General features: G+C 38.1%; 3 protein-coding genes across 9 annotated transcripts; all 3 read right to left on the reverse strand.

Annotated features, from left to right (window-relative positions):
* Window positions 1–19662: 19662 nt before the first annotated feature.
* LOC127979475 (glycogen synthase kinase-3 beta-like) lies at window positions 19663–33605 on the reverse strand. 3 transcript variants are annotated; one of them, XM_052584974.1, is made up of 11 exons: window positions 33505–33605; window positions 33191–33427; window positions 31947–32134; window positions 30593–30676; window positions 30010–30120; window positions 29068–29198; window positions 28032–28236; window positions 26537–26632; window positions 24194–24380; window positions 22828–22905; window positions 19663–21665 (listed from the first exon to the last, which is right to left on the reverse strand). In XM_052584974.1, exons 2-11 carry the CDS (start codon window positions 33363–33365, stop codon window positions 21613–21615), a joined length of 1308 nt encoding a protein of 435 aa, XP_052440934.1. In that variant the 5' UTR covers window positions 33366–33427; window positions 33505–33605; the 3' UTR covers window positions 19663–21612. The 3 variants fall into 3 exon arrangements, with proteins under 3 accessions (XP_052440934.1, XP_052440932.1, XP_052440933.1); XM_052584972.1 differs by having other exon boundaries at window positions 33191–33538; XM_052584973.1 differs by lacking the exon at window positions 22828–22905 and having other exon boundaries at window positions 33191–33538.
* A 3367-nt stretch (window positions 33606–36972) lies between these two features.
* LOC127978817 (protein capicua homolog) lies at window positions 36973–60455 on the reverse strand. Of its 4 annotated transcripts, none has more exons than XM_052583736.1 (20): window positions 60286–60455; window positions 53238–56954; window positions 52251–52382; window positions 51980–52130; window positions 51700–51793; window positions 51269–51451; window positions 49748–49880; window positions 49350–49634; window positions 47298–47392; window positions 44647–45493; window positions 43614–43753; window positions 43356–43516; window positions 42292–42479; window positions 41807–42208; window positions 40971–41143; window positions 40762–40886; window positions 40152–40303; window positions 39732–39863; window positions 39516–39641; window positions 36973–38351 (listed from the first exon to the last, which is right to left on the reverse strand). In XM_052583736.1, exons 2-20 carry the CDS (start codon window positions 56785–56787, stop codon window positions 38080–38082), a joined length of 7341 nt encoding a protein of 2446 aa, XP_052439696.1. In that variant the 5' UTR covers window positions 56788–56954; window positions 60286–60455; the 3' UTR covers window positions 36973–38079. The 4 variants fall into 4 exon arrangements, with proteins under 4 accessions (XP_052439696.1, XP_052439697.1, XP_052439695.1 ...); XM_052583737.1 differs by having other exon boundaries at window positions 42322–42479; window positions 47298–47395; XM_052583735.1 differs by having other exon boundaries at window positions 39516–39638; window positions 47298–47395.
* Window positions 60456–65458: 5003 nt separating this feature from the next.
* Window positions 65459–93244, reverse strand: LOC127979040 (ETS domain-containing transcription factor ERF). Of its 2 annotated transcripts, none has more exons than XM_052584150.1 (5): window positions 92625–93244; window positions 75648–75882; window positions 69784–69899; window positions 68745–69682; window positions 65459–68657 (listed from the first exon to the last, which is right to left on the reverse strand). In XM_052584150.1, exons 1-5 carry the CDS (start codon window positions 92644–92646, stop codon window positions 68100–68102), a joined length of 1869 nt encoding a protein of 622 aa, XP_052440110.1. In that variant the 5' UTR covers window positions 92647–93244; the 3' UTR covers window positions 65459–68099. The 2 variants fall into 2 exon arrangements, with proteins under 2 accessions (XP_052440110.1, XP_052440111.1); XM_052584151.1 differs by having other exon boundaries at window positions 75648–75867; window positions 92625–93150.
* Between the last annotated feature and the right edge of the window lie 13117 nt (window positions 93245–106361).

Genomic DNA, 106361 nt, shown 5'->3' on the forward strand with positions numbered 1-106361 from the left:
TAAAACTGTATTTTTGATCAAATAAATGCAGCCTTGATGAGCACAAGAGAAAAAAAAACGGAATTAAAATAATTAAAATAAAAACAGAAATATAATAAAGTGTGTTCAGAATGTTCATTAAAAAAATATAATAGAATCTTATTGGAAAAAGGACAATTTTCTCCAGCTGATGAATGATAAATAAAAATATTGACAGCCAATCAGAAAACACTGAACTTTAAGGACCCTTAAACAAAATGTTACTGTCCATCGGTGTGGATGCTAATATAGTTATAGTTATCATTCTTGATGTAAACAAGCCTCAAGTCTAATGACTTAAGCTATCATTCATATTCATAGCACGAACGCTTCAGGATAAGATGTTGATAAAAATGGCTTACTAAGAATCACTCATAATTAATAAGCACCTTTGAATACCTTGAAAAGTATTCTTTGAATAAAATGTATTATGAGTATCATTATTAAAATGACAGCGTTTCCTCCAAATTGCGTGCCAGCCATGATAACTACCCCAGACTAACTTTCAGAATAATTTCTCACAATACTCTGAAACATTCCTGACACCCAAGAGCGCTGCACCCCGCACAAACTCTCTTAATAACAATAACCAAGCAGGACAGAGATGATGTACAGCAGCAGCTAACAGGACGAGCTGGAGAGGCAGTGGAGCTGTTTTGCAGAGCCATCATGAGCTTTGGCAGTGGGTAGTGTGACGAGTTCTGCTGCGGGCCACAGGACGACTCGATGTGTTACGCTCCACTACATCTCTTCTTCATCTCTCCCTCTGCCGCTGCTGCTGTGTGTTCAGCGTTTTCTGGATGAGCAGGAGGAAAAGATCGCCGTTTATTAACACGATTCTGCCAAAAGCAGCCGAGGTAGAAATGTGGAGAAAAGCAGCTCAGTGGGAATGTAAATCGATGTGATTTATTCACAAAGACAGGTAGAGAAAGACAGAAAGAAACTTTACAAACATGTGCATGAGGGTGGAAAGGAGGCACTCAGAATAAAACACACATGTGATGCAACAGTAAAATGTATTCAGTTTGGCTTAGCAGCACACGCACGAAAACCAGATAGATACTTCCACCGTGTGCCGTATCCCACATGAATAAAAACAAACAAGCCAAAATACATTCACAGGATGTGAATCATCCCCTCGGCCTCCAGGTGAAGCTTTTTAAATCCACAGTTAAAGGAATATTTCACACGAAAAGGAAAATTGTGTCATTTATTCACCATATGCTTGTCTTTCTTCCACAGGTGCTGGGGTCACATAATTAGAATATAATCAAAAAGTTGATTTCACTAATTCCATTCAAAAAGTTAAACTTGTATATTATATTTATTCATTACGCACAGACTGATATATTACAAATGTTTATTTCCTTTAATTTTGATTATTATAACTGACAGCTAAGAAAAATCCCAAATTCAGTATTTCAGGAAATTAGAATATTGTGAAAAGGTTCAATATTGAAGACACCTGGTGCCACACTCTAATCAGATAATTAACTCAAAACGCCTGCAAATGCCTTTAAATGGTCTCTCAGTCTAGCTCTGTAGGCTACACAATCATGGAGCAAGACACCAAAGGTCATTGCAAAAGAGGCTGGTTGTTCACAGAGCTCTGTGTCCAAGCACATTAATAGAGAGGCAAAGGGAAGGGAAAGATGTGGTAGAAAAAAAGTGTAAAAGCAATATGGATAACCACACCCTAGAGAGGATTGTGGAACAAAACCCATTCAAAAATGTGGGGGAGAGTCACAAAGAGTGGACTGCAGCTGGAGTCAGTGCTTCAAGAACCACTACACACAGACGTATGAAAGGCATGGGTTTCAGCTGCCTTCTCATCTGCTGGTGTTGGTCCACAGTGTTTTCTTCTTAATTGGCCAGCAAACTCGCCTGACCTTAAGTATTGTAAAGAGGAAGATGTGATACGCCAGACCCAACAATGCAGAAGAGCTTAAGGACACTATCAGAGCAATCTGTGCTCTTATAACACCAGAGCAGTGCCACAGACTGATCGACTCCATGCCACGCCGCATTGCTGCAGTAATTCAGGCAAAAGGAGCCCCAACTAAATATTGAGTGATGTACATGCTCATAACTTTTCAGTTGGCCAAGATTTCATAAAATCCTTTCTTTGTATTGGTCTTAAGTTATATTCCAATTTTCTTAGATACTGAATTTGGGATTTTACTTACTTGTCAGTTATAATCATTAAAATTAAAAGAAATAAACATTTGTAATATATCAGTCTGTGTCTAATGAATGAATATAATATACAATTTGTAATATATCAGTCTGTGTCTAATGAATGAATATAATATACAAGTTTCACTTTTTGAATGGAATTAGTTAAATAAACTTTTTGATGATATTCTAATTATATGATCAGCCCCTGTATGTTGCATGCATTTACACTTTACTTTGCAACCGTTTTCACTTAATAAATCTTTAAAAAATAGTTACAAAGGAATGTCAAGGTAGGGATGCATGATGATTAAGATATTGATTTATTAAGCATAGCTGTCTGCAATATTTTCCCACTGGTTCTTTACCCTCAAAACATTTAATTTTAATTTTGCAATTGCATTTTTTTATTTTGTATTTTTGTTTCAAGCCGCCAAGCTTTAATCGATACATTTCCTTCCCTGTGGTTTGCAACCTGGCAACCACGAGCATGCGCTATTTCTGCTTTACAGAAAAAGTGCTGATGAACCGCAATCCCTGCCAAACAATTTAGTTAGAGTTAAGTGATCTAGATTGAGATTTTCTGCCCAAATAAAAGTGTAATACATTACAGCCAGTAAGTTGTCTTTCACGCAGTTTGCTACGACTAATGCGTGTTGACATTCTCTTGTTTCTGCTACTGTGAAAGTGCAATAATTCTGATGAAATGTCTCCAAAAATTTTAATGACAATTTTGATTATGTTTTTAACCAAAATTATTAATCATTTAGTCATTTAAGCAACACTGAATTAAACATTAAATTCTGAAGTAGAGACTAAAATAGCATTTATTGTCCTATAATCTACAATGAATGAGCACGAATGCTTTAAAATGATCTTGAAAGTGGACTCTTGTGGTCATATGCAAGCTTTACATTTAAGTCATTACTCTCTAAAAAAAATGTCCATTCCTCTTCATTTTAATAGCATAAATACAAGCACTGAACTGGTCTTTAAAAATGTCTCCTTTTGTTTCCCCACTGAAGAAATAACACTATATGCCATTTCATTTGTGCCTTTAAGGTATATGACTCATTACTAAGACATCAGGCCAAACTATTTTTTAATTCGCCCTCTTTCAATCTTACCCTCAGACTAACATGCTCCTGCTGACCTTGACGGAAGAGCGAATGCGGCAGTAGATGCTCATAGCGAGGGAAGGATTTATCACAGACCGTTCTGGAATGAACAATGGTGTGTAACTCACCAAACCAATGCATCTTTAGTAGATATGGTAAAATTGCATTAGAAACTCTTTAAATCCCTTAAGGCCGACTGATCGAGAGCACAGAAACATACCAACAGTGAGGACATTGCTTAAATTTGCACCGTGCACCAGCGTGTCAGCAGTCATTTTCAGAGGGCTATATGCAATGCTTGAAGCAAAAGTAAATAATTAAACAAATCTTTTTTGCAAACTCTTGCATCAGCACAACAAAGATGTGGTTTGTACCATACCAATTATTCTGGGGAAGTCATCTTAGGAAGGATTTTTTCACTTCACTTTTTCAATTCAGCGGCTTTGGCTCAGATGATAATGCACTGGACTTGTTAAATGGCTAATCACAAGTTCATTACGGCTCCCTCATTTAAGAAATTGACTATAAACCAGTTAGTGTTATTTCTCATTGAGCAGTCCGACCGATCCTCCGGCTTGCCATTATTTCATAGACACAGGCTCTATTACAGCACTCATCTTTTTTAGTTCTCTTATTGCCTTTCAAAGCACGTCCGCCAGAGGACACTGTGTCAGTGACACACACACCCAGTGGCGGGCCGGGGTACTGCACTGGTGCAATCAGAAACCCCCTGCTATCAAAGTCAATGAGTCGTTTTGCTTGCGCTATTACTTCCGCTTGCACACCCTAATTTATGGGTGTTTGCCTGGCCTGTTTGCATGGCCAGACTGGTTCAGCCAGCCCTGCCAATGTTTATCTGCAGCGGCCAACTGAGTGTGTATGAGCAGAAGTTTGTGTGGGTGGTTGAAGGAGATGCATTGTGGGGCGAGCAGCGAGTTTAAACTCGATTAGACCTCAAATCTGTCGCAGGTTATTGGTGCCGTGTAACTAGGCCAAAGGAGGTTTGAGTCATGCTGGTCGAGTGATAAACTGCATTGGTGTACTGTGTTGGTAAACCATAGGTTGCAAACCCTGCACGCTATGAGCTATTAAGATTGTGGTCTTGAGGAAATATCTTAAAAGGACATATCTTCCAAAAAATGAACAGTTTACTCACCCTTGTGTTGTTCCAAAAAGAGATTCATCCTTGGAGAGGTTTCGAAGAATGTGCAGAAACTGTAAAACTCCAAAAAAGGATAAAAAAAAAAAAAGTTCCATTAACTACATTTCAAATCATAATAATTTCATTTTAATCACATTAACATTATATTTGACATGCCTGAATGTGAGGCTTTACAATGTCTACTTTTGATTAATACTTTTGATTTGCACAAAACTGTTCAAAAGTTTAAGGTTGGTAAGATTTTATGTAAAAGAAAATACTTTTATTCAGCAATACTTTCATAATGTTACAAAAGCTTTCGATTAAAAAAAAAAAGAAAAGAAAAAAAAACTTTCTATTCATCAAATAATCCTGAAAAAAAAAATCACATTCTCATCCACTGCAATGAAAAAAAAAACATTTTGCTTAACATGTGTAATAATAATAATAATAAACGTAATGATGTTTCTTGGGCAGCAAATCAGTATATTAGAATGATTTCTGAAGGACCATGTGTCACTAAAAACTGGAGTAATGATGCTGAAAATTCAGCTTTGATCATAGACATAAATTAAATGTTAAAATATATTAAAATTAAAAAATTAAAAATTTTTATCTAATAAATACAGCCTTGGTGAGCATAGGAGACTTATTAAAAACCCTAACTTTTGAACGATAGTGTTCAGTAAATGGATATCTCATTGCTTTTGTGCTAAAACAATTAAAATACTGTAAGTTGAAGTTCTGTCACACTTTGTCGTCAGGATGTGTGTACATTTTCCACCACAGCACTGCAAGCAGACTACTGCACACTGCTTGTGTCACACCAACTGAAATCATTAGGAATGGCATTATCAGTAGTGTAATTAATCATTTGACCGACACGGGACAATATTTGACATTACTGACTGACCCTATACATGGGCGATGACACTCGATGTTATCATTATCTGCCAACAATGAAATCACTGTGGCCTGTGAATAAGGCTGCTGTCATATTGTTTGAAGTGACCTTAATCATAATCATAACCTCTTACTTCAATCCTATTCATTAGTTTAATTACTGTTGTCATGAAAAGTAAATGTTGAGTGAATACATACTGGGCCAGCATCTTTCCTTCTGTCCACTCCTGTGTTTCGTTCACAGTCCAGCACGCTACAGTTGGGTGAAGTCTGTCTGTTGAGCATGTCAGTGTCGGTCCAGATCTCAAATGATAGGAATTGACCTATGGTACACTTTGTAGAAGTGAGGATTCCTTAAAAACCTTGCTTGCATGTTGGCCATGAAACATGATGAGATGAAGAGATGGCTGGAGGCGGGAACAGATACTGTAAGGGGGCTTGAGGCAACACCGTGATGGAGGTCTTGACCTTTCCTGTGGTCTTACGATGGGATCCATGGCTTCTGTTTGGTCTTCTGACAGACAGGGAGCCTCTCTTGCAAGGAGGTCTAATATACCTGGAAGATATCCATTAAGCATTTCCCATCCATCACAACAGCAATTGCTCGGTTGGCCCTGAAGTGCACAGCCTGGACGCCAGGTCCAGAAATAATTTTTTTGCCCTTTTTTGCAAAGCCATAAATGTCATGTGACTGATCACTCTGTACATGGCTTCTCGCCACAGACAGGGAAAAATACAAGTCTACTTCACACTATTAAAATCCCTCCAAAGATATCTGGCACTGATGAAAATATCGCCTATTATTATAACGTTGTTCCTGATTTACACTACCATCAAAAATTAAGTCAGCAATGTGGATTACAAAAAAATATATAAACAAAATAATGCTTTTATTCAGCAAGGATCCAATTGATAAACAACAACAACAATTATAATGTTACAAAATTTTATGTTTACTGAAAATCACAAACATATTAACCAGCACAGTTTTGAGTGATTTGATCAAATGTAAACATTAAATATTTATATTAAATATTTGTATGGTATTATTATTATTAATAATTCACAAGCACTAAATCAACATAGAATGATTCTGAAGGATCATGTGACACTGAAGACTGGAGATATGATGCTGAAAATTCAGCTTTGCATCACAGGAATACATTTATGTTATGTTAAAATATGTTCAAATACAAATTACTTGTAATAATATTTCACAATATTAGTTTTTACTGTATTTTCGAACAAATAAATGTAGCCTTGGTGAGCAGAAGAATCTTCTTAAAGATTTGGAAATCTTGCCAAACTAAACTTTTGAACAGTAGACTATAAATGTAGTTTGTCAATAAAAACCTGCCTTAAAATAAGATGTCTATTCAAAAGCAGGTGTGAACTGATCAAATACATAATGAAACATGCCTTTTTACCTGCACAACAGCGCAATCACGTCATCTAGCAGCAGGAACTAACTGCTGTCATTCGTGTCTGTTATTCTGACATGACGTGAAAGCAGCTTAAATATTAATTATGTTTAGATTAGCAGTAATTGTGCGGAAGCATTTTCTCAGATCGCTACTGGAGTTGGTGGTAACCTCAGAAAAAAAGGTACAAAAGATGTATTTATTGACCTCTAATATGGTGCATATTACTACCTCAAGTGTACATTATTAGTATGTAAACTGAGCAAATTAGTACCCAAAAGGTGCATATTAAAACCTTCTGAAAGGCTACCGCCCCAGTGACAGCTTTTGTTACAATCACAGGCGCAGATAAAGCAGTGGTGAAGAACAGCAGCGTTCTTGCTCTGACAGGCTTGGACAGAAACAAACAAACAAACAAAAACAAGTCCTGCACTCCTGACACCAGTAACGGATGAGAGGATGTGCTGAAGATAAGCCGTGTGCCCCGTTTACACCTGGGATTAAAATCCGTCTCGGGTGATCCGATCACAAGTGCTCAGGCGAGACAGATTTCTGTTTACACCTGATAGCAACACACATCTCCCGTGGCCGCTTGCGTTCAGATTTCATATGCATTACTAACTACCTCCAAATGCAGTTTCATTAATTATTTTGGACACGGTTCATACCTGCATGTAGTGCATCTCTGACTGGATCAAATGCTCATACCAGTGGTTAATAACAGGTTTTCAGCTGGTGGATCAGGAATATATCTGCAATAAACAGATTAAACCAATTATACAAGAATCTCATTTCAATTAACGCTGGGAAGTCAAAAGCGTCACTTGAGTTTTGATAAAGGTGACACACTATTATAACACCACATCTGAACAGAAGCATGGTTTTAATTAAATATCTGGTAAAAGCAGCTTTAATTGTCATTAACCATCTTAATTCAGTTGCTTTAAAAAAATGGGAAAAATTTGTGCTGTGTTCACGCCACGTCATTCATGGAGCACTCTTTTCACAAATAACTAAATAAATAAATGCTAATAAACACTGGAAATGGCCCTTTATGCTAAATTATGAGCATGCAGTCTAGCCCTTAATTAGAGGAAAAATCAGAAGGTAATTGTGACAGGACCTTGTGACAGCCAGACGCTCCGACACTGGGTAAAGAGACGTGCAATCAGCCACTTTAAGAGAGGAAAAATGCCCTTAATGCTCAGATCATGGCATAAGAGAAAACAAACCTCACCAGCAATGTCACAGAACAAAGGAAACCACTTGGTAATTTAACACACAAGAAAATACAGTAAGTCTGCTATATGATGCCTGACATACAGGTTTTTTTCATATACTGTAACTGCATAATTTACTAGACTTACTGGTAAATAAGCTTGATATTCAGTACCTGAAGTTATCATTAACAGTGTGCACCAGCTTAAACAACAGTTGCATGAATGTTTCATGTAACATTTACAGTATAGGACCATTTTTAAACCCAGACAGTGTTCATTTTTTTTAAGGCTTTAGGTATAATGTATGTCCTAGTCAATAATTGATCATGTCCCATTCATTATTTTAACTAAAATTACATTTTTTTTTCTCTCTCTCTCAATGAAAATAAATTTGAGGTGACATCCAAATAATAATAATAATAATAATAATAATAATAAAAGTCCAACTGTAACAACAATTTACAAATTCACAAACATTGCATAAAAATATCAATCAATTTATAATAAATATTATTGTGATTAAAATTATTGTACACAATTAGTTATCTTAATAACATTTTATTAATAACAGGTTAAAAATACAACTTCCAAAAGATATTATATCTGCAAACACCTGCAAACCGAGCTGTCTCTCCTAAGTGTTTTTGTCACATTTTCCAGTTAAAAATGTCCAAAGATTCTTTAATCAATATGCATTTACTTAAGTATAAAAATGACATAAGCTATGAATTGTTGTTTTCTGAGAACCAGAAAGACATGGCAGTGGGATCAGAAAAACCTGATTCAAAGGGAGTGTTCTTTGCCCACTGACAGATACGTGTTCTTGCTTCAAGTAAAAACTCACTTCATATTGATCAATTTCTCAGAAAATAAGACTTTTCATCTTCATTTTCCATCTCGAAGAAATGTAAACCAAGGATGTCTAGATATTTGAACTTGAAAACAAGATAAAAATACTGAGGAAATTATTATTATTATTATTATTATTATTATTATTATTATTATTATTATTGAAATGCATTCAAAATTTAATGTCATGACTATGATTTTAAGATTTGTCAATTAAGATTTGAAACCCTGACTAAATTCATTATTCTCAGAGATGTTTCAGTGGCTGAGCAGATGTTACAGAGCCCCATTTGATGCTGTATAAAAGGAGTTACAGGTGAACTTCCTCCAGGGATCCAAACAGCTGCCGAAAGGTTGAGGAACATGAATGGGGAGGAATTACAGTCCATCCCAGCAGACCTTAAAAAAAAAAAAACACACACTCACAAACAATTACCCAAGTAACAGAGAGCATGAAAGTAATGCATGAGAGAGGCAGCCATAATGAGAACGAATCAGAACAACACACACATCCATATAATAGGATTGGTTTTACGAGTGCTAAATACCTGCTATCATGCCGTGCACACGTTCAGAGAGGATGAACGGTGGCTTAGTGACACTATCCAAACCTCAGGCATGTCTGCGCTCCCTTTGGACTCTAGAGGTGTGAAAGGACTCCTGTGAATTACATTGCCTGTCTTATTGGATTGTGCTTATTGACAGACATTGCAGACAGATGGCCGTTTTGCAACGCTCTGGCGACGAACGCCACTAGCCACCCCCGCTAGCATATGTACAACGCAGACAATGACACGCAAAATGAAAATAAAAACAAAGAAATATGAGTGTTCTTCTGTCAGTCTCACTTTGTGAAGCCCGTCGTATTGAATGAACAGATCGGGTTAGGTTGAAAATGAAAGCCTTGACTGTTGCTGATACAGGTGTAATTTCCGCAGTCAATAGGAATTAATTTAATGAACGACATACAAAAGACAAACATCCCGAAGGGTCTATGAGAGATCTTAGATATGGGTGCTTTTGTTGACGTTTTTTCACTGTGATCCGCACCTCCACACTCAAATCTCATCTCAGCAAAATATATCCGAGGTGCTGCTTTGTTGATTTAACAACAATGGATTTTTAACTACCGGAGCATGTTCGTACAAATCGACTGATAACCTGCAATAACCCACCTTCTTCTCTTTCTGCCCTCAGTCTCTGTCATCACTAGAGAAAGTGTAACAAGAAAGCACATTTCATCTTGTTTTTTTGTTTGTTTGTTTTTTTACAATTTTTTTTCCAAAATATCTTCTCGGGTTGCCATAACAATATGCATACATTTTATACATGTGACCACTTTAAGGGGTTACAAAAATTAGCTTTGTAACCATAGCATGCACCTAAACACCATACTGACTAGCTGTTGTTATTACTACAGTAAAATAGTGTTAACTTGTGATAGACAGCACTGCCATTTTTAAAAATCAGTTCGAAAAAAAGGTTCTGAAGAAAGCCGAAATCTTCCTTTGACTGAGATCCCATAATATGGTAAGATTTCTTGGCATACTTTATTATTACTATGACAAACATTAGTACTAATATTGCTCATGTTAGTGATTTGAATTTTTTGGTAACACTTTATAATAACTGCACACTATTAATCATTAATTAAGCATTAGTAAACAGATAATTCATAATTTATAAAGCATTAATAGACAGTAATAAGCAGTTTATAAATACAGATATAAATGCTTTATTCTTGATTTAAAAGCATATCTATAATGTGTTTAATAATTGTATTTTCATACATTATTCATGATCAATTTATCATTTCTCAATTGAGTATAGCATTATTTACCAACCAGTTATTTAGGAGTTGCCAGTGATTCATAAGATTACAAGAAATGTAGTAAATTCAGGTAGTTATAAAGCATTTAGTAGTGGTCAGTTAACTATTTACGTGAGCTCATCTAAAGTGAGGACTAGTTATGCCTTGTAAAGCATTTATAAAGGATATTTAAAGGCTCAGTTATCTTCTAAACAAAAAAAACGGAAACAAACACAACACAGTGATACAGAACATAGAAATATTAACAGCCTTTAAATCTCATTTGTAAAAGCTTTACAAGGCATAAATAGTCCTCACTTTAGATGAGCTCACAAAAATAGTTAACTAACAACTACATATGTTTTATAACTACCTGAATTAACCCTGAATTACAGTAGAACTACATGTTAATAAACCATTTATTAACACTATAAGTAACTATTACTATATGTCTGAATAAAAAGATGTATGAATGCACATTTAAATAGTTTATTAATCATTTACTTACAATTTCTAAGTGATCTTATGAACCACTGACAACTCCTTAATAACTGATGTGTAAATAATGCTATACTTAATTTAGAAATGATAAATTGATCATTAATAAAGTATGAAAAAACAATTATTAAATACATTATAGATATGTTCTTAAATCAGGTATAAAGCATTTATATCTGTATTTATAAACTGCTTATAAATGTCTATTAATGCTTTATAAATGATGAATTAACTGTTTCCTAATGCTTAGCTAATGATTAATAGCATGCAGTTATTATAAAGTGTTACCGAATTTTCCCCTACCCTATTAAAAATAAAGGTTCCAAAAAGTTTGTGTTTCCCACAGTGATGTCATAGAAGAACTATTCTGGGTTCCCCAAACAACCTTTCAGTGAACAGTTCTTAAAAGAACAACTTTTTCTTAATGTGAAGAACATTGTAATAATTTTGAGTATCTATTTCCACGATAAAGAAGCTTTTGTGCAATGGAAAGGTTATAGGGGATCTGAAATCATTTACTCACCTGCAAGACGTTCCAAACAGCTGACGGTAGCCATCGACTTCCATAGGATTTTTTCCCCCCATACTATGGAAGTCAATGGCTACCATCAAATGTCTGGTTACCAGCATTCTACAAAATATATTATTTTCTGCGAAGAGAAAAAACAAACTCATACAGGTTTGGAACATCCTCAGGGTGATAAACTAAGTCGTATCTGGGTGAACAACCTCTTTAAAGATTTTTTTAATGTAATATTAGGCCCGGTTTACACCTGGAATTAAGATGTATATTCGGTGATATGATCAAGTGGTCAGACGAGGTCTTTCATGCATTTTAATGAGTCTTGTGTGACCACTTGTGTTCGTTTTTCATTTAGACACTTCCCTAGTATTATGTCACACTCTACATAACTTTCATAAGAAAGCCAAATACTATTAAACACAAAGCAAACCAATATGATTGAACAAATGGCATTTGCCATAACAATGCTTACAAGCACGCAAGAAAGGAAGGATGGAATGGTATCATATTTTTAAGCACAACAGTGAAGTTGGAAAGGGTTTTTATGGTGCAACTTCTCAAAAGTCAGGTTGGTGAGTAGACAGTCTTTTGTGGCCATTAGAGCGAATTCATCCAAATACAAACAATTTGTTTGAAAGCATTTGTTAACTACTTCTGGACAAGCTTAAAATGTTTTGTCATACCGTTTACACCTGTATTTAACATTGTCCACATTTTAATTTTACTGCATTGCCAAAAATGCATCAAGAGAGCCAGGGACGCCAATAAACAATCTTTATTTTAAGAGTATAGTGAACACCCTTTAGTCCAAATCAAACTGAAGTATACTTAATGTTTGCAGACAAAATGTGTCCAAATGCATTTTATTACATAATGCAAGTGCATGATGCATTCTCAGTGTCACTCTACTGTTGCATAACAGGCCGTCTTACGGTAATGTTTAAGCAACTCATTAAAGCAATATATAAGAGAAAGTTTCCAGCCTTATATTTATACTGAAGGAGGGAATCCAGCCATATCTACAGACATGAATAACAGACGTTAGGGAGGGATCTTCTTACTTTTGGCCAGTAAACAAACAGAACAGCTGATAAACGACACGTCACAGCTGTCAGATGACGCTTCTGAGGAAGACTGCAGGTTGCAGTCGAAACATGTCAAGGTAAAGAAAAAGCTTTTTTTTCTCCACCTGAACATTTTTGTCTTTCTAGAAGAAAACTGTCTGGATTTTAAACAGAACATCTTATAACTAACTTCCCCATAAGCATCCACAAGAACTTAAACTAAATGTAATAATTTAGCTATGGTGTTGGAGTGCTAAAAATAAATGCAGTTACTAAAGTATTTGGGCATAAAATATGGTTACCATGGTACATTTTTGTGAGTCGTAATGCTTGATAAACCCCAAAGGTTTGTTGCTGCGACACAGTTAAAACACTTATAAGATAAACATTCATCACAGCAAGCATCATTTGACTCAACAGGATACAGTGTGTTTGTGAGGAGATATATATATATATAGAGAGAGACACACATACAGTGCCCTCCATAACTGTTGGAACAGTAAAGACAAAGACAGCTTTCTCAGCTGTGGAATCAATACATTTGCAAATATGATTAAAAGATGAATATGCAACAAAACTACAGAATGTCACATTTTATTATTAGGTCTTTCGTCGCATATGTTTTACCAAATAAAAAGGACAGCACTTTTAGAGTTCTTCGCACTATTTGATGTGAGCATGAGTTTTTAAACAGTTGAATTTAAGACAGATGTTAAAAGCTGATATTTAGTTGCAGATCCCTTGCAATCAGAGCAGTGAGTCTGCAACCCATAGACATCACCAGACTCTTGGTCTTATGCTTTGAAATGCTTTTCTCCAGCCTTTAATGCAGCCGATTCTGCCGAACTGTTGCTTGTTATGGGGAGTTTCTGTCATTGGTCTCCTCTTCAGCTGGTGAAATTAATGTTCAATCAGATTTAAAGATTGATTTGGGCAATCTAAGACTTTACACTTCTTTGCCCTGATTAAGTCCTTGACTGAACTGGCAGGGTGTTTTGGGTCATTGTCCTGATCCAATATGAAGTGCTTACTAATGAGTTTGGTGGCATTTTCTTGAATATTGGTAGCCAAGATGATTTTGTTCACTTCCAAATTCATCATGCTACTGCCACCATATATGAAGTCATCATTAAAATGAAGAGGTCCTGTTCTAGAGACAGCCATGCATGCACATGCCATGACACCAGCTCCATCAAGCTTTACAGATGAGGATGTATATGCTCAGGATCATTTGCAGTTCCCTTTTTTCTCCACACTTTTGCTTTCCAATCACTTACATAAAGATTAATCTTTGTCTAATCGGTCCATCAACTCAGTGCCAAAACTCTACTGGCTCACATTTGAAGAATCTTGCCTTTCTATTTTTGGTGCTGATCAGAGGTTTGCATCTTGCTGTGTAGCTTCTGTAATTCTGAGTCAAATTCTCCTGCGGACTGTAGATTGACAGAGCATCACCCCAGCTTTCTGGAGGTTGTTGGTGATTTTACAGACATGTATTTTAGGGTTCATTTTTAATTTTTTTGTCGTTACTGTTCCAATACGCATGGAGGGCACTGTATATATCCTCTGCAATGTTTTGTATATCTTATGATTTGCTTTCAAATTCTGTACTTTGCTTTCAAATTTAAATGTACTGTTAAACAACAACATTATTATCAGGATATATATTAATGTTATTATTTTCAAATAACAGTTTGAAAGATATTCTCTGATGCGTACTATTATGACAAATGCATTTCCAATTCTCCGTCTGGAGTTCAGTGGTTTGAGAATGAAATCTTGAGGGGCGAGTCCCACATCAGAAACAATAAAATAATTCATCAAGAACAGATTGTGGAGGTGCAGTCTGGGGTCACGATCAGAACGGCACTCTGAATAAAAATGTGCAGGCTTAAAAAAAATTAAAAAAAAAAACACACAAGCATGCATTGCATTTTTATTAGAAAGAGACAAGGGTCCACAGTTATCAGCACTAATAAAGCCGAGGTTATGATGGTTAACACATTCAAAAGCTAAAATAAATTTTAAAGAATCAAGGACTAGTATTGTGGTTTAAACAGCAGACTTCTCAAACACCAACACAAGGACTGCTAATGTTAGATTAAAAGCAAATTCGCATACATCTACAAAGAGGGAAAGGGAGCGCCGATTTTGTACGTTTGAACAATTCAAGCTTAAAAGGATGTACAGAATCATTTGAACATGGTATGCTATGCAAGCACATTTACATTTTTAAATCAACTACAATTTGGGAGAGACTACTTATAATCCTGTACATCACACCACTATGCAACATATTTGCCCGATGAAGTCTAATACTAGTGTTTTACTCATTTTGCGGCGCTGATTCCAAAAGTAGTGCCTGTTTTGTTAAAACATGTCACACTTTCTCACAAACCATGTGCATTTTATAGCATTTGCAAGGTAAAGAGGTTTTGTATTTTCCACTAATCAGCAGACAAACTGCCACAAGAGACATGTTTCCTATCCTCTGGGCCAGATTACTTGAACTTCTCGAATATGAATGATTCTAAACACATTATTTTATGATAGTGACAGAAGTGAAGACAATGCAAACATGCCCCAGATGTTTGCTGTGAGTTTTATTCACATACAAACAGCAACAGAGAATTGCAGACCTTGTGTACCTCAACTTTTGCAGATTGGAAGTGATGCATTATAAAAGCTCACTTTTGTAATTAAAACCAAAACATTTGACATTTGACCATTTGTTATTTTGGTAAGCGCGTTAACTATAATACATATACATAATTTGGGAACGCTTTACAATAAGGTCTCAATAGGTAACACTATTTAATGCATTAACTAACATGAGCAATGTGTTTGTTACAGTATTTAATCTTTAGTAATTTAACTTAATAAAAATTAGTTTGTGTTAGCTATTTAAGTTTTTGATTTTAAGAATGCAGTAGTAAATGTTCAAATTGAAAGTTGAAATATAATGTAAAAATGTAACCCATATTTTATTCTTATTCTGTGAAAAAGCTGTAGACCATATTTTTATTTTAATGTATTAAGATTATACCATTCTACCATCAAATTAGGTAACATTAGAAAAAAAATCTTCATTTAATCTTAAAAAAGGGGGTAGAAACGTATAACTGAACCGCAAATCGATGAGCTCATCTGAATATCTGCTTTGGTTTCAAGGTATAATGAGCAGATTTAAAAAAATATTACAAACTATCTTGTTTTTTTCTGTCCTGTCATTTCCATAATATAATTAAAAGAGTGAAAAGTGTGGTAATAAAGCTGAAATGACTGTCGCTGCTGACGAGGAAACACTTTAAAGATGTCATTTCAGTCCATTACTCTGCTTTATAGCCTTTCCTACATTTCACCAATCCATTCAAGCCTTCTGTGTTTGCGTTACTTTAAGTGTCACTTCTCCTTGTGTCTATTAATAGCTTTATAACCATAGAAGTATTTATAAAAGAGCCATAGTGATAATGATAAATGTGACCTTTTAACATGAATAAAACATCAACAGAGCTGTGCATTTATAAACCTCACAAGCGATCGTTTTCGCTCACGTTTTACAATACGGAGACGGCCGATGATAACAGCACTGGTGACTGAAGTTGGTTTATTTACACTGTTGTTAATCTCATTAGTGCGTTTCTTTCTTTCGAGGGCTTTCATTAGGCTTCTGAAAGTTAATTAATGACTCACTCCCACGTGGCTTGCAAAAGACATTTTCTTGTTTCTCGGAACAACAAATACAAAGGATCCGCTTCATTATGAACGAATGCTCTCGCAAAACACTTTCCACCTCCACTTTCACAAAAGGACTCCTCGTGCACCTCGAGCAGGTTTAACCAAGCCGAAATTTACTGCTTAACTGCCGGCGCACAAATTCAGAATTTCTTCATGCAAGCCGAACAAAGGATGAGGTATTCAAAAACTTTTTGCAAACATTTAATTCCATCAGAGCAATTTTTTTCTAGATACCTGACTAGTTTTCTTTTGCACAGCTCAGAATATTTGAAGTGGGAGGAAAAGTCATGCATTCATGCCTTGAACTGCGATTCAGTGCCAAAAGGAAACACGTTTCTAAGCTTTATAAATAGTCTCATTTAAATATAAGATGCACCACAGCTAAAGGCTCCCCTTAAAGCTAAATATGATATACTTTTTTTTTTTTCGGCCACAAACACAAAGAACATTGTTTATATAAGAAGAAGTGGTTTTAAGTAAAAAATCATGCTGATGTAGAAAGCAAGAGAGGTCTTGTGTTGAAACAGTCAATGTGAGCTCACTTTTCAAATCCTATATGATCAATTTTAATTATTTGCTCTACAGGTATGCAATTATTACATACCATTTATTTGAATTACCAAAAAATTATTCAATTCCCCTGAACAAAAGCAAAAGCATAAAAAGTTTTTAGTCTCAAAATATGTGCACTCATTTTATGAACTCCCATGATATTTGAAACTTTTAAAAATGTTATTATATTCGAAAGAGTGCTCTTAAACTAAATATATAACAATATATTCTAAAACATGTCAAACCAAAACAGTGTAAATACTAAATAAACTATTCTATTTCAAATGATAGAATAATTGAATAATAAGAGAAAGCAGAATCCCAGTAAAAGACATTCATCTGAAAGATATGATGTGTTGGCCAATTTTCATTGATTTGCCCATTTTTTAACTAAATTTATGCAAAATATGCATAATAGCAACATGAATGCAAATTAGATTTTCACTTAAATAGCCTATAGGTTTTAATAAAAAGCAAAGATAATATACATCTAATTCATAGAAATACTGAATAATAACCCAATTAATTATAATAGGTATTAAATTTACAAGTCACTTCTGGGAATTTATCTGGGAATAAATTATAAAACAAATATAAAAATAAAAAAAATAAACTATAATTTTCATTAACTCTAAAGTCATAGATTCTTATTACAGAGACACACAATGAGATCAATTAACCTCACAACTATTTTGGTTGACTAAATCTTACAAATGTTGATGAAATAACAAAATTAAAAATAGCACAGCCATTCTGTTGAGATTGTTTCATCAGAACAAGAGATAAAAATTCTGGAAGGAGGGTAATTTTCTTACCCCACTGTTGGAGGATATTTGACCCCAGTGGGAGATTCGGACATACTACCAAACTCAGCATTTAAAATAATTAAAAAACAGCATATCACACTTGGCACTTTTTATATATATGTTTTCAAAAACAGCAGAGAATACACATTAAAATGCATAGTGCAGTTCCCTGGATGTCAACATGTTTACTCCCAATACACTGCATTAACAGTGGAAGAGAGCATCAGACGCTTGACGGCTCGTCTCAAAGTATTACCAGTAATGACCTGTCAGCCGAGCGCTGACCCATGCACATGGACAGAAACACCCATGCACATAGGAACATGGGCCGCTTTCCCTGGCCTACCATTCATTTAACTGGCGAGTCGATTTTCTGAACAGATTACACTGAATTATCGGAAACATTTGCAATTAATGTGCAGGTTGTTTCCTGGCAACCATCTCTTAAGGCTCGCACACATCAGACAGTGATAATCTGGAAAGGCCAGAGGTGGCTGAAATTATTAACACAATCTGCGTCGCATGCTAATGCATGCTGTGAGGCCAAGATTTGATGGGCTCCACAAGTTCCTCAAAAACCATCTCCATAAACAGAATTGAATGCAAGCATGTTTATTACCCGCCATTGCGTATTTCTGTGCGATGATGCCCTCTGGTGCACGCTTGTTTTTATTGCTCATTTACAACAATGTGATTTGAAAATGTTTTAGGCTTGAAGGTGGAACAACATCCAAAACAGCTATTTTTAAAGTCTTTGTATTAGAAACAGCAGATGGCCTTGTTTTGTCAGTATTGTGCTTTGCTGAATGACTAAACAATATTGCTTTTGGTCGCATATAACACAAAATACTCCAAATGACGTCCTTAGCAATGCATATTAGTAATCAAATATTACGTTTTTAATATATTTACAGTAGGAAATTTACAAAATATCTCCATGGAATATGATCTTTACTTAATATCTTAATGATTTTTGTCATGAAATGAAAATCAATAATTTTGACCCATACAGTGTTTTTTTGCCTATTGCTACAAATATACCCCAGAGACTTAAGACTGCTTTTGTGCTGCAGGGTCACTAGAGCTTTAGAAAGTGTAACTTTCTCAGATGTAATGGCCTCACCTGCTGTAACATTACACAACAAGTCGGAAAAAAAACCGCACATGAAGAACCGAACGTGACAAAATAATATTGTGATAACTCTGTACTCACTGTTTTTTAACTCCCTTGAGACTGTCCCTTAGCTCCAGGTCACTTTCAGACCGCTCGTCCTGTAGTAGAGGTTGCTTTGAACAAGAAAGCATCTGCTAAATGACAAATAGCCTTGATAAAATGGAAAACCAATTAAAAATATTGTAACAAATGCATATTTCACAAACATATACATTAGTATACATAATATACAAGTATATACATTAAGCAGGGTTTAAACATTCAAGAATACTTATATTTTGCATTGATTTATATTAATACAATTTGTTTTCAACAATTATTATATTATTTAAATTTATTGGTTCAAGACCACTAGCAAAAATGCTTTCTATTTGAATACAATTCATTTTTATTACAAAATACTAGTTGCTATTATGTAAATTATAATATATAATATTATAATATATTAATATTATATATCAAATTCTATAATTGAGTGAAAACATACACATTTTTTCTAAAACAGATTTTCCATCACAAATTTTCAGTGGTCTCACTTTTGGCTGCACCATAAATGTTTTCAAATAGATGTAAATTGAGCAGGTAAGACGTTAAAATTCACTTGCAGCACCACACACACACACACACACACACCAGCACTGCCTCTGAAAACTCAGTTTCATCATTTTATTAAATGAATTCAGTTTATTCTGACAAGCTCTCTCCATTCGTCTCTCTCTTTTTCTCAGGACACGATTCCCCTGGGCCAGAACGCTGAGGCAGAAATTTACAATTAACAAAAAAAAAGGTAATAACAGACGAACGTTTGTATGGCAGGCTTAAGGCAGAAACGGAGGGAGGGAAGGATTATAGGAGCAATGAAGGGGAAGAGACTTCCAGACTGGTCTCAATTCATTTAACAAGCCTTCAAGGAGAGGAAAATAAACTTCAAAGCCAAATACACATTTAATATATATATATATATATATATATATATATATATATATATATATATATATATATATATATATATATAAATAAAAAAATTCTAAGAGTACACATACATGATGCTGTGGGCTTGATTCACAGACTGGCAAAACCTCCACGAAGCAGCCGATTCACTCCAGAGACCGTCCCTGTCATGAAAAACTGACCGTATGAGCATGGCTTCCAGTGCACCTTTAGAAAAATCTGCTCAAATTTCCAAGTAAAGAACCAAGCATGACCCTTCTGGACACGCACGCTCAAAAAATGATTCCCTTTTATCACAGATTGAGAGCTGAGCTTATGAACTGACATACAGTACGCTGACAAGGCTTACTATTTCACAAAAAAAAGAAAAAAAGTGAAACTTTCTGCCCCAACATTACAGTGCAAAACAATAAATACTGTAAATGACAAACAAAACAGACGTCAAGCTCTTCAGAGCTTAGAGAAGACAGCCCAAGAGAGATGAAGGGAGAGAAAGACATCAGTACAGTGTCTGTATTTACATCTTACACAGGGCTTGAACTGAACAACATAAAAAAACATGAGAGTAGCATGAGCACCACAGAAAGATTGAAGACGTACTGAATGAAACACTGAATTATGAAACCTGACGTCACCTAAACACATATAAAGACTTGGTAATCTCACAAGCATAAATTAAGCCTAGACCCAGAGGATCATTAACAGTTAATGATAATTAAATGCCCAGGAATATAAAGTCACTTCAGTTCAGTACAACAATAAAGTCTTGCATATCTCTTTCTCTCCCTTCTTAATGGTCAACGACAGCGTTAAACCTTTTCTCAACTAGCTTTTCTTTTGCTCCACAGAGAAACGACTGCAGATTCTGGCCCAAAAGCCCATTCCATTCACCATTTTAAAATAATAAATATATTTGCTAGAAGGTAAAAGCAATGTATTACTCTCATTTCTTTTTTAAATACAATAAAATAACTGTATAAAACCACCACATTTAGTCTCACCTCTTCTCCTTGACATTTACAACAAGACACATCATTTACCGTGACTGCTTGCTCCCTGCTAAATCTATTTTACACCCGATAGGGTTATTGAGAGGGACAAGAGTGTTACTCCTAAACAAATCAAGGGGAAACATCCATCGATCACTCTGATTGAAATAAATTAAGATACAAATTAAGACAGAGGACCCGCCCCTAGACACTGAACCAATCATATTTGACCTCCAAAACACACCGGGAGTTGCGTTATGGTTGCGCGTGAGCTTTACTAGGAGCGTACGCAGCGCTCTCGAGATCGACTACCTCTATTATCTGAAGCAAATATTAGCAGTATAACTTTTGTTGTTGTTGTTGTTTGTTTGCATGTGTATGGCAGTGTGTTGGGGTGTATGTGTTTGTCCAGGATGTTTCTCTGTAGACTGTAAGTTTGTTCAACAGTCAGCAAACATCGGGTTCCCAGACCGCCGTGCAGAAACTGGTAATTCTGCCACGCGTGACACCAGAATCAGGCGGGAAATGTAGCTATAGGGAGGAAAGGCCATGTACGAGGTATAGAGTGTGTAAGACTGAGTGTGTGTGGTCAGAGGGAGAGATGTGCGCTTGGATGGCTCAGATGCTGTGGTGTGTAAGCTTGATTTTTTTGAGAGGCAGCCTCAGTTGCTGTTGGTCAGAGTAGATCCGGGCTGTACAGAACCTTCAGAGACATCTGGAAGAGAATAAAGGGGACAAAATCAATAAATATTTGTCAGTGTGATCAGCAAACACAAGGCATAAACAGACAAAATGTTATTTACACTAGTGTTCAAACATTTGGGTCAGTAAGATAAACATAGACACTAAGGAAGTAAATAAAAGTTTTTGTTTACACAATATATTTATGTGTACTGTGTTTATTTATTGTCTATTTATAAATGCATACACATTCAGTATATATTTAGAAAATTGTTTACATGCATATACATTTATATAAATATATTTAATATATACACAACATTTTTTTTTTCAAATATATATAAGCATGTGTGTGTATTTATATATACATAATAAAACAGCACACACACACACGTATTATCTAAACAAAAATTAATTTTGGATGTGAATAATTGGGATTTACAGCACTTATATATATATACATATATATACATATATATATATATATATATATATATATATATATATATATATATATATATAAATACTTTTTCAGCAAGGATTCATTAAATTGATCAAAAGTAACAATAAAGACATTAATAATGTTACAAATATTTATTTTTCAAATAAATGCTGATCTTTTAAACTTTTTCATCAGAGAATCCAGTTTTTTTTTTTAAACGGTTCCACAAATATATTAAGCACCATACATTTATAACAATAAAACATTCCTTTTTTGCAGCAAATCATATTAAAATGATTTCTGAAGGATCATGTGACACAGAAGACTGCAATAATTGTGTTGAAAATTCAGCTTTGATCACAGGAATTTTAAATTTTAAAATAAATTCAATACAATAATATATTCACATATTAAAATTTTTATGTATTTTGGGTTACATTAATGCAGCCTTAGTAAGCAAAAGAGACTTTTTTTTTTTTACTTTAAAAGAATAATATATACACAGGAGTTAAATTAATACCCAAGTAGGATGTTACTACATCAGAAAAGTTATTTCAGAAGCAGGGAAAGTTATTGTCCGTGAAAGATAATGAGAAGCAGCGTTTTTCTAATTGGAATAAATACACTGATTAATTGTGCACTATACAAAACAGGAAGGCTTTATTAACATTAAGTTAATAAGATGATTTTTGATTTCATGTTGTCTTAACCCCATCCCCTCGCAGAGCATCAGTGAGAAGGATAAGAACATTACCGTTGGAGGAAGCTACGGTCTGTGCGCGGGCATGAGGTGGAATGAGAGAGGAATTGAGCTGCGGCTGAATCATCAGCTCTGAAATAAAGAGAAACACACTCTGTTGACAGACCTCCAAGTGGAACCAACAAAGAAGAAATATATCGAAAGCTCTTAAGAACAGAAACGTTTCACACAAACCATCTCGCAGTTGAATGGTAAAAAAAACATGTGCAAGCACTGCATCACCATTATACCAAAAGAGGAAAAAAATCTAAATAAGAAAGAAAAGCAACAGGATATTTTGGAGGGGCTTAGCAAGTGCTGCTAGTCTCCCCTCAATCGCTTCTGATGTGTTTCATTTTCTTCCCTGAAGTCCAATTATATTAGTCAAGGTTTCTTGCATCAAACGTAGCTGTAATTTAGTTTTACATGACCATTTGCCGCCCTCTCTCTAACCCTCAGAATTAAAGGAATGGTTCATCCATAAATGAAAAATCTGTCATCATTTACGCACACTCAAGTCTTTCCAAATTTGCATTATTTTATTTCTTATGCAGATCACAAAAAGAGATTTGTACTGGCCGTGCAATTCATTTCCATAGGGATTAAAGCTTTCAAGCTTCAAAAAAAAGGATGTAAAGGTATCAAAAAATTATTATAAACAACCATAAGATATTTGAAATTTAAATCACTATTCAGTGATAAACATCTTGTGCTGCATTGAAGAACATCATATATGTCATCATAATTAATGACAACATGGTGATACCGGTATTAATTTACCCATTTAGATGTTTTTACAGTAATAAAAATCATTATAGTTCAGTAAAAGAACAGACACTACAATTAAAAACTGAAGGCAGCTGCTCAATGCAGCGTGCCGAACGACAGTAGCCTCACAGATCAGATTTCATTTCTCCCGTGAGTCGAGCTGACTGAAAAGAAGAGTGAGGAGACACAGACAAGATGATGATGGATGATTTAGTTTCCAAACGAAATGCAAAAGCGCCTGTTTGTCAATATTTTTGATTATGAAAAGCCTGTTGAGATTTTGGACGGTTTTTTTTTTACATTAGTTTCTTACTCAATTGGTTCCATATTGTTTGCTGATTTTTACTTTATTTAAACTTTGTGTTATTTATTTATTTTATTTGACATCAAGGTGTATGCCGTGCCTTTCTACGTTTCTTATTTATTTGGTTATGCTATATATTATACATGTTTACCTAGCCTATTTCCAGTTTTGTATACCTATTTAAACTTTATGCAAGTTATTTGTTATTTTCCATTAGGCATAGCCTGCCCTACGGCATGGAGTATTTTCATTTGTTTTGTTAGTGAGAGTTCTATGTTTTCTACACAGGCTAAAGTGAGTTTGAGTCACCTGTGTTGGTGAAGTTGAAAAGCGGAGGCAGCTCTCGACCGCTGGGCAGACGGGTGCCAGGTTGGCGCAGCTCGTCAAAGAAGGCATGAGCACAAGCCTGGAGCGGAGTCAGTCGTGTCACTGGTGTGTACTCTAACAGCCGAGAGCACAGGGCGATCGCCTCAGGCGGAGTTCTAGGTTTAAACACCTGTGGAGGAATGACATAAGAAAGAGAAACGTCAATCGAGAGGAAACCATGCTAGACTTAACAGACAGCTGACTGAAATTAGATACTCGCTGAAAAAATTAATAAAAAAATATATATATACACACACACACACAGAAAAGAATAGGACAAAATGTGTGAACACCTGTTTCTTTACCACGACTTGCCTTTAATACAACTTCTAACCCTTTAGAACAGAATTCTACAACTTCTGAACAGTGTCCAGGTTAAATGCACCGTGTGAATTCACCGATGAATCACAGCATTGGTGTCTGTCATTACATTTAGAGCAATTGCAGCTCCTTCACAGATGTTGGCTCTGTGAAGTTGTCTGTGGTTGGGTTTTGTTGAAACAGAGTCTTAAAGTGAATATTGAGGATAGTGTTCACTTTAGTTGAGATGACAGAGTTTTTTTTTTCTTTTCTACAGATGACTCCCTAACTTTCAAACCACATGTGCTGTACCTGGTGAAAAAGCTGAGGCTAAAACTTGGTTTTTATTTTTAAAATAAGTTGTGTTTTTCTTTTAATGTAAAAAAGCGACTGGTGGCCACCACTTTTTCTTTTTATATATATCTGTTTTGGATTATGGTGATATTTTATACATGCATACTTCTGCACAGAATTTTCATCTGCTTGACACAGCTTACCATGCTTCGTTGAGGTTTATTACAAATTGCAAAGCACTGACTCCCCACTGTGAGCTATACTCTGGGGTTGGATGGCCTCTTCTAGCCACTCGAAGGCTATGTCATTGGTACACTTTTATATAGAAGGCAATTCTTGGTCTGCTGCCAAGCTACCTATGTGTCTATATCATACAGAAAAGCAATGGGCGACACTTTTTGCATTCTCAGGGCTTTTTTATGCTCTCTGTGCCAAAGACTCTGTTTTCTGTAAGCCATTTCTGTATTCTGCACCCTTGGCATGAAATAAGTTGCAAAAAGACTTGAAACTAACTGATTTAGTCTCGCTAAGCACATTTCAATCTTAAATGAAAGACGTAGAGGCAGATGCCTTAATATGTAAATGTTTTTTAGATTGTAGAAATGATTGCAAATGATTTGAAGTGTTAGTTTTAGTTTTCTGTGTTATTTGTCTGTACCTATGTTTTTGTATTACGCTTGATATGCTGTTGCCTGTCTTGACCAGGTCACCCCTGCAAAAGAGGGTTTTAACCTCAGTGGGATTCTCCTGGTTAAATATAGGTTAAATAAATAAAATAAAATGATGTGCATCAAAGTTTTAGTGGAAAAAAGGTATTCAAACAGTCCTCATCTCCAGTTGTGTTGCATGAGAGAGATTGAAGATGACAAAGACGTGTGAAATAAAAGTGTGTGGACATTAACAATTCTCATTTATAATCTTATTCTTATCAAGATCTTTTGCCTCTATGCTGTGTTCTGTTGATGAACTTATTTGTAGCACACTTCCTGTCCATTAATCACAATAAGCTTTGTGCTATATTACAGTTTATTAAACAAATAATCAGCAATTTATAATGAAATTTTACAAATAAATACTCTTTTGGTGCTCATTAATTTGTGATGAGCAATTGCTTTAGCGCTTCAGTTCAAGCGGAACGTGAACCTGTTATATCTTTCTCTTTTTCTTCTCTTTATTATAGTCTGAAATTAACATGTATGAACATCAAAAAGTAAGCTATTTTATAAGATACAGTACAACTTATTGAAATGTCTTGTGTAAGCACTCACTGAGTGTTTCAAACTGTGGAAAGTGTGTAAAGTTTAGGTAAACAATGCCACGTAACATTACACAGACCTCAGAATAACCTTGTGGCATCTAGAAGCTCATTAGTCAGTTGTTTCTTATAGGAGCCAATTACTCCTTAATTGATTTTTTTTTGTTGTTGTCTGGGGCTCTAGAGAATTAAACGATAAATGAAAGGTAATTGTAACTGCTGAATTTGGTAAACTAGTCTAAAACCTATGTAAGTTATTCAAATCGTTTCATTACATGTCGGTCAGATGGTTTCTTCCCGTCTCTTGGACAGAACAAGCAGTAAACTCGCAGAAGTTGTTACTTGAGAATATTTAGAAGCCAGTTTTGTAACACAGCTAACTGATAGCTCATGGCTTTGGCTGTAGATGTGAGTCAGATATTTGTGAGAGATTTTACCTTGGTCCATGGATGTGCTTTGATCTGTGGGAATTTGAACTCGGTGTAGTTCGGGTTCATTTCACGGATCTGTTCTCTTGTGGGTGTTCCAAGAATCTGAGCGGACAGACAGAAACATCCGTAAAGAATGCTTGGTGAAAAGTAAAAAAAAAAAAAAAACCCTAGCATTCATGGATTGTGAAAGTCTCTGATGCTCAGCAAGGCTGCAAAAAAAATCAAAAGAGCAATATTGGGAAATATTATTACAATTTAAAGGGGTCATAGGATGTTGCTTAAAAGATCATTATGTAATGCAATGCGTTTATGTGGTTTAAGGTTAAAAAAAAAAAAAAAAAAAAAAAAAAAAAAAAAAAAACATTATTTTCCACATACTTTAGATTATTGTTTCTCCTCTACGCCCTGCCTTTCTGAAATCCGTTGATCTTTACAAAGCTCATTGTTCTGAAAAGCGAGGTGTGCTGTGATTGGCCAGCTATCCAGTGAGTTGTGATTGGCAGAACACCTCAAGCACGTGATAGAAATGTTACACCCCTCACCATACTGTGATGCAGTGTGTCCCGGCTGGATGAGACAAGAACAGTAAAGCTAATTACAAACGAAGATTTTGTTGCATCCAGTGGGGACATAATTACTGATTATAATGACTTATACTGTGTTTTTACGTGTTGTGTATTGCGCTGCGTAAACATTAAACCATGTCTACATTTATGATCAGAGAAACCACAAACACTACTCTACGCTGCTCAAAACTCAGGTTTGAATTATCAGTTGTAAATTTTTAAATATGTAAACATACTTACAGACTCGGAGTCAGAAACGCCAGACTGTCAGAAACAGACACTGGCATTGTAGGCTACTTTTCCAGGAGACAGCCCTTGTCCTCCACAAAGTGAGCTGCACACTTCTGTATATTTGTGATTGAACTGTTCCAGAACAGTGTTGTACTGTAAATACAACTTAACCACTGATTTCTAGTTGTGTCTTCTATCAGAAGAGCAAACAAAGTAGTTTTGCTTTCACAACGAAACAGCATCTCCACGACATGACGGCTGCGGCAACAGACAGAATAAAAGTTACGCCTTCTTTCTTGGCGTGAACATTTGGGCGGTGTCATGTAAATCTTCCCACATCGTGACGTAGACATGTTGGGGTGTGTAAGAATGAGCCGTTTTAGGTAGGTGTGGTTGACTCTTAACTTTTATAAAGAATATCTCTCTTTAGATTTTTGCAACTTTACAGATCTTCTGTATTCACCAAGAGCTTGTAACACTCCAAAGAGAAAGGAACAATTGAAATTGCATCATATGACCCCTTTAAAATAATAATAGTTTTACAACCTAACCCTAATAATAACAGAATATATTTAAAATGTAATTTTTAAAGCTGAATTTTCAAGCTGAAAGTCATTCTAATGTGCTGCTTTGCTCCACAAGAAACACTTGCCTAAGAGTACTGAACTGAATCTAAAAGTACATCTCAAAAGAGTTAGGTTTACCTTTATGATCTCCACTAGCTGGTCCACACCACTGTCTCCAGGGAAGATGGGCTGTCCCAGCAGCAGTTCGGCCAGCACACATCCAGCTGACCAGATGTCAATGTTAGAGGTGTAGTCTGTCGCACCAAAGATGAGCTCAGGGGCGCGATAGTACCGTGAGCAGATATAAGAGACGTTGGGCTCACCCCTCACCAGCTGCTTTGCACTGAGAGAGACAGATTTGAATTTTCAGAAAAACTTTAATCAGACAGTCGGTATAACATTTTTTTTTAGATTTATAGCTCCTCATCAAAACAATACCATAAAATCTCCCTCAATCCTAATACAAAAGAGAATAAAAATAGCTCCTCAATTCGATACAGCTGATTCGCTTTCAAACAAAGTGATTATTCCAGTCTGATGTGCATCTCTCCACTCAGCCAAATAACTATTTTCAAGCCCTTGAGTTGCCAAATTGTCCACTTTTTACAGACATAAAAAGCAGCGTTCGTGTTCTCTCAAAAGAAAACCTAATGGCTTGAATGCCTTCAAGTGCCTTACACAACCACAAATTAAATACTTGAAAATTGCGATGAATTAAACAAATGTGGTCTGGATTCCAGTGGTCAACCCATCTGCCTATCATCCAAGGGTTCAAAAGGTTCTCTTAAAATCAGCTTTGATATCCATGAGAAAAAGCAGCCAGAGTTTGGCCTGAAGGACGAAAGATCACATCAGAGAGACAATCTGCCCCATCCCATCAATATCTGAATGCATATTGCTTTTGTCAATGAACCGTGGACAAGAACATATTTAACATCGCACTATCAAAAACAAATATAACTTACAAAGACCAGAGGCAGGGCGAGTTAATGCATCGCCAATACACATCAAATCTAGACACCAACTAAGACCCACACTTGCACTCTCAAAATAAAATGACTATTATAGTGTAACAGCCATTAAAACTGAACATAATGTTCACTGGCGGGCAGAAGGACACATTTGAGAAGCCATCAGAAGCCATCACGCTCTCTCTCACACACACATCGCTGACCTGCCAAAGTCACAGAGCTTGAGAACAGCTGTTTCTGGATCCACCAGAAGGTTCTGTGGCTTGATGTCTCTGTGACACACGCCCTGGGAATGGATGTAGGCCAAACTGCGGAAAAGCTGATACATATACACCTAAGAGAAAACAAGAAGACAAGTAAGCATCTTTATATTAAAGAAAAAGGCAATGTCTCAATCAGCCTGCATTTTTGTATTACTAATTTATTATTCATTTATATTAACATTATTCAGTAATGTTTTTTTTATTATTTAGCTATTGTTTTTTTGTTTTCTTATTCATTATTATATTTTTTTTTATATATCCTTTCCAAAGCATTAACAAAAATATTTAATACTAATGCAAAATTGTACATTTCCGCACACACACATTCTGGCAAGATCAGTAAAATATACATCAAAAAATATAAATAAATAAACAAATTCTTACAATGTGATTCATTTCAAAGTGAAATGCAGGAAATAATGTACGGCGGGCCTTGGGACTCATGATTTGACTGGATTGGGAAACATAGGCAGTAATATTATTATCTAATTTATTTCCTGTCCTTATGGCTTTGGTTATGTCAGCAAAAATAAGAGTTGTTTTAGGAGCATGAAAAGTTATTCAAGCAATAAGCCTTGAGAGGCTGTGTGTCAGTGATTTCCCCATAGTGACGACATAAAAGATATCAAATAAAACAGTAGACAAACAGCTAAATGCATTAATCATGAAAGGAATAATTCTTACTGTAGTAACATTAGCCTAACTGAAAGCTGCTTGTGTTTGTTAGTCATGGAAGTACAAATAAAGCTTCATATCAACAGCATGAACTGATTAATTGTGCACAATTACACCAAATATATTTCTAGAGAATAAAATGGTAGATTTTGATGTGTTGCCTTGTTAAAATTTCAAGAATTGAAGTGTTTGTTCAGTCAACTTCACCTTCACATAACAGATGGGAATAATGGTTTTAGCTTTGCTGAAGTGCCGTGCCACCCTGTAGACGGTCTCGGGCACATAGTCCAGCACCAGATTGAGGTACACCTCGTCCTTCTGTGGAATAAAGATTAATTAACCTCTGAAAATTGTGACAAACAATAAACAGATGATGCTAATCCTGGAACAACATAATAAAACTACCTAATTTTGCTTAATCACAAAATATAATCATTGCAGTTAAAGCAACTGTATTTGAATACATTTCAAAATGTAATTTCTTCCCGTGTATTGCAAAACTGAATTTTTAGCATCATTGCACCAGTTTTCAGTATCACCTTCAGAAATCATTCTAATATGCTCAAGAAACATTTCTTATTATTACTAATTTTGAAAACAGTTGAGCTGCTTCATATTTTTTGTGGCAACCAGGAATCTTTCTTTAAAATCATTAATGCCTTTACTGTCACTTTAAATCATTTTAATGCATTACGCATTCCTGCTAAAAATATGAATAATTTTTTTTTTTTAAACATTACTGGCCCCAAACTTTCCAACAGTAGTGTAAATATAGACCCAGTTCTTTTACCTTCTCTCCACTGCAATAGAAGAAATAGCGCAGCTTCACTATATTGCAGTGGTCCAGTTTTCTCATGATCTGAAGTTCTCGGTTCTTCACAAACACAGAGAAAGACTGTTAGCAGTCACAGTATTTACACACAGTCAATTCCCCTACAGCAGCCTGGGTTTAAGAGCCCCGTTCGAGGACACACTGTTGGGTTTGGTAGTGTAAGGTGTAACGCTGAAATAGAGGATGTGTCGGTCAAATAACATACTGGTGAGATATTCAATACAGAATACTGAGACTGAGAAGGTCTCTTAACCCAAGACTGATCCCAATTACTGTAAAGCCCCGTTCACACCAAGAACGATAACTATAAAGATAACGATATTAGCGTCCACACCAGCGAACGATATCGTCTGTGTATTCTGAGCGCACGTGCGTCTGCCACTTTAAATCCTCGAGCTCGTTACAGCAGGGTGGATTCTGATTGGATGTCAATGTTTGTATCGTTCATCAGCTGGAAAAAAATCGTTCTGAAAATGATTCCAACGATACCGTTTCTCTATGCCTTTATCGTTATAGTTGTAGTGTGGACTCTGCTATTCTTTAATATCGAGAACGATATTTAGAACTATATCTTTATCGTTATCTTTATAGTTATCATGCTTGGTGTGAACGGGCCTTAAGGCCAGTCACTCTGAATGAAAAGCATCTGTTGACTGACAGGTAACAAAGAATTTAGAACACTTAGTATTTACATAATACATTGCTCTTTTAGTAATCTTTACTAATCTAATCTAAACAAATCTAACTGGTGGGTCACAATCAGTGTTAGGTTAATATTATTTATATATTATTACAGTATTTATTAACATTTTGAATTTGCTTTTATTTTTATGTTTTCATATTAATTTTAGTTTTTTTTTCTTTCTTTTTTTGTTAAAGTTTTTGTTTTCCATCTATTATTATATTTCTTTCTGCTTTATTTTTAACTGCTAAATAAAAATTTTTATATGTTCTGTTAACTATTAAAAATTTACTATTCCATGTTACGCAATAAAATAGAGTTTGTGAGCTAGTCAATAATTCAATTTAATTACACTTAACATGCTTGTATAATAGAGAAAAAAATAGACTGAAGTTCTACTCATCTATTTAGTAGTTTGTTACAAGAATTTTTGTTTTTCTAACTTAGGATTTTCAGTGTTCTTGTTGTTGCTGACGTCAAAGACTATGAGACAAACTCTATTACAGTTTATGTGTAATTTAGTACCAGATTATGCAGTTGAGAACTAGTACACAGGAATTACTCTTAAAAAAATGTGTGTTATTGAACAGAAAGAGCCAGCAAGTATTCATATGCTTGACTGTGTCATACCTTAAAGCGCTTGTCCTGAAGCACCTTCTTGATGGCAACCCACTCCTGACTGTCAATGAGGCGTGCCTGATACACCACGCCAAACGAGCCATTACCGATCACCTTGATATCGGTGTAGGACACCTCCTGCGGGCGATCCGGGCCCTGGCCTGGGGTGGCAACCACTGTGGTCACCTTCCCACTGTCTCCTACAACACATTTGAGACATTAGATCTGATTAGATCAGATTGTTCCCTGGGTGTAAACAGACAAATACGCACCAGAAAATGTTGGTCAGGGATGATGTTCTTGCAGCAAGTACATTCATTCAGCAATGCTTTTCTCTAAAATAAATATACTCCTACTGATTTTGCATATTCAGGGTATACTGATTCAAAACATACGGTTAAGGAAATATATTCACATATTATGATTTAAAAAAGGTAATTTCCTGTAAGCATCACTGCCACTGCAAATATGGTATAAAAGCTGTAGAATGATATGCATATTGGACATCAGCTTAAAAATAAAAAGCCTAATGCAAGTGTACTTAGTAAAAACAGTGTGCAAGTCTAAATGAAACATGGCACATATATCACTAAATATGGGCCTGACCTTCACAAAGGGCATTATGAGAGGGTGTGTCAGGAAGGGTAGTTACCACCTATACATCATGCCCTACACTCTAGTAAGGTGCCCAGTAAAGCATTTAAACAATCACTTTAATAACAGCACAAAGGAGAAACACACTGGTCAACCAGCTGTTCTTGTTATGAGTGTATTATAGAGTATTAAATCCTAGTGTGCTGCCTACTTAGCATTGTCCAATGTCCATTATTGCACTGACTAGGGTACTGCCATGTTTTCTCACATCTTATAATGGTAAAGTTGGGTTAATTTGGGATATGGGACCATTGTACTACAGTTTCCTCTGGTAGCTCCATTGTATTATTATATGTTCCATTTAAACATAAATGCACATTCATATGGAAATCAGTACCATGTTATATAAAAGTACCATGGTATTACCATCACTGTACCACGGTAACGCCACTCCTTAATGTGCCTTTACGCCGCACAGTTGGTCAGTATTTCTCGGTTTATAATTTAAATAAATAATTTTCCTTGATTAGCTTAGGCTAGTTTCGTGAAGATGACATAAATGTCAATTTCAGGAAAACATGGGTGTATTGTTCAGATATATACACAATATGTCCATACGATATGCCCACTCGTAAATTAGATAACTTCGCTTTTATACTTACTAGACAGTTTTAAATTTGCGCAAGCCGAGGAACTGTCCGCCAAGGCCTGCGAGACCCCGGGCTTTCCTGCGTTGCTCCCCACGACAGCGGCGGCTCCGGCGGATGCTGCAGCGGCTCCGGACGCCCCCTGAGGCTCAGCAAACGAGGTCGTCCTGGGCCGCCCGCTGCCGCTCATATCTGTCTGAAAGTGTGCCGAGGCTGTGGGGCGACGATCAGCGGTTCTCTCGTCTACTTTGCCTGGTGCGGGATGAAACATTGGGTTAAAAACCAAAATATGACAAACCTTTTTTCCGCGACCCTCAGCGTTCACTCACTCTCTCACGCGTTGAGAATACGCGCAGCCTCATGGGAAATGTAGTTCGAGCTATATTGATCCGGACTCTAAACAACTCCAGGAGCAGGTGTCACACACCTGAGTCACTGCCGCTAACTTTATCATGCACAGTTAGTTATTTTTGTATGTTGTTAATAATAATAATAATAACAAAATAATACTTTAAAGATAGATAGATAGATAGATAGATAGAGAGAGAGAGAGAGCGAGAGAGAGAGAGAGAGAGAGAGAGAGAGAGAGAGAGATGTTACACAGATAACCGGAAAACAATTAATAGAATGGGATAAAATGCTTTCACGTTTTATATGGCAAGGGAAAAAGCCCAGAGTACACTTTAAAACATTGCAGCTCCCAAAGGATAAAGGAGGGTGGGCTCTTCCCTCATTAAAAGATTACTATACAGCAGCGCAAATTAGGACAGTGGTGAATTGGTGTGATCCATATTATAATGCCCCTTGGAAGGATATGGAAAGTTGTACTACAAAGAATATTCCTGTAAAAGCAATACTAGCAGATAATAATTTACGACAATATATAGAAGATCCATGGACAAAGCTTTACTTTAAATGGGCATCTGTGACAAAATAATTTAAATTATTGGAATATACTCCTTAAATCTTGAAATGGATTGCCTATTCAGACTTCACTCCAAATCAGTCTGAGAACAGATTTAAATTGTGAACAAATAAGGGAATAACTTCTTTTTGCACAATCATTGAGAATTGTGAATTTTTAAGCTTTCAAGTATTAAAGGTCTTACTAGAAAATCAAGATTTTTACAGATACCCTCAGGTCAAGTTATTTTGATAAAAAAAAAAGATAATTTGAATCCACTTACTTAAGAAGGCATATATATCAGGTATTAGATATAAGATAGTTTCTCAGATATTTAAGAGTTTAATAAATATGAAGAAGCATTCTACAAGTTATATCAAAGAGAAATGGATGACTGAGAGTGGAATAATTTTTACTGATGAAGAGTGGTCTACTGTATGGAAATTTCAGTGGAAATCAACTAGGTCATTAAATTGGAAGGAGTACTGTTGGAAAAACATTATTAGATATTTTATAACACCAATACAAACAGCCAAATACAGTAATAATACTTCAAAATGCTGCGAAACCGTGGATGTAATGAAGCAAACCATTACCATATATTTTGGGAATGTCTACATATTTAAGAGTATTAGAAAGAAATACAGGATGCTCTAGAACATATTTTTAGACGAGACATGCCTCTAGAATGCAAATGACTGTATTTTGGTTGTCCAGATAATAGCAATAGATAAATACCTGATGGGTGTGCTTTTGGCAGCCAGTAAGACGGCAATCACACGCAAGTGGTTAAAACAAGAGAGACCAACATTAGATGATAGGATAGATGTGACTATAGAATTATATGATGGAAAAGATCACTTTTTGGTTAATTTAAAGAAAGATGTCTTTCTAGAAAAAATGGAACAATTGGGTGGCATAGGTATCAGAAAGAAGATCAGATTTTGATTAAAAATGTATATGATAATATATCTTTGCATGTGTGGGTAATAATAATTCTCATAAGCCATTTGAGCATATAATAATAAGCCATTTGAGTTTTTTAAGGATGGAATTGAACTTAGACACATGTTCTTTCCCTGAATACAATTTATATTTAAAAAATATTAGGCAATTGTTCATAACTGCATTTGTAAAGACACTTTGTGATTGTAATGAGAAATATATGTAAACTGAAATACACTGTGATTGTACTGAAATGAATGATCCAAATAAACATAAAATAACAACAAGAAAAGAAATGATAAAGATAAATATAATAGATTATTAAAATAACACCCTGCATCCATATACTTTTTTAAATATGCCTCTGATTTTAAATGAATTCAAATTAAACTCATATTGATAAAAAAAAAAACTATTAAAATAATAAGCTGTTCCTTATTATTGATAAAGTTAATAAATCAGGTCTGATAAGGATAATGAATCAAAACAGAAACGGTTATAAAATAACACCGTATCAATATGCTTTTTTCTATATATCTATCTATCTATCTATCCATCCATCATACCTTTATTATACATGCGATAAGAACTACACAAAAAACAAGCGTTGTGTTAGGTCTTTAATTTTTTCAATAATCTCTTGTTTAGAAATATTGCACATGGTCAACATGCCTGTTGATGAGTTTACACTCACCTTTCTCATTCTAAAACTCCTTCTCCAAAGTAAAGACAGTTTATTGGATACACAATCATAAGGTGTACACGCATACATGTGCAGGTATGTGTGTGTGTGTGCAAGCATTTGTCTGTCGCTGGGGGAAGGGAAAGAAAGGGCAGATCAATCAGGTTCAGAATTGAGAAGAATGGTTATATATGCCTGTTTCTCCTCGCACACGTCAGTAGCCACCAGTTTTCAGGCATATGCTAACAGTCTTTTTAATGTAGTGCCACTGCATTTTCAGGAGGGAAAATACAAACAGCATTTGCTCGGGAGTAAGTTTGATTTGTCAGGGTGAATGTAATCTTTAAGCACATACGCTCACACACACACACAAACATTTGTATATCATGGACATATAGAAATATATAGGTATATTTTTACATTTATATAGTCACACATTCAAGTGAAGACTGAGTAGCATTTTATACTCATCACTCCTTCTCTTTCAGCAAAACCAGACGCAAGAAAGTGCTAGGTTACTTTTTTTTTTTTTTTTTTTTGTTCAGTTTGGATTTCTTTCTCGATACTCATTGATTTTTCCCCCCACTCTCCTTTCAATATATATTTTATATAACAGCTTGTACAGTGAAAATCTATGGCACTAACAGGTCACTCGTCTACTTCAAAAATAAATTCCCACCCACGTCCTATTGCACCAATGAAAGAAGAGGCAGAGTAAGAAAGAGGAGATCCTGAGAAATGCCGCCCCAACGCTGGTCTCGGGTCAGCTTTCCCTTGCGTAATCCTGAATCGAAATGAAAGCTTACTCTGACTCCAGACCAGCGCTTAAAGTGGCGCTTTCCATCAACACTTCAGTTAAAAGTCTTAAGGAGATGAAAAAACAAGGGCTTTCCTTACGGGATGCGGAAAGGGAGAATCGAACGCAATGGAACAAAGTCGTTGGTTAGTTTTTAAATATCTAAAAACAAATACTTTCCTGATTTAAACCATGGTCTAGGACCATATATTGTGCAAACACCTGATTGAAATATAAAAACGAAGGAAAGAGACAAGGAAAAGAACACAGAGAGAGCCTCCCCAGCCATCACGGACATATATATATATATATATATATATATATATACATATATATATATATATACATATATATATATATATATACATATATATATATATATATATATATATATATATATATATATATATACAGTGTACAGGGAAAAGCCTAAGTTGGCGGCCAGAGAAGAGGAGCTTCAGCTAAGAGGCTAAAACAGAGTCTTTTTTATTTTCGATGTAATCGTTTCAACACTTAGATAGCTGGATTAGTCCATGCTGAAAATATTACTAGAGGAAGAAGAAGAAGAGAGGCGCAAGCTAATACAAAATAAGATATCAGTCAGTTCCACCGTTACGACACAACAACAAAACGACAAAGCAAAACTACACGTTGATTCGAAGAGGCGTAGTGTCTCTATTCGTTTGCGTCTTCTTTTTGAGGCTAGGAAAATGTTTTTCTCACACACTTTTGAATGTGCTGTGTTGTTGTTGTTTATGCGATTGTGGTGGTCGCCGTAGCCTCTGTTTTCTACTCCGCTGGTCTACGTGATAACGAGTCTGGAGTTGTTGCTTCTGGGACCAAAAAACAAACAAAAAAAACCCCTGTGAATTTACAGCCCGTGCTGAAGAACAGTAACAGCCGATGCATGTACACCATCACGGGGGTGTAACATTCGCACAAAGACCCTTCTCCTCCACCGGCTATTGCTTTCCTCCGTCTCTCGGCCTTTACAAATAAAAGTGCAAGCGCATTTGTACCCCCTCCCACCCAACCCACCCTATCCCTGTTTTGGATTGAAAGTTACCGGTACCTCAAACAGTCTAATCTCTTATCTAAAACATTCAGCCATTTGATAAAATCTGTGCTGGCCCCATGCAGGGGGCTCTACTGAGTGTGTGCAGACAGGCTGGTTTGGTGCTGCCTGTGGTGCAGCATTGAAGGGCTCTAAAATTCCGACAGAAAGTGAAGCCACGCCCTAATGCAGAGGTGGACCAATGACGGCCTAACACGAGTGGCATATGCAAATGAGTGTGACCTCATGCGCTCCTTGTGCAAGTCGTTAATGTGTGAAAGTGATATTATTATGTAATTGCATAAAGTGTGTGTGCGCGCGTGTGTGTGTGTAACTGTGCATAACAACAGAACATCAACGAAGTGAACGCAATGGCAACGAAATCAGTTAGACTAGGAACGAAGCAAAATCCACATATGTGCTGAACTGTATATCGCCAGCGGAAATGGGTTTACACATTTCTAGAATCCATCCCTACATTCGTCTTTCATTCTTTTGTTTCGCTCGTCTCCTTCGTCATTCTTTATCTCGACTCCTGCGGCTCGCCCATGTCTTTCTTTGGCTCTTCCGTGGCCCTGCCCCTCTCATCCGCTTCGGAATTCTCCCTGGCCGCTGGATTGGATGGTCCGGGAGTAGAGGCGGAGTCAGAGCTTCCACTGGCCACGCCTCCCATGGTTTCCGAACTGCCGGCATTCTGCATGATCTTCTGCCTTACCTCGCGGATCTTCAGCTGTAGGCACACCTTGCTGGGAAACGTGTCCGAGTGGCGAGCTTGGAAGGCAGCTGTGGCTTGCGCTGTACCAGAAAGAAAAAAATATGAGATTTACGGGGTTTTTTTTTTCATTTGATGCTGACAGTTAAAAACTAAAATAAATATGAATAATCATTGAGCCTTTGAAACGATTAATTTGATAACCTTAAAAAAAAAATTGTTGTTGAAAAAAAATTATATTAATTATAAAATAATTTATTTATTCATTTATAAAAATGAACTTTTATAACACATTTCGCGATTTTGAGTATATATCTGGCTTCAAAAGTAAAGTCAAAAATTGAAACAAACTCTGAATTCTGGTGGAAACATTTTTAAAATGTACATTTTAACATTACTACAGTCGTCAGTGTCACATGGTCCTTCAGAAATCATTCTTATATGCCAATATGCTGCTCAATTAATTTTTACTCTTATCAATGTTGTAAACAGTTTTTTTCAGGATTCTTTGATGAATAGATCATAAAAAAAACAGGATTTATTTGAAATTGACTTTTTTCGCTCAACAGAAGTATAAATTCAATGGACCCTTTGTACAAGACTGTGATTGTAACATTTTTTACTTGACAGCAGCATCATAAATCCTTCCAAAAAAAAAGAAAAAAAAGTGTATGTACATTTACAACACTATAGTTTCTATTGTATTACCATTGCGTCAAATTACAAAAAATTTGTTAACGCTAATGCGGGGGTGCTTCTGATGCAGTGAAGGTACATTAGACATTATTCTGAAAACACTATCGTGGAGTTTTCTTTTGCTATTTGAGGAAATGGGAATGCAAAAAATATATTTGTGGTACTCTTCCTATGATGACTTCCTCTGCTGAGAAACCCGGAAATGTTAAAAATGACATGACATACAGCCAGGTGTATGGTGACCCATGCTCAGAATTCGTGCTCTGCTTTTAACCCATCCAAAGTGCACATATACAGCAGTGAACACACACACACACAGTGAACACACACACAGTGAACACACACACCCGGAGCAGTGGGCAGCCATTTATACTACAGCACCTGGAGAGCAGTTGGGGATTCGGTGCCTTGCTCAAGGTCACCTCAGTCATGGTATTGCCAGAAACTTAAACTCTCTAACCACTAGGCCATGACTTCCCCCTTTTTAAAAGGGTCCATTCAAGTCAAAAGTCTGGCTGTGCTGTACTGAGAGATGGTTAACTTGATGTTACCCGAGGGGAAGAAGCCGTGCTCCTGGAAGAGCTGCATAACGAGCGCACGCCGCTGGTCCAACATCCTACGCAGAGAGGAAGGCGGCACACGGTCAAACTCCTCCAAAATATGCTCTGTCTCTCCTGCTAAACACAAAAGATAAAAAAAACACACATGAATAAATATTTTTATGCACGGGTTCATGAGACTGAGTTTAAAGATCAAACTGAGCCCACCAGCCCTGTCGAAGGTAAAGATGTCCCCCTCACACTTGGCAGCACTCTTGGGTGTGTTGGGCTCTGAGCTGCAGCTGGACAAGCAGCGACTCTTCCTCCGAGGTGAACTGGGGTCGTCAACAGAGTCTAGATCTAAGGAGGGGAAGAAAAGGTTATGAAAGAAGGGATCAAAATCACACAAAAAGCAAACGTTAGGCACAAAGTATCCCTTAGATCCCTTTCCCTAGCTTTCTTCCCAATGTAGTTGTCTAATAAACCTGACATCGTATATAATAAAAATATTACTGGCTTTAGTTTCTCTTTTGTAAGCTGCTTTGGATAAAAGCATTTGCTAAATGGATAAATGTACATGTGATTGTTTGAGAAAAACATGGTTTTTGTCTTTGCAATTTTTTCATTATATTTATAATCTTGTCTGACCTGTAGAGTTCCTCCGCTTCCTGCGGTAGCTGCCCAGGATGGCTCTAGGGGAAGTTGCTAAACTCTGTAAATTGGGAGAGGGCAGTACATCTTCAGGCTTGAACTCTGGCAGCTCTTTAAGACGCTCTTCAAAAGAGGAGCCAAACAGCGCCCTGCGGAAGAGCAAATATAGCTGTTACAAAATGAAATAATAATTGTCATATCAGCAGGGGAATTATGTAAAAAAGAGAATGCAGAACAACTGTCTTATAACTCACGTAAATAGTACTTTGTGAAAGATATGAGCAGAAATGGAGGGATGTGACTAACCAGTGACTACTAATTTGGAGTAAATTTAACTTTAACTAGTCTTTACTGAATGAGTTACAGCTGAAACAAAGCAATATATTAGATCCAAAATGTAAACTTTAAACTGGACCTTCAAACCGAGAACGTAATCTCAATCTTAAAAATGTTAACTTGAAACTGAAAATGAGAAATGTTCCCTGGCAACTGACTGAAATAAACAAGTTTGAGTTGAAGTGCTAATATTCCAGCTAAACTACAAATAAAATAAAAATAAAAATAAATTAATGCTAAATAACAAATTATTACAAATAATGCCACTCACTTGTCACCAGCATCTGTGGGGGTTTTCAGTGGAGGTGGGCGGAATTTGGTCTTTTTAACTGAAGGGGAGTCAGTCTGCAAAGGGGGTGGTGGGGGGTCCAAAACAGAAGCTTCCCTGCGTCCTGGCTGAAATAAAACAAAACGTGATAATGGAAGAATGTGGGGATCTGAACCTGCACAGTTGAAAACGGTGTGAGAAAAGCGTCTTACCTCTCGACTCTCGTCTTTGCTGTTGATCTCAGCTTGACTCTCGGTCTCTCCTTCCATCGCTCTTGCTCTCTCAGCTCTCTCTGTTTGAGACGGGACCCCTCCAACATCACTCTCGGACTCTCGCTCCAGTTCGCTCCCTTTCTTTCCATCCTCCTTCCCTTCACAATGCTGACCTATTGAACATTTTGAACATGACTTTCAACATAAGGGACTGAAAGAACATACAGTAAAATGCAAATGCTTAATCAATATTTAATTACAACTGCTGTTAAAGATCTCGAAATAGCCATAATATCCATTTTGTAGTATCTTTTGTAGTATCGATGGGTAGTATAACCAAAAGCTTATACTAACCGTGATGGCACAAAATAAATATTTTTGAAGATTTTCTTTTTTTCTTTTTTTTTTTGATACTTTAATGAATAGAAAGTTTAAAAGAACAGCATTTATTTGAAATTATATTTTTTTTTCTAACAACATAAATGTCTATATTGTCACTTTTGATCTATTTAATGCATCCTTGCTAAATATAAGAATTGATTTAATAAATTTACTTTTTAAAAGTCACTTTACACACACACACTCACGTACAATAAAAACTATTTTGATGTACATTTTAAAGTGTTATTTTTACGTTGCATGCCCCTCATTTGGTAATAACAGTCAATTATGCATCATTATATGCAACTAACTCTAAACCAAACCCTATTCCTAATCCTGACCTTACAGTAAGTACATGTTGTTAATTATTACTCATTATGTATAATTTCTCTATAACAAGGAGACACCTTAACTTAAAGCTAAATTTGTAACTGAAATGGTTGAGGTTCCTTCACCTTTATGTGTGTGCTGCACCGATTCCTCCAAACCACTAGGTGGCGTCTGATGTCCATCCTTTGACACCACCAGGTCTCTCTGTTTCTCCATCTCCTTCCTAGTTTCTGGTCCTCTCTCGTTTTCCATGTGCATGTTTCCCTGAGACTGAAGCTGCGGGTCTGTCTGTGCGTGTGGTTGCGCAGCCGCGGCTGAGGGGGTCTTCTCTTGATGCATTGAGGATGATGCTGGAGCTGATGTGGAACTTTCTGTGCTTTGTGGCACGGCTGTCACTGACACAACTCCTCCGGCTAAGCTGACGCTGGGGTAAATGGCGGTCACAAGTTGATGGGTGGCCGTTGAGGCTTGTGCACGTTGTGACAATCCACCCAGGGGCGGGCATGGAGCCAGGAGGGGTGGCTGACCTGAGGTAGAAATTGAATGTTGTTTGTCATGATGTGTTAAATATGTGTTGATGGTTTAAAGAACTCATAGTTATAACACTCACTTGCAACAATAGGTTGAACCAAGGCCTGACCTGCTGGTGCAATTGCAGTGAAGCCAATGGTCGCCACTGGAGATTGCAAAAAAGATGGAGCCGCAGGTGACGGGGTCTGGTGGGTGGAAGAGACTGCAGGTGTTGAACCCAATGGAAAAGGAGCTGTAACTCCAGGAGTTGACTGGACATATGTGATCCTGTGAACAAAAGCACAGCAGAAGTTAGATTGGAGACACAGTGGCTTTTCCCAAGACAGACATGAATCTGGATCTCTCTTAACACTCCTGTCAAAGAAATAAACTCCTAACTCTAATTACTAAAATTAGAGGATGAACAATTGATAAAATTGTATAAAAGTGTTGATTTTTACACCATTGCTTTAGTTTTAGACAGTGTGTTTTTTGACAAAAAAAGTCCTTTCAGTGTAGATATTTAGTTTCATCATGCCATATTCAAAACTGTAATTAACTTCACATATAATTTTAGAAATAACAATGCATTTCAGAATTTTCATATTTGTCAGTAATTGTATTATCATTTGGTGCCCATGATTAAATATTAAAATATTTAATAAAATCATAAATTTATTAATTTTTTATTTATATACATACATACATACATACATACATACATACGCATACATACATACGCATATATATATATATATATATATATATATATATATATATATATATATATATATATATATGTCTGTCTGTCTGTATATAGATACATACATACGCATATATATATATATATATATATATATATATATATATATGCGTATGTATGTATCTATATACAGACAGACAGACAGACAGACAGACAGACAGACAGACAGATAGACAGATAGACAGATAGACAGATAGACAGATAGATAGATAGATAGATAGATAGATAGATAGATAGATAGATAGATAGATATAGAGATCAGATGTTGTTCGAAGCCCAACAAGAATGTTGATCCAGGAACATGTCCTACTTGGCACAGTCAGCAGAAGGTTAGACTGTGTTATGTTTCAGTGCTCAGAAGTCTGGCAGCAGTTTTAAAAAGACAGTGGGCAGTAAAGTACCTTGTAGGTGGTGGCGTCAAGAGCACCGTCTGAGGAGGGGTGGGCGCAGGGGCCATGACAGTCGCGGTTGGCATAGAGACAGGAAACGAGTTGCCGGTATGCACCGATCCTCCAGGATGCACATTTGTTTGGACCACAGGCATTGGTGCAATTTGAATGATCTGAAAAGCAAAGAAGCGCATGAAGCGGACACATCTGTTGCAAATACAATAAATGCTTCTCACTCCTGTAGCGGGATAGTAGCTCAAGCCAATCTACCTTACTTCCTGGTTGAGTCCCATGTTGAACAGGAAGGGGTGGACCCACCAGGGAAATTGGCTGCGGAGGTGTAGATCCTGTTCCCATTGTTGCCATGGGAACCAACATCTTGCTCTGCAAGACTGGGGACTGTGCATGAACTGAGCGGAGAGATGAAAAGGACTGATATAGTAGAGACCGAGAATAGACTTGATAAACACTGTGTGCATAATCTTGATCCTTGTAAGCGTGGGAAACCTCATTAAATCTATTGAAACGCATCAATAAAGCTCACATTCCCTTGGATGAGGACACATCAGATAATATACAGGGTTCCCACATGTTTTGAAATGAATTTCACTGACTTGTTCATGAATGAGTCATTTGTGAAGTGGTTCGACTGAGTCACCCCAAATACCCCAAATATTGGGCTTGTTTTACACCAAATGCAATATCCAGTCCAGTCATACACAACCATAGGTTTTGCTCTGTTAAACCTATAAAACAGATACTTGAAAATATCAGTGCTGTCCAAAGGTTAAAATTATTACACTTTCTTCAAATTGACCTAATTTACCTTTAAGAAATGTTTTGAGTACCAACTCAAGCATATTAGAATGACTTCTAATGTGATTACAGAAATAATTTACGATTTAAAATACATTCAAATAGAAAACCATTATTTTATATTGTAACAACATTTCTGAATATTACTATTTTTACTGTATTTGTAACAAATAAATGTAGCCTGGGTGAGTGTAATAGATGAAAACATTCAAAAATTCGTACTAATCCCTAAACGGTACAGTAATTTACACCAATCACACCATTTTTTTTAAGGGAGAAAATGAAATGTTATAAAAAAAAAAAAGTCTAATGTCTATTATTTACTTAGTAAATAATAGACATTAGACTTTTTTTTTAATGTCCATTGATTTAAAGATTTGATTGATTTCCATGAATTTTAAAGTCCTGAAAATCCCTGTGGGAACCCTGAATTTATCTGAACATGTGCTTGGTTTCTTCACCACAAGTGAACTGCCCCAAATCTCACCTCCACCTGCCGTGCTGACTCCTCCCACCGCTGGGACTGAAGCATATCTTAATCCTTGCCCTGCCCCTGAATGTACACCATTGGCCAGGCTCACATGGGTGGGTGCGGCACTGGACAAGGTTAGGACGCTGGAGGGCTGATGGGAGGAGGGACTGTTGGGATTGGCAGTTGCAGGTAGAGTTGGAAGAATGTACTGCACCTGTGTTACGGGTTTCCCACCACTAGAGGCAGCAGGGAGGAACTGGTGATGAAGCAGGGGAAGGGGTACTGCGCTGTTATTAGGGGCTCCGTTGCAAGGAGTAGGTTGTGGTGGGGTGATGAGCTGAACGGTGGGTTGGTTTTGGAAGGCTCCTCCCAGGACTAGGCTAGTTACTAAGTTTCCTTGCCCATTAGGTTTGGGAGAAGAGGAGGGAAAGTACCCACCTCCTCCTGCTCCGCCAGCACCAATCAGTAGCTTGGGCTTTCTGTCCGGAGGAAGGGTCCCAACAGCCACACCCCCATCAGCTGGCTTGCTGGCGATGGGGATAGGGGTGCTAGTGATGGGACGAACAACATTGGTCACTACAGTGGGGGCCATCCTGACAGCACCTTGCGAAGGGTATGTCCCGGGATTGTGTGGCAAAGTAGTAGTTATACCGGTGACGGAGGCTGAATTAACATGGAACGAAACCTGCCCTCCTCCACCTCCTCCTTTGCCTTCTTGAATTCCCCAATTATCCAGTTCTGCACCACCCATGCCTCTCTTCTCCTTCTCCAGGTTCTTTTCACCCCCATCTTCAATGTCTTTGTTGCCAGTTGTGACAGTCGTAGAGAGCGCCGAAGAGGAATGGACTGGTTGGAAGGTGCGCTGAAGAGAAAAAGATCATTTGTGGCATAAGATCACTACTATACTCTGATTATCTGATCATTTCATTCACATTTATGCTTTATTTGATGTCAGTGTCAGTGTGTGTGTTTCATAACTGCACATACAATTACGATTCAAATATGCACAAAGTTCATGTATGGCTTCAGACCACTGTGATTTTATATTGACATTACATTTACACATTTGGCCAACATTTTTTTCAAGCTATAATCTTTTAATGTTGACCTTAGCATTGTTTGAATCAGATTTTTCTTTTTTTTTTTTTTTTTTTTTTTTTACTGTTTTAGCTCCAGGCAGGCTCAATGTGGAATATAGAGCCAAAGTCACATGTCATATGTACTACTTTTTTAAGTTAGTTTTGTTGTTTTTGGAAGAAAATATAGTAAATGTTGTATATACTGTATAAACATACATACATATATATATATATAATTAGAATATCATCAAAAGTTTATTTATTTCACTAATTCACTAAATGTCTTTCATACGTCTGTGTGTAGTGGTTCTTGAAGCACTGACTCCAGCTGCAGTCCACTCTTTGTGAATCTCCCCCACATTTTTGAATGGGTTTTGTTTCACAATCCTCTCTAGGGTATGGTTATCCCTATTGCTTGTACACTTTTTTCCACCACATCTTTTCCTTCCCTTCGCCTCTCTATTAATGTGCTTGGACACAGAGCTCTGTGAACAGCCAGCCTCTTTTGCAATAACCTTTGGTGTCTTGCTCTCCTTGTGCAAGGTGTCAATGGTTGTCTTTTAGACAACTGTCAAGTCAGCAGTCTTCCCCATGATTGTGTAGCCTACAGAACTAGACTGAGAGACCATTTAAAGGCATTTGCAGGTGTTTTGAGTTAATTCGCTGATTAGAGTGTGGCACCAGGTGTCTTCAATATTGAACCTTTTCACAATATTCTAATTTCTGAGAATTTTCCTGAGATACTGAATTTGGGATTTTCCTTAGTTGTTAGTTATAATCATCAAAATTAAAAGAAATAAACATTTGAAATATATAAGTCTGTGTGTAATGTATGAATATAATATACAAGTTTCACTTTTTGAATGGAATTAGTGAAATCAAATATACTGATAAAAGCTATAACAGTATCTCAGTTATACTAAAATAATGTCACAAGGATGAGTAAATAATGACAGAACTTAAATTTTTGGGTGAACTATGCCTTTAAGGCAAAGAGTTTGTTTAGTGAACCATCTAAGAGACAGAACACTTCGAGACATCTGCTGCCTTGTGGGGTATATCCACTGGCATGGAAATCCTGAAGAAATAATAGTTACTTGCCAGACAACCAAACACACAGATGCAGAAATAATCTGGTTTTATAAATAATAACTAGATGAGAGCAATTATAATTTCAGTTGCTATGGAAATTAGGCTTATCTAATTTAAAGCATATTTCTTAACAAACAGAGATGGTCTTTTCATCAATTAAATATAAACATTAACTTTATTCTAGATGACATATGACAGCTGGATGCAGTTAGGAGGCGAATAAAATTGACATTTTTAAAACATCAAGATTTTATAACTTGTGTAATGTGAAAGTGTGCTTTTATCACTGTTTTTAATCAGATTTCCAAGTGAATTTGGAGTTTGCATGTAGTACAGAACGTTTATTCATTTAAAAATGACCTAAAACTGCATGAATATCAATATAACAGGAGGATTAAAAAAAAGGTTAAAAATAGTCGAACTCTAACAGATGCAATGTGGGACATATTGCTTTACATATCATGCAAACTACCCATGTGATGTATTAAGTGTTACCTTGCTGTCAGCTTCATCTGCATGCTCGTTTTCATCATCGCTGTCTGTCACTCTCTCTTTACACTTCAGGTCAATGGAGCCGTCTGCAAATGAGTCTTCTGTGGGGGAATCACACGTTAGCTGTGAGACCAGGGCTTGCAAATCTCACACTCATGGGACTGAGAGCTTGCCTTTCCAAAATGAATTAATGATGTTTGGATGGTGGTGGTGGTGCATCAGAGAGCACATAGCTCGTGGGAGACACAGACTCAAGAATCAGTCAGGACTGACTAATAATGAGAAAATAAGAATGGAATGCAAAACACTTGTAAAATCAAAACCGAATCGCTGAAAGATAATCATTTTCTGATGCTGTGTACATTCCACAGCATTATCTACAGATCAGGGGGTTTTGGGGTCTTATGTTTTCCAAAATGCAGAATTCAATCATAGAGATGGAATTTACTGTGTAACGCGGAATGACACAGAACTTGACTAAATCTGGATCAATAAATCAAAAGTAGGGCTGTACACAAATCCTGATATAAAATAGAGTCTGTGATTATTAAACCATGAAAAGGCTGTTTAAATATGATGTGTGCATGTTCTGCATGTCTGTGTAAATGAGTGACGCAGTCTCATCTACTGCACTTAAGCGTCAACCGTTTCACTATATGAGGACATTCAGCTTCTGCTGTATGACAATTTGTTTACCAAAAATAAAATAAACTGTTCAAATTTAATTTGATTACATTTTAAGATATTTTAAATTAAGTTAAATTAAATTAATATGTTAAGGTTTTACATATGTGTCCCTGGACCACAAAACCAGTCAAAAAGGTCAATTGTTTTAAATTGAGATTTATACAACATACGAAAACTGAATGAATGAATGAATAACTTTCAACTGATGTATGGTTTGGTTTGTTAGGATCGGACAATATTTGGTTGAAATACAACTATTTGAAAATCTGTAATATGAGGGTGCCAAAAAATGTAAATACTGAAATAAATAACCTTTAAAGTTGTCTAAATGAAGTTCTTAGCAATGCATATTACTAATCAAAAATTAACTTTTGATATATTTATGGCAGGAAACATACAAAATATCTTAATGGAACATGATCTTTATTTAATATCCTAATCATTTTTGGAATAAAAGAAAAATCAATAATTTTAACCCATTCAATGTATTGCTGGTTTTTGCAACAAATATACCGCAGCAACTTAAAACCCTGGTCCTGGTCCAGGGTCACATATTTATTTGATTAGCAATTCAATAATAACCACTTTATCACTTCAATAACACAATTGTGAAACACAGAATCCAGAAAAATTTAAACAGACTTCACAGAATTTAAAAAACAAAACGAAAAAATATTTACATTTTTAATAAATCATTAAATTATAAAAAGGTTATGAATGTAAAAAATGGAGTGAAAAATGGAATCCAGAAAAAATAAAGTGGATTTCATAACTGTTTTTTCAATAGATCCAGACCTCGAGCATGAAATGTGAGGCTTTCTCTTGGCAATTCTATATAATAATTTCATTACAGATTACATATCTTTACTTAGAATGTTTTAGATAACATTTTATTTTAATATTACTCAATACTTAAATGTATAATTACACCTTAACGACAACACCATAAAATAAAGTGTAATCAGTTTGTACTTTTCTGAGGAAACTACGAGTGGTGCATATGCAAAACTAGCCAAAGTGATGCCAATGAGATCTGGATGGTAGCTAGGGCATTCAAGGTTGCTGCTATTTATCATATTGCCAAAGATGTATCCATCTTACATTTAATGTACGGCAATTTGTAACTTGACCTTCCATGTCATTCACTTCCAGTTATTTGTAGCAGCCCAAAACAAATCTGCTTGATATTGCAAACCTGTATTTCTTATCTTATTTTAGTGTATTATAAACACACTACGGTTTGTAGTGTAAACAGTACCATTTGCTACACTCCAGTTATTTACCTACAGCGGCTAATGAATCACATTCACAGAAAACAGCTCACTTTTGTGCTGCAAAAATGAGGTGGATATGATGCACATAATTTACCTAGGACATCATCATCCCCCTCTTCGCAGATCACCATAGGCTCTTCATCACTGGTCACATCCTCACTCAGTCGTTGAGGGTGAGCAGGGGCACGGGGATGAAACGGTCCCGTGCTTTCCAGCACTCTCTCCTTCTCCCTCCTCTCCAAAGTATGCACAGCGCTCTGGGAAAAGGCACGAGGCCGTTGAAGCTGCCCTCCCATTGATCCGTGACCGTCAGGCCGAGGTGAAGTCCAGCTGGGTCCTGCTCCTTTGTGGTCTGCCCCCTGAGATGCAGAATGGGCCTCTGGGGAAACAAAGAAAGTTAATGCAGCATCAGTTGTGTTTCACACTACTATGCACTCATAGTTTCACACGACCAACAGACGCCCACGCATATAAACAAACTCCCACACAGACCTGTGCTTTCAGACATGCTGCGCTCGCGAGCTTCTTTGGCCCCTGGAGTTCCCCTGCCCTCAGACAGGGACTTCCTTCTGTCCTTGTTACACCATTTCCAATCAGGGTGAGCTCGGAAATGAGCCTCCTTCACCTAAAAGAGAGAAAGTGAAAAATAAGTGTACTAAATGCATTTATAATACATTTATTTTTTGCTAAGTATACTACAAATACATTTACATATTTAAGTAGTTAATTAAAATACCCTGCAATTATACTTAAGGTATGCTAAACTGCAACAACAAATTTTGTACTTAATGCACTTTAATTGTGAGGAAATAGTGCTTAAGTCCATTTAAAGATATACTAAAGAATATTTAATTGTGGATCTATTGCAAATATACTTTAAATACACCCTTAAATATCTTGCAATATTATTCAAAGATCATACAAACCTCATCAATATAAACATTAAAACCTATTTTAGGCTTAATATTAAGATGTGACACTCTAAATAAAGTTGAATTATTTTTTTTATCAGTAAGTCTCGAGGTATTTGCCAGTAATTATGTTAATAGATTTGAACTATGGTTAATATGAAATAAATGTATTTTAAATATAGTAATTTTGTTACACTGGGAGTTACTAATAAGTTAATAATAAAGTAACAGGCTCAATCAATAATAACAGTACAACTCTTGGATCGTGCACATATTCAGGTTTCTAATATTATTTACTCGAAAATAATGTAAATGCATTATTTTTTTATCTGTGACCATTTTATGTAATACATTTGTAATCAATGTAGTATTAATAGTTGATGAATGATTAATTTAAATAATACACTACATTAGTATTTAAATGTTTGCGGTCAAAATAATAATAAAAAAAATAGTCATTATGCATTACATTTTTCCAAAAGGATAGTAATACTACTGTATATTGTTAGATATCTATTTTAAAAAAATGTATTGATCAAAAATAGTAAAAATTAAAATGTAGTGTTGTTGACATAAAAATATTAAGCAGCACAACTGTTTTTAACATTGAGAAGAAGAAGAAGAAGAAGAAGAAGAAGAAGAAGAAGAAATGTTTGTTGAGCTCCAAATTAGCATATTAGAGTGATTTCTGAAGGATCTTGTGACACTGAAGACTGGAGGAATGATGCTGAAAATACAGCTTTGCATCACAGGAATAAACTACATTTTAAAATACATCAAAACAGAAAACAGTTGTTGTAATTGTAATAATATTTAACAATATTACTGATTTAGTGTATTTTTGATCAAACAAAGGAGCCTTGATTAGCATGAAAGAAAAAAAAAGAAAACAATTTGATTGATACTAGTGCATACTGGCATAAATTTGGCCATCAAACATCCTGCTTTCCAGATTTTTGCATCTATAGTACATACTTTATATCGACCACTGTAAAACTGAAATCAGTTTATCACAAATTCAGATGTAAAACCAAGTTTTAACTTCATGTTATGTCTTAGGAAAGACAACATATTTGATAATATTTCACAAAAATGACTGTACCTGGAAGGCAAGATCATGATACTTCTTCTTCTCTTTGGGTCCCAGCGCGTACCACCACTCACCCAGTATTTTACTGACGGTACGGTTGTCCTGGTTGGGGTGCCGCTGGTGAACCAGTGCACGGTGCCGCTTACTAAAGATCATAAATGCATTCATCGGCCGTCTGATGTGGTCCTTTTCCCTCTTTTCGGTTTGAGCGAGAAGAGACAGAGATTGGAGAAATAATGAGTGTACATTTACACGACTTTACACACTTTAAACAGAAGATAAAAAGGGAAATGTGGCAATGGCAATGCTTAATTCTGTGGCCTGAAAACCTTGACAAGTTTCTGGGTAATTTTTGGCGAGGCTGTCTAGTGATACTCAAAGGAAACCAGGCAACTGATAAAATCTTTTTAAAAAAAGGACACTAATAGCAGACCGAAACTTACCTTCTTGTCACCTTCTTTCGGGAGTGCACTGAGAGATTGTGTGCGTCTTTTCACTGGACTGGTGGATGGAGCAGTGTCTTGAGCTGGGAAAAAACTTTTAAAACAAAATTGCATAAAAAAACATTAGGCAAACCGTAAAAAAATTTAAAGAAAAAATTATTGTGACTTTTATAAAAGGGCATTTCCCCCTAATATGTGCATATTATAGCAATTTTTTTTACTATTGTAATCTAAATGTTTGCTGTCATTGTCAAGAGGTGAAATGCAAACAGATATTTACAGGTCATCAGCATCACTCTCGGTCTCACTGTCACCTCCTCCCTCCACGGGTGGGTCTTCAGCAGGAGGAGGTGGGCAAGACGGGGAACCTCTCTGTGGAGTTGGATGGTCAGTAGGTCCCTCAGTCACAAGGGCAACTCCACAGCGAGGTTCTGCAAGTTTATTCAGTTTCAAAACATCAACAGAAAACATATTCTGAATGTGATTTTGTGTATATTCTATTTCTATACAAGAAAATATTACAATGTCAAAATTTAGCGATCAGAAGTTACCTTTGCTCTGATTTACAAGAGTTTGGCCATCTGCAGGCTGCATGGACATTTTTGTCTGGCTGGTCTCCAAAAAAGGAACCAACGAATGCCACGCGAACACTGGCACAGAGCGGGGCTCCACATTGGTCCAAACTAAAAGCAGAAACAGACAAACCTATTATATATTCACACGACTCTTTCGGAAAACCTACAGCCTCTTTATTCTCTTAGGAGGGAACTGGTGAAAAGGTGCCTTTCTATGTCGGACTGAACCTGAATGTAAGCCATTCATGTACATGTCTGTATATCGGTGATTGGTGAAACAAAGAAAGTGTGTAACTGTCTTGTGCATCTGTCATTCCAGACATCTGTGTATCTCAGATTAAGTACTCATGAGAATCAGGGCGGTCCAGTAACCCTCTAGCCATGCATGTCTGGGCAAGTTCCCTTGTATCATTTCAGACATGCTGCAACTGTCCAAAGAAACACTGACCCTGAAAGCACAGTGCATTCTTCACTACACACACCCAAACACACCTGCTGCTGACCAGCATACCAAAGTCACTCTGACCCCCCTTATTTTTACAGTTTGTCAGCCTGAGAGGAAATAGAAAGTGTTTGTTGGTGTCCTCCAACTTACAAAACATATTTTGGCCTGCACAAACTAATCCAGAAAAAAAAATCTCTTTTGTAAAAATAAACTATAAACAAATTGTGCAAATAATCAATTTGGATAAATGTGAATAACTGCCTAGATAATTTGGAAGAATTTGATACTACTTAAAAGAACACTGAAATTGACTTCACTGAGATTTACTCTGAAACTCTAGCGATACATGAGAATCTATAACTTTTACAATGCTTTTGAATCGTAGTTTACAAATAATATAAAGTTAGCACATTCACATTCCAAAATTATTTTACATACTTTAAACTGTTAGTCGCTATGTTAATAATTCACAAACGTTAGTGTTATAATTGGTTTTATTCATCTTTAAGGTTTCTTACCAGTGCCAGGCCGTCCCATGATGATGTCTTTGCGAGGAGCAGGGTGAGGGGACTCGGCTGGCAGGATGAGGGGCAACAGAGCAGTGGGTGAAGGATGGCAAGCCACAGGCTGTGGGAGAGCACCACCTGCAACTGAAGGCCCACCTAACTTCCTCTCTTGCTCTTTACCTCCTGAGCCAGATAGTGCAAGGGTAGGTCCAGTGGTTGCATTAGAGGTGGACACATTCAAAGCGGCAGAGTTTGAATGGGCGGGATGCCCAGAAGCCACAGTTGTCAATGACTGAGAGGAAGTCACCAGGACTAAGGTGGGAGCAGGATTACGAAGAAGAACGGCTCCGTTGGTGGCAGCACCATTTATGGGCACAGGGGCCTGGAGTCCCACGGCATGGTGAAAGGTTTGGCTGTGCTCCCTAGAGCGTGAGCTTGCTCTACGGCTCAGTGGACCATCGCTGAATTTTGCCAACGGCACATCAGGGTTACGAACAATGACAGGTGAATCGCGTAGGGGAACGATACGACGTGAGCTGGGATCCTGTGGCAATGGCGAGGGTGGTGTGGGAGAAACCAGCATAGGGGGTGGAGTGGAAGCGGCAGAGGATGAGGGTCGGCTTGTGATGCTCCTCTGTCGAGAAAATGAGAGATATGAGGGGGTGGTAGGCTGGCTTTGAGGGGATAGAACCCTGAATGCTGCTGCGTTGAGGCTGAGGCTGGGGTCATTGAGTTGGGGATCAGATTTCCCATAGTCTGATGTACTAGGCAGCGGGGGTGGGGGGACATCAAGTTTACGTTTACTGGGACTCATGGGTACAGTGAATGTCAAGTTGTTCTGAAAAGTGGGGACGATGTGGCCAGAGATGTGGCGCTCACGTTCTGAGCTGGGAGTGCCAGGGATTTTAGTGCCACTGAGGTGGCGAGGACGGCGAGGGGTCAGTGGTGCTGTGATGGGGCTGAAATTATCTGGGCGGATGCCAAATAGCGTGGGCGAGGGGGATGGCGCAGGTGAGAACGGTGACTGATTGGATACAGGTGAAAATGGGGGCGTGCATGAGCGTGAGCTTCCTAGTGAGACCAACATATTTGCAGCCTCGCACTCGTCAAAGTCAAAGCGCGACATGTCACGTGTCAGTTCTTGTGGTATAAGAGAAGTCATCACCAGACGTGGTCGAGAGTCCCCGCCACGGCTGCTGGCTTCACTGCTGTCTCTTGAGTTGTCGTCCCAGTCATATTCGCTGCTGGTGCGTCCACCTAAACGAAGGTCAGGTGTGATGGTGCCAGTGCTACTGGCGCCACTCCGGTCTCGGCCAACCCCGCCTCCGGATTCCATCTCTTTGGTGCGCATGGAGAGATGCCGAGAGCAGTAGCCACGCCTCTGAGACTCCTTCGAGCAGCCTTCACGTGAGCAAAGTCTGCGCCACTGCTTTCCGTTGAACTTCTTGCGGATGCCTGTAGGGGTGCACACCACATCGCCCTTCTTGTACTTCTGTTGAGCGGCCGTGAGGGGTGTGCGGGACCGTGACGAAGAGGATGAGGATCCAGAGCCACCCCCTGATGCACCATGTAAGTTGGAGCTGGGGGTCTTGTCCAGGGAGCCTTGAGAAGAGCTTGGGGGCAAGTGAGGAAGCTGGGACGTGGATGAGATGACTGCTGCACCTGTGGCTGAACCCAGGCCCAAGAGCATAGGGGGGTGATTTGGGTGAGGAGCAAGGGGCAAATGGGGTGCAATCGGGGTACTGAGCCCTCTCACCACAGAAAGGTGAGGGCTGAGGTAGTTTGGTTTAGAAAGAATGGGCCGATGCTGAGAAGGAGCCCCAAGAGCTTTGCTTCCCAAGGCAGTGATGCCACCATCCCTTAGCTGGCTAAGACAGCTGACTTCCAAGTCCACACCATCTGGGGTGGATGAATAAAGATGATGGGGTTGATGATGCTTTTGCCTCTCCCTTTCTCGTTCTCGTTCCCTTTCTCTCTCTAAGTGCCTATGCAAGTCTCTTTCCTGATCCTTCTCTCTGTGGGTTTCCCAGTCTCTGTTTGGGGGCACACTGAGTACAGATGTGATGGCAGTGTTAACGACAGAGGACGAAGAATGGGGTGAGGGGAAAGGTTGCAGCAAACTCTGAACAAACGTTGGTCTAGTCAGTTGAACCACCTCCTGCTCCACTTCCATGTCCTCTCTTTCCTCCCACTCTCGTTCTCTTACCCTCCTTCCATCAATACCTGGCTCTGCTGGCTGGGCTGGCTCAAAATCCCAAGGAGGAACCAGAAGACGGAGATTTTGTCGTGAAACCCAAATGGCCTGAGCCCTTCCGTCATCTTCCACACCACTCCTCTCCTTTCTCTCATCAGACCGATCTTCCCTTAGCTGAACACGGTATGGGAAAGACACAGCTGGGTGTGGATCTACTTGAGTGACTATACCTTCTCTGTACCACTTTTGTGCTCCCTCACTGCCCTCGTCACCTCCTCCGAAGGGGATGCAGACTAGTGATCCTATAGCCACCGGGGCCACACCAGGAGGTGAGGCATCTAAAATAAGGTCAACAGAATCAGTAGCAACTCGAAATGGATACTTGCATATGGTCTTTTCTCCATTAAGTTGCACCTCCACAATCCCATGCTCCTCGCTAACTCTCCGCACAACTCCAGTGCGAAACACACCAGATATTTCCCGGCCCCGATCGTGAGGCCAGCCTTCCCCTAATCTTGGACCCTGTCGGGCCAGAACTCTCTGATTTTTTAGACCTTTGGCGAGGACACCGGCTACACCGGATGACAGGCTCTCCTGTGAGAATGTCGAAGTGCTATGTGCTTGTTGCTTTTGGGAGTTGGAGTTAGAATCACGTCTTGAAGTTGTCACGTCTAGGTCAGCCGAGTGTTCGCTGGCTGTGTCGGTTGAGGAGCAACGCTGTGGGCTGGATGTGCTCGGCCTGTCCCTTTCTCTGCACTCACCTGCAGTTCCACCTGTAGGCCCAGTTACATCGTTGTGTCCGTACCCAGTGATGTTATCCTCAGCCAGCTGGCTTTGACCGTGTAGGTCCGTGTGTGCAGCAGAGGCAGCTGGACCCTGACTAGCACTACTTCCGTTATGAGAGCTGCTGCTGCTCTGTGGGGGAGTGCTGGGAGTGCTGGCGTTGCCATGGTTTCCGGCATAGTGCTCTGAGGTGTACTTCTTCTTGGGCACACGGGCCTTAAAAGTGGCTGTCTTGCGACTAGATGAAGGGTTGGGGCTGTTGCTGGCGCTGATCGTACTACTGTTGCTGTCACTCTGTGTTCCCCCAGACTTTGAGCTTCTGGGGCATTCCTCTGTCTTCCCAAAATCCACTGCTATACTGAGGGCCCCCACCTTTTCCGGAGACCCGCTTCTTGTCAGTGGCCCTTCCTGTGATGAGTCAGAATTTGAGGAGATATGTCTCTTGGGAGAGGTAGATGAAATTTGGGTTTTTTCCTCTGTTTCTCTCTTCTCTTCCTGTGGGCTACTGTCCGCTGTCCTCTTCTTACCTCCCTTGGCACGAGTGGATGGGGGCGACCGCCTTTCTTGCTTTTTAATGGGCTTCATCTTGTCTTGCTCTAAGAGAGTTTCTAATGCTCCTGATTTCCTGCGAGTCCCAGCCTATCAATATCTTCCACTCTGTTTCCCTCTTGCATCCCGCCCCTTCTCTTTTTCTTCTGTTCTTGTCCAAGCCTCTTCCTGTTTGCGCTGTCCTTTCCTTCTTAAATTAGATCCTGCAATGAAACACAGTACATGAGATGGAGCAGTTTGTAATGCAGCACTACAATTCTCATATAGAGGACTGGGAGTATAAAAAACAGAGCATACAACCAAAAACAAGTTAGTGCACAAAATAAAGTTTTAAGTTTAGTACCTAATCTTATCTAAACATCTTGAGAAGTGTGAATTTATATAACGTAGTCTTAAAAAGTGGATATAACACAACTTAATACAAGAAAATTTGACAACGACAGAACACAAAGAAAAATGCTTGCCCAGACAAGTCACACACACACTTTGGTTTTTGGCTGGATCAGAGGAGGCGGGGGAATTCCTTGTTCAGTGGTATTACTGTGACTCTAAGGCTCTATCTCGCTCGCTCTTTCAAATGACCTTTTTGCATTCGTTACAGAGACAATCCACCCCTACAGTCCTCACTTCCTGTCACAACACTACAAACATCTCAATGTACAATACCATCCTTACACATTACTACTTACGCATTCTTTCCTCCTACCAAAACACCATTTTGTACACCATCCAGCCTTCTGTTTAAAGTCCATTTAAAACCCACATATATGTTATCAACATTAATGTTTGCAAAATATATATTTAGTCACTTGGATACACTTTCTACAACCCAGTTTAAATACACTCTACAGATTACAAATAATTCAGTATAGTCAAATGACAAATAATTAAAAATTTTAATATCTCCAAATACTGCATGCAGGGTTTATGCCTATAAAATATGACTGACTGTTTTTTATTAAATTACGGATGTGCATCTAACGATGATTAAAGGTCAGAACATGAATGACCTCTTTTGATAAGCCAGTGCATGCTGGAATTGATGAAGATATAACAGATCATTTTAGGTCCGCAATGCAAAACTGTCCCATTCTTGTGAGCAGAAACCACAATTACCACACTGCCATTTGCACTGTAAGACAAGTTTGCAGGCAATATGCAAATCTAAGATATGCAGTATATAACCTTCAGTAAGACAATTCCATCATAAAATAGTTTACTAAGACCTGCTATGACTTTTATTGCTAGGTTATGTAGGTGAGTAAAATGTTGGGGTCAATAAACTATTCCATTGCATATAAGATAACACAAACTAAATAATGAAAGGTTCTATTTAAAAGGCCACTCAGTTATTATACCGATAGTACCACCGGTTCTGATTTTATCCTGACATCACTTTATATTTTTTAATCATTGCACCCTTTTATGGACATGTAGATTGCATGCTCATACATACAATTATATTTGTGCTTTTTTTTTAAGTCATGCTTGTACAATTCAATACTTTATAAACACTATTAATTGAATATAACTTGTATATGTTTTATAATTATATAATAAGTAGTAGTTACTGTCAAATCTGCATGACACATTTTGTTACGTGATGTCAACATGGCAACGCCCATAAGGTGGCAACCCGCTTCATATAGGAAATGTATATAACGTTAATGATTTTGTAACTCAAACCCTAGAGCATGACACCAGCAACATCAAGGTTATGTGTTTGATTCCCAGGGAATCAATGAACTGGTAAAAAGTATGCATTGAATTGAAACGTCTGCGAAATACATCAATTAATACAATTTATTTATTTATTTAGATTAGATTCAACTTTATTGTCATTATGCAGAGTACAAGTACAGAGCTAATGAAATCCAGTTAGCATCTAACCAGAAGTGCAAGAATATAGTGAAAAAAAAAAAAAGTGAAAGTGACGTGACATTCAGCCAAGTATGGAAACCCATACTCAGAATTCGTGCTCTGCATTTAACCCATCCAAAGTGCACACACACAGAGCAGTGAACACACACACACACACACACACACAGTGTGAACACACACCTATTTATGCTACGGTGCACAGGGAGCAGTTGAGGGTTCGATGCCTTGCTCAAGGGCACCTAAGTCGTGTTATTGCCGGTCCGGGATTCGAACCCTAGGGTTAGGAGTCAAACTCTCTAACCACTAGGCCACGACTTCCCCCTAAATATATAGTGTTTCATATACATATAAGTGCAGAATAAGTGAAGCTATGATTTACAGAATGTACAGTGGAGTTGCTATATACAGTATTGAGCAGAGTTTATACAGAATATAAATAGGAATGTAATGTAGGAATTATATGTACAATATGAACAATATGAACAGAGCAATGTAGGATTATATATACTTCATGAACAGCAGCAACGTAAGAATAGTGGTAATAAATACAGTTGGATGAGTGTTCAATAGTATTGTCAAACAATGTATTCTATGCAAAATAACAGTAGTGCAATGATATTTTTATAGAAATAGTTTACTGTGCTTTGTACAGTAACAACTTTAAACAGTTTACAGTGTAATTTATTTATTTATTTTAATGTGTGTAAAACTCTCTGAACTGGCAAAAGAAAAGAAAAAAAAAAGGTTTATATGCAATGCACTAAATGGGTATTTAACTTCCCTGGCATGCCCACCGCACTCACTGACCCTTCAAGTAACAATTATAACTCAATCTTGTAATGACTTGCCAAATGCACAATAAGAAATGTTCCCATGCAACAGCAAGATTCCAAATACACACAAATGTTCTAAAACAAAGTAACAGCCCTGTTTGCCATCAACAATGGTGCTGCTGTCGTCGACTTGCGAAAGTTTTGCTGAGTAGTACATACACCGCCGTATCTGTGTCAAGCGCTTTTATTGGTCGTAGTGCCCTACTCTACGCTTACAACCACACTATGACACAGTCGAGTGCTGTAGGCCTGCTCCAGAACACAAGGCCGCAGAGCAGTTCCCGTCTCCCTGAGGATCCTGACTCGAGGGCGACCCGTGTTATTAAACATGAGATAAACAAAACAAACAAACAATCCTTCTCAAATATATGCGCCTATAGGGTATAAATATGAAAACATCCGAACTGAATTTACTGAATGCATCTGAATACATATTATTATAATATAGACAAGTTTAAGGACCAAAATAATCGCGTTGTCTTTACGTAAAAAACCTATAGATATAATCAGTGACAGTTCCTGGAAGGCAAAGGAATACATGAAGGCAGTTCGTGGAAGCTGTAGCTGTTGTGTCACACAAATATTTTCAGGAAAGAAAGTTTTTAGGCTGACTGTGCACCTCCACCCCTCCCTTTCAATGTGTGTGTGTGTTAAAATGCTTACTCCGCCATTTTATAGAATCCATAAAGAGGAAAATAAACAACTGACGGCGAAACATTGTAACGTTTGATGGATCCGCGACGTAAAGGCGAAACACAGCATTAAATGTAACGTTATAGGCAGATGACTGCAGTACTGCAGATGAAAGGTTTCAACTCACCCCGTGAATATTTACAGTGCCGTCGAAATGGTATCAAGGCGAAAACCAAGCCTATAAAAACCACGGAACCCCGAGAAAGCTTTTGCAAAGAGTGTTTTTCTTCCGCAAAATGAGAAAAAGTCCAGCCGTCGGTGTTCCAGGGTACTCTACAGTCGCAAAATGGTGAATGAAGCTCTAAGCCTTGACATCCAGCACCCTCAGCCAATCAGCGTTCACAGAAGGGTACAGTAGCCTATGAGTATTCGAGCTGCGGTGATGAGGGCGGAGTCATCTGTCAAAGTCCGGTTGATCGACAGGTCGCTCGGACCAATCGCGCTATGGGAAAACAAGAAACAGCTGGTCGATCCTGAAACTGCATCAGCCAATGGGATTCGAAGGGAGGGGCAGCCGAAGGGAGTAGGTGGGCAAAATCGAGAATATTAACAATTTGCGACGTCTAAATACTTTCGTTGTCAGTCTGAGCAAAGCGTTATTGCCAGTGTGAAATAAAAGAGAAAATATAAATTAATGAAACTACAAAATAAATAAATACACTTCAGCAGGACATTCGTGCATTGTAAGACTGCAAAAAAAGCGTAGTTGGTGGTTAGATGAAAGTATACATCTTTTAAAAAATCTTAAATTATTTAAAAACCTCTAGAACAGGGATGTCAGACTGTCAAACTCAATTCCTGGAGGGCCCTGCAGAGTTTTTATTTTATTTATTTTTTTTACAAAACTCATAACCACATAAGTTTCAAATAAGCCTGAAAGTCTTGATTAGTTGTCACATGTGTGTTTAATTAGTGTTGAATCTAAATTATGCAGGGTTGTGGCACTCCAGGAAAAAATAACAACAAACTACTCCTCTTTCATTTTACACATTCTATACCTTCACGAATCCAGCCAATCGCGGAGGCTCGTTCAGACTACTTATGACGTCAGCAGCGGTCTTGGGCCCGCCCTCCGCGTCATCAAATCGAACTGTGATTGGTCAAGCCGCAGGGGTCTCCAGACCAATGACCTAGCCGTGTGATGAGCTCATTACGCCTGTTGCCATCACAACAACCAAACAGGAAGGCTTGAGAGTAAATAAGTCTAAATGAGGAATTGAAATGCACTGCCACAGAGTGCAGCAGATATAGGTTCCTGCATTTCAAATTCAGTTTTGATGCGATTTGATCATTGTGGGTGGCCTCCTTTGAGCCATGTTTGAATAAATGTGTGGTTTCGACGAATGCAAATGTTTGTGTGTGGAACTGCATACTTTGGAGATGATCAGTTCATGCATCACGGCTCAGCTGGACCGTCCGTCACGCACTCTGCATGCAATTATGACATGCAATGGAAAATTGCATAACATGCACACACACAAACACACACACTTAAGCAGTCAGTCATCCACTCAGAGACAGTAATCTCTCAGTCCACGCCACACCCTGTTCTGTTGTTCTGTTCAAGCTCCTCAGAAGACCTGTTCAGTACAGACACGTATTCACTTGTGTGTCTTGTATAAGGTTAACATTTAAATACGAGAAGAAAAGGTTATGCCAGGGCTCAAAGGCCAGTTTTGGCCTGACCAACAAAACAAAGTGAAAACGAAAGAGAAAGGCAGGCCGAAATATCACTTATTCAGTCATAATGAGACTTTCAGGTTGACTCGATACACACTTATTACAATACAATTATACACAAATATTATGAAGTGGAAAGAAAAGGTATGAGGCCTACATAATAAAAGGGCAAATTTGAGTTTTTGACTCAAACAATGAGGAAACAAAAAACAAACCCTCAAAGATGTTTACAAGATCCTTTGAATTATTGAACACCTACAAATTTTTGGATGATTACAATTTATTTATTTTTTTATAACTGGTAAGTTAGTTATATTATGCACATTCTTAACAATTAGCCTATGCTTTACGCAGTGTATTAGTAGTTATTTAGTATGTTACACGAAAGTCACAATCTACTATTAATATGACATAATTTTAAAAATTGTTTTTTTTTTTACCTGCATTTTAAATTACGCATTGTGTTTTCGGGTAACAGGGTTACAATGGATGACTTGGAAAATGACAAGTAGCCTATCTTTTCCATTTTTCTTACAACATACTACTACTGTAACTGATCAACAATCGCAAGTAGCTACAAGCTACTAACAAAGTGTATCATAAATGAACTACTATTAAATTATTATTATTACATTTAACAATTGCAAATAGTAGCTAACTCAATTCACGTGATGTTCGTACTGTTAGGCATCTTTGGTTTCCGCTGTTGGAAAATGTGTGCCTTTGATCACTTATAGACACTTATCAAAAGTTAATAAAAGTTGCCAAAACATTTTTAAAATGGGAAAATTTGTTGCAGGGTGCTTTTGGAAGAAAAAATTGCCAGGGTAGCCTGAAAAAAAAGTTGTTAAATTTAGCAACAAAACTGCTAAGTTGGCAACACTGCGGTTAACATCCGTCACATTGCATTTCATTTATCTTTCTACCGTATCTGAGAGAAAGAAGAAGCACATTTATCTGCCAGTCGCGGCTCTTTTACGCCTAGTACTCTGCTAATATTTAATACATGATGCATTTAAAAGTTAACGATCAAACTGATGTTTAGAAAGGTTCACATTGATGTTGCAGATGAAATATAACACAGACTACTTTATATATATATATATATATATATATATATATATATATATATATATATATATATATATATATACCAGCTTAAAAGTTGAATATTAGTAACTCAAACCCCTTTTTCGAAGCCTCTCTTCCTAACCGCCGGTCGCGCGCATCCGCCATGTTTGTAGTTTTTTAATGCGTTTTATTCGTGTTTGTAGTTCGTCACCAAAGCGCATTGGATTGTGGGCATTATTAGCCACTAGAGTGTGCACGAATCCACACTTTAAAAAATAGATCTGAAATAGTAAACAATCCGGGGACTTTTGGCATTCTCTTTCCAACATACTATGTTCTGGGTCAGAAGTCTTGAGAGGACATACTGAAGAAAGATAACATTTTGAAACATTAATATCATGAAATGTAGGCTATTATTAGAAAATTCACATATAAACACCGTACAGTAAACTTTCATGAGCACAATTTTTTTTTTTTTTTTTTTTTTAAAAATGCTACTTTTAAAACAAAAATCATATAATTATGCAATTATGTATTTATTTATTTTTCAATATATACATATATTAAATATATTTATATATACATTATATATATAATTGAAAATGAATAATTCTAAAATATTTATTTATTTATTCTTCATTTATGGCTGTATACAACTGCATTATCTCCATTATCTCCCTGTATTTTCTCTCTCTTTTTAAAGAAAGTCAAAAGCCTGTCAGTGTCAGTCAATCAAGTCAAATAGCACAGATATGCACGGTCTCTTCAAAACACACAAACAATCGCAATCATAGACAAATCAGGCCTTCTTGTTACAAACAACCACTGGTTCTCCAGAAAAAACTTAACCTTTGACCCATGCTTACCAGGTCAACAAGCCCTCACAGCAAGGGTCCAGGTTTCACTGTCAAGCAGTGAGTGACCTCCACCCCCCACTCTTCTGTAAAACATTTGATTAGTTCAGGGTGAAGAAAGGAAAATCTAAAGAGAATATGCAATCCAGAAGAACTGTGGGAATGACTCCAAGACGCTTTAAGAAACCTATAACTATGCACAAGTGAGGGTGATTTAATTTAGTTAATAGAAGTTATTTGTTAAAGAAAATCGATTTATGACATTATTTTTGAAAGCATCTTCATTTTATAGCATTTTTACACAAGTGACTAAAACTTTTAACAGTACTGGAGCTTTCCAGGAAGGTCTCTTGAAGCATCTTGGAGACATTGCCTCAGTTCCTCTGGATTGAGTCTGTCTCAGTTTGTTCAGTTTCTTCCAGACAGACTGATGATGATCAGATCAGATCTCTGTGTGCAGCACTGACTGCTGTCAGACAAAAAATATAGAATAGACAAAAGATAGAAATAACGGTCTTAAAAACATTTTTAGATTGTGAATATACTAGTTTTGTAATAATAATAAAAACAAACAATATTAACTTTGAGGCATCCCTAAAACTTTCCTAAGACTTTTTAAAACGGAATTACTTTCACATCTTGTAATTTGTTTAAAAACTTTAAAAGTTTCAAATGTAAGTATGATTTAGATTTAAAGGTGAACTGTTTCTGCACCACTAGCGGTGTCAAACGATTTGCCAAATTGCAAAAATAGTGATTAATGATTACTACAAGTGACAGACTTATTGACTTTGCACATTAAACTAGAAAAGGAGACGGTATTAAAATATTTAAAATGACGCTTCGCCTTTATTGAGAATGAGAAGATCCTCGATAACCGCTTCGAAACAAAAGTGAACGATGGCAATATTTTAGCAGCAGAGGGCGCTGTTTTGCAAATAATTACACGTGGATACGAGTCTCAAGTTTGAAGTTATCTTCTGCACTTTACTTTCTTAACTGTATGCAGACTGAGGGAATTATTTTAGTATACTAGATTCCAGGTTTTTCTATAAAACGACAGAGCTGTTTCGTGTGTGGTTTGAAGAGGAACGTTAGTGTGAACGGTCTTCATGTAGCGTGAATTTCCACTTCATTAGGAAAGCAAATCCTTATTTTGCATCTCGCTTCACCTCAAGCAGGATCTGGAATAACAGCCCTTGTTCTTTTATGTTTGAAACTGAAACTACAGAAGCATAACCGAGTACACAGGTAACATGAAAAGACCTTAAAATATATATATATTTATGTGTATTTAATTTAAATAATATGTATTTTTGTATGTGCGCGTGCACGTTCCTGGATTCATGTTCAGCAGCTTTTAGAATTACTGTCCCAACTAGTTAAAAACAAAAAACAAAAACAAAAAAACATAGTTATTACTATGGTATGTTACAGTAGTACTATGCCAAATAAAACACACATCAGTTTAGTGAAAATCTGCCATTCTGATTACTGGTGTTTGAGTTAGTTTTACATTTAATTGGATATTTTTATTATATTATTGGTTTAAAATGTTTAAGGGTTGAGGTTTAATAGACAGTATCGTGAAAATGTTGAAACATTATTTGCATTTTGCAGTTTTCAAGTGTATTTTACCAGTACTAAGAAGACCGCATCAACAGAGAAAAATAAATGAAGGACAAGAAACCCAGATCTGTTTTTACCTGTTTTAATGAACCCTGATTACAGTTTTAATTACAGGAGCAAAAGAAACCACATGAGAAACTAAAGTATACATGGTTCTTTGTAACGTCAAGTTTCGTCTCTCTTTACAAAGTATTACATAACCGTCGAGAGACCGACTGAAAGCTTTAAGAAAGAAGCAAAAGGAGAGAGACCTTGAACACAATTAAGAAATTATTGTCTTTTTCTTACATCATCCCCTCAAAATGGAAAATATATATTTATATATGTACACAACCAGAAAAAAAAGATTAAAATAAAAATGTGATCGCATAATGTCACCCTACCTCTTCACCTGGTTTTCTTAATTACAACTTAAAAACCAGCAATAATACAAATCCAGAGCACTTTTATATCGTGGTATCAAAGAGGGTAGAGGAATACGCTTTATTAAAATGTTCATCTCAACAGGTTAAAATCCAGGTAAGGGGTACAAACGAAATACCAGCAATAATATCAACATTAAAAATGATAAATGGTAATATAAACAAAAAAAAAGGTATAATAAAACAGCATTGTTTATATTGAATAGAGAGCAAGAGGAAAACAAAGTATTTTCTAACAAATAAGGCAGCTGTCAGTTAAAATACAGATACTGAACCGGTGTAAGGCCGCCAGACAAACTCCATAAAAGTAAAAAGAAGGGGAAAAATGAGTGTTAAGTGTGTCAGGTCCTATACTTCCTCCTTAGATGAGGGCTAAGAGGCTGGATGTCCACTTTTTCTAGCTGTCAGTTTGTTGAAGTGAGGTCCCTTTCTCGAGGATGTCATTGACTATGAAGTCCCTTGCATTTTGCTGCGAATCGAGCTGGTTGTCGCCAAACGCTAAGCCAAATAGGATGTGTTTCCTGTTCGATCTTGATCACTGTAGATAAAGAACAGCCTCCTACAACTAAAACACTGCAGAGAGACTGAGACGGAGAACGCGAATGCGACGGGTCGAGTTCAAACTATACATGGACCTTATAAGGCCAAGGACAGCTGTGCCATTCAGGGTTCTCAACGATTGGTCAGTTATGTTTAACTTTGTCTATAACAACACTTTTCTGTCGCAGTAAAGCACTGTAGGGCCCTGGAACTAAACAGAGTTACCATATAGATTTACCTTCTGAAATATAATTTGTATCAAAACCAGCGTTTGTTCTTTTATCAAATATATACGACTATCGTGCAATAAAGTGAGAATATATGGACTCTAAATGCTCATCTTATTTAGGATGCTTTCTTTTAAGGTAAAAAACTAAATAAGGCATAAAAGCAGTGTTTGAGGTCAGTTTCTAAGGCCTCTCCTGTATGTGAGTCGATAACGTGTCTATAAAGCAACCCATTGAAAAGCACTGGGCGGTCAGTCTTCCATAAAAAGGCACAAATGTTTGTTCATTTGAAGGCTTTATATTCAAAGACAACCTGTTGGATAGAGGATGTGGGGTGTGGGGTGGTATGCCTGAGATTAACCGCCAACAAACCGTGAAGATTTGCATCCTTTACAAAACAGCAGGATGTACAGGATTGTTTAAGTGGTTTTAGGGATGATTACAATGATTAAACCATAAAGCGCCCTCTCATATGTTGCCCCAATGTTCATATTACGTTCCCTCAGGGTTAAAACTGCATTATAACAAAGGAATAAATAAAGTTGGTGAAGGAATAATCGTATGTGATCTATAATTTGTCATCCAGCTGGTGGTCATGAAAACGGACTAACATATATAAAAAGAGTCCCCCAATGTATATACATGTGTTAAGATACGTAAAGAGGTTGTTGAGTGGTCCCGTCAGCCGCTGAGCCTGCTGGAAAGCTGGTAAAGTGGGTGTCCGGAGTCGGCAGTGAAGGCTGATAGCACGCTAGCGTTAATGGCTCTGGAGGCAGTCAAATGAAGGGCCTGGTTTGAGAGCGAAAGGCAAGCTGGTTCTGCAAAAAGTCTGGGACTTGAATCTTGGTATGCAAAAAAAATGAAAGCGTCTGTAATCGCAAAGTCTGAGAACTATGGTTGAGTTGGAGGTGGAGCCAGCATAACTTCCTGCATTTATCACTTCATCCAAGAGTGTCTGTTTTAAATAAGATGATGTCCACTTGCCCGTGACCATGTGACTACATTTCATTTGCATGAATGACGAGACAAAAAAAAGAAAAAGATCACCATCTTTACCCATATTTTACAGGGGTGCATCAACGTCCAGTTTAGGCACTTCTGTAATCTCTTGATTTACAAAAAAATATGTATTAGGTTGATCCCTAAATCCTAACGGAGAACTTCTTAGGGGGAAAAAAAGTGTCCAAGTGTCCAAGAATACTAGTGGGATGATGTAAGTCTAACACAGTAAACAAAAAGGAATGGGTTTGGGAAGCAAGGGGCTCTGACTAAGCTTGGGAAAGGGGCCTTGGTACTTAAATGCATAAAAAAAAAAAGAGATGTCAGTATTAATAAATTTTAGTGTTGCAATATTTTGAAGTGAGTGAACCTGCATGTACAGAAGTTTAAAAGATGGTTTGGGCGTCCGAACATGCTGAATGGATGGTCTTCACGCAACTTCTGAGAGCAACAGTCACCTTCAGCCCTTAAGGAGGACAGCTATGTGTTGGTAAGTTTATGTGTTTGACCGCGTCTTCTTCAGCAAACGTCGTTTTCTAAAGACAGCTGTGCTGTTGCTCGCTGCAGCTCAGAGCTCACTCTCCTCTGGCCCGTCCCCAGTTGTGCAGCCAAAGTCTCCGGACTCTTCCGCTCTCCATTTTCCTCCCCCAGTTTAGGCTCCAACTCTTGGGTAAGTTCCTCCCTCTCTGCCCTGCTCTTCTTGTCCTCAGCCTCTTCAGTTTCCGCCTCCATTCGCTGGTCCTCACTCCAGCGGCGTTTAAAACGCAGCTTCAGAGGAATGCAGCGTGTTCCCCCGGGGCTAATGGGAGCGCCCTGGCCCAGGTTTAATTCTCGGGGTTCTGCTTTAAGACCTAAAAGATTTGCCCCAACCCCTGAGGTTGGTGCAGCTGGGGTCTTGAAGACGTCTTCCTCGAGATCATCATCATCAGTCATGCGATCGTGGTTGGGTGGAGGGGCAAGGCCACCGTTGGGGTGAGGAGGGGAAAAGACATCACATTCGTCGTCTTCATGCTCCTCCTCGCTGATGTCGGTGACCTCGACTTCTTCCTCCGATTCCATGTCTGAGATGGGCTCAACCTACAGAAGAAAGCAAAATGAGCGTTACAGAAAACCATTTTCATTCTCAAAGGAGCTACAGTGTGGATTTTTTAAAGGTCAACGTACCTTGATCTTTGGTGGACCAGCTGGGGTTGAGTTGTTGGTCATCATTCCAGATGAAGCAGAGTTTGAGGATGCACCAGGCTCCCTGCTGTAAGAGAAGGAAGCAGCAGCGCTGCCAGAATTTGGGGCATGTCCTGGTCCAGCCGAGTTTGGCCCGTCTCTCTGTTTGCGACCCAGTGGTGGTGGCTGTAACTTGAACTTGAACGGAGAGAGATGAGGCTCCTCAGCCTGATGGTGCAGAGGGTGACTTGACAGGTGTGGACCTACACCCGCTGGCCCTCCCAGTCCCTTGTCTGGGCGCTGGGGTTGCGGGATGATGATGTTGGGATAGTGCAAGAACGCACGGGGACTCAGATGATAGTTGTAGACACTCTGAGTGTGAGCTTGCAGGTAACGCTTCATGTCTTCTGGATTGAACGAGAAGTGGGAGCCCAGCATGGGTGAGAGGGATGGAGAAGGTGTGTAGGCCATGTGAGATGTAGGGGTCATGGAGAGAGCTGGAGAAAGAGCAGGAGCCAGCAAGCCTCCAGTGCCTGGGAGAGGGGACACTGGGAATGGAGACATGGGATCAGGGTGGACCCTGTGTGGGGGCGCATGGGGCCCACTCCTGTGGAGCCCAGTTGGGTTGGGCGGTGCACCGTAGACACGGAACAAGGAATCATGGGATAATCGCGGATGGAGCAGGTTTCTGAAGGCACGGTCGGCCTGGCGGTCGTCACCGGGAGCTAAGCCAGTTTCTTCAAGCTCCGAGTTGGTGGAGGTGCCATCGCTGCAGTCGGAGACAGAGCCACGAGCTATGCGTCGAGGCACAGCACTGAAGACACCAGGACTGCGCAGTTCCTCGCTAGGAGAAAGGATGTCCGATGGCGTGGATGGAGGGAAGCGGAAATGAGTGCTTACCCCTGATGGGACAGGCGGTGCACTTTGAGGAACACCAGAACCTATGAAAAAAGTTGAGAATTTTAATAAATGTTTTACTTTGTACATGAAACTAAATGGGTGGGTTTCAGAAAGACTGAGTTTAAAAAGCAGGGGTCTTTACCTGCAGAGCCCATGTCAATGAACGGATAGTTGACCAGCACCAGCTTGTTGAAGTTGAACTTGTAAGTGAATCTTTTCCCTTTGGTCTTGTGCAAGATCCTTTTGTTGTAGTAGTATCTGCAGAGACAGTGTTGGCATGGTTACACACTTGCCAAAGCCATTATTAGGAGTCACAGTTTGTTGAAGGCCTCCCATTTTTATGTATTTTACATTCTTGTACTTGTTAGACTTTGCAAAGGAAATGACCAATTCAGAGATGAAAGTTACAATAAGTAAATCTGCATATTTCATAAAAACAGAGTGACTGGTTTTTGAACACATGAAATTATAGTTTTCATGTACTAAATAATTCAAATTCTTGTCCGAGACTGAAAACTTGGGACAAATCCCTATGACTGTGACGGTGGCAGATTTTTCCACTGCGGTGGTAATGGATCAACTACTGGTGTTGCGGTGTGGAGATGGTGGTGAGGTGTTATATATGTAATGTGACTGGTTTTTGAACACACACACACACACACACACTCACACATATAATATTAGTTATATTTGTAATTTATGTATAAATATACAGGGTGTGATTTGTGGGGAAAAAACTGGGATGATGCCTTTGAAAACGTATTAAATGCATTTAATATGATGGAATTTAACGTTATTTAACATGATCACAGTTTAATAAAACATTGTGTGTACATTAGGCCTATTAATTGTAATGATTTCTTTTCTATGATTATTCAAACAATAAATGATATAGAGAAAGTGAGCAAAGAACACAACAGAGCTTTTCAAAACTCTGAATCAGTTAAAGCACTGCATTGCAAAATTATTCACCGCTTCGAAGTGCTCTAATCGGATCGCGTATCACAAATCATTTGATTCAGATCGGGACTTCAAACAGTGTATGATGAATCATTTGATTCAGATTGGGACTTGTATGTATATATGGTCCTATAATTTTTACACATATAATAAACGAGGCTAAATTATCTATTAGCAAAAATGCATGTTTATTTTAGCACTTCTGTCATTGAATATGCAGCCTGCAGAACACTAAGATAAATATCTTAGCCTAAATAAGAAAGTTAAATACACCCTGTGTAATGGATGTGAGCGGTGCGACACGGCAAAATACTATAGAAATCATTATAATCAGTGATGCTGCACTGTATGCGGCGCAACACAACATAACAAATCCCTGACAGTAAATTGCCTCGTCCTGTTTATGAAGTACTGGCACAAAGTTAAAATGTCCTGGGTAGAGACTCAACCTGTTGCGATGTGGCAGTGTCACGTCTGTAGTAAACATGGTTTAATTTCTTGTCTGCACGTGCTCTCTTTGAAATCGTAATCATTGCCACATTTCTTGTTAACATCTTCAATTTATCGTCATCTCATTTGTATTTGGCCAGTTTGGAGAAAACCGAGCGTCACCAAACCTAACCAGCCAGGCGCTTGCGATCACAGGAACAGGATCTCCATTCATGTCACCCATCCACGTTTGTACAAGTGTCTCCGTGATATGAATGGAGATGGCTCCAGATCGGCAATGTAGTATTTGGTTTCCCAAATCCATCGCCCAACACAAAATTAATTTGCCTCATGCAGAATAAACTGTATTTTACTGCATTCAAACCTTCCAATCTTAAGGAAACACTGTGTATGTCGTTTGAGGTCATTTGTGAATTAGACTACCAAAGACCTATAGTCTAAATAAAATTCGTATTATGCTTGTTATAGAGTGCATGACATCACGTGTGCTATTGTCGGTTATAGTGATGCGGTTGTCACAGTAACTGTCACAGCCCCACAAACCCCCAAACAGAATTTTAAATTTAGCTTCTGAATACTTATGAAAATTCTATAAATAAATGTCAATATTATTATTCAAAATTCTATTAAAAATATTTGTAGCAAATTCACTATATTCTTTCTCAAATTAGACTGGACTTAATGTAACAAAAAATAATCGTTCAAATAGCAAGTTACATTAAATCCAATTGACTTAGTAAAGATAACGCACACACTGCTTCTTATGCTTAAATGTTCTTAATTTTAAACAGATCTGTTAAAATTCTTGTATAGCCAAAATTCTATGATCATATGCAGCACATGTCAGGAAACAAAATGTCAGACCAGCTTTTCCAAAGAGAGAAAAACCAAACCTTTTCAAGTTAAAGTCCGACGTAATTACTATATCGTTAAGGAGCACTGAAGGTTATTATATATAACACACACACTTTAAATTCCTCCATACATGAAAGGTCTCAGCCAGTCAGATTCAGATATGTGCAGAGTATACGTGACTTCATGGATATTTGATGCTTCAGATGTTAAGATGATTTATGGGTTGAATGTGTTTAATTAAGATGTCACTGAGGGTGCAGAGAGTACATGTGGGAGAAGACATGATTGTGATATACAATGATGTGTGAATCAGGGCACTGAGAAGTTCAAAGGCACATACTCAACCAACAGAGAAAAGGGCACATACACAAACCTTTGAAGTGCATTTGAACTTGCTTCAAAAGAGCACAAGAACTCTTAAGCGTGTCTGTATTTGCACATGCGTGTTGTGCAGACATTCACATTCATGCAGTACATATGCGGTTGAGTGAAACGGCTGATCCATATGACCTTTTGTTTACTTTCACTAAGCTTAACACGGATGACATCCATTATGAAAGCAGTGGTCTGGTTCTATGATGGTCTACAAGCAGCATCAGGTTATCAGGTAAATACAAAGAGCGTGTACATGTTGTTTTGCATTGTCTGTTGGCCTGCAGTCTGTTCGTTTTCAACAGCGTAACAATGAGACGTCTGTGCAGCCTGGAGTCTGTCTGAAGGGTGTTTGAATTTTAGTGAACACATGCAACCTCTTAGGTATGAAAGAAAAGAAAGCAAAGAGAGCGCCTTCAGGCCTTTCTTTCCCAAATGACTCATGCTGAATGAGCACACTTTTCACATATTTGACAAAAAAAATCTACAGAATAGATTTAATGGTAGTAAAATGGGTCAAACTACACTGAAAGTACTGTTATTGGTTGCTGATGAAACCACGATGAAATTAGCCAAAAATTTTAATGTCTGACCAACATTTAAATAAACATTTATAGACCAATTCGATGATCAGCAAGTCGATGATGTTTTTTCTGGGCGGAACGTTTTAAATTAACAGCCTACGGAAGCCATGAAATTAAAGAAATAAAAGGAGGTTATATTTCAAAATTCTGAAATTATTCTTGCAATTCCGAGATTATCTCTCACAATTCTGATAAGGAAGAACAACTCGTCAGTCTCTCATTTCCCCTCGGCTCATAAACATGAGTTTATATCCCTGACTGAAATTGACAAACTTGTTATTGTTGAGTTAAATTGAGTTATAAAGTCTGAACTAGGAGGTATAAACTTGCATTTGCAAAAGAAAAAAAAACAACAACTAATATTTGTGATATAAAATTTGTTATGTAAAATGTTAGAAGTAATAGGTTTAAATAGTATTTCATGCTGTAACTGTAAGGTTAATATAATATGTCCCCTATGAATTGCATATGTGAATGTTATAAAGACCTATTATTTAAATCAAATGTATACCTTAAAATTAATCAGTGATTGTCATCCATAGTCTGTCCATTAAAACATCTGTGTTAACTGTAAATGGCGTCTTTGACAACAGTATCTTATACAAATTATTTGCATTCTGATTCTGACATCCAATTATTTTTGTTCTCTTATTCACAATAGTACTCTATTTGATTTTACCCATTTCCCTCCATTTGTTACCTGCGTTCTTCTCCCACCACTATACGTTTGCAGCTGCAAATGACGTAACCGTGATGTCTACTCCAAATTAGTTATTCAAAACTCATTTAAAATGCAATCATATACTTAGTGTCTGATGGTATTACTATGTTTTTTTTATCATTCAGTACTATGTTATACTTTAAAGTTGCTATTGTATTCTGGTTAGTTGCTAGTTTCTGCTTACTGGCCAAAGTCAAGAATTTACAAAATGCAGCTAAAACACCAAAATGTAGTTCATAATGTTAGCCATTTGAACAAACCATTAAACTTGAGTAGTAGTTATGTTTGCCTGAATGAAAATACAAAGGATTAAAGATTTGAAGAATTTTAGAAACACTGGCAATCAATTTTTGCAGAAATCTGCAAAGGTTTTGTCCGAGGATTCTCTGTGGGCCTAAAAATGAAAACCACAAACTTCACAATTATGCGAATGAAGAAAACCGGCTTCAACAACAGAGCATGACAAAGTCAAGATGAGGTCACAGTAGAATGTGTGCATGCTTTTTGGAGTTAACTTGGAGGACATGTTTTGTGTCCTCCACATGTGCTGAACAGAGCCAGTTCCTCTGTGTTTCTCAGAAGTGTGACACTGAGGAACTTTCTGCTTTACATCTGAACTGTACACAGCTCTCTGCTGCCTTTCTTCTTCCCCCTCCCTTCCTCTTCCATTCATATGTCCATATTTCTCTTTGAGAAATGAAAGAGTTTTCTCGGAAGTGGAGGATGCACACTAGTCCTGTAAGTGATGGCTGATGAGCACTAAGTGGGCTTGATTATTCTGGGATGGTGAAGGCAGGTTCAGCAGGTTTGAGTGGGCATCTGCTGGTTGCCATGGTTACCAATCCAAAGCATTGAATAACACGAGGAGACAGACAAACAGGCAACTGGACAGACTGCGAATGACAGACGAGGATGGAAAAAGGCAAAGGCGGAAAAATGGTATACAGGGAGGAACGCAAACACAGAAAGAGAAGCGCAGAGGCGTTGTTGATGAACACAAAATCAGTGAGAGCACACAAAATCAAAGAAACAAAGTGCTCTAGACTGAGCAAAGATAAAACTGGCAGCAATATTAGTCTACCTCAAGCTGAAAGCTTTAGTTTACAGCAACCACATACTTGCAAAATTCACTCATTCTCTTTATACCAAACTCTAGTGCGCTGTCTTGCAATTCCAAACTATTGTGAGACGAAATGTTCTTTAAGTGAGTGAGATTAATTGCACTTCATGCTAATGGTTACTAAAATGAACCTCAAGAGAGACTTGACATCAACATCAATAATGTGATGCTGTCAAGTTGCTAATCTATGATGCTATTTTACATTAGCATAAACGGCATCATCAGTCTGGTGGTTAGCATTTTGCTAAGCTAACACTCTACTTTAATGCCATCTGTCAAGAATACGCGGTCTGTATCGGTTATCTTTCGGCAGTGTGTTGGCACATTGTTAAGCTGGCAGGCTGTGTTAAGTTATCAAGTTGCCAAAAGTGAAAAGGCCAAGGATGAGAACTATAACGCTAACTATATAAATAAGCTTTAGTTCTTATGACAGCAACAGCATCCACATTACTGCTAAAACGATGATGAAACATTACTGTTGGAATCACTTTCAAAATATTTAATATTGAACGTTAAAAACACTGACAGCCAATCAGAATCTTTCATTTGACCTTAAAGAGTATTTAAAGTGGCAGACATCATAACTGCACGCTTATAATATACATAACATTAATGTTCATTGGTGTGGGTGCTAATAAAAATAGCGTCATTGGTGTGAATAGAGCTACACTCTTGTTTGATATTTCCAAATATTCATTTGGAAATTACTTATTACTTTGATAATATACCCAATCTTTTTGTCACATCTAGAGCAGTCACTACATCAGTATGGTTCTTATTGTTGTCTAGGTAGGCAGCTCACTTTGTTTTTGAACGGAGCCATTACCCAAGTTCATTCAGTTACTCTAATACAGGTGTTTTCATCAGCAAAGATACAGTGGGTGAAAATGACATATTATGAGCACAAGTGGCATTACAATGGGATTTAATAAGCAGATCCTCACCTGAGCGCTCGGCTGAGCTTGTCATAATTCATCTGGGGCTTGCACTTGCGGGCGCCCCACAGTCGTGCCACCTCGTCCGGGTCTTTGATGACGAATTCACCGTAATCCCCCTGCCAGGCGATGACATCGTGGTACTCCTCCTTCCGCAGCAGCTCCAGGATGAAGTGCCAGAGCTGGATCTGTCTGGAACCAGGACTCGACTCCGGCTTATAGGCCCAGTCTGGGAAGGCAAACCCTAGAGGTCAGACACAAAACACTCTTGAGAGTCTTGCCAATTCGATGCAATCTAGTCAACATTTGGCGAGAGTAAAGTGAGGGCATGTTTCGCCACATCTTATCTCGAATAATAAGAGGCTGTATTACCTCTGCTGTCTATTAAATGACATTAAGCCAAGAAAACGATACGTTTCCAAGGCTGTAAACCTTTATGCAGACTGACTCTCAGGATTTTAGTCTGGTAAAAGTTTGTTTAGGCGATTTCCATTTATCTCTCAATCACCTCCAAGTCTGAATAAGTTGTAAGAAATGCCTTCGTGTCTAGTTAACGAGCGCTTCGATCCTGAATCCTTGAGGCAGCAGTCAAAATAACACTCTTACACACACACACACACACACACACAGAGATGGTACACACTCTACTTTTAGACTCAATACTTGCAAAAAACGAAGCAGGAGGCTGCTGGAGGCGAGACAAAAACACGGCCGTGACTTTAAGGGTCTTTTGTCTCATTACAGGAACTGTTTGTGCTTTGGAGACGCTAACACGGACAGACGGTTACACAACATGCTAAGTGGCAGACCTATTATGAATCCATGCACAACGCTGAGTCAACGTGACATCGTGAGACGGTTCTTTGAAACAAGCATGAGAAACACACACTTGGACGAGTGCGAAAAAGCCAGACTCAACCCAAACGAGGTGAACCTTTTCTGCTGGCTCTAAATTAAACACAATGTCCTATTAGAAAAGAAAAAACAAAATCAGAGCATAAAACAATGAAGCAAGATTCTATCTTTAAGGCGCGCTATTTCAGGTGGGAATGACCGAAAATAACAGCATAATTCCCACAGTCGCACACAAAAGAGAACAAGAGGGTGCTGGCGCACACGACGTGTTGTTGTGCTCACTGGAATGCCCCTTTCAGACTGTTTAGAGCTTGGCTGCTAATAAAGACTGTCGCCGTGTTAGGCAGCGAACGCAGAACAGCTCAGCACTACCGCCACCGCCAACCGCACACATGTGCTGCGGGGACCCACGCTGCGCAGGGGGGCGGTAGGATGACTTGGACACCGTGGGCTGGTACTAACTGTCCGTGACAACTGCTGAACAGTCAGCAATGTGGCTTGACTCATGATTGAGATGTTTGGTTGAGAGATCTGGCAGATCGGAGATGGAAAACTCACTTGACCCACAGAAAAGCAGCAGATCAGTTCCACTTCTTGTGATAAACAACACAATCATATGAGCAACAAGTCAGTGAATATCTAATGTCTCAGATATTATGGACACAAATTTGGTTAATATATAAAGTAATGATAACTTGCAGTTGAGTAAGTGAGTCAGATGTTGATTCAGTAAGCACTTAGCAAGTTCGTCAGATTGATTCAGACCAGCTCTTAAGAGTTATTTACTCATGAATTAGACAATGTTTCTGATTACAGCAAATAAGAGAGAATCAATCGTGAATGGACTATACAGCTTGCACTGCAAGTTATTGCTTCACTAAAAAGATTCAGCTCATAAGAGGTATTTGTTAATCAACTCGACAGAAAGATGCGTTTTCGCTATTATTCAGCGAGAGTTAAAACAATCAATTCAGACTCCAAACTCATATTTGCACCTGGAGTAAAACTCAAAGACTTGATTCCTTTTGCTGTGTGTTGAAGATTCAGCAACGCAGGAAACACTGGCATAACCACAACAGAAGTGATACTCAAGGTATATACTAAAATAAACCCACCAACTGGGCCTGTATTTTTGGTGCCTTTTTCAAAGAGATTTAGGCCTATAGGAATGCGACTTCAAAAGGTCTTCTCATCATCCATCACCATTCATGGCAATTTTACCAAGACATGTCACATTAAACGGCTCATATATGATTAGTTGTGTGCTTGTGGGACCAGACCTCCACCGAGTGAGTGGGCACACAGAAACACAAAGCATCCCACAGTGTGTGCGCGTCAGCACTGACTCACGACGTATGCGTGAGTGTATTTGTCATTCAGCTTTCACAAGAAGTGCGCCTTTTCCATCCACTCTCATACCTTTTTCTCTCTCTCGTGCGTTGGGTCCCTGGCTCCCACACTATCTCCTAGCAACAAGACACTTTAGTGCTATAAAATGCACGTTTAAGAAAGAAAAAAACTGAATGCAATTAATCAATTAATGAATGCACAAGCTAAAATATTCTAAAGTACATTTGATTCGAATAAACAAAGAGATTAAAGGGACCGTTTCCCCAAATTTGAAAATTCATTAATGTCATTCAAACCTGTATGACACAAAATACAAAAATAGTTTTTCAAGAAATATCTTGACGTTTTTCGTCCATACAAGTTTCAATAGGTTCCAAAGTTGTTTTGGACCCCACTGACTTTCACTGTACGGACAAAAACATTCTTGAAAATGCCTTCTTTTGTGTTTTGAAAAAGAAACACAGTCATAGAGGTTTTAAATTACAAGAATAAATTTTACATATTTGTCTATTGTCATATATAAATTGATATTTGATCATATGTAAAGTAAAATGACAGATTTCCCTTGAAGTAGCCAATTCTATTTATTGCTACAGTGCTACAGTTTTACTTAATTTTATCAGAAATCTTTGAAAAGTACTACATAAACTGCACAATTTGACTAGTGGAATGGGTCTTAGCCAAATTTTAATCCATGCGCTCACCAGAAACCGTAACAGTGGTGTTTGCTCAAAAAGATCAAAGAAGAAAGCCACAATAGGCAATAGGTTGACAATCAACAGGTAGACATCCCTTAAGAAGAAGGGACATAAAATAAACCCCAGACGATGGCGAAACGTCAGACTCCGGGGAAGGCCGAGGAATGACTTTACAAGAAACCGCTCTGAGGTACTTTCAAACAAACCAGTGTGCCATTTTTTTTTTTTTTACATAATACCACAAGCCCACAAGACAACTTTGCGCGTGCACACAAACACACTCAATCAAAGCGCAATAACAGCTAAAACAGGCACGTCCCCTGGTGTCTGTGGGTTCTGCTGGGACTGCTGTTTCTCTGACTGTTACTGTCACTAATGGGTATGGAGTCAGGAGACCGCCAGACGAAGCCCTCGCTTGACAGGGCACTGTACACACGCTTACAAAAACAATATGACATAAGCCTTACATGATACCACCTGTACAAACTGTACCGGCACGAACAAACAAACCAGCTGACGAACATCTGACCAAGCATTACACGCAAGTTCAAGGAAACTGGACGCTAATATCCACATTGGCATCGTTTTTTTGCCATTTCTGTTCATGAAGTCTCTAAACACAGCACCTATTGCCTTCGTCTCTGTTTACGATTGGCGTTCAGCTGCAATGGCTCTTTTTTATGGCGAGGCCGTGACGCAAGTACGAAAAAGAAAACAAAAACGCCGTCCTCTGCGTCTCTGGTCTGTATTTAAAGGCTCAGAAATGTTTAGGGCCCCCGCACTCATTCGTTCTGTTTCTCTCCATCTCTCCCCCACTTCCCTCCCTTCCTCCTATTCTTTGTGGGCTCTATATTTAGGCAGAGGAAAAGGTCGTTCGCCATCTACTAATGATGGTGGCGACAGGGAAAAAAAAGGGTACGAGTGTGTGCCAGCATGAATGTGTGCATGATGAGTAATACAAAAGAACCACGAGCGACTCTGCTGCCTAAATGTTCCTCTTACAATCGACAGTGTCACTCTGCCTTGAAAGATACTGACGGTCGATTGATACGGGGCACGTTGGCGTCGGTCCATGTACGTTCTGCAGTTGGTTGCACTGATCCGAGCTGCGTGGAATGAGTCAGTGTTGTTTTGCGTTAATAAGAACGCCCCCGACGAAAAATACAACAAAACCCTGCAACTGCATGTTTACGTGTTTCACATTCTCTCTGGGAAATATGGATCTCACCTTCTTATTTGGGTTAAGACGACTCCCTGGAGGCTTTGTTAAGATACACATAATCAGTCATATAACAATGACATAACGACTGGAGATATCAGAAATATTTATGACATATGCAATGTTATTTTGTCATCGTTACAGAATTGGTCAGTACCAAGAAAGTTGTGATAACACTTTTACCAGCAGTTTTGTGCCTGCCGCTGGTCTCAAATGACATGAAAGTGTCAAGGCTGCGCTATTTATTGTAGCATCTCTGATTTAAAGCCCAAGAATAGAATACCAACATTAGTTGAGGTCTTGTGATTCATTTATTTTGTCTATTTTTAGATTATTCTGTCTGTTTAAATGAATCACTGATGTATCAACTTGTTTGCATCATCACTCAAAAATATAATTAACTAAAAACCTATTTAGGTAACAGATTTTCACTGATTTATCAATTTATTTAATAATTTAACTTTTCAACAAAGGCTGTGGGCAGTGCGCTGATATGTAACGCCGTAGCATTATGGGCGTCCCAAGTTCGAATACCTTTCCCAACCCTGTTAATTCAACTACACGTTCAAAAACACTAGAGACGTCATGAAACACGCTGTTGAAATCTATTTAAGTTTGCGCAACACGATAGAAGGCTCCGCTGACCAGCTATGCATTGATGCTAAAACAGAGATGTTGCTTTCCTAGGACATAACCTATTTTCACAAATATATATGCCTCGGCTTGGAGGACAGATGCAAATAATCGCTCTCTCTCATTCACTGTTGGTTAGGCTTGTTAAGTGCAAATCTATGGAGCCTCTACTAACTTTACTATTCAGTCCACATGCATGAAGTGTAAAATGAGAATGGCATAACCTTACCAAACCAAAATACGTAGTTGCTGTGGTTCTTGCATTCCTCTGTGCAGAAATTGGTAAAAATCAATAAAATCATTAAAATATTTTTTCTGTATGAATGGCCATTTACACAAAGGACGATAACTATCCTTTTTATTTAATAATCAGTCTAATTCTATGGTACTAGGCAAGTCCACAATGATGCTGCAGGGGAACTAAATCATTGTATGAATAATCACTTCCAGAACTAATTTCTCCAACTGAAGAATGATACAAATACTGACAGCCAATCGGAATCTATTAAACTTTAAATATCATAAATATCAATATCATCCGTTGGTGTGGATGCTAATAAAGCATTAACTAACAGTTAATATTTATAGTTAGTTATCGCTCTTAAGTGTTAATGGACGTTTACACAGAAAAAAGTTTAAACACACTGAACAGAATAAAGTGATCAGTGGACAGACAGACAGGGAAAGGGGAGGATGTGGAGAGAGCGAGTCAACCAGAAAGAGAGAACAAACACTCAGGTTGAGAGGAGAGGATCAAAGCGTCGGCCAATCATCTGTAGATGCACAGCACTAGCCTGCAGCCCTCACATGATCACCGCCATGCACTCTTACATAACACGCTGTGTGTGTATTTGTCTGCCCACAACAGTCATGCCTCCTCTTGCCAACCCTGATGGAAAAGGTTCAGGGTTGTTGCCCCTACCATGCAGCAGACAGGCACTCAAATCCCTCCGCTTCATCTCTATAACCCCCAAAGAAATAACAAGCTTTCGGATGCATTCGAGCCGCCGGCGCGGTGCTAACTGGAGAAGGTGTGCTGATACTCTGCTGGTTAATCTCTAGTTACCTACTGAAGGGTCAGGCCAGTGGTGTGAGTTTCTTGAGGACACTGACCAGACTGGAAAAAGACAAAGAAACTGTCTGAAAGTGGATGAATGATACATGCAGCCGGCCAATGAAATTTGCTTACACAATTGACTTTAATACTGCATCGAAGAAGAAAAGATAATAGCTACAAGAAGTTTACATGCTTCCAAATTAATTTTCATAGATTTTCCGTCTATGCTAATAAAGTGTCGCCACTAAAGCGCAAAGGTTTACAGTTGCACTTGGTTGCAAAATGGATGCTAATTTAATATATAATGAAGACGGCTTACTTATGCATTAACATTTAACTAGAGTTGTCACTCTAAATATGTTTTTAATGCAAAAAAAAAAAATCACCAAATATGATGTCAATATCACTTTAATATCAATGCACAGAACAAGGTTGAGTAAATAATCAGCTTTCTAAGCAACACTTAAAAATGAACGGTGTGGTTGCAAGATAAACACTGTAACAGAGCTTTAATTTAGGATGTGTTTGTCGACACGCTGCACAACTAGCTCATATGACTGAACAATAATACTTGCCTGTGCACCGCAAGTGTGGCATTATCACTTTAACGGTAAATAAGTCAAGGTTGATTAATCACAGCATGCTATTTCCGTCAGGGCCATTGCTGAAGTTTACAGACGCATGACAACGTGCAAAACGAAATTGAAAAGCATTGACAGAATTGGCATCAGCAACAGGTTTACACAGATAGCAGAGCTGACAGAGTGAAACGCCACAGACACAATAAACAAGCGATTAAAGATTTGCACCGAATGCACGCAGATAAATGGCTAATATTAAACTAATAGCATTTTAACTAACTAAAATAAATAAAACACTGACCAAATATTTTTTTAAATTCATATTAAATTTAAACAATTTAATAATAATAATTAAAAACAATATTTAATAGTAAATTTAAATAAAATGTTTAGATGCTCAAACTGAATTTACATGTCACATTATAATGTACAATCATGTATAAATAAAATTTAACAGTGCTATTAAATTATAAGTGTTAGATTAGATTAGTTTAGGTTAAGACTTTAACTTGAGTGCTAAAAAACAGTTTAAAAAGAGGAGAAAATAATCGGTACGGATAACTAGGGGAAATGAGCATGCACAATAAAAATAAACCAATATTGAACAATACAAAAATAAAATTAAAACCATAGCAATAACACAATTAAATTGAGAAAAAACAAGCTGGTGATATGGTGGCAACAAATACTGCATTCCAATTTATTAATATAACATTGACATTTTTAACGTTAAAAACTATTTTTAAGCCATTAAAATGTGAAATGCAAAATGGTAAATTAAAATAAAATAGAAAACCCTGAAAGAAATTCTTGATTTTTCCACACACAAGCATAGACTCCACTATCCCAACAGAATGAAAATAATGCAACAGGCAACCTGTGCCAACACACTGCGTTATAGTCAAAATACAGATAATCGGTCTCCTTGATCTAAAGTGTGTGATACTGCGCACTTGGACAGGTGTTTTGGGAACACTTTAACCCAAATATGAGAGAAAGGAGGGCAAAAGGGATCAAGTGTTTGATTATGTTTGCACGCGTGTTATCCTCCGCACTACGTGAGACTCTAGGTCATTTTCCCACCCATGTCACAGCGTGAGGGTATTTCCCACCCAAGCAGCGACTGAAGAGCACCTTGTGTCCCGAACGCCTTCGCCAAGGAGGAGCCATTAGCTATGTCTAATACTTTCACAGCTGTGGCTCCGTAAGCTAAACATCTAGTAGCTGTTATTTTCATGTCTACAATCTTCATGTCAACACCAGCGAGACCAAAAACTCCAGTTACCGGCACATGGCGGTGGAGACAGCGCTCCAGATGTCCGGGACGCCGACGGCCAACTCTGCCCAGACAGAAACCAGACGCGTCACAGGGGAGTTCCTCGTAGGGATATGATTAAATCAACCATAAATGGTCAGGCAGGGCGAGTTTCTGGGCCAATTTTCCTTGCTATGTGAGGACTGCCGAGCATGAGGGAGCAGCCTGCGACGGCCGCCTGCCAAACAATCCTTACCAGCAGGCCTGTGCAGGTCTCCTGAACCGCGTGTGCACTCGCTAACCGAGGCGGCGAGCATCATCGGAAACATTAGCTTGTGCCTCATATGACACATCAAAACTGGGCTGTTTGGGTTCAATATGTAAGATGAACATAACACCTGAGACTATATGTTTTTTCATGTGTTTTGTTCCAACTAAAGTTCATTAATTTAACTTTAGAAGAGGTAAAACAATCTACAAAATACTGAAGCAAACACCAATGCTTAAACAACTACAACGAGTTTTAAGCAACAAAAAAGTCAATCTATTTTGGGTATAATTTTGGCAAACAATTCTTCAAAAGAAATGAAAAACTATAATAATCAAGTTATCCTGATGAAGTAATCATAAATTATTAATCAAGTTAGTATATTACAGTCAATACACCATAATCAGTTTATTTTCCAGGGTTAAAAAAATTAAGTATGTGTAGTACATTGGTAAATTAATAAATGCCGACCACCATCCTTTAAATTATCCTACAAGTCGGCCTCTAATTAGAAGCCTATACTTGATGCAATCTCTTAAGAATTCAAAATGGGTATCGGCCACTCAATAGGAAACGTAACCAATATTATACTTGAAAGAAACCTTAAATTTAAGATATTAAAAACATGATATACCAATGCAAAAAATATATATTTTTTGAAGTAAAAAGCAGAAAAGCAAGCCCTTTAGTTGACTGGTAATGTGGAATTGGTACAATTCAATCTTAAAGTCTTCCAGCCATCATGTTCTCTTCATCCGAGTCTTAAACCACACACTCCAGTGGCCTTCGCTCAGGCAGCCGAGCAAAAGTCATTAAAACCGCCGAGGTTGCAAGGGTGATAGTGGCATTGTGTTTTATCAGTGAGATGTGGATTTCTAATATCTTAGAGTAAAGCTTTCATCCTGGCTTTATCTCCAGCTGGGAGCCACTTCTACATGAACTTTTAACCGATTTCCTTTCCTTCCTCCACTTCTGTTGGCACTTAGTCATGGCCAGAGAAGATCAATCGAAGGAAAACCAGTGCAGATCTGCTTGATTTTTCCGGTTCCAGATACCGGTTCTAGATAAGAGACCCCAATAAACTGATAAGAAGTATATGCCACAAAGTTCAACCTAGATGTTTTTAATGCTGTCTCTACATAGGAGCATGCCTTTCAAGTTAAAAAGAGCTTTTCAGCAAGTTTACCAAAAGTCATCAATAACTCAATCGAACATAAAACAAGGAAGACATATCAAAGTATTGCTGACTTTGTATGGACAAAAAAATAATAATCATGTACTGGGAGACTTTAAAAAAAAAAATTTGGGGGGTGGGGGTCTACAGAAGACAAAGGCATAGGTTTGGAATGACATGACAGTAAATAAATAATGCCAGGATTTTAACTTTCGGGTAAATTATCCCCTCAAACCTGAGATACTCCAAAGTAGCGACATTATGCATGGTAATGCTGATGACTCGAGGGAAACTAAAGCGAACCTCACCCTCCTGGTCCTGGAGGGCAGGTGGAAGTCAGCCAGATTGAATCCAACTACAATCACCAAGCTCAGCGTTTTCTCCTTGATGCTCCAAACTCATTCAGAGTAGCTAATTTTAACTGCCATTATGCAGTCTGTGCCAGATTATACAGGGATGGGCAGGACTGACCGAGAACTCTTCTCCAGAGTTGCCGAAAACAGCAACACAAACTTAAACTGACTTAGCTGAGCAATAAACATGGTGTGCGTCTGTCTCGCCCCGTCACTGCACTCCCTATTATTGGTCTGTTCAGAAGACAGCTTACTAAATTCTCTACGATGTTCCCTCCCAGTTGTGGGCTTTGATTCTGATTCTTCCTCGTCCAGTTGTCGGAGATCATTGTTCTATTACTGGCCTTTCCACGTGGCTGCAACTGGCGATAGACGCCATACCTACCCCTTGCAGCAATGCAAAAGCTGTGCAAGTTTCTGTCTTGCTGAAAAAACGAGGCGTATTCGCTGGTGAACCCTGCAATTTCCATGATGTTTAAAACAGGATTTAAGACAATTCTCCAGCAACAGCATCTAAAAGATAGCATTTAACACAAAGCTCTGCAACTTGTTGCAGCACGTCTGAAGACGTTCTCGGTTGACGTCCCCATTGTGAGATTTACCTGTGGATTGGGGGATGGGGACAGGTACTCAACTGATATGCAAAATCGGTCGAGTTAGCTAATGTTGACTGAAAGATAAACCAAAAAACAGCATCATTCAAACCTTGAATGCTGAATTTGAAGTAATGGGTGGAGCCAGCATTGAGATAAACCTAAGCTTGCATTTTGCCAATGATGCAACGTCTGATAACATGAAACTGCAAAGTGATTGTCTGATTTCAAGCCCAGGTACCCTGCTGAGAGCTGTGATTGGTCCACATCAACTGCAAGAAAGCACCATTAAACCCAAAGTCTGGCCAGGAGACAGTCATCTGGGCCCCAGGTGATTCTCTAGATTGAATGTGTGTGACCTGGCTGAGAAGTGTGTGTGTGTGTTGTGGAATGTCTAAAGAAAAGCGAACGAGTTTGAGAGTGTGGCAGACAGGAGACTAGGTGTCTGAATATCTCCATGGGGACCCTGGAGGCAATGCTCGGTGTGTTCAACCTCCCCCATTAACGACCAACCACAGCAGGCAACAACTATGACTTGCATCTCACCTCTAAAGTCAACAAGAATTGGCATTTACAACCAGTTTTATCTAAAAAAAAATATCAGACTATACTGAAGAAGTTTAAAACATCTTATAAAGTAAGGAAATGAGCAATGAAACCATTTTAAAGTTTCTTTAAAGAATGGTGCAATTTGGTGCAATTTGATGCTCAAATTAGCATGCATTTTGGTCAAATTTTGGTCAAATCTAAAAGAAAGAAAAGCTCTAATTGATTGAACAACCAGTCACCTAGACATCCCTAATTGCTAAAGTTAAAACATTTTAATCTTAAAAAGAAAAAAAAAAGTGTACCGAAGCTCATTAAAACCATGAGTGCGTATTTAGAAAGTAAATGGGAGTCAATTTTGATTTCACATTGACTTTAATTCCACTTTCCACCTCCGTATCAATGTGTAGTATTACGTAGTTTCCTAGACACTATTTTGTAGAGTAGCACAATGACTACGGAGTGCTGCGTGTTCAGCGCTGATACCACCCATCTGGAAAGAGGGTTGAAATAAAAAAGAATTAAGAACGTAATATCAAAAAAGAGAATAAGAGCATGATGGAGTGGAAAAAGAAGTGGCGGTGTGGGGCCGAGAACGAGAAGTCAATAGATTGCCTCTTTTCAAGTTCTGTGTTGTGGTTAAGTCTCTAGACTCTGGCTTCACTTTCATTTTCCTCCAAAGACGAATGCACAGACACACACACAGTTGCTGAAGGCACACGCCGCGGCTCCAGCTGTGGGATTAGAACGCCGTCTCCACGATCGCTCCCCGTTTTCTCTCCCACCCGGGCCAAGACTGCAGCACCGAGAACCCTCGCCAATCCTTTCCCCTCACTGCTAATGGGCCTTTCATTTACAAGCTTTCCATTAGCACGCAGACATCAGGCCTCCGCAAACTATGCATGGCCACATGTCAGTCACAGCCACTAGCTCTAGATGAAGTTAGAATGAGGCTAAATGTCCCATTGAGGCCGGCACGACTTTATAGGTCGTTCTACCCGAAACCACACGCTTTAAAGGTCTGGAAATCACCTAAGAGCAACAAGACATCAGAATTCCACTGAAAACATTCAGTTCGCGAATAATTTAGTCTGCTAATACTACAATTTCCACTGTTCTGCAAAAGTGGCTAAAAGTTCCACTGCCACATTCAGTGGCCTACACGGAATCAGAAACCCACTGACAGGTTCTGAAAGTACTCTCTCCTCCACGCAGACCTCCATGACTCAGATCAGGAACCCAGATCGAACCTGCGTGAACCCTATGTAGTATCAATCATGATCACTGACTCTCTTCCTCTCTGTCTCTGTATTCCCAGCTGTGCTGCACCAGCACTGGATCCTGCCTGCAAAAATAAATTGGTTGCATAAAAATAAAAGTGGGAGCGAGTCAAAGTGGCGTCACCACAAAGATGGCAGCTCAAGAGACGGAGAGAGCGCACAACTGTGAGAATTAGGAACGTGTGTGTGTGTGTGTGTGTGTGCCGCCTCCTTGAGTGTAGGCTGGTGTATGTGTGTGTGTATAATGCAACACAGACAGCAGCCATTAAAGTGGAATGTGGGGGGTCTGGGCCCCACTAATAAACTATGTGCTCCACACACATATGCACACAAAACACACTTGAACCGTGACTTCTTGTCTTCATTACAACCATATTATGGGAATAGGGTGCGCCATTGTAACAAAATCACCCTGATTTATATTTTTCACCAAAATGATAGTTAAATGACGGAATCTTAGGATAAAATTTAAGAAAAAAAATTTTCAATTCTATAAGCTGCATATTTAAAAGTTGAATCTTAGAATCTATAAGACAAATTCAAACATTTGTTCAATGCAATTCACTCACAAGCTATGAAGAAAAATAAAAACTTTAAAACATAGGCTATATAGCCTATACATAATAATCAACAAGTCTTGCATGTAAAGGGCAAAGTTTTTAAATTTAACATTCGCAAAATAAATGTGCACTAAAAGATAAATCTAGAAAAACAGACAGAAACTACTGAACTGAACACATCAGGAAATAAATGAAGTGTAAATTGGAACTATTTTTAAACAACAACTTCTGAGAGAGTTTTACGATGTAAACTGTCCAACAGCTAAAGCACAACAATTCTGATTTATTTTTTTTTATTAAGAAAAGTGTATAAAAAAATGGACTAGTCAGTTGTTGGATGACTAGTCATCCATCCTGACTCATGCATACCAAAAAAACACTTGTATCATTAAAAATAAAATATTTAAAGCCACAAATATTCTGTACAAAAAAGAAAACATAAAAAAGTGTTTACACAGAGACCATATCATTTTTTAACCAGTGAACAATCCAAACAAACTGATTTATTACAACAAATAGGACTTCGCAATACTTCATATGAGAGACAGAGAGTTTAGACAAGTGTGTTTGATTATTTGCCATAATTTGTTTGCCTGCAGTGTGCAATATGACGTGACATAAAAACCTGATTTGTGGTGTTTGTGACGGCAACAAATCTTCCCAACCTAGTAACCCAGGAATTTATTTTTTTGCCCCGTTCTTCCTTTTCAGATCGAGTTCTAAACTGAAAATAAACTCTCGAATGCTCACTAACACTTAACAACTTTCTTCACCATAAGCCTGGGCACAAACTCCAAAGGGGAACGCTCTTGAAAATGTCAGGGAAAGTATACACATTGCAAACTCACAAATTGTAACACGAGCGTGACCACACACACACACACCAAAAGGACGGCCAAAGCCACACGCTCTCACAGACAAACACACGAGGGGGGAAAATCTGTCAGCCGCAGTCTCGACAAAACCTAAGAGTTCCCACCAAACTGTGGTCTCCACTAGACACAACACTCCACAAGTCGGTTGAGCTCAAACCTCGGTTAGCAACCTGCTTGGCACGAAGATCCAGCGTGCATGGCATTAGAAACACGGGCACCTGAAATGCAGATTAAAGAAAGGTGTGCCGCTAGATGACGAAGCACCACCTGAACTCAACACCACCTGCATACTATAGAGAAACAACGATACGATGAGCATGCCATTACAAACGCCATTGCTAATCAGAAGATCAACCCTGTATTTCAAGAAAACTAGCTTGAATCTGACCGAAAGGTATTGATTTCAGACTACAAACAGACTGACTCAAGAAAGATAAAAAGAGAAGATATTTCAAGACCTTTTGTACTAAGATGAGCCATAATATTCAGGTCACAGTGATTGAATCCATCTTTAGATGCTGGAAAATGCCTTGCACAAACCCAACGGGATGTCCTATGACAACAGGAGCTCATCACAAGCTTTCATACTATATAATATTACCGTCTATATTTTAAGCAGAAAAAATTGAGGTTTCAGTTTGAACTAACTTTAGCTCTGGCAGAAGTCATCCTTATTCAAATGGAAAAATAATAACTCATGTGTCTATTTAATGGGAGGTGGAAAAAAAAAAAGTGTACAGATGTGATGAGGAAGCTTCAAAGTATCTGGTGGCTGATATCTAAACTTCACTTCTGCTAGGATAATTTTCCAAATATTCAAAAAGGAAGCTTAATACTTGGGGAGAAAGTAACTGTGTCATTATAGGTTAAACCTTAGTATACATCTAGTTTCACCGTGTGGCTGGGTTATATGTTTGCTATAGACGGTGTTTCCAGGAAAAAACACAGGCCAGGAAACACAGCCAATCTGCTGAGCCACATAAAACACACCAGCCAATCGCATGCACACTTCCTGAGCAACTCTAGACAGGTTAAGTCATACTGATTACACATGTTAACTCAAAAAGCAAGTCTAGTTGTCTAAAAGGAATCCAAACATTTAAAACAGAGAAACAAAAGTTTCCTCCAATCCATACTCAACAGTTTGTTACTGAAGGTTTTAGGGAGAATTTAGTACAGCATTAACACTCATCTTACTGACTACTGCTTACAAAGGAAGAAAAGAGTAAAAAAAAAAAATGCAAAAACATCCAAATAGTAAAAAGAAACACCCATGGCATGTTCTTGCCAATGGAAGAGTGAATCATACCTTGCAGTGAAGAAGAAATTAAACACTAACACCTACGCTTAGCCCACCCTGACCTAGACCCTCCTTTGAAAAATAATGGCACCCACCGCCACCCTCCCAAAGCGCTGGCTAATTGCCCATGTGGGTCCCTTAAACTTCATACGCTGGAAGAGACAACAGAGAGCCCGGTTCCAGATGTGAGACCCACATGTGGCAAACTGTTGATATAATGAATAACGCAATTGGAAAAAGGCACCAAAAATAGGCCACTTATTGGCCTACAAAGCAGACAGACAGATATCGCGCTTAGCTGGGCAAGAGTTGACGGCCAAACTAGAGTGCCAAAGTGCAAATGACTGATGCAACGGTGTATCTTTTTGCATAAACCCTAGTGAGAGGCACACTGGAACATCAAAAGCAGAGGTTTAATGCAAAATGAATGTGTTTTTTCTGTCAATTTCAGACAACAAAACTTATCAGTAGAAAAAAAAAACTCACATGTGATCAAAGCTGTATGGCAGTGAGTTCATTCCAACACAATATTATTAACCGGCAGGTAAAATAGCTGGTTTAAGTGACTCTTTAATCCCTTGGGTGGCAAAGTAGCTATTCAAAAGAAAGAGGCCGATCTCATCGCCCCAACACAAAGCCTAGGTGACCTGGGCGGGGAACACCTCGCCTGAAAGGAACAATTTGATATGGCACAAAGACTAACCGTACACCTCATTTCCGCTTGCAGAAACTCTTTTCACCTTCTGTTTATTTTCCAATCTTAAAGTAAAGGGTTGGGTGATAGATTAAATCAATTTCAGCAATACCTGACCTACATGTTGGGCATTGTTACCCACAATGCACTTCTCATGCAGGAACACCTAATGAAATGCCCCGGGTCGATGAAAACGACTAATATCCGAGACTTTGTGAGTTCTGCTACCTTTAAAACCCCACTCTGTTTGGAGTTGACATGAGCTACTAAGCGTGTGCAGAACCCCACCTCTGCACACCCACGCGAAAACGCAGACTTGCGTCCCAGACACGACGCACAACATGGAAAACTTCTACCATACCATAAGAAGGCTTACTTTATACTGCAGACCGAATGAGGGGGAGGACGAATGGAAGAATTAGCTAATGGTTTAATGCATAAGACCACGACTTCAGCGTTGGTGGAGCTCAGACACCCAACAGAGACTGAACTGACATGAACTGCCAGCGTTTTTCCATACAAGCAGATGAATATTTACCAGGTTCTTATGAATCAAGCTGCTGTAAAGCGCAGATTACAATGCTTTAAGATAACAGATGCACAAGGGTGGTATTACAAATAGTCACATGAGTTAATCTAGTAGTAACATGAACTGAACTCAACATAAATGATTATATCTTTGACATGTTGGTGTTTATATTACAGTTACATAATGTTAAACTGAAAATGAAAATCTTATTACGTTCCTGCCCAGCTGAAGGGTACAGAAAGAGGTTTTACCTTGTCAACCAGATCAAGCAAGTAAAAATGATTGTCAGCTTAGCCAAAAAGAGCATCCATATAAAGTAAACAAAGAAAAGCAGGACTTGTAGCTGAGTGAAACATTTAAACGACATTTAACTTCACACGTTAAGACCCTCTAAATGAACTGAACACAACAGTAAACACAAACAAAGCAGAAAAGTGAAATATCTCGTGTAAGATCCTCGAGCTCACACAGAGAGGCGCTGTGATGGGACGCACTTTCTCTGGCCCAAATGGCTGAAAGTTGCTCGCAAATGGTGGATGCCATACTGGATCAACACAAGCGGTTATAAAGGCATTATAAACACCTTTACATTCTCTAATAAAGTTTAATGCACCTGGGAGCGTAATGAACGCGTTTACCATGTGCATTTTATATAAAAGAGACCTGACTGTCTATGTCGGGACCGTTCAAAAGTTGTGAAAACTTGTTCTAAAATATCGATTTTAATATAAGCAGTTTTTTTTATTGTTAAAGGAAGCAGACATAATGACAGCTACACACAAATACATGTAAATGACATACAATATGGAGGTGATCAGTATAGCAAACGCAAAAACTGACCCAAAACTCATTATAATTAAATATGCCAACTAACGTTAGCTGCCTGCTTTAGAAACTTTCAAAGACCTTTAAAACAACATCTTATCGCACACCGGGACTTGTAACACTTGACTGACTTAATACTAGGCACAAAATCGTTTAAAATACGATTATTATAAACACATCACCCAATCCGAGCGAAATTAGCGGGCTGCATATTTAGAGTGAAACTCATCTAAAACGACAAAAACTCTCTAAAATACGTTATTTGCATCTTGGTTTTCTTGTAACGGCACTGTAAGGTTGGATTAAACCGATATGTTGTTGTTGTTGTGTGGAAAACTTACCCGTATCGCCCGGGGTCTTCATGTTGGAGAGTGTAAGTTAGCCGCTTCGTTAGCAGTCGTGCTAACTCAGAAAGAGAGAGAGAGAGTGAGAAAGAGAGAGATGAAATGAACTTCTTCCTCTCGGTGAGCTCAGGATCGCGCACAAAACTTTTCCTCCTCAAATCCAGCCCCTTCACTCGTCCTCCTCCGGTCTGTTTGGGGTTTTCTCGTTTTGTTTTTCCTCCCCAACGTGGAGGACGCTCGTCGCTGCCTTGTGGCCGGACAGACTCGCTCTTTTGCGGTCAGATATCGGAGCGCGTCGTGCCGATGGAGGAGCACCGTGTCCGCGATGAACTCCTGATTACTTCATATACACTGCGAAGTTGCATATTCAAGCCTTCTCGCTGAAACACGAGGCGAAACCGACAAAATCAAAACAAACGAGAAGGTGGAAATGCCCGATCCACTTTTCTCCCTCTCTTTCCACGGACTTTTTCTTTTTCCACTCACTCCGTGTAACTCTCTCCCTCCTCCTCCTCCTCCTCTTTCTGGGTGTCGTGTTTCATCCAGCCCACGCGGAGCGGGGGAGGGAGGGGCGGAGAGCGTGAGTAGCCACGCCCACTCACCATTTGTGCAGACAGTGCTAAGGAGACCAACGCCGTCAGATCTTGGCTAACATGTCATACAAATGTGACCCTGGACCACAAACCAGTCATAAGTGTACCTTCTTTTGATCAGATTTGTATTTATACACCATCTGAAAGCTTAATAAATAAGCTTCCAACTGATGTATGATTTGTTAGGATAGGACCATATTTGCAAATCTGGAGTCTGAGGGTTTAAAATAAAATCTGAATATTCAGGAAATCACCTTTAAAGTTGTCCAAATGAAGTTCCTAGCAATGCATATTACTAATAAAAAATTAAGTTTTTATATACTGTAGGAAATTTCCAAAATATCTTTATGAAACATATTTTCTAATAATTTTTGGTATAAAATTTGATAGTTTTGACCCATACAATGTATTTTTGTTATTGCTGCTGCAAATATAGGGTACCCATGCTACTTATGACTGGTTTTGTGGTCCAGGGTCACAAATCTTAAAATTTTGTTAAGAACAAGAAAGCCCTTAAGATGACTTATCTCTTGGATTTGTATAAATTTAATTTATAAGTACATTTTGTTGTATTATATTTTTTAAGCATGTATTTGTTTTCTTAGTTTTCTTCTTTCTGGTTTAGTTTGGTTTATTTTGAAGCTTCAATTATTATATATTTTGTTTCTGTTTTTGGTTATGCTCAAACAAGGCTGAATAAGATGGGTTAAATTTTGGAATGTGATTAAGTACATTGTTTGGTTTTAAAGTTAATGCAAAAAAAAAAAATTCTTGGCTAATATAGCGACGTGCTGATGACATGTTGTTCCACAGACACAGACCGAAAACCAACAAAATCTGTCGTCAGTGGTGGTCTCACGTTCCTCAAAGTTGACACTGCTAAAAATGAGCTTTGTATTAAGGCTTGTTGTGTTACTTTGTGAATAATGGCTCACACAGAGACTGCAAATCTGTTTTTATTTACTCATCCTCACATTGTTTCCAATCCAAATGTCTTTCTGTCTCCAGTGGAACTCAGTTTAGAAGAATATCACTACTGCTCTGTTCGTGAATGGAGTTCACAGAGGTATAGCGCATACAACTTGGCCACAGTTGATGCTTTGATATTAATTTATTCATTTTTTAAAGCTTGATAACTTGTATTTTTGTGGGAAAGTGCAACTAAGCTTATTCCACCATTTATATTTTATTTTTGGTATGTTTCTTCGCTCCTGGTAAGATGACTCAATTTTAAGAATCAGCTTGCTTTAAAAAGTAACATAGGAAACCAACACTGTTGGCATTGAAGGTAAGTTTAACAGACATGAATATAAGCTGAGGACTGTAAATATAGAATGAGCAATAACCTTACTGCAGAAAAGGCCATGGATCCAACAGATGCTGAAATTATAGTTTATTATTTAGACTATTTATTAGACTAGGGGGCAGTAATGGCCTAATGCATCACTACCCACTGCTGAGTGTGTGTGCACTTGGATGGGTGAAATGCAGAGCGCAAATTCTGAGTACGGGTCACCCTACTTGGGCACAAGTCACCTCCTTTCCTTATTTGTGCATAGCGAAGTGTCACAGTGTCGTAGCATATAGACTGAACGCGACAGAATGTTCTTCAAGGTTGTTTACTCAGAAAAATGCAATTGTTATTGAGAGTGCTAAATGTGGGCTGGAGTGAGAAACGAATGTGAGTCTGTAGGTGGCCTTCTCTTTTCCTTATCTCTCATTCTTTTCCTCCACCGCCTCCCTTTCTCGCTCTTAGGGCGGGAGCAGTTGTCAGTGGAAACTCAAGGGTAGTACATGACATTTGTAAAGCATTTGCACGTAAGTGCTAAATTACCAGTTCAGCGTTAATGCTACCAGCGAGCACACGCACATAAACCAGGCCTTGACTTCTTCTTGCATGCGAACCTCATCTCTGGGGACTTCCAAATATTAAGCATGCAACGAAACCCCACACTTCATCTTTAAATGTAAGCGATGGCAAAATAAATGATAAACAACATTTGTCTTTCATTAGGCATGATACATTTCACACGTAATGCTTAACCTCAGTCATTACACTCTAATTAACACTGGAGGAAAAACTGACGTCTACCAGTAATTGATGTTAATTTGAAGATGGCTCTGGGTGTGAAGCACTGAATACAGCCATTTGCTGGTGCATTAGCAAATGACTCAAAACGAGCAAGACAGAGAAGAGAAAGAGACCGAGATCTGATCTGGTTTGTGGCCTCGTTCGGAGATGTTTTCTTTTGCTCCTCTCCTTTGTGGCACGACCCCGCCGTCTCTAATCAGAATGACAGACAGACGCGCAGGAGAGAAAGAGAGGGGGTGAGACGGAGATGAGAAAAAAAGAGATAGAGAGAAAAAGAGGAGTCATACTCAAAGCAAATGGGCCTTGGGAACATACAAAGTGGTACACGGCACAGGACGAACTGTAGTGCTTCTTTAGTGCAGCACTAATGGGCAATTCACATATTCTTGTAACTTAATGAAAACCATAACCGTGAGCTTACAGAAATAACCCTTTTTTGGGAATCCAAGAATATCAGAGCGATGGAAGGACATCACAGTGTAAGTACGTCATAAAGATTACTCCAAAATGGATTAGTAGGGAGAATAAATGTAATTTATATGCTGTTTTTTCCATGGTATTCTCAGATGCACAGAACACTTTTGCACGTTCACGAATCTGAACGCTGACATGCACGTGATCATGTGAAGACGAGAACGAGAGCAATGTTGCTGTGTCCCAAATCGCTCACTTGTTCACTTAACCACGTGTATTTTTCCACATAACAAATACTGTTCTTTTGAACTTTCTATTTATCAAAGAATCCTGAAAAAGTTATCACAAAAATATTAAGCACCACAAATATTCTCAACATTGATAAAAAATAAATAAATAAATAAATAAATAAATATATATATATATATATATATATATATATATATATATATATATATATATATATATATATATATATATATATATATAAAAGCAGTATTTTTGAGGGACCGTGTGACACTGAAGACTGGAGCAATGATGCTGAATATTCAGCTTTGCATCACAGATACAAATTATATGTTAATATATATTAAAATAGAAAACTGATATTTTAAATTGTGCTAATATTTCACAATTTTACAGTTTTTACAGTATTTATGAATTCTAAAAAAATCTGCCTTGGTCAGTATAAAAGTCTTCGTTCAAAAACATTTTAAAAATCTCCAAACTTTTGAACAATAGTTTAGTTCACTACATGGAAAATAAGTGAACGATAATAACTGGATGAATTTTAACACATGGCATTAAACTAAAATAAACAGCTAAAACAAACTTAAATAATTCTAACTCACTACATTTTAATCAACTGATGATAAAAAGAGAAAAAGCAGCACCAGTTCAAATATAATATAACCATAAATCAGAGTACATTATGGGAATAAAATTATCTCTATATATAGGGAGTTAAGGACATAAACTTTTAGACAAAGAAATCAAATAAAAATAGGCATATAGTGCACATTTTAATTGATTTTAGAAAGAATTAACACCTTGAATTATATAACCAACAATTTTAAACAATTACTAGTTTCTTTATTCCTACGCATGACTGCGTCTCATGGCGCATCCCTAATTTCAGTCATGCCGTATTAAATGACTTGTCTTACACAGAAACAAGATAGATGTCATAACAAATCAAAGTGATCCTTCAGCCTGTTGTCCTTTACTTCAACTTCTCACCCGCTGACAAGTCTACACAAAACACCACAATCACTGCAATTAGCGTCCCATCTCCCACACATTTGAGGCCAATGATCACTCAACCGAGGATTCAGAATGAATGAGGAAGATTAATCACTGACAGCTAAAAGAACTGATTAATGAGCGGTCATTAAAACTTCATAAAGGACTTGTCAAAGCAACTTTGTATATGTTGCAACCAGGTTTACAGCGCAACAAATAGAAGCTTGCTGAGCAAAGCAGAATGGGGAGGAAGGGTTTTTCTGCTATTTTTGATGAAGGAAATCTAATGATAATGCGATTGGGGTTCGGCAGGCAAAAGAGTTTTCTCTTAGTCATCTCCCAAACACGACTATAGTTCTAGTCATAAATGCCCCTCATTGACCCCATGAAGGGGCCCAATATACACGTCCACATATCCACGCATGCAGAATCCAAACACACACACTCAAATGCACAAAGGGAGCTTTGTGCACCAATGATGGAAGGTTCTTATGTGTGTGTGTGTGCATATGTAATTGGTATTTCGAAGGTGTTTAAAGGTGTCAAGGTCAGCACCATGGCATACCTTTTCATTTTTCTTACCAGGTTTTCAAAAATGCAGTTAAACTACGGCATCCAAAGTCTCGTCTTCCAAGCTGAGAGAGAGAGAAAAAGAGGCCGAGAGAGATATAGAAGTGCTGTGGGACCAACAGAGAGGAATTCTCAAGGGAATCGGGGATTAGGAAAGAGTGTCAGGGAGAGAGAGAAAGGAAGGGGTGGGGCTAAAAGTGCAAGGGGTAAAAGCAGAAGCCCAAAAATGGTGGGGGAAGGGCTTCGGGGGAATGAAAAAAGAGAGAGAGAGTTTATGTATACATCTGTGTGTGTGCGTGTAAAGGAGCGTGTGAATAGACTCTTTGTGATCAAAAGACTTGTTTATTTTCTCGGCGCTTGAACTCTACAGGAAACACATTTGGCCTGTCTCTCCACCGTCTGGCACACTAACCTCGAAACACACACCTTTGACTTTACACACAACTCCAGAGGTGGACTTTACAGTGCTGCGATCCCATGGACAATAACTCCTGTTCAAATGCACACGTACATCTCAAAGGGATTCCCGATGAGGAGCGTGGAAATCGACGTCCATGTTTTCTCTTTCAAGTACACATAAACTCTCCCTCTTGTTCTGTTCAGTGTGCCCTCGCTCGCTGCTTCTCCTTGTCCCGGCTGGTATTCACACATTTCTAATAGGATTAGCACACTTTCACTTTAGGGAAGAGCAGAGAGACGTATACGAGGGACGAAGGGGTGGAAGATACGAGCTAGGGAAAGCAATTTGAGGGTTAAATGTGGAAGTGAGAGAACTGGAGGGGTGCTTGCATATACATAACTTCATTTTGATAAGGTGTTCAGAGTGTTTGCTAGGGTATTCAAAGTGGTTTTCTATGTAATTACTATGGTGTTTTTGGTTTCTAGCGAATTGTTGGCTCCTAAAAGTGGTTGCTAGGTGGTTTCTATCCTGTTCTGGGTGGTTGCTAGGGTGTTATATGTAGTTACGGTTTTGTTTTTATGGTCTTTTTCTGTAAATAATGCAAAATCTGACTTCACTTTATAATGTTTATAATGTCCCTGTGGCTCAGTGGTAGAGCATTGCAGTAGCAGTGCAAAAGGTTATGGGTTCAATTCCCAGGGAACCTACATACTGGTAATAAAATATATATATAATTGCCATTTTTATTTAGTTAGATGGCAAACTATAATTGAAACATATCTACACAAATAAATTCTGTGCATCAAAAAACAAACAAATAAATAAATATTTACTTAAAAAATTATTTCAAATTTAGCATCATGGGATCTGCAATGGCTGCTTCTATAAACTTCTATTTTTATTGTGCACATTTTTTTCTAATTGCATTACATTTTTGCCCCAAAATCAAACAAAATCATCCATTAACACAAGGGACCGAAGCACTGCCTTATTTGCCAATTGTTTGTGCAAATACTCCAATTTTTCCACTCAAATGACATTCATAACGTGCATGGAAAAATGAAAAACCTAATGATAGTCCCTAGATATGGCTCACTTCCCTCCTTAAATGGAAACCTGTGCTGTGAGCGCTCACTGACATTTAATACTCAGGGTTACAACCAAGTATGAGCAAAAACAGACTTAAAAAGTGATGAAAATTAAATACAGATCAATTTGTGAAAAAAGAGAAAAAAGAAAAAAAAGGTGTATAATGTACTCATGTGGGGCTTGTGATGCTGACTAGCTCCTTCCTATAAGCAAATGCAATGAGAATGCAGCGATAATTCATCACACACACACGTACACACACATCATGCAGGCAGAGCTAACATGGGCACCCTCCAGCTATTTAAAGTAAATATTTCAAAAGTGGTAAAACCAGGTGCCCTGCGACCACTTGATTAGGTGTAAATAAAGTCGACTGTAATCCCTGAGAGAGCGAGACTGTTTGAATGTGTGTGTGTGTGTGTGTGTGTGTGTGTGTGTTAGGCCTCATAAGCCAGCGAGGAAAAGAGACTGAAGGAGAGGAATGCAGGAGTTATATTTGACCCATTTCAGGCACTTTGCCAAGCGCTGTGCCAAGCCCACGAGAGCGAGAGAGAGAGAGAGCACTGGAATGAGGGTGAGGAATTAAAAGTGAGAACAGAAGTAAATTGTAGAGCAGAGACACAGGGCACCAGCCGAAAGAAACATGAGCGGGGTTAAGTGTTAAAGGACACTGAACGGCTACGAGAGCGTACACGTGTTTATAAGTGCCTTCGAAGGCCGCTGGTATGGTGATGGTCTATATCAGGCCCGGCATGTGTGTGTTGACAGCGTCTCCTGTATCTCAGCTAGGAACTCTCTCTTCCTACTCCTATTCGCACTATTCACGACTTCCTACTCTTCTTTTACCTCCCTCCCATGCACAGACTCTTTCCATCTTTCTTTCGGCCCGGAATAGCTGCGGAGTGAAAAATTTCAAACCGACATCTACACTCTGTTTTGGTTGGAGAAGTCCTCAAAGTCTCCCGATAATTTGTTTCATATTAAAGCAACAAAGCTCAAAGTTATATTTAAGAAAAAAGGACAGTGGGATGAGGAAAAAATGGAGAGGGGATAGAAATGATGGGGTAACATTGGGATAGACAGGGTATAAAGTAAACGTGAGATGGAGCGCAGGGTTCGGAAAGAGTGAAACGCTGCCCGGGGTGAGTCTGTCGAACACTGCAGACTGTGTGGCAACTGCTGCCTCATTACCTCACTGGCAATGAAGTCTCAGCCCTGCCTTTTAACACAGAGGAAATGTGTGTGTGTGTGTGTGTTTGTGTGTATTGCAGTGAGAGGAACACAGTGTCGGTTTGTAAAGGGGAGAGAAATAAAGAAAGAGGGTGAGAATATGTGTTTGCGTACCCAGTGCCAGGATGACTGTGGCGTGCCGACAGCTTGCCAATGCTCCAACCTCAATCACGTTCATCGGGTGTCGAGAAACACCTCGCGGTGTCTGTTGCTATGGCCATTAGTCTCCAACCGCACGTAGATATAAGCCAAGATAATAATACATAATCATTAAACGCTGTTATAATGGCAAGCCACCGTGATGCCTACGTCGCAGTTTGGCAAACTGAACAAAGGATTCAAGTAGCTATATTTAACACTTTTAAACTTAGGCCTTTTTTTGCGCTATATAATTGCAGTGTGACCTTAGTGAAATTGAGTACAATGGATCTACAACTTAAAGCGACTAGCGCTGAAAAAGAAACTTTGCTGAAAATCCAAGATTAAGATGAGTTTGTTTCTTCATCAGAACAGATTCGGAGACATTTAGCATCACTTGCTCAGCAATGGATCCTTTGCAGTGAATGGGTGCCATCAGCATGAGAGTCAAAATAGAGTAAAAATCCATCATTAAGACATTCTTAATTTCAAACCATTGTTTCCAGCTAAAATACGAGTCCTCTATCCATAAGATTGCTTTTTCCATTCAAAGAGTCGTCTTGTCCAAATCAGAAGAGAAATATGCGTTGATCAAGCAGCTTTTACAAGCTAAAAAAGTCCAAAATGGTATAAACAAATATTTAGATGGATCTTGATGTGAGAGGACATCGGGGGACATTTTCACTGCAGGAAACGCTATTATGGACTTTTGGTATTTTGGCCAGAAACAATATAAATTTAAAAGGTCTTGATGGATTTGTTTCTTACGAACATGCAGCTTTTCACTTCATAATAACTTAACTGATGGTCTGGAATTGTGTGGATTACTTGTGGATTACTGTGATGTTTTTATTAGCTATTCAGACTCTCATTGACGGCACCCATTCACTGCAGAGGATGAAGAATCAAACTCATCTACATCTGGAATGGCCTATGGGTGCGCATATTTTTGGGTGAGCTGAAAAAGAAAATTCTGTAATCCTTTACTGACCCTCATTTTTATCATTTGAACACCACAGATTTTTACATTTTTTTAGTTTTTTTGTCAATACTATGAAAACCTTCATTATATGGATAAAGAAAGTCCAAACATCCTTTAAAACATCTTCTTTTGTGTTCTGCAGAAGAAATAAAGTCATTGAGGTTGGGAATGAATATTAACTCTTGTGGAAGGATACTGTGTGCATTGTGTATATAGCCTTGGATTCTCCCAACTGCTTGAGAGTCTGTACATTTTAAACTGTAAACTGACATGCATTGTGTCAAATGTATTCTGCATCTTGTTTTCTTGCCTCTGCAAGAAAAACAGCCTACATGTTTGGCCGGATGATGTATAACACAAGGCCTTGACTGTGAATGACCTTGTTAGTCAGAACTGTTGGTTTTGCGTTTAAATGCGGAGGAAATGGATGAGTAAATTAGCGAGAGTTAGATATCTTCTCATGTCTTGCCTTGGTGTGATTTTAATACGAATCAGCATGTTCAACACTCATTGAGGGATTCTGAATGCCTGCCATTGTACACTTCAATAATATGATATGAATTCTCATCATATCAGTAACAGGAGCTCAACAATACAAAATAAAGTTAATCAGGCATATATATATATATATATATATATATATATATATATATATATATATATATATATTGTCAATAGTTAAAAGGGATGTGAAAAAAAAAAACAGTTGGGGGGCTGCCGGAATAACAAGTCAACTAAGTTTAACAGTAACCCAGAATAATTAGGTTGATTTCAGTTTGACTCCAGTTTATACGTGTTTTCTTTAGGAGCCTTTAACTAGTCTGCTTCATTAATCGAATAGCTGGACAACCTTTCAGACCTATCCGCCCTAGTTAGGCTAAACCCTCAGACCCATGTTCAAATCTGAGTAACAAAGGTTTTCTGTGACAAAATGCGGAATAATTAAAGTGTATTTGTAACAAAATCAACCATTTAGAGATTTTTTTTCTTTGCAAATTCACTAACTTAGAAGACCATTCTTATTTAATTATATCACAAGGCATGTTTTGTGGTCATGTACAGGCTATTTAAATACTTTGGTAGGCTATAATTAAAATAGAATACATCCTTCAATTTAAGTCTAACTAAATATGCAAAAAAAAAATAAATGTGTCTGTCATGAGAACGTGTTTGTAGTAGGTCTTCAGCTTCAAAACACTATTCAGACTCTTAGCTGACATTCAAATATGTATTCAAAAGAACTCAGCTATCACCCCGGGTTCTGTCACGAAATGGGAAGTTAACAGTCAAGAGGTTATTTACATGAATTCTCACCGCAGACACTTAGTCGGTTTTGCAGGTGGAAATCTTCCCGTAATCTAGTAAAATCCGCCTGGTTTGACGCTGAAATCATCAGATAGAGTTTGGTGTCCATCTAGTGGTTGTTGGACATGTCTGCAAAATCAAATCTAGTTAATCCAGTCAGAGTGGGCGGGGAAAGGCGTGTGCGAATCCTGAACCCTCGATTTCCTCACGTTCTAAACAGAACAACAAATAACTAATAATAATAACAATAATAATAATTTATTATTAAAAAAAAACATTTCAGAATTTGTAATGTTTTTGGGTTATAATGCCACTTGTATTAGTTTTAATGGAAACTACTCTGTGGGTTTCTATGGTTTGCCTTCTATTGGTTGCTTGTTAAAACCACTAAAACCTAATGGAATATGTCCCAAAACACAATACAGAAAACCATTTTTTAATGGATATAATGGTTAAAAGCTGATGGTTTGTAATGTTTGTTATGGTATTTGTTAGGCAAGTCGTGGCCTAGTGGTTAGAGAGTTTGACTCCTAAATGTTGTCATAATGTTCACCTTGGATTGAAAATGTTTCTTTTTTGAGACCCCAGAAGCCCAAATTCAGACCCAGAACAATAAAACCCACAGAAGATGTGGGATTTCAAAGGAGGAATCTTTATATTACCAAACTGCAGGGAGAGGAATAAATCACGATCTGCAAGATTAACCACAATCCAATGTGATCCGACCACCTCAGAGAAAAAGTTTGTGGATGTTTCGACGAAAGCAGTTCGGAATGGAAATATTGATATTTTATTTGTAAACAACATACTTTTCGTACCTTAAATTCAGTAAATGTTATGAAATTAGACAACTAAGTTAGTAACGCTGGCGGTGTCATTTGATGTGGATGGGAACTTCAGATTGTGAACCATTTGAATCAGTTCGAGAGTTCGTAGTGGGTTCGCGAATCATTTGAGTCAGTTCGGGAGTTCGTCGCGGGATCGCGAATCATTTGAGTCAGTTCGGGAGCTCGTTGTGGATTCGCGAATCATTTGAGTCAGTTCGGGAGTTCGGAGCCGGATCGCGAATCATTTGAGTCAGTTCGGGAGCTCGTTGTGGATTCGCGATTCATTTGAGTCAGTACCGGGATCGCGAATCATTTGAGTCATTTCGGGAGTTCGGAGCGGGTTAGCGAATCATTTGAGTCAGTACGGGGATCGCGAATCATTTGAGTCAGTTCGGGAGTTCGTAGCGGGTTCGCGAATCATTTGAGTCAGTTTAGGGATCGCGAATCATTTGAGTCAGTTCGGGAGTTCGTAGCGGGTTCGCGAATCATCTGAGTCAGTCCGGGGATCGCGAATCATTTGAGTCAGTTCGGGAGTTCGGAGCGGGTTCGCGAATCATTTGAGTCAGTTCGGGGATCGCGAATCATTTGAGTCAGTTCGGGAGTTCGTAGCTGGTTCGCAGATCATTTGAATCAATTCGAGAGTTTGTAGCGGGTTCGCGAATCATTTGAGTGAGTTTGGGAGTTCGTAGCGGGTTCGTGAATCATTTGAGTCAGTTTTGGGATCGCGAATCATTTGAGTCAGTTCGGGAGTTCGTAGCGGGTTCGCGAATCATTTGAGTGAGTTCGGGAGTTCGTAGCGGGTTCGCGAATCATTTGAGTCAGTTCGGAGCCGGATTGCGAATCATTTGAGTGAGTTCGGGAGTTCGTAGCGGGTTCGCGAATCTATAATTTTTTTTTAATGGTGTGCCTTTTAACAGTATCAAGTATATTTAAAAAAACTAAACAAATCGTGCCTAAAAAGTGCAGGCATCTAGGCTAATGTCAAATTACATGATGAAGTCATACTAGTGCTTGTGGTGCGTGTGCATTTTGAGTGCTTTCTGTCACTGCATTATTAATGAATGCATGTGAATGATCACAAAATTCAAGATATGGGGGATAGAAAATGTATATATTTATATCATTTTATGTAGTTACTGTCACTGTTATGTAGTTAGAATCAATATCACACGAAGAGTGTCATTTCAGTTTTTCTCCAAAAATCAGCATGATTAAAATTTGATATTAAGTTACTACAAACAATAATTTAATTACAAATAAAAAATGTTGCAGAAAAATGTAATATATGAATGAATAAAAGCCTAAAGAACCTATGTGCCAAAAGGGTTCTTTCTTGTCATTATAGAACCTTTTTAGCATAAAAGGTTATTTGGAGTTGAGTAAAGAACCCTATGGTTTTATATAGAACCCCAATGAACCCCAATGTATGCCACGTCCCTTTATTTTTAGTGGAAACCATTAGAATTTCTGTGACAGTTTTTATTGTTTTTTTTTTTTCAGCAGTTTCTAATTAAGCTATTTGTTTAAAACTCTTTTTTTTTATGCAAGGTGTAGGTAGGCTGCTACCTTTTTAATAAACATTTAAAAATGTACATAGTAACATTGGGCCTACATGTACTTATTAAGTAGCATATCAAATGGACATCTCTGATATAAGCTTACCATTATTGCACCATGGTGCTGCCACAGTGGGACATAGGCTACTTATTTGAGGCTAGCTATGTTGTTTCATTAAAGGTAGATGGGTAGAAGATAAAAGGACTGCTATAGGGATTTTAAAACGTCCAAATATTTGTGTAATGAGTTTTAGAAGTGACAGCACAATGACGTCACACAGCAAAAGAGTTCAAGAACTGCTGTAGATGTTAAAAAGTGGTGCTTGACTGACTTCTCAAAACACCTCATAACCAGCTTTCAGAAGAGTGGCTCTTTGGAGACTCCAGTCTGAGAAATCATCCGCTTGTTAGTGTTAAAACTTGAAAGTGTTTGGGAATGCCTTGCATTCCAATGCTTAATGTTTTTCTCCTGAGGACCTGGATTTCCACTGCGTGACAGTTGGCAGGTGTGATTTGAAAGTTTTCTTTTTAGAACTAACCATTCCTTAGATAACATAAATGTTACGTTTGTCAGTTATGTGTCATTTAGAAGACATGGTTATTGATGTATACGTCCTTCTGGAGTAACGTGAGGTTGCTCTGTGGAATAATGATTAGATGGTTTCTTCAGAACAACTCAGAAAGCACAAGTTCACCTACAGTGCAACTATAGTGTTAGCCTTCCAGGCCTTTACTCCGCTTCCAGCTAGAGTTTAAATTGAATTTTTCCAAACCGTTTGTAAAAAGCAGCGTGGATAGGTTTCCAAAAATAATCAATGTATAAAAAGGAAGGTATCTAAAACTCTCAGATCAAATATATAAGGTAACTGAAATTTTGTCAGAATTGAGCATCATCAATTTGGCAAATTAATTTAATACAAATTGGAAGGCAGATTGAAAGTTGCTTCTAGACTTTCCCACCACTTTCTAATAAAGGAATATTACAGGTTCAGAACAAGACAAACTCATTCAGCAGCATTTGTGGCATGCTTGACTATCACAAAAAATTTGGGTTACAGTGAAGCACTTACGGAAATGGAAATGGAAGTGAAAGAGGACAATCTGAAAATCTGAAAATATGCAGTACTTAATATGCAAATTGACATGATTTTAGTGTGATAAAATCATACCTTCTGTGTAAACAAACAATTTTACTACATATTAGTTAGCATCGAAACATAACGCTATAAACCCTAGAACCACAAAACGACTGTTTAAACAGCTTAACAGCTCGAGTAATGCAAGTTTTAACTGTTA

The sequence above is a fragment of the Carassius gibelio genome, chromosome B19 (assembly GCF_023724105.1).
Source record: "Carassius gibelio isolate Cgi1373 ecotype wild population from Czech Republic chromosome B19, carGib1.2-hapl.c, whole genome shotgun sequence".
Classification (NCBI taxonomy): domain Eukaryota; kingdom Metazoa; phylum Chordata; class Actinopteri; order Cypriniformes; family Cyprinidae; genus Carassius; species Carassius gibelio.

Bases quoted from the DNA above. Each gene is read 5' to 3' on its own strand.
- LOC127979475 (XM_052584972.1), bottom strand. From the start codon at position 33,446: ATGTTTCATCCCGCACCAGGCAAAGTAGACGAGAGAACCGCTGATCGT. The intron at 26,633-28,031 runs GTAAACCTAACT...CTGTCCGCTCAG, and splicing joins AGCTAGTGGAGATCATAAAG to ATTCTTGGAACACCCACAAG. The intron at 24,381-26,536 runs GTAAAATCTCTC...ATTCCTCCACAG, and splicing joins AAGCACATCCATGGACCAAG to GTGTTTAAACCTAGAACTCC.
- LOC127978817 (XM_052583734.1), bottom strand. From the start codon at position 56,787: ATGAAGCCCATTAAAAAGCAAGAAAGGCGGTCGCCCCCATCCACTCGT. The intron at 42,209-42,291 runs GTGAGTGTTATA...TTTCTACCTCAG, and splicing joins GGTTCAACCTATTGTTGCAA to GTCAGCCACCCCTCCTGGCT. The intron at 38,352-39,515 runs GTAACATCAAGT...TTTCTGGTACAG, and splicing joins GCACGGCTTCTTCCCCTCGG to CGCAAGCCACAGCTGCCTTC.
- LOC127979040 (XM_052584150.1), bottom strand. From the start codon at position 92,646: ATGAAGACCCCGGGCGATACGG. The intron at 75,883-92,624 runs GTAAGTTTTCCA...TCTGACCTCTAG, and splicing joins GAAGACCCCGGGCGATACGG to GGTTTGCCTTCCCAGACTGG. The intron at 69,683-69,783 runs GTAAAGACCCCT...CTTTTTTCATAG, and splicing joins CATTGACATGGGCTCTGCAG to GTTCTGGTGTTCCTCAAAGT.